Source organism: Scyliorhinus torazame, chromosome 19 (genome assembly GCF_047496885.1).
Source record: "Scyliorhinus torazame isolate Kashiwa2021f chromosome 19, sScyTor2.1, whole genome shotgun sequence".
NCBI classification, from domain to species: Eukaryota; Metazoa; Chordata; class Chondrichthyes; order Carcharhiniformes; family Scyliorhinidae; genus Scyliorhinus; species Scyliorhinus torazame.
This window is the reverse complement of record NC_092725.1, coordinates 67,871,450-68,015,628: the sequence shown is the minus strand read 5'-3', so window position 1 is coordinate 68,015,628 and position 144,179 is coordinate 67,871,450. Positions and strand designations below refer to the sequence as shown.

Sequence of the window (144,179 nt, the reverse complement as noted above, 5' to 3'; positions counted from 1 at the left end):
CATGTAAGTTGCAAACAAAATGTTGTCCATCATGTCATGATATTCAGATAAACATATCATGGTGCAAACACACATACACACTGATGGACAGATCAACGGACCAATCAACACACACGCAACATCACAGCCAATCACCAGTGAGAGCACACGCACTATAAAACGGGGAACAGCACAGTTCCCGCTCATTCCAGCAGGTGACAGCTCAGGGCACAGCGCTCACAGCGTGCCACTCAGACGTACACCATGTGCTGAGTGCCTCTCTAAGATAGTGTTAGGGCAAGGTCCACAGGTTAACGGGTAAATTACGAACCACAGTCATAAGATGCTGTTATCAAGAGTAATAAAACAGAGTTGTACCACCTACAACCGTGTTGGTTCGTCGGTATAGCGGAACACCCAACACGACATAGTACCAGGATTGGAACCCAGCAACTGTGAGACCTACCTGCACATCTTCAGGGATCCGCCATCCTGCGCCATAGACTCCATCAGCCCACCGCAGCCGCTCCAAATCGCTGGAAACCTCGGCGTCAACTGGAAGCTGTTTAAACAGTGCTTCCAGTTCTTCCTAGAAGCCACAGAAAGGGAGAATGCATCGGACACCAGGAAAATCGCCCAGCTCCTCTCCACGGCAGGGCAACACACCATCCACATCTACAACTCCCCAGTGTTCACGGAAGGTGAGGACAAGACGAAGTACAAGACGGTCCTTCTAAAGCTTGAGCAACACTTCAGCGTCGAGGTGAACGAGAGCTTCGAGAGGTACCTCTTCCAGCAGCGACTGCAGGGTAAGGATGAGCCTTTTCAATGTTTCCTGACACACCTCCATATCCTCACGCAATTCTGGGGCTATGAGGCCACCTCTGATTCCATGATTCGGGACCAGATAGTTTTTGGGGTCACCTCGGGCACCCTATGCCGGCAGCGCCTCAAAATTAAGAGCCTCACCCTAGCCACCGCTTTCGAAGCCTGCGTCCTTCATGAAAACGCGACCAGCCGGTACTCCCAATTCCAGGAGGCCGAATCGGCAGGGCAGGGGTCCTACGAGGCCGAGCGGGTCCAGTCGATCGATTTCCTCCCGGCCCGCGGCCCGGACGAGGGTGGCCATTTCGCGGGCTTTCCGCGGCCTCCCGCGCTTGTACGCGCCAAAAGAGACGTCATTAAAGGAGTTTGTTTTCAATGTTTGATGATTGCACTTGTTTTTTTTATGGTACAACCTCGTTGCTCTGTTGCACCTGACACCTTCCTATGTATATAGTTTAGCCTCATGTACATCTTGTAGATATTGCACACACCTATTCAGCTGCACTCAGTACACACCAATATTTATTACCACATAGGCACATATTCTTGTAAAAGGGGGATGTCATGATATTCAGATAAATATATCATTGTGCAAACACACATACACACTGATGGACAGATCAACGGACCAATCAACACACACGCAACATCACAGCCAATCACCAGTGAGAGCACACGCACTATAAAACGGGGAACACCACAGTTCCTGCTCATTCCAGCAGGAAACAGCTCAGGGCACAGAGCTCACAGCATGTCACTCAGACATACACCATGTGCTGAGTGCCTCTCTAAGATAGTGTTAGGGCTAGGTCCACAGGTTAACGGGTAAATTACGAACCACAGTCATAAGTTTACAGATGTTGTTATCAAGAGTAATAAAACAGAGTTGTACCATCTACAACCGTGTTGGTTCGTCTGAATAGCGGAACACCCAACACGACACATCACCACAATTATGACGACTAACCTTTTTGATTCCACTTCTATTCCACCATTTTATAACATTGTAATTATGAATAGGATCCTGAAAGACTGGCAGTGATGAATGGAAAATAACAAAAGATCATTAATGATGCTATCCTAGCAAGACAAAATACACTTGCACAAATCTTTCTTCAAATTCATTTTAACCATGTGTTTTTCCACTTTTATATCTCAACAGAAGATGCATAATACATTAGAAATTTCTTTGCAGCTATTAACCAATCCCGCCACATATTCATCTTGTGACAGCCACCAATGCCACTTACGTTTGGTTAACAGGAGATGCATTTGATCACTGAGAACACTATTAATTTTCCAACCCTATAATACAGATTGCCTTCTCGTAAGTCATTTCATGCAGCAACCCTGTTCCCAGTGCTGCCAACAAATTTTGATGGCGGGCAGAACTGGGAATTTAATTTATGGCTGTGACTAACTAGAGCGTTAAGCAGGGAAACAGGAACTATACCATCTGTGTGAACAGCCCTTATGCCTGTTTGTTACTGACAGAATGCCCAGTATAACAACTTTTTCATAAACACACATTTCAGTTCATCAACATTCATTTATACTCCATCGTACAGTTTGTACTAAACCCCGCAAATAACTTAACAATGTGTAATGTATCCGAAATGGAGATATATGGATACTGGAGATTTGGGGCAGGATTCTCTCACCCCGGGGCCGGGCCGGAGAATCGCCGGGACCGGCGCGAATCGCGCCACCACGCCGCGACGCTGGTCCGCCAATTCTCCGGAGATCGGAGAATCGGCGCATTGGCTCGCCGCCAGTCAGGGGCCGCTCAACGGGGCCCCCACGGCGATTCTCGGCCCGGGATGGGCCAAGCGGCCACGCCAAAACAAAGAACAAAGAACAAAGAAATGTACAGCACAGGAACAGGCCCTTCGGCCCTCCAAGCCCGTGCCGACCATGCTGCCCGACTAAACTACAATCTTCTACACTTCCTGGGTCCGTATCCTTCTATTCCCATCCTATTCATATATTTGTCAAGATGCCCCTTAAATGTCCCTATCGTCCCTGCTTCCACTACCTCCTCCGGTCGCGAGTTCCAGGCACCCACTACCCTCTGCGTAAAAAACTTGCCTCGTACATCTACTCTAAACCTTGCCCCTCTCACCTTAAACCTATGCCCCCTAGTAATTGACCCCTCTACCCTGGGGAAAAGCCTCTGACTGTCCACTCTGTCTATGCCCCTCATAATTTTGTATACCTCTATCAGGTCTCCCCTCAACCTCCTTCGTTCCGGTGAGAACAAACCGAGTTTATTCAACCGCTCCTCATAGCTAATGCCCTCCATACCAGGCAACATTCTGGTAAATCTCTTCTGCACCCTCTCTAAAGCCTCCACATCCTTCTGGTAGTGTGGCGACCAGAATTGAACACTATACTCCAAGTGTGGCCTAACTAAGGTTCCATACAGCTGCAACATGACTTGCCAATTCTTATACTCAATGCCCCGGCCAATGAAGGCAAGCATGCCGTATGCCTTCTTGACTACCTTCTCCACCTGTGTTGCCCCTTTCAATGACCTGTGGACCTGTACTCCTAGCTCTCTTTGACTTTCAATACTCTTGAGGGTTCTACCATTCACTGTATATTCCCTACCTGCATTAGACCTTCCAAAATGCATTACCTCACATTTGTCCGGATTAAACTCCATCTGCCATCTCTCCGCCCAAGTCTCCAAACAATCTAAATCCTGCTGTATCCTCTGACAGTCCTCATCGCTATCCGCAATTCCACCAACCTTTGTGTCGTCTGCAAACTTACTAATCAGACCAGTTACATTTTCCTCCAAATCATTTATATATACTACAAAGAGCAAAGGTCCCAGCACTGATCCCTGTGGAACACCACTGGTCACAGACCTCCAATTAGAAAAGCATCCCTCCATTGCTACTCTCTGCCTTCTATGGCCTAGCCAGTTCTGTATCCACCTTGCCAGCTCACCCCTGATCCCGTGTGACTTCACCTTTTGTACTAGTCTACCATGAGGGACCTTGTCAAAGGCCTTACTGAAGTCCATATAGACAACATCTACTGCCCTACCTGCATCAATCATCTTAGTGACCTCCTCGAAAAACTCTATCAAGTTAGTGAGACACGACCTCCCCTTCACAAAACCGTGCTGCCTCTCACTAATACGTCCATTTGCTTCCAAATGGGAGTAGATCCTGTCTCGAAGAATTCTCTCCAGTAATTTCCCTACCACTGAAGTAAGGCTCACCGGCCTGTAGTTCCCGGGATTATCCTTGCTACCCTTCTTAAACAGAGGAACAACATTGGCTATTCTCCAGTCCTCCGGGACATCCCCTGAAGACAGCGAGGATCCAAAGATTTCTGTCAAGGCCTCAGCAATTTCCTCTCCAGCCTCCTTCAGTATTCTGGGGTAGATCCCATCAGGCCCTGGGGACTTATCTACCTTAATATTTTTTAAGACACCCAACACCTCGTCTTTTTGGATCACAATGTGACCCAGGCTATCTACACCCCTTCTCCAGACTCAACATCTACCAATTCCTTCTCTTTGGTGAATACTGATGCAAAGTATTCATTTAGTACCTCGCCCATTTCCTCTGGCTCCACACATAGATTCCCTTGCCTATCCTTCAGTGGGCCAACCCTTTCCCTGGCTACCCTCTTGCTTTTTATGTACGTGTAAAAAGCCTTGGGATTTTCCCAAGGCCGAGTCCCACCGCCCCCATCCACACCTGTTCTTACCCGGCGGGACCTCGGCGTGGATGCAGCCGGGGGCGGCCTAGTGGGAAGGGAGGGGGGTCCGACCCCAGGAGGGCCTCCGCTGTGGCCTGGCCCGCGATCAGGGCCTACCGATCGGCGGGCCGGCCTCTCGGGCTGGGGGCCACTTTTGTGCCACGCCGGCCCCTGTAGCCCTACTCCATGTTGCATCGGGGCCAGCGTGGAGAAGGGAGCCACCGCACACGCACGGCAATCGCGCCGGTCCGCTGTGTATGCGCGCGTTGGCGCCGGTGCCACTGCGCATGCGCAGACCCGCGACGCCCATCTGATGCCGAGGATCGGCAGCTGGAGCGAAGTGGGTCGCTCCAGTGCCATGCTGCCCCCCTGTAGGGGTCAGAATTTCTGCTCCTGAGGGCATGTTGACGCCGTCGAGAAACGCGATGGCTTTTATGGCGCCATCAACACTTAGCCTCAGGATCACAGAATCCCGCCCCTGTTTCCTAAAGCAACCCAATTAAATATCAATCATCTATTCTGTTTCCACATCAATAAGTGTTTAGAAAAGTCAATCCTTTCATCATAAAGGACGAGTTTCACTTGACAGGGTGAATACTGAATGGATGTTTCGCTTTCTGGGAGAGACCAGAACTAGGAGATAATATAAGGGGTCTTCCATTTAAGAATGAAAAATGAAAATGAATGCAAATCGCTTATTGTCACAAGTAGGCTTCAAATGAAGTTACTGTGAAAAGCCCCTAGCCGCCACATTCCGGTGCCTGTTCAGGGAGGTTGGTACGGGAAGAAAGAGATGAGCAGGAATTTTTCCTCTCTGAGGGTTGTGAATCTTTGGAACTCTCTTCCCCAGAGAGTGGTGGGGGTAGGGTCAAGTAATATTTTTAGGGCAGTGGGAGATCGACTCTTGACTAAGATGGCAATCAAAGGTTATTAGGTGTAAGTGAAATGTGGAGTTGAGGACATGATCTTATTGAATCAAGAGCAGATTAGAGGGACGAAATGGCCTACTCCTGCTCCTAATTTGTTTGGTCACCTGTTCACATATAAGATCAGTGCTTAACCTGATGGAAATTGCTTTTGTGAAGGTAGAATAATGTTGTAAGTCCTTCAGCAAGATCAGTGTAGCCGGCCATTTACAGCCTGATACAAAATGGTTAATCAAATAAAGAACACTACTATGGCCTGATGGGAAATGTGGCTAACTGAGAGATTGATGGGAGGTGGTGATGTCGTGGTATTGTCACTGGTTTAGTAATCCAGAGATCTAGGGTAATGTTTGTGGTCCCAGGATCGAATCCCATCACTGCAGAGGGTGAAATTTGAATTCAATTTCAAAAAAATCTGGAATTAAAAAGTCTAATGATAACCATGAAACCATTGCCAATTGTTATAAAACCCCTCTGGTTCACTAATGTCCTTCAGGGAAGGAAATCTGCCGTCCTTACCAGGTCTGGCCTATATGTGACTCCAGACACACAGCAATGTGGTTTCTTCTCAACTGCCCCTCTAAATGGCCTAGTAAGTCAATCAGTTCACGGGCAATTAGGAATGGACAACAAATGCTGGCCCAGTCAGCGATGCCCACATCCCACGAATGAATAGTTTTTTTTTAAACTTGACTTTAGGTACTGAGTATGTGATTCACCACAATAGTCACCACCCCTCCTCTACCAGACCACCCCCAGATGCCCCCCTTGGACCCCTTTAATAGGGAGACCCCCACCCAGGAATTCCACAAATAGGGATACTCCTCCCAGGGACCCCCCAGGTACCCCAAAACTAGCGAGATGCCCACAGGGTGAAACCCCAATGTTTGCAAACATCAACCATATCAAAGAGTGGTAAGTGCATTGTAATCCCATGCTTGAGTGTTTGGAATGCACTTATCTCTCTTTGATGTGGTTGATGTTTGTAAACATTGTGGTTTCAGCACCTAGAGTTACTCATCTGTGAACGTTGATAAATGAATCAAGGTAGCTGTTTTGTGGAAGCTGTCAATCACAGCCCACTACCAGAAAGGAATGATTGGCTTGCAGCTAATGGATCTGCGAGGTTGAAACACAGGTCACATGCGTTCTCCTTCGAGGAATGGACACGTGGAACATTCAGGTAAGTGTTACAGTTGTAATGTTGTTCACTACCCCTGTCTGGACTGCTCTCTAGCTACCAGACGTTGATCATTTTTCTGGGGGTGGAGTGGGGGGGGGGGGGGGCATGGGGGGGAGGTCCCTCTAATCAGGGATCCCTGTGGAAGTTCCTTTGGTCACGGGGTCCCTGTGGTGGGGGAGGATCCCTTTAGACAAAGAGTCTCTGTGGGGGGAGGGGGTTCTCTAGTTAGGGGTCTCAATGGGTGGGATTCTTCAGTTAGGGGTCCTTTTGGGTAGTTCCTTCAGTTATGGGGCCCCTTTAGTCAGCGGGTCCCTGGGGGGGTGGGGAGATCTCTCTATTCATGGGCTCCCTGAAGGGGTTCTTTCTATTCATGGGGTCTGAGGAGGGGGGAGTTGCCATTTTCATGGGAGTCCCTAGGGGGGGTCTCTCTATTCATGGGGTCCCTGGGCAGAGTCTCCCATTCATGGGCCCCTATTACCGGATCAAATAACAAAGAAAAGTATAGCACAGGAAAAAGCCCTTCAGCCCTCTAAGCCTGTGCCAATCATGATGCCCTTACTAAAAATATAACCTTCTGCCCTTACTCTATTTCCTTCTATTTCCTGCCTACTCATGTACCCATCCAGGTGCCTCTTAAATGTTGCTAATGTGCCTGTTTCCACCACATCCTCTGGCAGTGCGTTCCAGGTACCCACCACTCTGTGTGAAAAACCTACCCCACACAGCTCCCTTGAACTTTCCCCCTCTCACCTTGAACCTGTGCCACCTTGTAATTGACATTTCCACCCTTGGAAAAATCCTCTGACTATCAACCCTGTCTCCATTTCTCCAGTGAAAACAATCCTAGTTTATTCAACCTCTCCTCATAGCCAAGACCCTCGAGACTAGGCAACATCCTGGTGAACCTTCTTTGCACTCTCTCCAAAGCTTCCACGTCCTTCTGATAATGTGGTGAACCAGATCTCCATGCAATACTCCAAATGCGGCCTAACCAAGGTTTTATATAGCTGCATCATGATTTCCCAACCCCTGTACTCAATGCCCCAGCTGATGAAGGCAAGCATGCCATCTGCCTTCTTAATCACCTTGGCCACCTGTGTTGCCACTTTTAGGGAACTGTGGACCTGCACGCCAGATCCCTCTGTATGTTAATGTTCCTAAGGGTTCTGTCATTTACAGTATAATTCGTACCTAGATTTGACCCGAAAAATGTCCAGGTTAAACTCCATCTGCTATTTCTGAGCCCAAGTCTCCAATCTATCTATGTCCTGTTGTATCATCTGAAAATCTGATTAAGGGAGTCAGGTTACCCCCGTACCTGGGTGAAGGTAGTGACACCCAGGCAATCCGTGGGTGTGGGGCTGCTTCTTTGCGGTGCGTGGGGGAGGGGGGGGAGAGCTGCTTTGCGGTGGAGGGGGGCCTAGCAGGCCGTGGGATTCCAATATAAATTTGCATGGCAAGTATACGGAATGAGTTCCTGATTTACACTCGCAGAGGGAATGTAAATTGGTTGCAATTCTCCTTTGGCGGGAGAACACAGGGCTTGAATCTCTGCTGGCGGGATTCTCTGTTGCGACGGCAATGCACCCACACCGGCATTTCACGACGGCATGGGGCTGCCCACAATGGGAAACCCCATTAGCCGGCTGGCGGGCCGGAGAATCGCGTTGCTGGCGAGGGTGCGCGGCACCAGAAAACTGGTGCAACGGAATGGAGAATCCAACCCACTGACTCTGAGATGGAAGATTCACTCCTTATGTTTCAATAAGGTCACCTCTCAATCTTCTAAACTCTAATGGATACAGGCCCAGCCTGTCCAACCTTTTCTCGTAAGCAGGTGGGGGGGGGGGGGTGGTGGTCACGGTGGCTGGTATGGGGTAAATGTCGAACAAACCTATTTGTCTTCACAAAAGTTTTCAACATAAGATCCTCCTTCAAAATTAAAATTATATTACATGATCACGGTGTGTCTGAAGCAGTGCTTGAATATCTTAAATCATTTTTTAAAACGTTATTTTAACATCAAAGTATCAATACTATTCCTCCCAGCTAGTTTAAGATGTTAAATAATATCATAGAGCTTCAGACTATAATTTAAAATATGATTAGTTAGGAAGAATGCTTTTATTTAGTAAATTTAAAAATGCCCTGAAACAACTGTTGGTTCATAATGCACTGTCTAAAAATCCCTTATCTTGTATTTAGCGGAGGTCTAAATTAGGTAAGGTATTTGCTCTGCTAGATTAGCAGACAAGCAAATTTCAGATGATTGAGTTAAGCATTTCAACATAATTTCCAGGCCACGTTTTATTTGATCAGTAGTTAAAATGAATTATTACAGTAGCTGTCTCACTCCATGGGTGTCCAGGCTTCCAGTAATCTTGTTCAATCATTTTTATTGATGCTTTTTCTCTGTTGTTCTTTATTTTGCCAATCTGCGCAAAGGAGCTCCACTCGCCAGAACTCCTCAGTGCAGAAGGAAATGGGGACGCCATTTTTAAATGGTGACCCGCTCTCTCGACGCCACGATACAACCCCCGAATCCCCCAAAGCCCCAACTCACCTATAGAGGGGTCCTCAGGCCCCTCCACACACCCCTGCACCCAGACAAGGCACCCTCCTGGGCCCGATCCCTGTCACGGGAAAAATGCCAGCTTGGCATCTTGGCACTGCCAGCTGGCAGGGGCACTGCCAGGGTGCTAGGCTGGCAGTGCCAAGGTGGAAGTGCTGAGGTGCCCAGGTGGCACCAACAGCACCTGGGTGCTGCCCTGACCAGAGGGAAAGCACCTGGCGGCCTTCAATCTCCTGGGGGACCTCACGAGTACCATACCATTTGTGAGGGCCAGAACTCAACAGCACTCGTCCAAGGTCATAGATCATAGAATTTACAGGGCAGAAGGAGGCCATTCGGCCCATAGAGTCTGCACAGGCCCATGAAACGATCACCCTGTCTAAGCCCACACCTCCACCATATCTCCATAACCCAATAACCCCATCTAAACTTTTTGGACACTAAGGGCAATTTAGCATGGCCAATCCACCTAACCTGCACTTCTTTGGACTGTAGGAGGAAACCGGAGCACCCGGAGGAAACCCACATAGACACGGGGAGAACGTGCAGACTCCGCACAGACAGTGACCCAAGCCGGGAATCGAACCTGGGACCCTGGAGCTGTGAAGCAACTGTGCTAACCAATGTGCTACCGTTGCACCCAGGTCTCCAAAGCGAAGGGGTTAGATGCTATTGCCTTGATTCGATCGTGTGAGCGCATATTAGATTGAGTCTTGCTGACTCGCTCTAATATTCAGATATGCTAAAAATTAATCCGCCCACAATGAGCGGGATTCACATCGCAACATCTCACGATATTGCATTAGATCTCGCGAGGCATAGCGATCCAGGAGATCCTGGAAGAGATCTCTCCCTATAACCACCAGGCACGTCGTGCCACTCTGCACTGCGTTTCGGGCGTAACGCAGACGGCAGATTGCGCCCGTTATGTTTTGGAGAAGTTAGTTTGATTATTTAATACTATAATATTGAAGCTATTTTTAAAAAAACCTGAAAGCATTGTACGGCAATGACTGGACAAAGCCTCAAAGCACTCATAAGATATGCTTCTATCCTTGATCTTAGCAAAGGCAGTAACTCATTAAAAAATAAATAGGTTGGCCCTGAAAATAGCAGATTTTATATCTTAAGCATGCGTTTGCTAATGTCACCATAAATAATTATAGGATTTTGGAGTTTTGGAATGGAATGAACAGTGTGTGTTTAATCTGACAGGAGAGTTTACATAACAAGAATATTCTATGATCAGTTAGAGTTTCTTCAATAGTACATACAGATTTCTGTGATGTTTGTTCAGATGAGGATATAATGATGGCAAATGTTTAGAGCCAGTGTAGAATAAATTGACTATCCCTCAAAGCCGAATGAAGGGATGCTGGAAAGCCGGGTGACTTTGTGCTGACTATGCATTACCATGATTTCTGTATGAACCCAGTGTTCCCTGAAATATTTATTAGTTGCGCACATCAATGATTGGCCCAATATCTTTCATAACTTGCACTACTTAAAGCTAGCCTGCACATCTTAAAAGGAGGGTACATTTTGGCTGGTGCAGATTCTGCACCTGAATTTGACCAGGGAAAGAGAGAAGACTGGCTGACCAGAGCAGAGTGGTCCTCAAGATCTACCAACTGGGGGTCTTGGTGGAGGAGGTGGAAAGGAGGAGAGGTGACCCGTATCCTCGGGTGGACAGGAGACAAATGGTGTGAAGCCATTGAGAATAGATATCTGTAGAGGTCAATGCCAGGTATGTAACCCCAAAGACTTGGATGCAGTGCTGGATAAAGTTTATTGACCTCACAAAAGTGTTGAAGGTCAGCTGGTGCAAATTTAAATGCCATATCATACCAACTGCACCAGGAGTCTCAGCCACTCCTCAATTCACCACACTTCCATCACTCGCTCACCAACAATCTCTATCAAAAGGATATGATATATGGGAGCTGGGGTAGGCCAAATGACCTGTACAGTCTTCCCCAATATTCAATAGTATAATGTCTGACCTTTCACGTCAATGACACTGCCCCAGCCCATGCTCATTCTTGCATTTCCCCATTTTTTATTTCATCAAGCTGGGGTCAGTTCTCCTCTGAACTTTCCTCCCTAGTTTCTCCTCATAGAACATAGAACAGTACAGCACAGAACAGGCCCTTCGGCCCTCGATGTTGTGCCTAGCATTGTCTGAAACCAAGATCAAGCTATCCCACTCCCTGTCATTCTGGTGTGCTCCATGTGCCTATCCAATAACCGCTAGAAAGTTCCTAAAGTGTCCGACTCCACTATCACAGCAGGCAGTCAATTCCACATCCGAACCACTCTCTGAGTAAAGAACCTACCTCGGACATCCCTCCTATATCTCCCACCCTGAATCATATAGTTATGCCCCCTTGTAACAGCTACAACCACCCGAGGAAATAGTCTCTGAATGTCCACTCTATCTATCCCCCTCATTATCTTATAAACCTCTATTAAGTCGCCTCTCATCCTCCTCCGCTCCAAAGAGAAAAGCCCTAGCTCCCTCAACCTTTCCTCATAAGACCTATCCTGCAAACCAGGCAGCATCCTGGTAAATCTCCTTTGCACCCTTTCCAATGCTTCCACATCCTTCCTATAATGTGGTGACCAGAATTGCACACAATATTCCAAATGTGGTCTCACCAGGGTCATGTATAGTTGCAGCATAACTCCGCGGCTCTTAAACTCAAGCCCCCTGTTAATAAACGCTAACACACTATAAACCTTCCTTTTTTTTAACTGTTTTTATTCTCCATTTTCACATTTTCCTTCAAAATTTACACCCCACCCACAAACAGTGAACGGTAACAAATACAAAATCAATCCCCTTAACAATGCCAACGATCCCATCCTCCCACCACCCCAAACAACGGCCCACCTGTCAATATATGCATCCAATAAAACAAACCCTCCCACAGTGGAAACAAAAAACAAAAGAGAAAAAGAAAAAGGAGTCCGGGACCGCCCATGGTCACCATTATAGACTCCACTCCCCCTCCTCCCCCTACACTCAACGCCATCCAAATTCTGTAGGAGTACGGTACATGATACCCAAGAGTTGTACCCCCCCCCCCCCCCACCCCCCACCCCCAGTCTCCAACTCCTCCCGTCCACTGCCTCTTGTAAAACTCCTCCCCCCAACCTCGGTTCCTTCCCCCCCAACTTTCCACCCCGGCTAGACCACTCGGACCCTGTTCTGCCAGGCTCCGATGGCCGCAGCCCCTCCCCCCACCTCACTCCCGTTCACTGGCCGGCTTAAACCGGCCAGCGTGGAGGCCCCCGTCCAGGTCCCTTTCCCCCTTGCCCGGCACTAGGAAAGCCCAGAAATCCCCTTTTAGCACACAAACCCCGCATATCCACCTACACCCCAAAGAGCCCTCATTTCGAGTGAAAGTCCCATCACTTCCCTTGTCCAAATATATACAACATTGGCTCCTTTAGCCCCTACACCCGCGCGCAGTGAAACAAAAAAGAAAAAAATACAGTCATGAGGTTACATCGGCAAATGGCCATTTCTCAATTTGTCAGTTCTGCCACAGTCCTTCTGCCTTCGCAAACTCCTCCGCTGCTTCCGCCGTTCCAAAATAAAAGTCCCTGAGCTTGTAAGTCACCCTCAACTTCGCTGGATATACAATGCCGCACTGCACCTTGCTAATTTACAGTGCCCTCTTCACCCGGTTGAAGGCAAATCCTTGTTAATGTCCTCGCAGATCCTTGTTAATGTCCATCACCTTCCGCATCTCCTTCCCCATCGAGGCAAGTTGATCACCGTGCTGCAATAACGTTTCCTCCACTTCCTTCAGCGCCTCTCCTTGCGCTCGCACCTCCGCCACTGCGCTCGCCACCAACGTCATGACTGGGGAAATCGCCTCCTCCACCAGCGCACTCAAAACCTCTCTCATCTCCTTCCTCATTGTCTCCATGTATCTTGTAAACTGCCTTTCGAATTCCGCAGCCATCACCTTAGTTATTTCTTCAGCTGTAAGCAATGTGGCCTCCCCTGGTGCTCCAGCCTCCATTTTCCTTGGTGACCCCGCGGTGACCTTTTCACTCCCCACAGACCTTCAGCTGTTTTCTTTACGGATGATATTTTGCTCACCCTCGACATTTTCTTCACTGTGCCTTCACTGTTTTTTCCTGCTTTTGCCGCCTCCGTGGGCACTGGGACCGGGCTTAAAGCCCCGAAAATGCCATTCCCGAACGGGAGCCCTCCATTGTGCGGCTGCCTCCCGCCCGCCATCACCGGAAGTTACTATAAGCCTTCTTCACGGCTCTATCCACTTGAGTGGCAACCTTCAGAGATCTGTGGACATGAACCCCAAGATCTCTCTGTTCCTCCACATTCCTCAGAACCCTGCCATTGACCCTGTAATCCGCATTCAAATTTGTTCTACCAAAATGAATCACCTCGCACTTTTCAGGGTTAAACTCCATCTGCCATTTTTCGGCCCAGCTCTGCATCCTATCAATGTCTCTTTGCAGCCTACAACAGCCCTCCACCTCATCCACTACTCCACCAATATAGGTGTCATCAGCAAATTTACTGACACACCCTTCAGCCCCCTCCTCCAAGTCATTGATAAAAATCACAAATAGCAGAGGACCCAGCACTGATCCCTGTGGTACACCCCTGATAACTGGTCTCCAGTCTGAAAATTTTCCATCCACCACCACCCTCTGTCCTCTATGTGATAGCCAGATTGGCCAAATTTCCCTCTATCGCACACCTCCTTACTTTCTTCATGAGCCGACCATGGGGAACCTTATCAAACGCCTTACTAAAATCCATGTATACGATATCAACTGCTCTACCTTCATCTACATACTTAGTTACCTCCTCAAAGAATTCAATCAAATTTGTGAGGCAAGACCTACCGTTCACAAATCCGTGTTGACTATCCCGGATTATGCTGCATTTTTCCAAATGGTCATAAATCCTATCCTTCAGGACCTTTTCCATTATCTTCCCGACCACTCTACTCTTGTATCCAGGAGTCTTGTATCCAGATAGAAAATCTGATTAGCCGTGCTTGAGATCCCAAGCCTTCTATGACTTGGAAGTAAATGGACAGTTCAAAGCACAACAGTTGTTTGCAACCTGACATTGTCAACACTTTTCTGGGACTTTGGAGACTCACAGTCCATCCACTGTTAGGCTTTGGCCATAATCTCAACTATATTCTACTTGCATCTTCTTCTGAGTGAAACTATCTGACCCCCCCCCTTTAAACTTTTAACAATCAAACCATTCAAAACAGGTCACATAACTGCCTTCAATTTAACTTAAAAATGGTCCCAAAGCATAACAATCTTATAAACCTCAGTTTCAGCAGTATGCAGCCAATAACACTCTGCATCATGGGGAACCATGTACTTGTTGAAAACCGTTGTGCTCACCCCACCTACATTTCCCTGTGTCTCTGGACAGTGAACCTCAGTGACCTTCCTTACGCAGCTTTGCACTGCAAATTGCAAGACATCATTAATATTTCTAACAACAGCCTGGAAAGAACTAGGTGCCTAAAGATTAATAGCCACAGTCACCTTCACAGCCACTGGTCCTTGCCCAATTCTGAACATAGAACATACCGTACAGAAGGAGGCCATTTGGCCCATCGAGTCTTCACCGACCCACTTAAGCCCTCACTTCCACCCTATCCCCGTCACCCAATAACCCCTCCTAACCTTTTTGGACACTAAGGGCAATTTAGCATGTCCAACCCACCTAACCTGCACGTCTTTGGACTATGGGAGGAAACCGGAGCACCCAGAGGAAATCCACGCAGACACGGGGAGAACGTGCAGACTCCGCACAGTGACCCAGCGGGGAATCGAACCTGGGACCCTGGCGCTGTGAATCCAGTGTTATCCACTTGTGCTACTGTGCTGCCCACAGATTAGACTGTGCTTGCAGCAGTCAGCATATTTCAATAACGACCTCCATAGTGAAGTGCAGGAATCACAAACATGGGGTGTCATTGAAGTTTGGGTCAGAGAATGGCTCCCTAGACACCATGAGTGGACATAGCCTCCGACTGAGATCCCTTCTCCCACTCCACCCTCTCACTTTTCCAGCAGTGTTTCCTGCTCTGTGACACCACTGCCAATTCACCCAGTCAAGGGGAAGGCTACATCTGGGAGAAATTGGTTTGTGCAGAAGCCGTGAAGTCAATGACAAAGGACTTCAGAATCTGCCCCATCACTGACCGCAAACTTTTGAAACTTAATCAAGATGTGCAGAATTGCAACAGCAGCCTGGCAAAATAAACCAGCAACTAACCTGTAAGTAGACGATTAAATAGAGCTGCTTAACATTGTGTTCAGTGTGTGAGTTTGAGCTGGAGTGTGAAGCTCCAAAATGGCAGCGTGTACGTCAGATCAGTGTTGTTTGCTGCTTGATATCATGGTGTCTCCTGCTCTGCATAGTTCTGGTGCCTGTTCACCTCCTTGCCAGCCTGGCATCCAGTGCACTTCATTTCAAAAGTGTGCGTGTAAACCACAGATGCTATTCTGGAACTTTAAGGGTGATTGCAGCCGAGGCGCTACCACGCCTGATTTCACCTCCAGAGAGTTTAGTTAGATTCAAGAAGATATGGAAACAAACCTCAAAATGTGAAGCAAATGAAAAAAAATAGAAAAAGGTAGATTTATTTTCAGAAGTAAGCAAATGAGACACAGAAGTGTTGAAAGTGTGTTCAAACAGGTATAAAAGAGTTTCTAAATATCCCCCACTCTTCATCCCTTTCGCCTCTTGCTTTGTGTCTACTCTGCAAAGCACTTTTGAGACATCTCTCCTCCCCCAGAGAAATGCAGAATGCGGAGGCTAAAGTTTGATTAGCCCAATGGTTAGAGGTTAGGGATTTTCCACATCCCCGTGGCGCGATTCGCCATTCACGTTTCTGGTCCCACTGCTGCCAATGGAGTTTCCTGTTCTCAAATTCCCCTGCTGCCGGGATACCCGTGGAGGGGCTCACCTTCGGTGGGACCGGACGATCCCGCCGGCGGGAACGGCCGGAAAATTCCAGCCAATAGTAGCTACAATTGCCTCTGTAGCGTCACTGGTTTCAGTCCTTGGGGAGTCCAACATTTGCCTCTGGCACAGCCCCTGCTGATCACCATGTTTGGAATGCCAAAGACAAGGGTGTGTCCTGATTCCCCCGGAAGCACACAGTGTCAGCTGATTATGACATCAAACAGAGGTCAATGCTGATTTGGCATCTAATCTGCCATATTGGATCTTGCAGGTCTTGTTAACAGGTTCACTTATTTTTTTTATTTTTAAATTTTTTAAATTTAGGGTACCCAATTTCTTTTTCCAATTAAGCGGAAATTTAGCATGGCCAATCCACCTAACCTACACATCTTTGGGTTGTGGGGGTGAAACCCACGCAGACATGAAGAGAGTGTGCAAACTCCACACGGACAGTGACTCAGGGCCGGGATTCAAACCTGTGTCCTCAGCGCCATAGGTGGCAGTGCTAACCACTGTGCCACGTGCCGCCCTAACGCCCTCCCTTAAACACTCATTTTGAACATGCAGTCAGTTGCACATGGGACACTACTCCTCCACTCCACTACAACCACGAATGCTTTGCAAAAAGGATAATTATGCACCTTTCAGGTTTTTTATTTACTTCTGCTGCCGCAGAGGGAGTGAGGGAACTATATTCTGTGTTATGGCGGCACCATGACATTCCTACAGTGCAGAAGGAGGCCATTCGACCCATCGTGTCTGCACCGATCCTCCAAAAGAGCACCCTGCATAGGCCTATGCCTCCGCCTTATCCCCGTAAACACATAACCCCACCTAACCTGCACTTCTTTGGACTGTGGGATGAAACCGGAGCATCAGGAGGAAACTCACGCAGACACAGGGAGAAAATGCAAACTCCACACAGTCGCCCAGAATTGAACCCGGGTCTCTGTCTCTGTGAAGCAGAAGTGCTAACCACTGTGCAGTGGGTAGCACTGCTGCTTCACAGCTCCAGGGGACTGGGTTCAGTTCTGGCCTTGGGTCACTGTCTGTGTGGCGTTTTTACATTCTCCCTGTGTCTGCGTTGGCTTCCTTCCAGTACTCCAATTTCTTCCCACAGTCCAAAGATGTGTGAGTTAGATCGATTGGCCATGTTAAATAGACTCGCTGTGCAAAATTGCCTCTTTCTGCACTGTCGGGATTCTATGAAAGGAGCTCATGGGTTTTTCAGGGTAGTAAAATTCGTAATGATGTAGCGAACCATCAATGTCATGCATATGGCTCTGCGGACACCAAACTAGGAGATGTTCTCGAGCTACAACTGCAAGAGGGTTCCAATCTTTTAAAAGGCAGTCAATATGCAACCACACACAGAACATCGTGCTGAACGCCCATGAACCTGATAGCAGCCATGATGCTTCAACTCTGTGGCAGACAACTGTTACTGTCATACTTGAGATGGCACGTTAAACCAAAGGATGGGTGCTTGGTGATGTGGGCTACCTGCTAGACATGTGACTCATGACATCCCTTCAGCCCCAACCGCATGTGGACAGTGTATGTACAACAGAAGTCATACCACAACCAGGAATGTCATGGAGCAAACCATTGGCATTCTGAACTAATGGTTCTACTGCCCAGATTGCTCTGGTGGAGCCCTTCTGTACTCATCAATATGTATGTGTCCAAAGTCTAGACTACTCTGGAGGAGGAAGAAGAAGGGGAAGAAAGGTGGCAACATCATCAGTTCAGGGCACAATCTTTCTGGACAGACAGCAAAAAAAGGCTTGTCGATTCCTCTAAACCATCCTTACAAAACCTCCGCTCCACAATTCCCATTCTTTCTACTCTTCTTGACCAAAGTCTTGAAAAAGGAAACACCACAAAAAATAACTTCTGTAACAACTTTATCCAGGTTTAGCTCAGTTGACTGGACAGCTGGTTTGTGATGCAGAGCGAGGCCAACAGCATTAGTTCAATTCCCATACCAGGTGAGCTTACTCATGAAGCCCCTCGCCTGAGATGTGGTGATCCACAGGTTAAATCACCACCAGTCAGCCACCCCCCCCCCCCCCCCCCCCGGCTCAAGGGGAAAGCAGCCTATGGTCATCTGAGACTATGGCGACTTTACTTTACCATTTGCTGAGATGATATCTATAAATATCAGACTTAGTAACGGCACTTCTTTCCTGCTTGTTACAGTGAGGCTGTAGTATCTGACCAGGCAGAAGTGCTTGGGGATCTCAAAGCATAAATGCAGAATGCAAAGCTAGGCTGAGGAAAGATGGAGTGGAAGACAAGCAAGCGGTGCATGATTAAATGATCTGCAGTTTATGTTTCATACCAGATGGCGGTAAAGTGGAATTGCAGAAGGTGCATAAAGCAGTAGAAGACCGGCATACTGGATGGCTTCAGTGAAGCCAGCTGCCACAGTCTCAGTGAGGTCTCTGCCAATAACTTATAGCACCATCTCTCTCAGGGGCTGAGGAGTTGTAGCCATGGCTATTTGCCACTGGTTCTCTGCTCGTCTCTCCTGTTAAGTGCCACCTTGTTCTGCAACAGAAGACAGAGCATCAGTGAGCATATTGCAAGGTGCTTGGGTGATGCGCCTGTCAGATATGTGAAAGCTATGGGTATCAGACTTGCAGCTGTGGTGGTGGATGAATGTTAGATCGAGGGGTGGTGTGGGGTGGGGTGGTGGGGTGGGGTGGGGTGGTGGGGTGGGGAGGTGGGGGGCGGGGGAGCTGAAAAGTTCAATCTTGGGCCGGAGGTTGGGAGGGAGCCCTCCATCAGAAACCCCCTTCCACTGTAATGCCCCCCCCAAGGGCCCGGTGGCCTCCAGAACTCATAGCCCCATCCGATATACCCCCGACAAACTGCTTTGTAGAATCATAGAATCCCTACAATGCAGAAAGTGGTCATTCAGCCCATCGAATCTGCATCAAACTTCCAAAAGAGCACACCACCTGGGTCCAGTCCCCATAACCTAACTGGCATATCTTTGGACTGTGGGATGAAACCGGAGCACCCGGCGGAAATCCATGCAGATACGGGGAGAACATGCAAACTCCACATAGACAGTCATCCGGGGCCGGAATTGCACCCGTGTTCCTGGCGCTGTGAGCCAGCAATGCTAACCATTGCTAACTGTACCACCATGCCCCTCTCGAAGTAACCTGCACCCACTCTTGACTCTTGCAATTTACCTTTCCTCCAGTCCCTGGCACTTAGTTTCAGGCAACGAGCTGCAATTCTTCTTCTGGCCAACTATAGCGTTGTTCCTGGAATGGCTGAAAAGCAGCTGACCGGTTTGATTGGTTGGCAGCTCCCCAAGTCTGGTGACTGGCAGAGATCCCGCTTTTGGTCAATCAGCATTCGTTAGAGCGTGAAATGGCGTCGGGCCTGTTGAAGTCAGCAGGGCCCTCAGCTTCAGGCCAGATCGGCACCATCCCTTCATCATTTTCAAAAAGACAAGAAATTCAGTTGTATTAAAAAAAACCTACAAGACAAAACAAAAACGGCATCGGCTCAGAGTTGCGCTTGGTTTCATAACCCATGATTATCCCGGAGCTAGATACATTCCATAGGTTCGACCAATTGTGGAAAACAGAAAAGAAGAACCCTTGGGTATATTTGTCATCCTCTTGGCAACTTTATATCATGGTATATTCAGGAGCTTTCAACCGCTCCCTGATTTCCTATTATACCTGCTTGCTGTGAAATATTTATACAAATAGCTTAATATTTCTTTTAATATTCCATTCCATCATTGCCTTCTTTCCTATTTTAGCTCTTCAGATGAGTTTCTTAATCTACTCTTCCTTCTAATCTACACCACGGACTACTGTAGCACCAGAAGCTTTATGTTTCTTGCAAAACGTCGACTGTAGGCCGCTTAGGTGCTTTGCATTGTTAATATTCTTCCATTGTGATTTATATCGGTTTTGTACTCTGTGCATAGTTTTTTTCAACATGATGCAATTTTCTTTCATGCATTTGCCCTATAATAGTCCTGTCCAGTCCAATTTCCTTTGTGCGCTTCTCATCGCGACAACATCAGCCACTTTATTGCCCTCGTTCTCTTTTCCATCATAAATCAAATCTTCTGCGACATTCACCAAGTTAGCCGCAACATAGCTTCAAAAAGTAATTCATTAGCTATGAGGCGCATTGGGGTCTCTGGAGGATGGGAAAGGTGCTACATAAATTAAATCTCTTATTTTTGTTCCACTGTTCCACATCTTTGCATCAGTATTCATTCCTGACTTGTGCCACGGAGATGCCAGCTTTTTCTCTGTGATTTAAACCACTTCTATCTTATTTTTCATCCCTTATTCAGTCTTGCCTCAGGGAAATGGTGCACTGCAGCACTGATTAAACAGGACACGCAAAAGCCATTGTTAGCGTGCGATAATGGAATCTGGGCACGACTCAAGACATATTGACTGAGGGTTAAATTTTACCTTCTGTTTCCAGACCCTAACACAGGACTAATTTGGGGACCTGAGCCCACGTTTGGTGCAGTGAGACCAGCTCCGCAGTGTTCCCATAGCTGGTTTCTTAAATGGCCGCCGCTGGGCTTGGCATCCAATTAAGGAGGGAGGTGTGACATAAATGCGACCAGCCCAAGGAGAGAGCCAGCAGCTCCAGAGACTTGGCCATTCCACTGGGAGAGTTGCTACAGAATATCGGTGATCAAGGTGGCGCTTTCATTTTGAAGCACACTGAGAGAGGTAAATGAAGGAATTTTAAATCAGTGTCACCAAGTAGGCAGGTCCCACCGGATGGAAGATTGTGGCCATGGAGGCCAGCCTTCCCTTCTTGTGGTTCCCCCCCTATGGGGAATGGAGCCTCCAGCTCTAATGGTCCCCAGTGATGACCAGAGGGAGGCTACTTGCAAGAAGCTGGCATCCAGCCCATGCAGCAGGAGACGCTTCTGCTGCTGGACGAATACTGGTGAACTCGGAAAATCGCCTTCACAGGATCTTCAATTATTTAAATTGCCCACTTTGGCGGGAAGCTGATCTGTGGCCGATGCAGATACTGGAAACTTCCCTGGTGCCATGCTGCACGAGAAAACCCCCGTAATGTGGCTCCCCACGTTTTCTGGCACGGAGCTTGCTAGGGTGCTGGAGCAGAGGGGGTGGGGTGGTGGCGGGAGGGTGGAGAGAAGTGGGAAGGGCATTGCTGGGTGCAGGTCATGGGGAGAGGGGTATAAGGGTGCCGTTTTTCTGCCTCTTCTTCATTCTGCAGCTTCAGCAGTGGCAAGCTCTATTAGAACATAGAACATAGAACAGACAGTGCAGAAGGAGGCCATTCGGCCCATCGAGTCTGCACCGACCCACTTGACCCAACAGCCCCTCCTAACCTTCTTAGACACTAAGGGCAATTTAGCATGGCCAATCCACCTAACCTGCACATCTTTGGACTGTGGGAGGAAACCGGAGCACCCGGAGGAAACCCACACAGACACGGGGAGAACGTGCAGACTTGCACAGTGACCCAGGGGAATCAAACCTGGGATCCTGGCGCTGTGAAGCCACAGTGCTATCCACTTGTGCTACCGTGCTGCCCGTGGTTATGCCAAAGCCACCGTGATGCTGACCTTTAGCCGGACAGTCGTCTCATTGAAAAATGGCGCCATAGATGTGTTTGATGAGGATTATGAGACTTGAAGTTCATATTGTTTCTCTCAGAAAATGAGACACCAGAGGACTCAAACATCACAACATTTCTCAGCTCACTGGGGCATAAAACATATATGCTGCTACAGAATCTAGTTCACCTAACAAAACCAGGAGAGAAGTCCTACATGAATTAATGAAAATCTGAGAGGGACATTTCTCTGCTAAACCATTACTGATTGCAGAAAGGTTTGGTTCCACTGCCTTGGTCAGGAAAAAGTTGAAAGCATTTTACAGTTTGTAGCATCTTTGAGAAAATTGGCTAAATATTGAGAATTTGGTACAACACTTTACGATACTCTTCGTGACAGGCTGGTTTGTGCTCCGCAGTGAAGCTGTTCAGAGGAAGCTGCTTACTGTAAGTAATTGAACTCTAAAGGCTGCTGTGAAAGTTGCCACATCTGTGGAGCTACCAATGAGAGAAGATTCACAGATGGGGGTTGGAACGAAGATCCACAAAATGGATAGCTCAAGTTACAGGGCTGCAAAGGTGCAACCATGCCACCGTTGGACACAGGTTGGACACTCATCAGGGGAATGCTGGAGTTAAATAAATGCAAGAACTGTAGCAAGAAGGGCCACATTGCCAAGGCGTGTTTTAGGGCTCAGAAAACGTCTCCTACACCAAGAAGGTGCAAGAAGGACAAAACAGACAAAGAAATCTAGTTGTGTCTATAAATTAATGGATAAACCTCAAGATCATTCCTGCTCCGGAATTGGTACCAATACCTCAGGAATTTTGGTACTTGTAATACGAATCTCTTCAGTGGCTGGTCTTAGCCAATTCAACACCTGTATCAAGGGGTCGCCATCAGGTGAACATGTCTTCAGTTTTAGGAACCATCAGTGCAACCTCCCTGTGGCCAATGGAAAAGTAACTTTTAAATATAAGATAAGGCTGGAATTTTCCAGCTCCACACCTCACAGTCAGTTTTACTACAGCGGTCACGGTGAGCCATTGGTCACTGGTGGGATCCTCCCGACCTATCAAATTCTATGGTGTTTTTCATGGTTCGCCCATCCCAGCACCGGGGAACCCGCAGCAGAGGCCGACTTCGGCCGGAACAGAAGATCCCATGGGAAGGGTTGGAAAATTCCACGCAAAGGATCTGTCTTTGCCATGTGAAATCTAGTAGCCAGCAACAGCTAATAAAGCTGCGTCTGAATTTTGGTTTATAAGATTTTATGGATTAAAATTTGACAGGAATGTGATTTCTGTGAAATATCTTCCCTGTGTATCTGGTGTACACGGTGAGCATTCTCCTCCATGACTTGGTCCCTCCCTTTGCCTATAATCTCCTCCAGCCCTACAGTACTCTAAAATTTCTACATTGCTCTAACTTTGGCCTCTTCTGAATTCGCTATTTCCTTTGCCTCACCATTGATGGCCGAAGTCTCTGAAATAGTTTCACCAAACCTTGCTGCCTCTTGACCTCCACTTTCTACTCTAAAATGTTCCTTAAAACTCAGTTCCTTCTTTGCCAATTTGGTCTGATTACTTCGGTGGAGCTCCTCGTGACAATTTCCATTGGTAGAGGTTTTCAATGACCCGGGTTCGATTCCCGGCTTGGGTCACTGTCTGTGCGAAGTCTGCACATTCACCCCGTATCTGCAATGGATTCCTCCGGGTGCTCCGGTTTCCACCCACAGGTCCCCCGAGATGTGCTTGTTAGCTGAATTGGACATACTGAATTCTCCCTCAGTGTACCCGAACAGGCGCCGGAGAGTAACGACTAGGAGCTTTTCACAGTAACTTCAATGCAGTGTTAATGTAAGCCTACTTGTGACACTAATAAAGATTATTATTGGATTATTACTATGTAAACATTGTTATTGAAGTTGCTCCGTTGATGGTGCAGAGGGATGAGAAGGCTTTAGGTTTACATCCTGTTGGCAACTGATTCTCGTTCCTTTCTAACATTCTGAAGTTTACATGCAGTTTCTATACCAGCATAAATAGCTATCTTGAAAGTTTTTGTTATTGTTTATATACTATGATTGGGATGAAGGACATTGCCCATACAAGGGGTTCTGTTTACTTGATTTAACTGATGACAAACATACTGAACACATTTAACTCAGCAATTAAATTCTCTGTCCCCTCCAGCAGATCATATACACACCAGAGAAGTCTCAGACTGATCACTGATCTGTGTTTGCTAATCTCACCTGGTGCAATGCCGGGAATTGGTTCTCGTATACAGTTAGAGGAGGTTACAGGGAAAGGGAGGGACAAGGCCATGGAGGAGAATACACCATGTGCACCACTCACAAATTTCATCGTTTTATAAAGCCACAATGGAGTCCACACCAAGTAGATCAAAGAAACTATGTTTATTTACAATAACTATTGTATACAGCACACAATAGAGTTAACTGGGTCTGGGCCTGCGGTGCCTAACTGGCCGGCTTTATATACCCTACAACTATACATTGTTTACAGGTCCCCTGTCCCCTTAATGGGGGAGCTCGTATTCTACAAGGTTCAAGGGTAAGTTAACTGTTCCCACCTGTAAGATGCATGTCGGTTATAACACATAGAAATCACATTCCGGTCAAATTTTAATCCATAAAATTCTAATAAATAAAATTCACACACAACTATATTAGCAATTACAGGTTACTAGATTTCTCATAGCAAAGAACTGATCCTTACATTATATTTAAAAGTTGTTTTTCCATTGGCTATAGGGAGGTGTTTTTGTTGATAGTTGTTAATACTGAAGCCAATTCTCTAGGTGGGGGGATTGGTATTGGGGGGGGGGGGCGCGGTGAGGGGGTGCAGGGTGCGGTGAATGTCAGATGTGGACTACAAGTGAGGATTGGACTGGTCTCTGATAGGATACGACCTCCGTGGTGAATGGCTTGCCATAATTCCGTCACCAACCTCACGTATGAGGACTGACCTTCTGAGAAAGTTACTGAATGCTCCTGCAACCTTTGAACCAAATGCCGGATTGCGCACCTTCAGGAGAGGAGGGAATGTTTCACTACTCAAGCAATTAGATGCTGGTGTAAAAATGAAACTAACAGGGTTGCGGCTGTGTATCATCAAATGTAAATTGATAAGACCTTCTGCAATAGAATGGTTAGCTTTAGGATTATACATGTTTTTAAGTTTTAAGTTGATTGCCATTTTAATAATAGAAGCATTTACCTCATCAGGTCCTATTTTGTGTCCACTAGTGTCCGCACCAATGTAATAGCTGCATAAAAAGAAATACAAATGTGACTTCTGGTGCAGACATGACTTTTTAGCCAACTATTGGAGGGAGCATGGCACCTCAAATGGCTGCGTGTTTTGACTCCCATGTGTTATTGTAATGTGGTGGCTGAATTTCAGCTGCAGTAGGCATAATTGACCAGGATGACAGACACATACACCATCTGTGTTTGCTGATTGAAAAACTCATAGGCAACAATAATAAATTTCCTTATGCCTCCCAAGTGGAACTTAATGAAATGCCATCGATTTTTTTTTTCTCAGATAATCCAAATTTTCAAGGGAATGGAAACAAAACATAGAACATAGAAAATACAGCACAGAACAGGCCCTTCGGCCCACGATGTTGTGCCGAACCTTTGTCCTAGATTAATCATAGATTATCATTGAATTTACAGTGCAGAAGGAGGCCATTCGGCCCTTTGAGTCTGCACCAGCTCTTGGAAAGAGCACCCTACCCAAACTCAACACCTCCACCCAACACCAAGGGCAATTTGGACATTAAGGGCAATTTATCATTGGCCAATTCACCTAACCCGCACATCTTTGGACTGTGGGAGGAAACCGGAGCACCCGGAGGAAACCCACGCAGACACGGGGAGGACGTGCAGACTCCGCACAGACAATGACCCAAGCTGGAATCGAACCTGGGACCATGGATCTGTGAAGCAATTGTGCTATCCACAATGCTACCGTGCTGCCCTTAAGAACAAATAAATCTACACTATATCATTTTCCCGTAATCCATGTACCTATCCAACAGCTGCTTGAAGGTCCCTAATGTTTCCGACTCAACTACTTCCACAGGCAGTGCATTCCATGCCTCCACTACTCTCTGGGTAAAGAACCTACCTCTGATATCCCTCCTATATCTTCCACCTTTCACCTTAAATTTATGTCCCCTTGTAATGGTGTGTTCCACCTGGGGAAAAAGTCTCTGACTGTCTACTCTATCTATTCCCCTGATCATCTTATAAACCTCTATCAAGTCGCCCCTCATCCTTCTCCGCTCTAATGAGAAAAGGCCTAGCACCCTCAACCTTTCCTCGTAAGACCTACTCTCCATTCCAGGCAACATCCTGGTAAATCTTCTTTGCACCTTTTCCAGAGCTTCCACATCCTTCCTCAAGAAACAAAGAGGAAAGTTAGCTATTGAACTGCCATTTAGGCAAACAACTTTACATCCAACAAACTTTCAGCTCTTCTCTAGGTTGGTCTATGAAAAGTGCGCCCCATTTAAAACTCCGACTGGGTTTTAATTTGAACTGTCCACATGGAAGCGCTGTGCTGAAGTGACGTAATGAAAACTAATCTGACAGCGCGAAATTCGCTTGCTTGCCCCGACGATAGGTAAGTATTTACACATTTTTTAAAAATTCCAGTTGCAGCGAGCAGAGGCAGGAGACACATCAGAGAGATTCTTTAGGTGGGCTAATCTTTTGTAAATCTGTTTAAAAGATGTACAGAAAGTACATTGGTTTGAAATTATGTTAATTCTGTGAAAAGGTACTTTCATATGTAATATGCGTTTGGACTGTCTGGAATATTTATTTTAAGCAGTGGTATTTATTTCAATCTTAAGAGTCTCCCTGATGTAATGTTGACCCTTACAAGTCTCTTAAGTAGCATTTTTGATATATTACTGTGAGACACATGGGGCTGGATTCTCTGGGCGAGATTCTCGACTCCCGCGCCGGTTAGGAGAATCGCCTGGGCTGCCAAAATTTCCCGGGACGCCGGTCCGACGCCCTCAAGCGATTCTCCCAAGCGGCAGGAATGGCCCCATCGAGTTCCGCAGGCCGGAGAATCGCCGGAGACACCCAAAATGGCGATTCTCCGGCACCCCCTCTATTCTCAGGCCCGGATGGGCCAAGCGGCCAGGTCAAAACGGCGGGTTACCCCCGGCGCCGTCCACACCTGGTCGCTGCTGTCGGGAACAGCGCGGGAACGCTGGGGGGGCGGCCTGCGGGGGGGGGGGGGGGAGAGGGGATCCTCCACCGGCTGGTACATCAAATGTGGCATGGCCCGCGATCGGTGCCCACCGATCGTCGGGCCGTCCTCGCTGAAGGAGGACCTCCTTCCTTCCGCGGCCCCGCAAGATCCGTCCGCCATCTTCTTGCCGGGCAGACTCAGAGAGGACGGCAACCATGCATGCGCAGGTGACGCCAGTTATGCGGCGCCGGCCGCGTCATCTATGCGGCGCCGCCTTTACACGGCGTCAAGGCCTGGCGCGTGTAGATGAAGCGGCCCCGATCCTAGCCCATTGTCGGGGCCTGAATCGGTCGGGATCGGGGCTGTCACGACGGCGTGGGCACTTCGGCACAAGAGTGGAGAATCCCGCCCTCTGTTTTTGGGAAAACTGGCGTCAAAGGACCACAGATTCACAGCCTTGCAGGGAGCTAGCAGACAGCTGTCGTGGAGCTCGCAGCTTCAGCTGCCAATACGGCCCCCAGCTCCGTGCTCCATGGTGGACCCAGCCCATGGACCTGGACTGGCAAAATAGTGCCCCGCATCGGATGCTCACGTGCCCCGGACCGCCCGCACACATTGACCCAGCCCCGAATCAAGCCCCCCCCCCCCCCCCGCCAATTGGCCCTGCCCCAATTGTGGCGGCCCCGGACTGAGTCCTCAGCCACCTCACGAGGATCCTGGACGGTGGGAACATGAGAGGTCCAATCCGTCGGGAATTCGGCCGGTCGGGGACTGAGCATCACAGAGCGGGCCTCAGGCAATGGCCTGAGGCAGTGGATACTGTTGCTCTGTTTTGGTCCCAACAGCGTCGCCAATACTGTGGGTATTTCTATTTATCTCGGTGAACCACAAGCCTTCCCTTATATCGATCAAAGGACCACACAACCAGTTAGTTAGTTCAAAAGACGGTTTATTTACATACTTAAGAGTTATCTCAACATGCAAACACAATATCTGCTACGAGTTAAACTACACCTATCAGCTACAATACCTATACTTAACTTCAGAGCAACCGGCACTGTGCAAATGGATAAGGCCTTTATCTGGATTTCACTTGGCTGGTTTGAAGAAAGTGGCTCTGTCTCTGCTGGGCTCAATTGTCAGGTAGCGATCATTGGTCTTGAACTTGGCTGGCTGTTCCTGCTGCAATTGGGTGGCACAGACCGGATCCAAAAGAGACAGAAAACATGGCTGTGCTCTCTTCTATCCCTCTGAGATTTCGCACTCTTTGGGGCGGTCCGTAACCTTGGACCCAATAGTTCAACAGGGCTCTGACCACTGTTTTCTATTTCGGCCAATAAAGAGGTGGGTGCCTTGGTGGCTGGGCGGGTCCTTAGCGGTCATTGACCTTGGCAGTTGTGCTTTCTGAGTAAGGGCAGTGGCGCCAATCAAGCTGTGACTGTACTGGTTGCTTGATTGGAGTTCTATTGTCCTGGGAAAATGGGCCATTAAAATGCAAATGAGCGGGGGTTTCGGTCAGGTCTGGTTATCTATGTTTTAGATACACATATACTATGTATCTGTCTGAGTCCTGGGTTGGCCATAATTCCCATGGTCCTTCGCAGGTGGCCACCTGAGATGGCTACATTCTGTCCTTTTGATCCTGAACACGAATCGTGGTGGATCACACTATTGATCCCTGTTTATCCTTGGTGGACTGGTCACCCTTGGTCAAGACAAGGTTCTACTCTACTCTATCTTATGGTTTGGGACATTTACCTAATATTCCATTAATACATTCATAAATCAATTCATCTCTAACGGTTACTCTAATTCAGGTCACTATAAAACATTTAATTTATCCGCACAGTTGATCTCTAGCTAACGCTATCTAAGCTACTCTCATGCTGCTGGTGAATATCAAAGAACTTATTTACAGTACCAAATTTAAAACAGCAGCATCACATTTCTACTTAATCCTAATAAAGTTAAAGATGTACATGGTTTATTTCGAGCAGCGATTGTTACGAGTTCAATTTTGTTGAATTCCAAAGAAGGGGGATCGGACTGTATATATCAGGGAGCGGGAGGCTTTTGCTCGGCATTTACGGAGTCGGAGTGTCTGAATGACACTGCAGATTATTGCAATTACTAGAAGGGCCTCTACTATGTATGAAAGGGGGTTGCATTTGGCAATGTTTTCGCACCAGGTGGGGGTTTCGATGTCTGTCTTTATGTGTGGTGTAGTGTCCGGGCTGGTGGTGACCTGTTGTGTGGTAGTGTTCTGACTCTGACTCAATGCTGCGGGGGAGACCCCAGTGTGTGAATATCTGTTGGGTACAGAATCTTAGCGGTGGCCTTTGCCGTGTTTGTCCGTGAGGGAAATGCTTCTACCCATTTAGTAAAGATGTCGATTACAACCAGCACGTACTTGAAACCGTTTCTGCAAGGAGGAAGGGGGCCAATGTAATCGATTTGCAAATTTGTCCAAGGGCCATTCACAGGTCGGGTGTGACATAATTGTCCTTTGAGTAACGTTCGGGGTTGTTCTGAGCACAGATAAGGCAATTCTCAACATAATGGGTGACATCGCTTTTTAAATCGGGCCACCAACACAAAGGTCTTAAATAGGCAATGGTAATGTCTATCCCCTGATGTACGTGTCCTTCATGAAATTGGTAAATGAACAGGGGCATCATTCTCCGACCCCCCGCCGGGTCGGAGAATCGCCGGGGGCTGGCATGAATCCCGCCCCGCCGGTTGCCGAAGTCTCGGTACCAGAGATTGGGCGGGGGCGGGAATCGCGCTGCGCCGGTTGGCGGGCCCCCCCCGCTCGATTCTCCGGCCCGAATGGGCCGAAGTCCCGCCGATAAATTGCCTGTCCCACCGGCGTGGATTAAACCACCTTTTGAACGGCGGGACAAGGCGGCGTGGGCGGGCTCCGGGGTCCTGGGGGGGGCGCGGGGCAATCTGGCCCCAGGGGGTGCCCCCACGGTGGACTGGCCCGCGATCGGGGCCCACCGATCCGCGGGCGGGCCTGTGCCGTGGGGGCACTCTTTCCCTTCCGCCTCTGCCACGGTCTCCACCATGGCGGAGGCGGATGAGACTCCCTCCACTGCACATGCGTGGGAAACTGTCAGCGGCCGCTGATGCTTCCGCGCATGCGCCGCCCGGGGATGTCATTTCCGCACCAGCTGGCGGGGCACCAAAGGCCGTTTCCGCCAGCTGGCGGGGCGGAAATTCCTCCGTCGCCGGCCTAGCCCCTCAATGTTGGGGCTCGGCCCCCAAAGATGCGGAGCATTCCGCACCTTTGGGGCGGCGCGATGCCCGTCTGATTGGCGCCGTTTTGGGCGCCAGTCGGCGGACATCGTGCCGTTTCGGGAGAATTTCGCCCCTGGTTTCTGTCCTGAGTGGGGACCACATAAATTCCGTGTTTTAAAACTATGCCGTCCTGTACAGTCAGTGCATCCTCCCATTTATCATGGGGGCTGGGAAGTTGCCATCTAAAACCTGTTTGAGGGTGTCTACTGCTTTTTGGGCTTGGGATAGATCCTCAATATTGGTCTGGGAAACCTGGACTGAGTGTATCGGTTCACTTTCGGGTGGCTGCCAGAAGTGACCATGGCGTGATCCTGCTTTGGCTAAGGCGTCTGCCTTCACATTACCGGGTGGGGAGGAGCAATGATGGCTTCTTTCTTTAATGATACCGTATGTGCGATCTGAGGCTGTCCTGAGAATGTGCTTTAACAATGGGGCAGAGGGTAGGGGGTTTCCATCAGCTGAAACAAAACGTCGAGATTCCCACAGGGGCAGGCATTCTGTTAAGCTGTTGCACACATACAGGCTGTCCAAGTGTATGTCTGCAGGAGTTGGAAAAGAGTTGGGTGCTGAATTACATAGGCTATGGCTGCGAGTTCTGCTGCTTGTGAACCTAGGTGGCCGGGCAATTTTAAAGAGATCTCTTCTAGTGGGCGTGTCTGCGTGTCTTTCACAACCAGTAATTCTAACTCCATTTTCGATTGTGGAGGAACCGTCTACAAAATTTTTTAAAGCATCCCCTGTGGTTCAGGAATCTTGTGTCTTACTGCCTCCTCGTGGGTGTAGTGACTTTGGGATAAAGGGTCCTGTGTGGTGTTGGGCTGCTATGATCTGGCACTCATGTGGAGAATTGCACATTGGAGAATTATCGGCCAGAAATGTGTGGGTTTTGGTGCGTTTTACCGTAACGTCCCTGCCTTGTAATAGTAGTGTCCAGCGAGCTGCTCTGATTTGGCTGACTGAACCGCCCTTTAATCTACCGTCTAGTAATAGTTGAGTGGGGGAGTGCTCGGTCAAGATCGTGACTGGGTTGAGGCTTGTGATGTACGCAAAGTACCGTACTGCCCAAAAGACTGCAAGCAAGTGCTGTTCGCAGGCTGAGAATCCTTGCTCTACGAGGTCTAATACTCTTGAGGCATAGGCTATGGGTCCTAAGTTATCGTGTAATTCTTGCAGGAGAACTGCTGATAGGGTTCGGTAGATGGTGCTACTTCGATGGCATAGGGCAAGTCTGGGTCTGGAACTTGTAAAGCGGGGGCAGTGCTGTTGGCGCGTTTTAAATCAACAATGGCGCCTGTGTGCTGTGGACGCCATTCCCATAGGGCGTTCTTTTTAAGGAGCTCTGAGAGTGGGGCTGCTTTGGTGGAAATACCATGTATGTAATTTCTGCAATATCCTACCAAATCTAGGAATGACCGGAGTGTAGTGACATTTGGGGGCAGGGGCAATTTAACGATGGATTCAATCCGTTTTTGCTCAATTTCTCTCTTCACGTGGTTGATGATGGTGCCTAAAAATGTCTGGGCTTTTTGGGGTTTACCTTACATCTGATTGATTGCAGTGGGTCTAGTAATTCAGATAAGAGCACTACATGTTCCTCTTTTGTGTCCGTTTGCAAGAGCAGATCGTCTACATATTGTATTAGGCATTCGGGTTGGGAAAATTTAGCAAGTCCGTTGGTCAATAGTCGGTGGAAAATGGAGGGGGAGTTATGGAATCCTTGTGGGAGGCATGTCCACGTGTACTGCTGCCCTTGAAACGTAAATGCGAATTCATACTGGCAGGCCCTGTCTAACGGGATGGACCAAATGCCATTGCTGATGTCCAGCACTGTGAAGTACTTTGCCTGCACTCCCTGTTTGTGCATGGTCGTGGGACTCGTGGCAACAGTGGGGCTGCTAAAGGGGTTACCTTATTAAGTTCTCGGTAGTCGATCGTTAGGCGCCATGAACCATCGGGCTTCTTTACAGGCCAAATTGGGGCGTTATTTGTGGACTCTATGGGTTGAATAACTCCTTGGTCTAACAAACTGTTAATAACTTTCGAAATCGCACCTTCGGCTTGCTGTGGGAAACCGTATTGCTTTTGCGGCTTTGGATCAGGACCTGAAATCTTCACTGTACCTGGGATCTTCCCACAATCGTGTTTGTGTTGTGCGAACAAAGCTTTGTGTTTTACGAGGACCTCTCTAATCGTCTGATCTGCACTAATTGTTTGCGGATTAAACCAATAGTCCTCTACTGAGCAAATCCTCTTTTCATAATCCTCTACTGTGAGCATATCGGGAGCCCTAGCTGTTTTAGCCAGTCGCCATACACTGGGTCAAATGAAACGTTATGGGAGCTCATAAAATCAATGCCTGAAATGTGCTCTGCGGTTTGGGGTAAGTCAATAAAACGACGCGGTGTTTGGTGCTAATGTTCCCTATCTGAATGGGTATGGGAGCTGTGATATATCCTTGTTGCATGTGGCCTGTGAATCCACTCAGGGTGATGGTGTCTGTGGTGGGTCATCTTTCCTGTTGAAACATGGTGGAGGAGTTCAAAGTGGTGCGGGATCCTCCTGTTAACCAAAGAAAATCGACTACATGTACCCGGACTGTGCCTGTAACTACTGGTCTGCCTGATTTGTCCCAGTGTGTGTCACAGACCCAAGTTGGGGAGCCCGAACACTGTCAATCTAGGGAGTTAAACGGTAAGTCGTCTAAATGGGCGCTAACATTATGCATGGGCCTAACATTGGTCCTAGGTGGGGGTTTGGTGGTTGGTATCGTTGATAGTTCGTGGGATTTTGTCGGCAATCGCGGGCGTAATGTCCTACGTGGCCACAATTGTAACAACCTCGTGGTGCCTGTGCTCTGGGGTGCTGTCCCTTGTGTCTACCCTCGTTTATCCATGCTGGGTCCTGGCTAGTCCTAACTGGGTGCATGTTTGCTTCTATATCGTCCTGATCTGTCATCGGTGTAGGGTTTGTTCCCATGCTCTTGAAAGTCGTTTCAATACCCAAACCTCATTGTGTGTGTGGTCTTCGGGATCATAGTTTACACAAGCCTTTTGACCTGCGTCTGTGGCATCCGAGACTAAGGTGCAGGACCATTTAGTGGTGTCCTCCTCATTTAGGTGTGTGCGGTTCAATTGTCCATAGACTGCCATGAAATGAATCCATAGGCGACCAGCAAACATGGTCGGATGTTCTCCCTTGTTTTGCCTGCAGTGATTTTAAACCCTCAACTGGATCTCCTTTGTTATACCCGATGGCATCTAGTATGGCTGTTTTCATTTCCTGTAGGGTTCCTCCTGCTACATTTTGGGGTTCTGGCAAAGCTGACCTTCCGGACTGGCTAAGGCTCGTAACTATTAGCTTTACTTCCTCCCTCTCATCTAGGCCGTACGTAACCTTTTGTTGGCGCACCTCCTCAGAGAAACTGTGCGGTTCTGCGGTGGGCTGGAATGGAATAATTTTCGTGCAAGCGTCTCTTAATTGGATTATGGATAGTGGGGTGGTGTAAACGATATCAGGCTCATCCTGATCCGATGACCTGCGTTGTGTGGTAACTGGATTCATGGGGGTCGAATTGTGAGTGGGGGTGTGTGCTGCCTGTGCAGTCGGTGCTGCGGGTACTTTTCTTTTTTGAGCCTGTTCTCTACATACCTTTGGGCGCTTTTGTTTAACTCTTGCCAATCGGGAACATCTTCCTCATCTAAATCCTGCCCGAAAGTGTACCTGAAGCCATTCTGTACTGAGAGTAGCGACTGTAACTTTTCTATTTCTGTCGGCATTTAGCATGGTCAACGGTACTCTGCCTCTGTTCCTTGGTGGAGTTGTGGAGCGCTCTCAAAGATGCTTTTAATTCTGCGCATTTACTAGTTAGCTGGGTGACCTGTTCTGTTTTTTCTCTTACCAGGATTGCGCGCTGTGTATCTTGGCAGGCTTTATCGTACTGGGTCTGGAAGCTACTAAGGTGAACTATTGATGTGCGCATTTTACATCGGCCATTTCCTTGTCCTTAGCTGCTAACTGTTCCCGGAGTTGCTCAATTATCTTCTCGCTTTCATTACTGTTTCCCTCGTTCTTTTCTTCCTTCTCAATTAACTGCCTACGGAGCTTCTTCACGACCTCCTCTGTGCCTCGCAACTGTGCTAAACAGGACACTATTGCCATTGGCTTTCTGACATTCCCTACATTTTTCTATTAGATCTCGCTTTGATTCTCCCACCAAGCCTGTCCTATCTTTCCTGGACCTGACTCATCATTAGCGCAAAAATTTGCCATCCTTTCCTCTTTAAGTATTTCCTTAACTCTTCCTCCCATATGGGGCATTGCTCTGCTATGTTGGTCGCTGCGACCTCGGGTTCCTGTGGTTTCATCAATCTTTCCATTGCTTTAGTGGCCATTACTTCTCTTATCTCTTTCTCTACTTTAATTTGGGTCAGGGGAATAAGACGGCGATTTGAAGAGCGGGTATGGCTTAAGCTATTTTCCGGCTCACAATCCCTCGTTAGTTGTACACAATTCTAACGAGTTTACCTTACTCTTCCTGTTAGGTACGCATGTGAGTTAGTACACACTTCCAAAATTTGGTTATTTGGCCGATATGGGACTTGCAATTGTGGTTCTTTCTCTTTCTCGCAATTAGATTCAAAATTTGTGGGTTCTCTCGGAGTGACAAAGTCACTTCTAATCGGGTCCCGGCGCAGTCGCCAATAATGTTGCTCTGTTTCGGTCCCAACAGTGTCGCCAATACTGTGGGTATTTCTACTTATCTTGGTGAACCACAAGCCTTCCCTTATATCGATCAAATGACCACACAAAAGGTGGTTTATTTACATACACAAGAGTTATCTCAACATGCAAACACAATATCTACTATGAGTTAAACTACACCTATCAGCTACAATACCTATACTTAACTTCAGGGCGACCGGCACTGTGCAAATGGATAAGGCCTTTTTCTGGATTTCACTTGGCTGGTTTGAAGAAAGTGGCTCTGTCTCTGCTGGGCTCAATTGTCATGTGGCGATCGTTGGTCTTGAACTTGGCTGGCCGTTCCTGCTACAATTGGGCTGGCACAGGCCGGATCCAAAAGAAACAGACACATGGGTGTGCTCTCTTTTATCCCTCTGGGATTTCGCACTATTTGGGGTGGTCCTTAACCTTGGACCCAATAGTTCGACAGGGCTCTGATCACTGTCTTCGATTTCGGCCAATAAAGGGGCGGGTGGCTGGGTGGGTCCTTAGCGGTCATTGACCTTGGCAGTTGTGCTTTCTGAGTAAGGGGAGTGGCGCCGATCAGTCTGTACCTGTACCGGTTGCTTGATTGGAGTTCTATTGTCCTGGGAAAATGGGCCATTAAAATGCAAACGAGCGGGGTCTGGTTACCTGTGTTTTAGATACACATAGGCTGTGTATCTCTCTGAGTCCTGGGTTGGCCATAATTCCCATGGAACCTTGCAGGTGGCCATCTTAGATGGCTACAATACTCAGCGCGGCGTACTCTATAAGTATGGGGGGGGCGGGGGGGGGGGGGGGGGGGGAATTGAAGAACCGACACTGATCCCGATTTCATGCGAACGTGATTTTGGCATCCGGGAATGGAGAATCCAGCCCATGGTTTGGGTATTTCAAATGCTTCAGGGAAATTTAATGCTTTAAATGACATTTGCAAGCTGATGTGAACTATCACTCTGGCAGGTATTCAGTATGCAGTGCAGATTGAAAACGTGATCTCGAAATCGCCTGGCAGCTGCTGTTTTTGGACATTGAGCTTTTAAAATTCATGATATGTCATTCCCTCATTCTCTCCCTCTCTCATCCCCTTCTCTCTCCTCACCCTTCATACCCCTTGTAATTAGACCATCTGGTCCTCAAAATATCATCATAACATCAGAAGTGATGGTGGGCTATAAAGTTTGAATTATTAATACAGAAGCCCACTGGATCATACCAGGTGGGAATGGATGAAAATGTGAGTTAAAAATAGTTTTAGTCTCAGAGAGACATGTTACCCATCCATTCCTTTGGTCTCCTGTTTCATTTTCCTTTGCCTGTATTATTCACTGTTTGGTCTGCTCAAGTTCAGTGTTTTCATTTGCTTCCAGCTTCTTCTTTTTGGATTCTTCTCCTTTGATTTAAAAGGTGGTAAATGAAGCATTGAGTGTAAAGCACATTGCCATTCAATTTCAAGGCTTGGTTTGTGACTCCATTGACAGTTTTTTGAGAGATATCAGTCACTGCTTCTCAATTCATAATCTGGTGAAGAACGGCCTCAAGGATTGGCGTTGCCATGGCTACAGCGGAGGTGTTACTGAGCCACGTAGAGAGGAAGGAACAACTCAGCATAAATCCCATTATCAACCTGTCACATACAGAACACTGTGACCGATTACCAGAAGGTTCAGCAGAAAGACCCACCTGGCACTCATAGTATCGGGTACATTATTTTGTGAAACAAAAATTTTGCACTGATGGTAAACGGGGTGCATTTCTCTTCCGGGAAAATATTACTTTTTCCCACTTAATGATTGATACTTATGACTGACCCAGAAGACTGTTCTGTTCAAAAAAAAGATTGCTCGGGTTGAATTTTATGCCCCTGGGAGATAGCAGGCAGAAGAGGCATAACATTAGGCACTATGCCTGGGGTAGCATGCTCATCATCCACCCACTGCCTAACTGACCTCATGTGGAGGTATCAGGCAGTTCACTTGCCCGTGGGCTACTTGAGGCCATTAACTGATCAAATAATGGCTACTTAAGGGCTACTTCATGCTGTCATTATGATGTTTCTCACAGTGGGGGGATTACCATGTTCAGTTGCCAACCCCCCCAACCCTCCTAGTAAAAACTGTTGGCCTGGTGCTCAAGGGTGGGTTGGTGAGGTGCCTTCTTTGGGCACACTGTGCCCATCACAGGGCCCTCTCAAGGTTTCCCACAGAGTGTCTCCCTTCCCCCCCATCCTGTTCACTACAGAGCCCCCACTCTCCTCACCAACCTAGCTCGGTTGAGAGACCAGACTTCCTTTTCTGGGGAATCAATGTAGTTCCAGCGGTGGCCGCCACGCCTGGTGACACTGCTGGATCAAGAGAGCTACCAGCGATTTGATTGGCTGGCAGTTCATGGAGGCAGGACTTTCTGTCAAGGAATTCTGACCTCAAGGCAGAAAGGTCTGCTGGCTGTTGATTTGCTGCGTTGTAAGCCAGCTAAGAGGAGGCAGACTTGCCTCTGACTGTTAAACGGGACCCAGATCCCCCCAACCTCCTGCATCCCCCCCCCCAACTCCTACACCCCCCAACCTCTGTGTCCGTCCTCCCAGAGGATGGCTTACAAAGCAAGAGGATCATTCACTGGATGAGGCAACAAAGAATATCAATCCATGAAAAGGTTTAGAAATGAATGAAAATGATTTGGCTCATAACATAATCACAATATATATTTTGCAACCAGTGTCAAAGACTGTTGGTTATGACGTTTGAATCAGTTTAACTCAGTATTCAAACTTCATTTGAGTAGGTGATAGTAAATTTTCAGAATTTGCAATTTCTTGCCCATCCTTGTTCTTTCAGTTTTGTGATGGATATTACACTGCCCGCAGAATTTGAATTAGAATAAAGACACTTGCACAAAGCAGAAATTAATATACCAAGTGTTTTAATTCAAAGTGGAATAAAACCACTATAGCAGAAAGGTCGTTCAAAAGTCAGTATGCAGCTGTAAAGACATTCGCTGACTCTTACGCTCATTAAGTCACCTTAGACAAATGCAGGAGGATCCCTGAATTGACAGACCGTAAATTCTTCAAATTACCTCACTGCAGTTATAACCACAAGCCAGAGCGTGTGTGTCAAGGAAGGTGTGTCGAGATAGCAAGTAGAATTAATTAAGCAAACTTCCTGCCTTAGCTATATAATGGCATGGTAGCACAGTGGTTAGCACTGTTGTTTCGCAGCACTAGGGTCCCAGGTTTGATTCCCGGCTTGCGTCACTGTCTGTGCGGAGTCTGCATGTTCTCCCCATGTCTGCGTGAGTTTCCTCCGGGTGCTCTGGTTTCCTCCCACAAGTCCCGAAAGACTTGGTAAATTGGACATCTCAATTCACGCTCAGTGTATCCGAAACAGGTGCCAGAGTGTGGCGACTGGGGGATTTTCACAGTAACTTCATTGCAGTGTTAATATAAGCCTACATGTGACACTAATAAATATTCATTTATTTAACTTTTGGCACTTAAGATAACGCCACTGTGGCTATCAGGACATCTATATATTTAAGAATTTTGACACATCAGAAATAAAAAAAAGTGGAGATGTGTCTATAACAGCTCCCAGTACGACCATATATTTTAAACATCTGACAGTCAAGCTAATACTAAGAACATTTAATCACATATTGTTGATAAACCACAAAACTAGCCTCTTGGCTTTAGGAAAATTCTCAGTTGGGGAGATAAGACACATTAAATAGGAAGAAGTACTTATAAAAGACAAGCAGACTCACAGAATCAGCACTCACTCCCTCCTGCTAAGAGTGCAGTCAAAGTTCTGTTCCTCAGCCTGCTTCATCAAACAAAAGCCATCGTGATTTTTGTAAGTATGTTTCTATTAAACGTCTTAGAAATGTATTAGAAATTGATATGAGATGCTTTAGGATTTTCCATGTTTAGATGTATCCTTCCCTTAGAGAAGTTAGTTGTTAGCAGATAACATAGGACTATTAACTGATTTATAGTTTTACCAGATAACAATGGACTGTTAAGCAATTCATAGTTTTAACACTGCACTTTTGTACAATATAAATCTAGAGTGCTTTATAATAAAATATCACTGGAAATAAACTTTCAATAAGTTTTAGATCCTAAACACTCATTTAGGAAGTCTTGAATGACAAGGATCCCAGCCAAAAGAGGTAAGGGATTTAGTGAGGAGTGATGTATCCGAATATCGCCATCAGAATGTAACTGAAATCCTGTTTGACTGTTTAAGGCACAGAAATGTAATCTTCCTCTTGTGAGAGCTATTCAGAGTCTTAATAGAGAAACAGATTTCTCTACTTCAGTGGCTTAGCCAGAGATAGGGGGCTGGATTCTCTGTTTTGGGACTATGTCCCCAAGCCGGCATGAAAACTGTGGTCTTTTACGCCAGGAAAACTGGCATCAAAAGGCCACAGATTCACTGTCTTGCAGGGTACTAGCAGGCAGCTGTCGTGCAGCTCGCAGCTCCAGCTGCCGATACGGTCCCCCGCACTTCAGGTTGTGCATGTGCATGGCAGCAGCCTCCAGCGGCCGCGCTGTGCTCCATGGCGGACTCAGCCCGCGGACCTGGGCCGCCGAAATAGTGCCCTGTATCGGCCGCCTGTCGCGAATGAGGCCCCCCCTGCCCTCCGATCGGCCCTCTCCCACTATGGCAGCCCCAGACTGAGTCCGCAGCCGGTTCCCGAATGGCAGGACCAGGTTAGAACCACGCCGTCAGGAATTTGGCCAGTAGGGACGGAGAATAGCGGGGTGGGCCTCAGGCAGTGTATACTCGGCGCGGCATACTCCCCTAGTACGGCGCTTTCCGGGGGGGGGCGGAGAATTGCGGAGCCAGCGCCAGTCCCGGTTTTCTGCAGAAAAACGGATTCCCTGCCCCATCGCTGAACGTGATTTCGGCATCGGGGTGCGGAGAATCCAGCCCAGGCTCTTAGGGTCTGGGAATACCCAAACCTCTCACAGTTTCTCATGGCAAGATCAATGGGGCCCATTGGAGTTTCTATCCATAAAATGGACAGAAACTCCTGCATCGTATTCGCACCGTTTGAACCAGATGTGCTATAGAAGAGAATTTAGTCCAAGAGCAAAACTCTGAAATGTATTAATTGTAAATAACGAGCATTTCACATGGAGACCAAATGAGACAAATTGAACATGAAATAAAAATTGAGACAGAGCTTAGTTCAATCCTGAATAGAACTACCCAGAATGAAGCCTGGTTCTTGAGTGCAGATGGTAAACTGTGGTTGCTGGACAATATTCTGGACCCTGCCACAACTGTGGGAATATCTTCAACACATGGCTGCCCCAGTTCAAGAGGAAAGGTCACCGCCCACCTTCTCATAAATGACTTGGAATGGGCAATAATTACTGACCTCACGAGTAATTCCAGTATTTCCAGCACAAATTATGACAAAAAATACTTAAGGACTTTCACTATTTGAAACTTTGAACTTGGAGTGCATTTGATAAACAAATGCAATCTGTAGATTCTGGGTTATGCTATTTTTGTAGTGCTATTGTCATTCGACCAGTCTAATATCAAACAAATTCATGTTGTTTTCTCTTCGAGTTTTGCCTTCCAGGATTGACTCCCATTAATCTCACCATCCTCAGGGTGCTGACATTCCAATCAACAAGAGATGGAAGTCTTTGAAATAGGTTGTGTTGTATCTGTAAAACCTCAGATACTTTCGGCCAGTTCACTCCCTCAAAGGTTTTACCTTGGTGTCTTTATTAAGGTGAACAAACCACAAACAAGTTCAAATTCAACAATATTTATTGAACACAATTAATCCGTAAATTACCCACAAAATTATACCAGAGGTACCCAAGATCAATGTATACTACATATAAAAATAGCTTGGTAGGGCTATGGAATTGATCACTGTGTTCCTCTGGTCTGTCTTCATGAAGGTGGTTCTTGCTGGCAGTCTCTTCCTTCCTTCCTTCACTGGTCTGGTCTGGTGTAGTTCTCTGGTCTTCTCTGGTCTGTTCAAGATCACCTCCCGTGCCGAGTCCTCACTCCCGATGGGTACGGTGTACCTACTTTTATCCCCCTTTGGATTTGCGCCCTTTTCCCACTTCTTGTGGCCTTTTGCCAATGGAGTATCGAGAGAGGGTTTAAGTGTCCAATGATCCGATTGATGCCCGATTGACAGATCACCTGGGTCCGCCCCAGGTGTCCGTCTCCAGTGGCGCTATTCACTCGTACACCTTTACCAAACAAGGCGACGGCGAGAACTCTAGGTGCACCGAGAGTTTGGCCCGGCCTGGATTTGCAGCAATAGGTCAGTGCCTATCAATCGGATCGATTTCTCCTGATGGCCGATTAATAGGATAGGTCCAGACATGACTTGGCAGCCTGTCTGACCTTTAGTGTATTCAAACTTTTCCAGTTCAAATTCCCATGAGGCTGTGTGCTGGAGTGACTGTGGCTTGTTTTAAAGTGCCCAATTCTTTAAGTTAGCACAGGCTGTTTAGCACAGGGCTAAATCGCTGGCTTTGAAAGCAGATAAGGCAGGCTAGCAGCACGGTTCAATTCCTGTAACAGGCGCCGGAATGTGGCGACTAGGGGCTTTTCACAGTAACTTCATTTGAAGCCTACTTGTGACAATAAGCAATTTTCATTTCATTTTTCAAGTTAAGATGGCCAATTTTAATCGGGCCCTGGTAGGTCACCACAGTAGATCGAACCTGAAAGTATTGAGCAGGGATTTTAAATAACGATGTGGAGAAAATTCTGTCTGTCCACACGAAGTGTGCAAACATGACCAGTTGACCAGGATTTAATGTTCCACACGTGGTCTGATGAACCAATGGTAAAAACATATTGGACGGGGTTCTCCGTCGGCTGATGCCGGAATCGGGAAACACGATTGGGTGGAGAATGGCGCATGAGGCGAAAATCATGGCCGGCGCCGGGCTCCCGATAGAATGCCATGCTCCGGTGCCTTGACTGGCATCGGTACATTCTACTCTACATGTGCAGTAAATGCCGTTGGCACATCATTAGTGGGCCTGACTCAGTATTCCCCGGGGCCTCTGCAAAGCTCCGCCTCTGCCAGGAGGAATTACTGACAGTGCGTTTCACTTGTGTTTTCAAAAATCGGGAAACAGGCCCTGCTGAGCGAGAGAGAGGGTACAAAATTGTCCAATATCGCCATAGTGTGCTGACAGTTGTGCCTCAGGCCAGGGTGCTTCTGCCATGGACGGGGGAGTAGCTGGGGATGGCCATGATGTGGACCATGGGGTCAGGGTGGATAGGCAAGGAACACCATTGCCACAGCCTGAAAGACAGCCATGCGACTGCGCACGCCGCTGACTGCCCACTGTGAACTTATGCTTCGGGTCATATGAGTGTCCCCCCAGGCCACCCCCCCTAGGTACCCTGTGGTCCCAGTTAACCCATCAGCGGGATGGGTGTGATGCAGCACAACCAGGTGCCATCTTGTTGGGTGGGAAGAGTGTGTGGAGAGGAGTGCTAATATGCAGCTGCAGCTTGTCAGCCTCTCCAGTGCCAATCCCGACAATGATGAATCCAACACCGTTTTTCATTGGAATAGCTCATGATCCACGTGGCGCAGGTGATAACCCATTAATGGTTCCGGAATTGCTCCGGGACCAGCGGCACTTTTGTTGTCGTAGAAGCACCGATTCTGTCCCAATGTCAACACTTAGTCTCTGAAACAGAGAATCCCGCCCACTGCTTCCATGGGCAGGCCCAAAACTATCAAGTGCCCATATGGCACTTAACTGACCAGCATCAAGTCTTCCCTGAGATTTGGGAACCTGATGGTGGAAATCCCACTTGCCAAGAGCTGCCAGTTAATCAGAGGAAGCTTCCCCACCATCAGCATCGCCACCAATGGTTGCTGCTGATAGTGCTCCAGGGACTTCAGCCAAGATCATCACTAGATCCCTGGACTCGGGTGAGTGAGGGCAGGGTGGCGGCATGGGGAGGGGATTGTGGGAGAAGGGTAAGGGGACAGAGGCAAGACAAAGTGGCTTTCAGCCTGGTTCCCCCTTCCCAATGCTGAGTCCCTCTATCGGGTATAGTGTGCCTGACAGTGAACAACAGCCCTGCCTGTCACAACCGACTGCTGGCAAACCCTTCATGAGGCACAGGAAATCTGTGCAACCACCCATTTAACCCCAGATCCATCATTAAACTCCAGTGGACTCAGTGATAATTGGTGTCAATTGGCTCGTGAATGGGACTAATTGTAATTCCGCACAAAAAATTCTCACATTGTCCCCGGGAGTCTGAAGTGCGACCTCTCCCACGATTAAATTGGCATGGTTGCCATGTTTCCTGCAGAATATATTAAACAAACTGAAAAATACATCTATCAGTGTGTACATGGCACATTTTCATGGAAGTTGTACCATTGCTTACTTCTTTGGACTGCATGGTGCCAAAGAGTGGAAACATGAGTGCTGGGAGTAAAGCTGTGACAGAATGAGGCATTGCTTCCATGAGCCAATATATCGTCACCACAAGCATTGTGTATGCACAGTCTGATTCCTATTGACCAAAAGAAAAAACAACAACAAAAACAGTCATATCCACATTCAAAGCATATTAAGAGCCATTAAATTGAAAGATTTGTGTCCAAAGGCTGCTGAGAATTTCCTCAGGGGTTTTACCCATCGATTGCATTAATTTCAGCAGAGGATCGACAGAAGCCATGTTTACCTGTCCTCCAGGAATTATGTTTGCATTGAACTTGCTCCCAATCAATTTCTACTGTGCAGGAGTAGCTTTGCGTGATTTTCAACAGCCCTTCCTGGACAAGAGATCGAATACTGTCATAAAATGTTCTACCAAATTAGCACCTCTGATGCAGATGCCAATTTTTGCATATATACACATTTGTTGGATGATGGATGTACGAACGCCATATTCATAATATTTCAGTAGAAAATGATACAATGTAAACTTGTTCACGATATGAATTTATGAAAATCGTTAAAGTTTATTATTTGTTTGTTTTTCCTTTCTAATGTTCTATTTCAATATCCATGGGGGAAATTGTAAACCAAAATAATCAAATTTACCCACCAGCCTCAAATGAAGAAATTACCAAAAAGATTTCACATTTTGTAACTTTTACTTCAGCATGAATCAGAACCAAATTAAACATGAATTAACATTCAACTGATACTTTAAATAAAAAGATAAATTTCACTTTAGTCAATACAGCACAGATGCATTTACATAACTATAAACACCTGTATCACTCCACGCAGATGTATGGCATTATGTAGCTGCACAATATGCTGTTCTTTATTCACACAGAGCAGGTCAGGTGTCCTATCTGACAACAGCTTTCAGCTTCAAGTTTCACATGTACTATTTTCATCAGCAAGGTGCACTTCTATAAACCTGCTCTCCCCTCGCTCCCCCTCAGTTGAAACAGTCCTGATGGTGTGGTTTTCCAAAGTTCCTTTTCCACCAACCAATCAATAACACCTCAATTCATGGGTTAGCCACTTGAGGGAAAACACCCAGCTCTTTAGCATCTCCAGGCTATTCACACAACTTTCCCAGTTTTAGACCAGTTTAGTCAGCTCGTATATTGCCTTCGAACCCTGTCGCCAAACTGACCTCTTCCTGAACTCCGCCGTGCGGAGTCTGAACGTTCTCCCCGTGTCTGCGTGAGCTTACTCGGGTGCTCCGGTTTCCTCCCACAGTGCAAAGATGTGCAGGTTAGGTGGGTTGGCCATGCAAAATTGCCCTTAATGTCCAAAAGGTTAAGTGGGAGTGACTGGATTACGGGGATAAGGTAGATACGTGGGCTTGAGTAGGGTGCTCTTTGTAAGGGCCGGTGCAGACTTGATGGGCCGAGTAGCCTCCTTCTGCACTGTAAATTCTATGATCTAAAAGAGATTTGCTTTTTCTCCTCACAAAAATTCAGTGTTTCCTTCACCCTCCAGAATCCATACATGTAGCTCTCCTTTGTGCCTGGCCAGATGGCTGCTGGTCTGTTAACATCGTTTCTGCTGGTACTGCTTCCAAGTTAAGGGTCACGATATCTCATGGAATAGCATTTCTTATTATCCAAGAAAATTGCAGTTGACAATTTTATAATTGATGTAAACTCTTAAAAGCCCTTTTCAAACATTCTTAAAAACCAATTACAGATCACTTACGGTACGCATTCCAAAAGTCACATAAATCTCTCTTGGTTAAAAAAAAATATTTACTTTACAACAATATTCAAAATACAACAATTAATTAGCATCAACAATTAGTGTATTACATTTGATATAGTTATGAACAATAATACATGGTATTTACAAATCAAGCATCATTACATACAGTGTTATTTGACACCTTATAAAATCCAATACATTCCCCTGGTTTTAAGGTATTGTTACCATCCCTTTTTCTTTACTCAACAGGGCATCTGAAATCACTTGTTTCACCCTGCAAAATGCACAATTATTTGTGAAAATGGCTGCAGCCTTAAACTCCAATGAAACAGCCTCTTAGTTTGAGATTTTAAACTGTTTTATGAACACCAGGATTATGGTTTGTATAGACTAGTGCCTTGGTTTTGCATTTGTTCATGTTTTTTAACATCTGTATTAAATCATGTACAGTCTAGATCCTGGGTTGGTATTTGTGATGGGCTCAAAGGTTTTACAATTGATCCAGTTTGATTAACAGTCAAGAACAACATTACTGATTGCTAGTGAATAGCCTCTGGGTACTGATGGCTGTGAATTGGAGAAATCCCTTGTCACATTTCTTTTTACCTTCTGGATTCAGCAATTTCAATTGTTCTTATATCAAGTTAGACGTTAAATTGTCAACAGTTTCCAATGTTTGAAAGAGACTCTGAATCACTCTTCAGTCTTTTACTGCTGACCTCCATTTTCTTCCACATCTGCATGTTCTTTAGTCTTGTGGAAAAAAATTCAACAAACCAATCCAAGTTGCCCTTCATAACAATTGAATTCATGTCATCCTGTTTAAATTCAGGACCCTTCTCAACCTTAAGTTCTTTGCCATGATTCAATCCTTCAGTTTCTTTTCCACCCAATGCACGTTTAACAAAGGAAAGTGTTAATTTTTCTGTTGCATGAAATTCCTTTTAGCTCCTTTACGAACTTCATTCAGGTTATATTTTTAAAAAATATATATTTATTAAAGTTTTTTAACACAATTTTTCGCCCTTACAAACAATAACGCCCCCCTCGTAACAAAAAAAAACCGAGAAATCGCGCAGAGCAAGATATATACATGGCAAAATTATATATTTACACAGCTTTGTACACTGGCCCTCACCCGTACGTGCCAGTTTCCCCAACCCTTCATGTTATCTCTTGCTTATCCACCCTCCCAGGCAGTCCCCCCTTTCCCCCCCTCCTCCCCCCTCCCAGGACGTTCCCCCCCCCCCCCCCGAGGTTGTTGCTGCTGCTGACCAACCTTCCTCTAACGCTCCGCGAGATAGTCTAGGAACGGTTGGGCTGTTTAGCACAGGGCTAAATCGATGGCTTTGGAGGCAGACCAAGGCAGGCCAGCAGCATGGTTCAATTCCCGTAACAGCCTCCCCGAACAGGTGCCGGAATGTGGCGACTAGGGGCTTTTCACCGTAACTTCATTGGAAGCCTACTTGTGACAATAAGCGATTTTCATTTTCACCGCCTGTAGAACCCCTGCGCAGACCCTCTCAAGGCGAACTTAATCCTCTCCAACTTTATGAACCCAGCCATATCATTTATCCATGCCTCCATGCTGGGGGGCTTCGCCTCCTTCCACTCATTCAGGTTATGTTGATGTTCAGTTAAAAAGTTTGATACTCCTTTTCGTTTACTTAACAAATATTGTTAATTTTTATTGCTTTTCAACCTCTCACGGCATTTGTGCTTTGGCTAATTCTTTTCTAGCTAAAGCAATTGCCTCGTCGCTGCGAAGTTTTAATTTACTAACAAGCACACTGTTATTGAAAATATGGAAAGATGTGTCATTTGAAACATGGAAGTCTGGCAATGTCTGGTCTGAGGGAAACATGAGAGAATACAGGGCAAGATCCCACAAAGGGTTAACAGCAGCTGCTTAGGAGAGGATTGTAAAATGCAGATATCCTTGGCCAAGCAGGCTTAGCTAACAAGACAAACATGATTTTGAATGAAGCCAAAAACAATGGCTCACACCTTGATTGAAAGTAACTATCTTAGTGAGCAGCTGGAAAAGAATGGATGAGGTTCAGTTGAATTTGGTGATAATTCTAGGTGTGAAAATTTGCTAATACCAGGTAAATTAAAGAAAACTGGAGAACTATCAGTCTACGAGAAACATAATTCAAAGCCAAAATAAAGTCAAAATTATGAGCTGAGGACACAATTGGAAAGAGACAGGGCAAAGCAGCCGAGCTAAAATAGCTAACACATCTAAGGAAGACTAGAATTTAAAGAGTCAGCTCTGAGATAGCCAGCAGAGTCAGCTCTCGCAGCTCGGTACATGGGATAGATAGGACACAGCAACCGGGTTGATCCTTCAACCAACCAGAAGGATCCAGAAGCAAGATCTTTTTACTTTTCTGTAAAGAAAGTATTTGCAGCTTTTAAAAGAAAAAATATAATAATAAAATAACTTAATTTAACCTGAAATAGTGGTTATTCCAAAGTCTACTTCACTACTTAGCAATGCGGGACCCAGGATCGATGCTACTAAGTGGTAAGTAGATGAAATCTTCGGTGAAGGTATGGGTTATACCGGGGGATAACATGGAAACATAGTTTGACCTGAATAGCACCCACTGAAGCTTGCATCGGAGTTGGGGCGTAAGAATCCCTGATCACCATTTAGAATGTCGGCCCTTTTTGGTATAGGGGGACTTCTAAGAATAGTGGTGAGTTTTCAAAAACATGGCGCCCAACGCTTTAATTAAAACCCTGTTAATTACGCCTAGCGGGTTGCTTTATTTTCTACATGGCACCCGTCGTGTTAACACTGTGTTAATTACGCCCAGCCGGTTGTTTTGCTTTCTCCATGGCATCCAGCATGGAGGCCTAGAATATTAGAAGTTTCTAGGAAAAGCGAGGCTAGAATATTAGAAGTTTCCAGTTGAGCAGAATGGGGCAGAGTGGGGGCTAGAATATTAAAAGTTTCTAGTTCCCAAGAAACGGTTGGAATATTAGAAGTTTCTAACCGGCATAAAGGCTAGAATATTGGAAGTTTCTGGTCTATGTGTGAGTCAGACTTTACCTGCCGAGTTTAGTCTGGAAAGTCATGAGTGATTGACTTTTGTAAGGATATTCTGTGGATCGAGGGGACATAAAACTCAGGTTGGGTGTGAAAATCAGCAGACTAGAAGATGCTGACTCTGAGAAAAAGTCTGCAAGACATCTTGGTGACAGCACTAAAAATCTTGCATCCATTACTGGTAAAAAGAGGCCAAAAAATAAATCATCCTTAGATTAAGGCAGATTGTGAGGTTAAAGCCTAGAGGAGTAGGGACGCCTAGATTTAGAGACCAATAACCAATCGACCCTTAACTAAAACAGGAAGATAGTGCCTTAGTTAGCCTTGGATAGGGCCCAGAAAGTACTTAAACCTTAATTTCAGATTGCAACTGGAAGGGACAACCAGGAACCGAATTTAGAATTCCGAAAAATGGCAATTAGAATAATCCTTTTGCTCTGAAACACGGTCAAGAGAGGTGAAGCAATGAAACTAGAGTGGAAAAGATTAACAGAGGCAAAAAATCTCCTGCATAAGTGAGACTTATCAGCATGGAAGGGTCTCAATTTTTGTTAAGAGTAACTAAAACCTATTGAATACAGATCCAGTGGATAAATGAGTGTATGTTTAATAAGGATTTGTGAAACCCTACAAAGTAGAGATCCAAGATCTGAGTGGATGAATGAATGTGTGTATGTCTAATAAGGATTTGTGAATTTCCTTTGGTGTTTGTATTTTTTTTTAAATGTTGTATTTTGCAAAACCGAGTTTCACATAAATTAGAAGTTGTAAACGGCAGGTAGAAATGTGATCAGTATTATGAGGTGGTAAATCAGTATATTCAGAGCTAAATTGGTCTCAGAATAAACAGATAAAGAGTTTGTACTGGGCAGCAGTCAGCTGATTGCAGGCTTTGAAACTGAGCGTTGAAATTGACACTGCATAGCTCCGCAGGGTCCTAGTGCCCGACAATCACAAGAATGTTATCAGCAAAAATAGTGATGTTTAGAATGTTAAATACATTGAAGATGGAGCTTTAGAGAATAAAGATATTGGACCAACAGTTAAATTAAGAGAATTACTTGCACTATAAGGAAATGAGAATCTGATGGCAGGGAAAGATTTAATAAATATTGATGCAGAAAAAAATTAAGATATTAAAAGCAATTGATAATACAGAGGAAGTTTGGGTGAAGCTACCAACTAAGACTGCAGGGAAAATAATCAGTGAAGCTGTAAAATGTAAACACAAAGTTGTTCAGAATCTGGGTAAACATGCAGTTGACTTAGAAAATCATGGTGTCTGGAGCAAAAGAAATTGTGTCACAATTAAAACACATGACCCAATTGGTGGGAAGACAGTGAATTAAAACCCGTTAGCAGCATTGATTGGACAGATGATAAAGTTACAATGTCATGTTTGGAACTTACCTTCATAAAAATCCGGCCATAATTAAAATAAAGTAATTAAAGTAAATGCAGTAGCAAATTCAGGAATGTATCAGGGTTAGGTTTCGAACAGATTGGATCACTGAGTGAGCAAAAGAGGAGGAGTTTGAGATTCTCGAATCTCACTCAGGGGTGCAATGACAGAAGGAGGAGGCTTAACAGGTCTTAACTGTATGATGTACATCAATGATAAGGAAAATAAACCAATTCAAAAAAAAAAAAGAAAAAGGAAAGAAATGGTAGCAAAAGAAATCCGGAAGTCCTGGAGAGGGCACTTCTGGGGTTTCCAAATGAAAATAGAAAGTACAAATTAAAGAATAGGGCCCTCTCCACCCTTGACCTGTTCATTTGATTTTTCAGATGGAAAAAATAAATAACAGACAAACCAGTTCACAAGAAGGAAGAGAACTACACTCCAGAGAAGAATGTTTTAGGCAGGATTGGGGGGAAACTAATGATACGATGAAATGAAATGAAAATCACTTATTGTCACAAGTAGGCTTCAAATGAAGTTACTGTGAAAAGCCCCTAGTCACACATTCCGGTGCCTGTTCGGGGAGGCTGGTACGGGAATCGAACCGTGCTGCTGGCCTGCCTTGGTCTGCTTTCAAAGCCAGCGATTTAGCCCTGTGCTAAACAGCCAATTGGCTACATATTTGAGGGAATTAAATGACAGAGCCCGGAGGAAAACTTTACGGGTTAGAAACAAATCAAAATATCATATTATTACTGAGCAGTGAAACCTCCGGGCAGACATCTCTAATTGGACATCAGCTGATGGATGATCTGTGGTCTCCACGGGGTATGTACTATGTGGTGGAGTTATTAAGGCAGACAGCAGCGACTGACGAGGAACCCCAATATGATAAATGACAAAAGTTTAAGAATTTTTGTAGCTTGATGCCATGGTGGGAAAATTATTACCAATGCAGCAAACAATATTGCATTGACGAGCTGTAAACATTATTAAAGAAGAAATGTCATGTAAATTGGTAGGGACTGTTATGTATGATAATGGGGGTATATGTGCCATTCAAGAACTTGATCAGCATTTCTAAACTGTGTGAATGTTTTAATAGAGGGGGAATCGTGGTAGTTTAGTGTGTTGTCTTGATTTAACTGCATAGAACATCACAAATAATATTGATGTTGTTTACACGCCATATTTAGTATGTAATGACTATGAATTCCAAAGCCACGATGGGATGTGTCGATATTGTACTTTATTTTTCGTGTTGAAATTGTGATAACAGTTGCAAATATGTAAAGTTGTTACACACAGTCTATTTATGTGGTTAGGTGATGAATAATGTGATAAAATAAGACTTAATTTTTTATTTTTTTAAACTGTGAATTTAACAATATGGAGAATTTATTTGGAAAAAGTGACAGTTCGATGTGGTTTTGCGAATACTGTGGGCATATATTGCAAATGTTGTAATGGAAAATATGCACTTTCATGTTGTAAGGGAAATGATAACAGACGGAAGGGATTTGAAGGAAATTTGTCAGAAAGACATTCTCCCATGTACACCAGGGGCTGGCAGACATACATGGTTCAGGACAATGTTAGACATTAATGTGAGGAAGTCAGGGATAGAAGCAGGATCAATTAAACCTTTTAAATTAATGAAGAAAGGGAATCAGTGGGTGGTACCTGATATCATAATTTACCATTCCGATGAGAAACGGAAAGCAATTTGGATGATAGAAAAATGAGACACTTAACAGCCAGTGATGGGCAAAAGACCTTTTTGGTTACTGATGGACTGAGTAGTGTGCTGTTTCTAAGGGACATGACGAAGCTTCTACGATGCTGCTACCCCAAGGAAGTAAAATGCTTTGGAGGTAGTGGAACACCCGGATATAGCTATTGTGTTACCTTCCGGAGCGGCTGCGGCTATGGTTCACGGTAATTGGACTTGAGGAAAGAGCGAAAAAAGACACTGGTCTGTGATATGGCTACATTTACTAATTGATTTTGGTGCACAATTTAAAATCCCAAAACATGTACATACAAATGAGAAAGATCGGGATAAATGTTAGTCAGTACAATTAGATGGGGGGATAATTGACCAAAAGATATAGCAATGTTTCAAATGTCAAGACAGGGTGTTATTGAAAATATGGAAAGATGTGTCATTTGAAACATGGAAGTCTGGCAATATCTGGTCTGAGAGAAACTTGAGAGAATACAGGGCAAGATCCCACAAAGGGTTAACAGCAGCTGCTAAGGAGCAGGATTGTAAAATGCAGATATCCTTGGTCAAGCAGGCTTAGCAAACAAGATAAACAGGATTTTGAATGAAGCCAAAAACAATGGCTCACACCTTCATTGAAGGTAACTATCTTAGTGAGCAACTGGAAAAGAATGGATGAGGTTCAGTTGAATTTGGTGATAATTCTAGGTGTGAAAATTTACTAATACCAGGTAAATTAAAGAAAACTGGAGACTATCAGTCTACGAGAAACATAATTCAAAGCCAAAATAAAGTCAAAATTATGAGCTGAGGACACAATTGGAAAATAAAACTATAGAAATGACAGGAATTAAAATTCACACCTCTATTGAAACCAAAGCATTTTGAACAACACAAAGGACACAATGTAATCAGATCTATGAGATGAAGTAATGTCAAAATGAATACTTAGTTGGATTAGAAGGTTTAGATCAAAGATACTTTTTACAATCAAAGTGAAATAAGTTACTTTACAATAGAGTCATAAAAACTAGATAACTGTTAGAAAAATATATAAACACAGAGACCAGAGCAGGAACTAAGAGAACCAGAACTCAGAGGGAGAGAGAGAGAAGCAGAGAAGGAACAAGCAGTTCAGAGTCAGATTACAGTCAGCTCGGCCATGGGAAAGAGACAGGGCAAAGCAGCCGAGCTAAAATAGCTAATACATCTAAGGAAGACTAGAATTTAAAGAGTCAACAGAGAGATAGCCAGCAGAGTCCGCTCTCACAGCTCGGTACATGGGAAAGATAGGACACAGCAACCGAGCTCATCAGCGATTACATCTAAAGAAGACCAGATTTTAAAAAGACGATTGATTGTCAAGTTGGGCCTGAAAGTCCCTTCAACCAACCAGAAGGATCCAGAAGCAGGATCTGTTTACTTTTCTGTAAAGAAAGTATTTGCAGCTTTTAAAAGAAAAAATATAATAATAAAATAACTTAATTTAACCTGAAATAGTGGTTATTCCAAAGTCTACTTTACTACTTAGCAATGCGGGACCCAGGATCGATGCTACTAAGTGGTAAGTAGATGAAATCTTCGGTGAAGGTATGGGTTATACCGGGGGATAACTTGAAAACATAGTTTGACCTGAATAGCACCCACTGAAGCTTGCATCGGAGTTGGGGAGTAAGAATCCCTGATCGCAATTTAGAATGTCTGCCCTTTTTGGTATGGGGGACTTCTAAGAATAGTGGTGAGTTTTCAAAAACAACACGCATCCTTCCTTGTAGATATACAGTGTCAACACTGGATGCAGATTTTTAATTCTCCTGCAAAGTATATTTCCTTCTGTTTCATCATTAGCTTTGATTACTGTTGCCATCTGCTTTGCCTCATCTTGCTCATTCTTTTCCTGCATTTTTAATTCAGACAACGTTGACTTATTTCTTGCTGCCACTAACGTTTTCTATTCAACCTGACACTCCAATGCCCTTTAAAATTAATAGCCCGAGTGTCTAATCTTTAGGCACGTCTTTGCTCAAAGCATTGTTCTGTACAGCAGAATTACAGAAAGTTATTGATTCTATTAAGCCAGTTGGCTTTTCCTTCCCAACTTCTGAATTAACAACCTCAATGGTGTTTCCTGAAGCCATTAGAGAGATATATACCTTATCCCCAGCCAAGTTATTTCCTAATGAAAAATCACCACTAGGAATGAAAGCCACAGTAACAGGACTAGTAACTAAGCCACATCGTAAATTAACCATAAACAAAGGAATAGGTTAATAGTTTACATCCATGCCCTAAATCGATACATTTTTATTCAATAAGAGAATTTATTGTCAGCTGTTAACATCAGCGACTCTGTTGATCCTGTATCTTTAAGGGTCATAATCAATTTGATTGTCTCAACGGATGAACATGGGGACACTTGACGCTTGAGCATAAAATCTCAATAGATTTCTATCACTTTATTTATCCTTTCAATGAAGGTAGGGGCAACTTCCTACTTGTTGTGAACTTTACCAGTTAGAACAGTATCACCTTGGAGGAACACCACCTGACTGGAAAAACATAACGGGCTTTGTTTTTAACTTCCAGCATTCAGCCTTCACATGCCCTTTTTTGTGACTTGAATATTCCGCATCTGATTCATTATCGTATTTGTTCACTTCAACCTTAGATTTTGCGACAGCCACAGAATAAGATAAAAAAATAAAAAATATTTGAAAGGGAAAATGCAATTGTCATTATAGAATCGTAGAGTCTCACAGCGCAGAGAAGGCCCTTCGTCCCATCAAGTCTGCACAGATAATAACTCCCCCGAATCTTGGGCTAATCGCACTGACCAGCACTTCTCCCATATCCCTGAATGTGAAGATGTTTCAGGTGTGCATCCAAGTGCTTTTCAAAGGTTGTGAGGTTTGCAGCCTCCACTACCTTCCCAGGCAGTGCATCCCAGATTCTCACCACACTCTGAGCGATTTTTTTCTCAAATCCCCTCGGAATCTCCTGCCGCTCACCATAAAATTTGCCCCCTTATGATTGTCCCCTCAATCAAGATGAACAGCTGGTCACTATTTGCCCTGTCCAAACCCCTCATAATCTTATACACCTCACTCATATCCTCCCTCAGTCTTCTCTGCGCTAAATAAAACAATCCATGTCTATCCAGTCTCTCCTTATAGCTCAGATGCTCCATCCCAGACAACATCCTGGTGGATCTCCTCTGTACCCCCTCCAGTTCAATCACCTCCTTCCTATAGTGAGGTGACCAGAACTGCACACAGTACTCCAGCTGTGGCCTAACCAATGTTCTGTACAGCTCCATCAAACCTACTTTGCTCTTATATTCTATGCCATGACTGATAAAGGCAACTGTCCCATATGTCTTCTTAACTATCCTATTCACCTGCTATGCCTCCTTCAGGGATCTGTGATCAAGTACCCAAGATCCATCTGTTTCTCTGAGCTTCCTGGTGTCCTGTCTTTCATTACATACTCCTTTCACAGACTTTCACAGAACATACAGTGCAGAAGGGGGCCATTCGGCCCATCGAGTCTGCACCGACCCACTTAAGCCTTCTCTTCCACCCTATCCCCCTAACTTAATAACCCCTCCTAACCTTTTTTTGGTCACTAAGGGCAATTTATCATGGCCAATCCACCTAACCTGCACGTCTTTGGATTGTGGGAGGAAACCGGAGCACCCGGAGGAAACCCACGCAGACACGGGGAGAATGTGCAGACTCCGCACAGACAGTGACCCTGTGGGGAATTGAACCTGGGACCCGGGCGCTGAGAAGCCACAGTGCTATCCACTTGTGCTACCGTTCTGCCCTTTGTCCTGTTTTTTGTCCAAAGTGCATAACCTCACACTTATCAGGGTTAAATACCACCTACCGCTGGGCTGCCCATCTGACCAATCCATCTATATCCTGTAACCTACGAACCTCTTCTTCGCTGTTAACCACCCTACCAATCTTGGTGTTATCTGCAAACTTACTTATTATCTCCCCCACGTTCTCGTCTATATCATTTATATATATATAACAGACAATAAGGGACCCAGCACTAATCCATTTGATACATAACTAGACAGGGGCCTCCAGTTACTCAAACAGCCTTCTACTACCACCCTTTGTGTCCCCTATTACTAAGCCAGTTTGGGATCCATCTTGACAGGTTTTCTCGAATTCCATGTACTTCAACCTTTTCTTTTTTTTTTTAAATATATTTTATTCAAGATTTTTTGGCCAAACATAACAGTACGTAGTGTTTCTTTTAAACAACAATAAAGCAATATAAATAACAGTGGCCAGTTTTAAACAAATAAATAAATAATATATGAACAGAAACAAAAACCAAACTAAATGGCAACTGCCTTGTCAAAAATAAATACTCTCCAAAGATACAATCCAACAGTCCAATATACATTACCTAAAACAAGTGCCTATACATATACAATAACATCCCTGAGAGTCCATCCGATTCCTCCCCCTTCCCCCCTGGGTTGCTGCTGTTGTCTTCTTCATTTCCATTCCCTCTATCTTTCTGTCAGGTAGTCGACGAACGGTTGCCACCGCCTGGTGAACCCTTGAGCCGAACCCCTTAGTACGAACTTAATCCGTTCTAACTTTATAAACCCTGCCATGTCGTTTATCCGGGGGTTTGAAACCCTGCCATGTCGTTTATCCGGGGGTTTGGCTTCCTTCCACATTAACAATATCCTGCGCCGGGCTACTAGGGACGCAAAGGCCAAAACATCAGCCTCTCTCGCCTCCTGCACTCCCGGCTCTTCTGCAACCCCAAATATAGCCAACCCCCAGCTTGGTTCGACCTGGACCCCCACCACCTTCGAAAGCACCTTTGCCACCCCCACCCAAAACCCCTGTAGTGCCGGGCATGACCAGAACATGTGGGTGTGATTCGCTGGGCTTCTTGAGCATCTCGCACACCTATCCTCTACCCCAAAAAATTTACTGAGCCGTGCTCCAGTCATATGCGCCCTGTGTAACACCTTAAATTGTATCAGGCTTAGCCTGGCACACAAGGACGATGAGTTTACCCTGCGTAGGGCATCAGCCCACAGCCCCTCCTCAATCTCCTCCCCCAGCTCTTCTTCCCATTTCCCTTTCAGCTCATCTACCATGATCTCCCCCTCGGCCCTCATTTCCCTATATATGTCCGACACCTTACCATCCCCCACCCATGTCTCTGAGATCACTCTATCCTGCACCTCCTGCGTCGGGAGCTGCGGGAATTCCCTCACCTGTTGCCTCGCAAAAGCCCTCAGTTACATTTACCGAAATGCATTCCCTTGGGGCAACCCATATTTTTCCGTCAGCGCTCCCAGACTCGCAAACGTCCCATCTACGAACAGACCTCTCAATTGTGCTACCCCTGCTCTTTGCCATGCTCCAAATCCCCCATCCATTCTCCCCGGAACAAACCTATGGTTATTTCTTATCGGGGACCGCACCGAAGCTCCCGTCTTTCCCCCATGCCGTCTCCACTGCCCCCAAATTTTCAATGTAGCCACCACCACCGGGCTTGTGGTGTATTTCTTCGGTGAGAACGGCAACGGTGCCGTCACCATAGCTTGTAGGCTAGTCCCCCTGCAGGACGCCCTCTCCAATCTCTTCCACGCCGCTCCCTCCTCTTCTCCCATCCACTTACACACCACTGAAATATTGGCGGCCCAGCAGTACTCACTTAGGCTCGGTAGTGCCAGCCCCCCCCCTGTCCCTACTATGCTGCAAAAATCCCCTCCTCACTCTCGGGGTCTTCCCGGCCCACACAAAACTCATAATACTCTTCTCGATTCTTTTGAAAAAAGCCTTCGTGGCCACCACCGGGAGGCACTCAAACACAAAAAGGAATCTCGGGAGGACCACCATTTTAACCGCCTGCACCCTACCTGCCAGTGACAGGGACACCATGTCCCATCTCTTAAAGTCCTCCTCCATCTGTTCCACCAACCGCGTTAAATTAAGCCTATGTAATGTACCCCAACTCTTGGCTATCTGGATCCCCAAGTACCGAAAGTCCCTTGTTACCTTCCTCAACGGTAAATTCTCTATTTCTCTGCTCTGCTCCCCTGGATGCACCACAAACAACTCACTTTTCCCCATGTTCAATTTATACCCTGAAAACTCCCCAAACTCCCCAAGTATCCGCATTATCTCTGGCATCCCCTCCGCCGTGTCCGCCACATATAGCAACAAATCACCCGCATACAGAGATACCCGGTGTTCTTCTCCTCCCGTGAGTACTCCCCTCCACTTCCTGGAACCCCTCAATGCTATGGCCAGGGGCTCAATCGCCAGGGCAAACAATAACGGGGACAGAGGACATCCTTGCCTCGTCCCTCTAGGGAGCCGAAAATAATCAGACCCCCGTCCATTCGTGACCACGCTCGCCATCAGGGCCCTATACAGCAACTGTACCCATCTGATATACCCATCTCCAAAGCCAAATCTCCTCAGCACCTCCCACAAATAATCCCACTCCACTCTATCAAATGCTTTCTCGGCATCCATCGCCACCACTATCTCCGCTTCCCCCTCTGGTGGGGGCATCATCATTACCCCTAGCAGCCTCCGTATATTTGTATTCAGCTGTCTCCCCTTCACAAACCCAGTTTGGTCCTCATGAACCACCCCCGGGACACAATCCTCTATCCTCGTTGCCATTACCTTGGCCAGAATCTTAGCGTCCACATTCAGGAGGGAAATAGGCCTATAGGACCCGCATTGCAGCGGGTCTTTTTCCTTCTTTAGGAGGAGCGATATCGTTGCCTCTGACATAGTCGGGGACAGCTACCCCCTTTCCCTCACCTCATTAAAGGTTCTCATCAGTAGCGGGGCCAGCAAGTCCATATATTTCCTATAGAATTCAACTGGGAATCCGTCTGGTCCTGGGGCCTTCCCCGCCTGCATGCTCCCAATCCCGTACTTCAACCTTTTCAATCGGTCTTCTATGTAGGACCTTGTCAAAGGCTTTGCTAATATTATATAAACTACATCAATTGCACTTCCTTCATCTACATACTCAGTCACTTTATCAAAAATTTTCATCAGGCGGCACGGTAGCATAATGCTTGGCTCTGTTGCTTCACAGCGCCAGGGTCCAACTTTCGATTCCTGCTTGAGTCACTGTGTGGAGTCTGTACGTTCTCCCTGTGTCTGCACGGGTTTCCTCCGGCTGCCCCGGTTTCCTCCCACAAGTCTCAAAAGACGTGCTAGTTAGGTGAATTGGGCATTCTGAATTCTCCCTCAGTGTACCCGAACAGGTGCTGGAATGTGGCGACGAGGGGCTTTTTACAGTAATTTCATTGCAGTGTTAATGTCAGCCTACTTGTGACAATAATAAAGGTTATCATCAAATGTGTTAGGCATGACCTAGTTCGACAGTGTAGAGATAGAACCCTGAATGTGTACTCAGCACTGAACGTTTCGCAAAAAGAAAGAGTATTTTGTCACCAAAAGCAGAAAATATCTGATAGAATTGATACTTTGAGATTTGAGAATATGTCATTTGGTTTTCTTTCAGTTTTGCAGTTTATGAAATCAGAAGCTCGGAGGAAGAAAGGTTGCTTTGAAAAGCCTCGAAAGTTTCATTTCTACATATACAAAGGGGAGAGGGGGGATTTTCCAGCCTTTCTCGCCAGCAGGATTTTCCGGTCCCGCTGACCGCTAAACCGTGCAGCAAGGGGTGGCTTCAATGGGAATTCCCATTGATGGCAGCGGGACCCGCCAATGGCAAGTCGTCTCCCGCCTCCGAGAAGCCTGCCGCAGTTGCAGGAAACCATCCCCCCCCCCCCAAAAAAAAAAACATTTTCTCTGATACATTTCCTATATTCTGTCTGTATTTCTGTGCCATATCAGATCAAAATGCTTTAATTTTTGAGGTTTTGGAAAATGGAAGGAAAGTGCATAAAAATAATGAAATCCGCTGGTTTGACATTTCTATTTCTACATTAAGAACTGACTGCCTTGTTATTCTTGGTTATCAGATGAATGTGTGTGGAAAGTCATCTTCCAACAATATTATCTATCCCACTTGATGACAACAGACAGGCTATAATTAATGTCTTGTAGACAACATAACGTCAAGCAAAGAAATTGTCCAACTCTATAATTGCTTTAAAAACATGCCTGATTGACTACAGATTGCTCTAATATAATGTTCAGACAGTAATAGTTTTGCAAATTACTTTAATTTTTAATATTTTTTTGAATATTTGTTTCTTCATAACCTAAGATAAATATCTTTGTAGCCCCATCATCATCTTTGAATAACTTTAATTTTGTAGTATTTTTTTGTTCTTATGGTCTTTTTGCAGCACACTGTTACAACACCTTGGACTAGTGTGCGATCAATTCCAGCCCCACGTGACCTGCAGTGACGATACAAGTAAATTAACCAATAATTCTGAGGGAAATACCCAAAGTCTTTGGTCCTTGGCTGCCCAATAATTACAGTCACCAGATTTGTAGATGTAAACACAATTACTGTTTATTGATAACAAGAAATAGAATGAAACATGCAGCAAATACAACTGGTTAGCTATTATTTATTTCCTAATTTCCCACATTAACTTGCCCCCACCCTCTACACATGCACAAGACAGACAAACACAGAAAGAAAGAAAGGGGTAAAAGAAATCATAAGTAAAAGGGAATAAGAGTCTTTGTTTCAGATGGTGGGTTCCAGCGTCTTACTCCACTTATACTAGATGTCAGGAAGAACAATTACATAATTATTCAGCCTAACAAATATTTCAGTTCCAAATCTCTTGCTATCTTGACAATGAGAGGCAGTAGTAGGAGCAACAGTGGAGTCAGTAAAATGATTGTGAACCTCCGGTGGCATCAAAGGTTCTTGAGAAAATCTATTGTTAGAGGTAAATTGGGAACTCTATCTGCCTCTGATCCACTGGCGCTTCACAAGGTTAAATAGTCCTCCACAAGTCAATCTTTAAGGAACACTAATTTTTAGTTGGCTCAGCAACAAATAGCAAGAACTTGATCGTACAGCAAGTTAACAATCGATCTTTGTCACCTCCGCTGTCGAAAGCCAAATTCTCCAATAGATGGCTGACTTCTCCATTACTATGGCAACATTACTGTTTTGAGATTAATTGGGCATGTAGTGAGATTTGAATCATATCTTTCACATGATGGAATTTCCTGGAATGGATAACACTGACCTGCCTCAAAATTCTTGATTTTAAATTCTCCAACATTTCTTGTTCTTGCTCTGTGTAACTGGCTGCTGAAGAAGGTGAAAAATGAGCTACCCCGACTTCCAACAGTCCCTCCCTCTCCTATAGTAAAGCCCCCCACTGCATGAAGGCAACACGGGAATATAACTGTTACCTTAGGCGTGATTTAATGGCCTTGTAGCGCCCGACCTGGTGTCAGGACAAGGCCTTTGAATCACAAGACTTCTCGAGCATCAGTCCGCCCACCGTGAGACCTACCTGCTGCACTCCAGGGTGCGGGCCCAGGATTGGCAGTAACACTGGGTCCGGTCTATGGGATGGAGGATGATGACAACCCACTTTACGATGAGCTCTGGTGCTCTGCATTGTTTGACAGGTGTCCCAGGTGGCTTGATGTCGCCTTGTTCTGCCTGGTGCCCATCAGATCCGAAGGGACAGGAGGGGGTGGGGAGTCCGAGGTGCTGCGGTGTTCTGGCATCACCCCTGCAGGAGTCACCGGCACGGGCCCCATCACCTCCTTCCTCAGGGTGCCCAATGGCCTCTGGGCTACTCCATGAGACGGGGGTGCGAGCAGAGCTATCCCCTGATGCTCCCCTGCCACCTGGTGCTGCTAGCCCTGGAGGCCCTCCCTGCTCTCGACCAGGGCCTGCATGCTGGTGGCCATAGAGCACAGGGATTGGACCATCGCCATCTGGGACTGCGCCACATCACCCATTGACTGTGCCACCATGTTGTGGGTCTGTATTACATCAGTCAGTGACTGCGCCATCTCCCTCTAGGACTGGGCCACCTCCCTCTCTGTCTGCGTCACATTGGCCAGCACCTGGGCAAAGCCGCTGACGTTCTCATCCATGGCCCGCTCAGGAGCACCCCTGATTTCCAGGTGGCTGCCTGCGAGTTGGTAGCCATGTCTTCGGCCAGCGCCTGTACAGAATGCCCCAGGCCTTGGACATGCTGATCCATAGCCACAACCCTCGCCCCCAATGCCTCTATCACAGACAACTCTATGCAGCGTTGGCCTGGGTGGCATGCATGGTCAGCACCACCACCTGCTCTGCATGCGGTTGGACACCTCCACCTGTGCCTACAGTTGTTAGATGCTCACCGACAACCCCTCATGTAGTCCCTGGCTCTGCAACTGCATCTCCACAATCGATGGGACTGCCCATACCAGAAGCCCGAAACCTGCCTGGATGGCAACTAGTTCCTGCAGTCAGCCTGTCCCTGGCCGTTCACTCCTCGGGTCTTCCTACCTCCACCTGCTGTCCGGAGCAGCTGTATGGTGTACCCCAGATAGTGTCCCAGGAGCCTCTTCACTAAAGTGCCCAACCCGCCGAGTGTCTCTGGGATGGTGGAGGGTGTTGGAGACAGCTGTGACGGGAAGGCTGTGTCATCCTCAGTCTCGAGCTCCGGGGTGTACTGCGTCTCGGGTCGAGGGCTGCCGTCCGGACTGTTCTCCCATCACTGCTCGGCTCACGGGGGGCTCCGGCTGTGGCACAGGCTGGGAGCAGGTCATACCAGATGGACACGCCCCATTATCTGCAGGCCCTGCAAGACACAAAACAAGGCGCATGATTAGACCACAAACCGGGTAGATAGTGAGGGTAGTGGGGGTGAGGGTGGTGGTGGGGGTGGGGGTGAGGATGGGGGTGAGTGTGAGAGTGGCGAGAGAACTGCCCAGTGTGTCTCAAATAAGCCACCTTCCGGGAAGAAAGTAAGCAACTTACTGACACAGCAAAGCATTCATTTATTCCCTTTGAATGAAATTTCAAGACTCCCCCAAAAAAGACATAAAAACAGCAAATGCTGGACAGTCTGAAAGAAAAACACATTTGACTCAAACGGTAGAGTTTTCCCATGCCCCCCACCACCACCACCACCACCACCACAGCCTCGGGGGCACTCTCTCCCTTCTCCCCCCACCACCACAGCCTCGGTGGCACTCTCTCCCCTCTCCCCCCACTACTGCAGTCTCGGGGGCACTCCCCTCACCCCCCACCACCACAGCCTCGAGGGCACTCTCTCCCTTCTCCCCCCTCCACCACAGCCTCGGGGGCACTCTCTCCCCTCTCCCCCCACTACTGCAGTCTCGGGGGCACTCTCTCCCCTCTCCCCCCACTACTGCAGTCTCGGGGGCACTCTCTCCCCTCTCCCCCCACTACTGCAGTCTCGGGGTCACTCTCTCCCCTCATCCCCCACCACCGCAGTCTCGGGGGCACTCTCTCCCCTCTCCCCCCACCACCACAGCCTCGGTGGCACTCTCTCCCCTCTCCCCCCACTACTGCAGTCTCGGGGGCACTCCCCTCACCCCCCACCACCACAGCCTCGAGGGCACTCTCTCCCTTCTCCCCCCTCCACCACAGCCTCGGGGGCACTCTCTCCCCTCTCCCCCCACCACCACAGCCTCGGGGGCACTCTCTCCCCTCTCCCCCCACCACTGCAGTCTCGGTGGCACTCTCTCTCCCCTCCCCCCACCACTGCAGCCTCGGGGGCACTCTCTCCCCTCTCCCCCCACCACCACAGCCTCGGGGGCACTCTCTCACCCCTCTCCCCCCTCCCCCACCACCACCACAGTCTCGGGAGCACACTTACCCCCCCCCCTTCCTCTTCCACCACCACAGCCTCGGGGCACTCTTCCCCGCCCCCCCCCCCACAGTCTCGGGGCACTCTCTCCCACCTCTCCCCCCACCACTGCAGTCTCGGGGCACTCTCTCCCCTCTCCCCCCACCACCACAGCCTCAGGGGCACTCTCTCCCCTCTCCCCCCACCACCACAGCCTCAGGGGCACTCACTCCCCTCCCACCCCCACCACCGCAGTCTCGGGGGCACTCTCTCCCCTCTCCCCCCACCACTCAGTCTCGGGGGCACTCTCTCCCCTCTCCCCCCACCACTGCAGTCTCGGGGCACTCTTTCCCCTCTCCCCCCACCACCGCAGCCTCAGGGGCACTCTCTCCCCTCTCCCCCCACCACTGCAGTCTCGGGGCACTCTCTCCCCTCTCCCCCCACCACCGCAGCCTCAGGGGCACTCTCTCCCCTCTCCCCCCACCACCGCAGCCTCAGGGGCACTCTCTCCCCTCTCCCCCCACCACCGCAGCCTCAGGGGCACTCTCTCCCCTCTCCCCCCACCACTGCAGTCTCGGGGCACTCTCTCCCCTCTCCCCCCACCACCACAGCCTCAGGGGCACTCACTCCCCTCCCACCCCCACCACCACAGCCTCAGGGGCACTCACTCCCCTCCCACCCCCACCACCACAGCTTCAGGGGCACTCTCTCCCCTCTCCCCCCACCACCACAGCCTCGGGGGAACTCTCTGTGGTAGTATGTATTGGGGGTCATGTGGGACTGGAAGCCCTAATGTCATTGGCTGACAGATCCCGGGTCCTGGTTGGCCGTTGACCTCATGCTCCGCCCTGAAGGCGAAGTATAAGAAGCCGGTGCCTTCCCCCGCAGGCCAGTTTACTATCGGGCTGCTGGGGAACAGACACGCTTAATAAAGCCTCATCGACTTCACTATATTCGTCTCATGGAGTCTTTGTGCGCTACACTCTCTCCCCTCCCCCCCACCACCGCAGTCTCGGGGGCACTCCCCCACCCCCCCCCCCCACCACTGCAGCCTCGGGGGCACTCACTCCCCTCTCCGCCCACCACTGCAGCCTCTGGGGCTCTCTCTCCCCTCTCCCCCCACCACCACAGCCTCAGGGGTACTCTCTCCCCTCTCCCCCCACCACTGCAGTCTTGGGGGCACTCTCTCCCCCCTCCCCCCACCACTGCAACCTCGAGGGCACTATTTCCCCTCTCCCCCCACCACTGCAGTCTCGGGGCACTCTCTCCCCTCTCCCCCCACCACTGCAGTCTCGGGGGCACTCTCTCCCCTCTCCCCAATTTTTCCCTCTTCCCCCCCCCCCTCCCACCCCCACCACCCCACTCTCAGGGCACTCTCTCTCTCCTCCCCAATCTCCCTTCTCTCTCCCCCCCACCACCATATGTCTCGAGAGCACTCTCTCTCCTCTCCTCCCACCATCACAGCCTCGGGGGCACTCTCTCCCCTCTCCCCAATCTTTCCCTCTTTCCCCCCCCCCCCCACCCCCAACCACCCCACTCTCAGGGCACTCTCTCTCTCCTCCTCAATCTCCCTTCTCTCGCCCACTCACCACCATAAGTCTCGGGGGCACTCTCTCCCCTCTCCATCCACCACTGCAGTCTCGGGGGCACTCTCTCCCCTCTCCCCCCACCACCACAGCCTCGGGGGCACTCTCTCCCCCCACCACTGCAGCCTCGGGGGCACTCACTCCCCTCTCCCCCCACCACTGCAGCCTCGGGGGCACTCTCTCCCCCCACCACTGCAGCCTCGGGGGCACTCACTCCCCTCTCCCCCCACCACTGCAGTCTCGGGGGCACTCTCTCCCCTCTCCCCCCACCACCACAGCCTCAGGGGCACTCACTCCCCTCTCCCCCCACCACTGCAGTCTCGGGGGCACTCTCTCCCCCCCCCCCCACCACCACAGCCTCAGGGGCACTCACTCCCCTCTCCCCCCACCACTGCAGTCTCGGGGGCACTCTCTCCCCCCCCCCCACCACCACAGCCTCAGGGGTACTCTCTCCCCTCTCCCCCCACCACTGCAGTCTTGGGGGCACTCTCTCCCCCCTCCCCCCACCACTGCAGCCTCGAGGGCACTATCTCCCCTCTCCCCCCACCACTGCAGTCTCGGGGCACTCTCTCCCCTCTCCCCCCACCACTGCAGTCTTGGGGGCACTCTCTCCCCCCCTCCCCCCACCACTGCAGCCTCGAGGGCACACTCTCCCCTCTCCCCCCACCACTGCAGTCTCGAGGGCACTCTCTCCCCCCTCCCCCCACCACTGCAGCCTCGAGGGCACTCTCTCCCCTCTCCCCCCACCACTGCAGCCTTGGGGCACTCTCTCCCCCCTCCCCCCACCACTGCAGCCTCGAGGGCACTCTCTCCCTCCCCCCCTCCTCTACCACCACAGTCTCGGGGGCACTCTCTCCCCTCTCCCCCCACCACCGCAGTCTCGGGGGCACTCTCTACCCTATCCCCAATCTTTCCCTCTCCCCCCCCCACCACCACCCCACTCTCAGGGCACTCTCCCTCTCCTCCCCAATCTCCCCTCTCCCCCCCCCACCACCACCCCACTCTCAGGGCACTCTCCCTCTCCTCCCCAATCTCCCCTCTCCCCCCCCACAACCACCCCACTCTCAGGGCACTCTCTCTCTCCTCCCCAATCTCCCCTCTCCCCCCCCCCCCCCCCCCCCGCACCACGGTCGCGGGGAAACTCTCTCCCCTCTTCCCCCCCACCACCACAGCCTCGGAGGCATTTTCCCGCCCCCCCCCCCCCACCGTCATTAACAACTGTCCTCCTACGGGGACACCTACAATGGGGCTGCCCAGAGGGGCCCCCCCGGCACAGATTGGCTCTACTAGTTTGGCTAACCTGGCATTGCCAACCTGTGCCAGCAGAAAGTACCAGGGCATGGTCAGGGGCATGTCCCTCTCCCTCAGAGGTTATACTTACCTTGTTACCCCGACAGGATCCCATCTTCACAAATATGCTGTGAACCTCACCAACATGTTTCAGTATTCTGTGAGGGGCGGGTAGTGTGGAGGGGAGGACCTTTAAACAGATAGCAATGTTTTAAACTGTATTTAAATGAGGTTCCCACCCAGGCTCCATTTAGCATTGTCCAGTAAGGCACCAACCAGAGAGGGAGACCTGATAGGGTTACACTGGAAGTGTGTCTGCTGTATTGTAAATAAATCAAAGTTCATTATTTCACTCAGTGTGGACTCCCCGTGACCTTATTAAAAATGCCTTCAGGCGTTTCTTGATATCCAGTGGAGTGAATCAAACAGGCTGAGGACTGGCATCTGTGACGCTGGGGACTTTTGGAGGAGGCTGACTGAGATGGATCATTTTCACTGTTGTACAGGGCTTCCCCATCATTGGGAATGAGATATTTGTGGAGTTACATTGTCCACCACACAACTGGACTGCAGAGCTTAGATCTGCTCCGTTGGAATTGCTTAGGTCTGTCTATTACTTGCTTCTTAAGCTGTTTGGCACGCAAGTAGTTCTGCGCTGTAGCTTCACCAGGTTGACACCTCGGGCGTCATTCTCCGACCCCACAGCGGGTAGGAGAATGGCCGTTGGCCGCCGTGAATCCCGCCCCCGCCGGTTGCCGAAGTCTCCGGTACCGAATATTCGGCGGGGGCGGGAATCGGGCCGCGCCGGTTGGCCGGCCCCCCCCCGCTGGATTCTCCAGCCCGGATGGGCCGAAGTCCCGCCTATAAATTGCCTGTCCCGCCGGCGTAAATTAGAGTACCTATTTACCGGCAGGACAAGGCGGCGTGGGCGGGCTCTGGGGTCCTGGGGGGGGCGCGGGGCGATCTGACCCCGGTGACCTGGCCCGCAGTGACCTGGCCCGCGATCGGGGCCCACCGATCCGCGGGCGGGCCTGTGCCGTGGGGGCACTCTTTCCCTTCCGCCTCCGCCACGGTCTCCACCATGGCGGAGGCGGAAGAGACTCTCCCCACTGCGCATGCGCGGGAAACTTTCAGCGGCCGCTGACGCTCCCGCGCATGCGCCGCCCCGACATGTCATTTCCGCCCCAGCTGGCGGGGCGGAAATCCCTCCGGCGCCGGCCTAGCCCCTCAAAGTTGGGGCTCGGCCCCCAAAGATGCAGAGCATTCTGCACCTTTGGGGCGGCGCGATGCCCGTCTGATTGGCGCGGTTTTGGGCGCCAGTCGGTGGACATCGCGCCGTTGGGGGAGAATTTCGCCCCTCATTTTTGGTCTGCCTGGTGCTGTTCCTGACAGGCCCTCCTGCATTCCTCATTGAACGAGGGCTAATCCCCTGGCTTGGTGGTAATGGCAGAATCGGGAGTCTGCTGGGCTATGAGGTTACAGATTGTGGCTGAGTACAATTCTGCTTCTCCAGACATGAGTTGCTACATCTGTTCAAAATCTATCCCATGTTGGTTAGTGCCACACAACACAATCCTCAAAGTGAAAACTGCACTTCATCTCCCTCAGGATTGTGTGGTGGTCACTCCCTACTGATGGACAGATGCATTTGCAGCAGGCAGATTGGTACTCCCCAGGGCCTCCGCGATTCTCCACCTCCGATGGGCCGAATTCCCGGTGGCGTGGTTCACTTGTTCTTTTAAAAATCGTGGTGTGTGGCTACTGAGGGAGAGAGAAGGTGTCCAACATCGGCATAGCTTGCTGACAGTTGTGCCGCTGGCCAGAGGGCTTCTGCCAGGGCATGGGGGAATAGTGGGGGGTGGCCAGGAAGTGGGCTGTGGGGCCGGGGTGGACAGGCACAGAGCTCCATTGCTGCATCCAGCAAGGCACTCATGCAGCTGCGCACACCACTAACAGCCCACAGTGAACTTAGGGCCACAGGTCGTGTGGGTGTCCCCCCCAGGGCACCCCCCCTAGGTGACCTCTGGCCCCAGACGACCCATCAGCTATATGGGTATGCTCCAGCACAACCAGTGCCATTTTTTGGCTGGAGTGTGGGGGGAGTGTAATATGTATGTGCGGCTGCAGTTTGTCAGCCTCTCAAGTGTCGATCACGGACCCGGTGAATACTGCACCGTTTTTCATTGGAATCGATTGTGTTCCACGCGGCACCGGTGCCAGCCCCTTAATTGTAGTGGAATTGGTGCAGGTGTGTCGCTGATTTTTCTGTCGTGAAAGTTCACAGATTCTCCGTTGGCATCAACACTTTGTCTCAGGAATGGAGAATCCTGCCCAGGATTCTTTTGGTTTCCAAAACTACCCTGCAAATAATTTCTTTATATAGTAAGTGCTGTGAATGTGGTGGAAGTCAGAGGGGTTGAAGCAAATAGCCTTGGCATACTTCAGTGGAGTCTTAATATTTACACAAGGATCAAATTGAGGGACAAGATGGTATGATGAAATTAGCGGGGGACGAAACCCAGGTGGAATCTAAACACCGCACAGACCAATTGAGCCAAATGGCCTATTATTGTTCTGTACATTCCCTGTACTTCCACGTGACTGCAATGTTCAGGTTGTATCTTCACAATCACTTTAATAAAGAAACAGACATAGATCCTGGGAAGCGATAACACAGTGAGGCCAGCACGCACACATAGGAAAGCAGAGAATGATGAATTGGAACCGAATCAGCTTCTGCATCAGCGAAACGGGAAATCCATTTGCTCTGGGGAGGAGGGTGCCTAGTCCTCCAGTGTGATAGTTTTGATTTTGTTGTTATCTTAGATGTGGGTAGTGCAAAAGTTTTTTTTGCAAAGGATGATGTCATGGCTATGTTGGATTAATAATCTAAAAAGTGTGTTAAAATCCCACCATGGCTGTTTGAGTGCTTGAATTCAGTTTAAAGAACCTGAAAATAAAGAGTTGGCATTGGTAAAAATGATCACAGAGCCATTAGATGGTTGCATCAGTTTATTGTTGTTTATTTTCCCACACCTAGTGGTGCACAAGGCAGACTTTGTTACCACAGCAAGGTTTGTCCTGGAACAGGTCCCTCATCTGTCGCTAGAGGCTTATGACTTGTGGGGCTCCACTCCTCATCAAGCATGGCTGACCAGGAGTCTCTGCCACTCTTACCACCTGCCAGTGATGCGTGTTGAAAGGATTTTTTAGGTTGATACTCAAACTGTTTGGCCGTATTGTGAACACACCTTCCTTGGCCATCAAGTCATGAAGTGGGACTCAAACCCAGAGCTTCTGGCTCTGAGGCAGGGATGTGCCAAAAGGCCACCTTGCAGTGGTTTAACAAATTCCTCAGGGGGAGAAAACCTTCCATCCTATTTATAACTCTATTGATTGAGTTTTAACTATCTGATAACTAGCGATGGTCAATACATGCTGGTCTTGCGAATGAAGGACATCCCAAGAATTAATTTTTTAAAATATACTTACAATTATAATGGTTTTCTGAACAAATAAGGTATTAATAATCAATGTCAATCAGGGCTAATTGTTTCAATTCTGGAAATGACTGAAGATGGTTACACCTTATGCATTTCAGGTGGTATCACGAATTGCAGAGAAAAATCGTATGACATTTCTGCAATTATCAATATTTTCAACCATGACTTCTACTTTTCAAAATGGTAAAAGAACTCATCTGGCAATAGGATGATTTGGAAATCTAAGAGTGTCCGATTTTATTTTAACTGAAGTCACATAAATCTTTTCCCCGTAAATCAATATCAGCATGTTTATAGATTACCAGTCAGAATCAGAATAGAATAGAACATACAGTGCAGAAGGAGGCCATTCAGCCCATCGAGTCTGCATCTACCCACTTAAGCCCTCACTTCCACCCTCTCCCTCTAGGCCAATAACCCCTCCTAAGATTTTTGGACACTAAGGGCAATTTTAGCATGGTCAATCCACCTAACCTGCACGTCTTTGGACTGTGTGAGGAAACCGGAGCACCCGGAGGAAACCTACGCAGACACGGGGAGAACGTGCAGACTCCGCACAGCCAGTGACCCGGCAGGGAATTGAACCTGGGACCCCGGTGCTGTGAAGCCCTCAGTGCTAACCACTATGCTACCGTGCTGCCCCATAAAGTCGAAGCGTCTTCCGGAGGATCATACAATCATGACATTCCAAGTATGTTGCAGCTCCTGATTCCACAACCACCCATTTTAATTTCCCTACAGAAACAATTAAGGTTGCACCAACATTGAACTTTAATGGTCTTGAGCAACCCAGTTCCATAGTCGGGGCATATTAGTTTGTGGACACACTCCCAGCTTGCTACTTGCAAAAATAATGAGTAGAACTCAGAGGGACAAACGTCTTTCAAAATTGGCTTCAGATATGGACAGAGCAAAGTGAAACTTGGTATGGTCTATTTTTTCTTCAATGGTGTGACCATGGAGGCAGCACATCAAAGCTCTATCATCTATGAGTTACATTTATACAAGAATTGCAAACAGGCACTAACTTTTATCATGTTTCCTCCATTCTCCTGTAAATTAAAAATATCGTAATGTAGCAGAAAAATGAAATTACGGAGCGGCTAATTCTTACACTCTACATTGCTAAATGGTGACCTGAGAAAAATCAATGAGTTGAGATTATTCTGTGTCAAATTCTGCAGTCATATTGACAAATGGAGGCATGAATGTGATGCGTTTGCACAGATTATTTTGTTAACGTCACTACCAAAAACTAAACAGACAGGCGAATGTTCCATTTGTGCATTGAAAGTGTTGCAAAATGGCCTTGGTAGCTCTGCATTAACTTTTAGAGTCAGTGACCCTCTACCATTCAAATCTGGAACAGATTAGTTTTACACACAATGTGATGCTGGATTGTAATCAGAGATTGCACCCAATGATGCTTTTCTTCCTGAGCAAAGTTAAAGAAAAATAATTTGCCAGGCGGTGCTCCAACTAAATCTACATTGTCATTTTAAAACCTGTGCAAAAGATGTTAAAATAAATCATTCAGAGTCATCTTGGGCTGTTAAATTTTATCTGTTGGTGACAGGTTTTATTTTCTGGTAACCAACAAAAATTCGATGGCGCTTAAGACCATTATAGAATGAAATTTTAATTTCACCTGTTTGTAATGGATGTGAACCCAAATCCCAAGGGTGCGAAGATAGCAGTAACACAGTGCATCTGTTAATGCAAGTGAATCAATTGTCCAATTGGCATGTGGAAGACTGATTGATGGTTCCACTAGAATTTATTTAATAAGTTAATCCACTCTCAATCTGGGTTCTTACTTTGAAATGTTATACTTCAATTTTCTTTCATAAAAAGGAGTTTCCCCTGACTTTGGGCCATCTCTTATACCATCATCATGGCTAGTTTGAATTTAAGTTAATTTAACTTGTATCACTAAAATGCACACTAATTGGTGGTTTATATAAAACAATCCATCATGCCACGAGTATTGATCAGTTGTTCCACATCGTTTTTGTTTGGAATTTGTTTTCCCTATCCCTATGTATGGAAGGCTTGTGGCACAGTGGTAGCATCCCTGTCTCTGAGCCAGAAGCTCGAGCCCCATCCCAGGATGGCTAAGGAAAGTGAGTTCATAACACAGTCAAACTGGTTGAGTGCATCAACCGCAAATCCTTCCAAACACGCCAATGACTGGCGACAAGAACGAGAGAGACTCCTGGTCAGCCACTCTTGATGTGGAGTGGCCCCCCTCAACCTATAAAGCCCTGGCGACCTGTCCAGGAATTATTAGCCATGGAAACGAATGAAAGTCTGCCTTCGTGCACCCATAGGTGCGGGAAGAGAATTGGGAAATCCCCTATGTACAGATGGAACAAGATAAGACTTCAGGCTCTTTTCTCTAAGGCAGACCCAAATTAGCTTCAACAACCGCATTTCACTAGCATTTGTTCATGTGATTTTATCCTTTATCTTCTCCCTTCTTTCTTATATCCAAATTGTCTTCCTCTGTCAAACATTCCCACTACACCAGTGAACATATTTATGGCCTTTCACAATACTACTCTTTGATTGTTTGAAAACTGTAATGATTGAGCAATTTGAGTGTATTTTCCTCTGGTCAATTTTCTCTTGAGCTTCCAGTATAAACAAATGTTCAGGCTGAATCCAATGCTCCGAAATTATAACTAGCATCATCACTCTGTGAATGGTGAAATCTGTAAAATAATATGTTGCGTAAATTTGATTCAAGTAATGAGAAAGACTATTGAAGGACATGTGGTGGATTCAGCTCCAATCACAAACTCAGTCAGTCTGGGGGACTGTTAGAGCCTGGCCTTTGGGATCATCAAAACGGTCATTAGTTGTCAACTGCATGATCATGTGGATGCCATAGGTCAGGATGTACAAAAGAACCAGTGATGTCACTAGGGCCATCCAAATTGCACGAGTGAAGAAAGAGGTACAGTCACTTGCATAAGCAAATAGGTTGTTCTCCACATTGAAACCCTGAATCTGTTGAGGAGAAAAGAAAGATATTAAAAAACATTTGAAGCACCGATCAGTATTTTAGTCAAGACCAAGTTTAGAGCACATAGGCTTTCTTTGGCTTCTGTACAGATCAATGCAACACACCTTGTAATTTGTTCCATTGTCTTGGAAGCTTGATCTAGAATCGGCTTCACCTAAGGTGTTTCCATAACAAACTTTAGGCTTTCATCACCAGGTGTATTTTAAAATTGGACACAAACAAAAAACTATAAAACAGCAAAGTACTGCAGGTGTTGGAAATCTGAAATAAAAGTATAAAATGTTGGAAATACTGAGCAGGTCAGGCTGCAATTATGGAAAGAGAAACGGGGTTAACATTTCCATCGACATGAAATGTTGACCCTGTTTTACCTTCCACAGCTCCTGCCTGACCTGCTCAGTATTTCCAGCACTTGCGTTTCCAAGATTTTTGGTACACCAACCCCAAAATCACCATTCAATTTTGACCAATTCGACATCAGCTATAATTCAATCGAAACACTCAGCCTGGAGTCAGACTGTTGTAGGTACAAGACTCTCTTCAGAGATTTAAGTACATAATTGAAATGGACACTACAATGTAGCATGGAGGCTGTCCTGCTCTGTTGGAGGTGTCAGTTTTCCAATGGGATGCTAAATTGAGGCTCAATTGCTCCCTCAGGTAGACCGAAAAGATCATCTGGCACTATTCAAAGATCAATGGGAGAGTTTTCCCATTGTCCTGGTCTCCATGACCAACACCTTTCCCTCAACCAATGCTACTAAAAGAAACAGATCATTATTTGTATCATTGCTGTTAGTGGGACCTTGCTGTGAGCAAATTGGCTGCCTCATTTCCATCAATACAACGGTATAATATATTTCAAAGAGTACTTTCTTAACTGTGAAATGCTTTGGGACATCCCAAGGTTGTGAGATGTGCGACATAAGGTTCACTCTCTATAATTAAAGAGTTACTTCTTCAATTCTTCTTAAGTGGCAGAAACCAAATGCAGACATATGACAGTGAGATGTGCCTCACTCATGTATTAGGAAGCACATTCTGCCATGTTCTACTCCACATGGGACTGTGTAATGACAACCTCTGTTCACACCATGTGTGGAAGTGTCAGCAATGCACTAGCAGGTGCGTTACTGCACTTTTTGTTGAAGGTGGTTTAAAGATTCATTGTTCAGAGCAACTTGTTTACAGTTTCTCGGGTAACAAAAGGAAAACTCTGAAACCCGATGAGATCATTTGATGGCAGAGATGCAACCCGATCATTATTTCCCTCTCATGCTGCCTAATGACAGAGTGTCTTCCAAGGCAACTCACCCAACACAGCAAACTATTGTGGAACTAAGATTTCATTTAGTGTCTCCAATTGAAACTGTTGACAATGCCAAATATATACCATTTGTGCTGTGGGACTTGACCATCAGGTCTCAATTTTAGTTCTGGTCACAGAATTGGCTAAATCAATTGTTAATTTTCAAACTGAGATAGATAGACTTTTGTTAGCCAAGGGTACCAAATCATATGGGGCAAAGTTGGGTATGTTGAGTTAGATTGCACATCAATCTAACTCAACATAATGGTTGAATGGTGGAGCAGATTTATGGAACTAAATGGCTTAATCATGTTTCTATGTCAATAAACAAAACCGCTCAGCCTCTGCAGAAGAAAAATGCAATGCCCCTGGTGTTGGTAAATCTGCCCTGGGTCCAAACATGGCAATTGCATGAAGAACTGAGTTGCCAACACTCCCAGATTTGTCCTGGAGCTTCACAAGTCTGATTTCCAGGAGATGGGAACCAATGAAAAGAGGCATTGATTTGACGGGTCAGAGGAGTAGGACTTATCAACTGTAGAGAATCCGTAAAATCATTAAGTATTGAAATCAAATCTTGGACTTAGCCCACATGTTTCAGATCTTGAAACTCCATTCATTTCACTAAAATTGCTACCACATCTGCCCGATAGGTAGGTTCGCTTATTAAACAGATATTTCTGTCCAGCGTCACCACATTCAAGAAAAAGATTCTCTCGACCCAATTAGTGCACGATACATCTCAGGACAATTGTGCAGAAAATAATTAAACAGAGACAAAGGAAAAAGATCTAAAGCATGGTTACTAACACAGAGGTGTGAAAAATCGCTCATAGCCCATTGAAGTGACAGGCTCACAAGCCAGAGATTCCAAATACATAAGACTTAATATGCTGATAATTTTAATCATTATGATTCCAAATCAATTTGTTACTTTGTTTAAGAGGTATGAATATTTCAAGTCCTGAAGCAGAGTTTCCCTCCATAGACTGAACTGCTGGCTTTTTCCAGCATTTTATATTTCAGATTTCCGACACCGCAGTACTTTGCTTTTATTTATATGAATGATGTAAGGTTTGTTAGAAGGTAACTATCTTCATATTTCTCACATCGATCATTAAATCAACAACTGCATTTGTTAATAATAAATTTGTTCAGTGTCACCTATTTACCTGAAATTCAGAGATGGCGATGGTCCAGGCTTCAGCTGCCTTGTTTGCAGGAATAAATGTTGCACCGTAAAGCCTACTGGTCCCCACTAACTGACAGTGGAAGGAATACTCCTGAGGTGCTGAGACTCCGGACACATTAAACATTGCGACGTTTTGCTCGTCCTGCACAATTTCAACAAAATCCAACCTGAACCAGTTTCGAGCTGATCCAGCGTAGAACTTGTTCCTCATTAAAAACCTTTGAAGGAAAACAAAACGGTTTTATTTCGGCAATGTCTTATCACTTGGTAAATTATTTGTTCAAAGTTGAAGGGTCAATAGCAAGGAGGCAGAATGTTTAGGTGAAAGACAGGAAGTTCAGAGGGGATTTGAGGAAAAGTACTTTTTGCACAGAGGTGGGAATCTGGAATGCACTGCCTGGGAAGGTAGTCGAGGCAGGAAACCTCACAACCTTCAAAACGCACGTGAAATGTCATAACATTCAAGGCTACGGGCCAAGTGCTGGGAAGTAGGATTACTGTAGTTCAGAGTAGCTTTTTTTGTCGGTGCAGGCCTGATGGACCGAAGGGCCTTTTTTGTGCTGTATGATTCTATAATTCTGTTTTTCTGTAATATGCTCCCCCAAAATATCTTGTTCATGTGACAGATTTATCATTGGATTGTTAGGCTCTCTTGACAATTTTTCTTCAAATGACAATAAAAACAGAGAAGAAATTAGCAGATAAGAAATAGTCATGGGTGAGGAGCAGAGGAAAGGCAGAGAAATAGCAGCAAAAAGGCACAAGCAATAGTTAAGCAATAGTTAAGAAAGGACCGCATTCATCAATTTACTATGCACAACTCTGTTGTATAATACAAAATACAAATATTATAAAAAATTAGTGCCAGACAATACCAAACAACCCTCTATCATCTCCATGAGAAAATATCATTGTTTTAAAAAATTGTGCCCTATAGCTCTTTCTGCTCTGGACATCAGGGGCGTCATTCTCCGACCCGGCGGGGGGTCGGAGAATGGCCGTTGGCCACCGTGAATCCCGCCCCCGCCCCCGCCGAAGTCTCCGGTACCGGAGATTGGGCGGGGGCGGGAATCGGGCCGCGCCGGTTGGCGGGACCCCCCGCTCAATTCTGCGGCCTGGATGGGCCGAAGTCCCGCCCAGAAATTGCCTGTCCCGCCGGCGTAAATCAAAGCTGGTATTTACCAGCGGGACCAGGCGGCGTGGGCGGGCTCCGGGGTCCTGGGGGGGGCGCGGGGTGATCTGACCCCGGGGGTGCCCCCACAGTGGCCTGGCCCGCGATCGGGTCCCACCGATCCGCGGTCGGGCCTGTGCCGTGGAGGCACTCTTTCCCTTCCGCCTCCGCCACGGCCTCCACCATGGCGGAGGCGGAAGAGACTCTCCCCACTGCGCATGCGCGGGAAACTGTCGGCGCCCGCTGATGCTCCCGTGCATGCGCCGCATTTCCGCGCCAGCTGGCGGGGCACCAAACGCCATTTCCGCCAGCTGGCGGGGCAACAAACGCCATTTCCGCCAGCTGGCGGGGCGGAAATCCCTCCGGCGCCGGCCTAGCCCCTCAATATTGGGGCTCGGCCCCCAAAGATGCGGACCATTCTGGTCTGATTGCCCGTCTGATTGGCGCCGTTTTTGGCGCCTGTCGGCGGACATCGCGCCATTGGAGGAGAATTTCGCCCCAGTTCCTGTTATTTGAGAGTCGCTGCTGTCGGCATTGCAGAGTGACACAATTCAGTGCCATCCTTTTCTAACCTGCCCACCTTCCTACTGCTCAAGAGGTATCATTTAGGTTGTGGGTATTGGCTCCAGCTCCAGCCTTGCTACTCAAAGTTGTTCCTTCTCCCACCTCTAGTTCCAGAGGTTTCTAGCCACATTCTCCTCCCAACTGTTTCCAGTTGGATCACTTGAATAATTGCCCAATCCTCTCAAAGACCTCCACAAAAAAGTTACTTCTCAGAGCCTGGTGGATGAGAATTCTGATTAGTTTGGCCCATGTCTCCTGCTTGCTTCTCAGAATTGAAATTCAGACCATCTCTCCCACTTAGAGATTTTTATTGGTGCAATCAGCACGCTCCATAATGCTCTCCTGTTGAAACCTAATCCACCTTCTTCAGGGCCTACACAGCCTGCTCTTTGCTACCCAGCTCCCCGGCAACCCAGCTTCACCAGAAGCTGCTATCGAACCAGGGACGCATTAATGTCAGAAGCCAGTCACCACTTTATGTCTGGTGTCGGCCTAGTTTAAGTTATTATTGTATTAAAGAGTTTTTGAAAACCTTTTGATTGCATGAAAGCAAATCCTGACACCTAATCAGAAATGGCAGCTAGGCTTACCTGATTTCCAGAGTGTTAACACGGATACTTGGATTTTGTTGTAGTGCATACTTGAGGGATAACCTAAAGTAAGGTACATAAAAATATGAGGTGTCTTTGTCAAAGCAATTTTTAAAACTGAAGTTCAAAAATCTGAGCTACAAATTTGAAAGCACATGATAAGCACAGTTTGGATACCTCTAGAATGGCTAATGACTTATAAAATCAGAAATTTGGGAAATGGGAATAAAAATATTATTGAAAAGTAATATTTGATAAATAGCTATATGTGTCCAAGCCTCACTTCAGGACTGGAGAACATCAAATCTAGGTTTATAATTCAGTTCAGGTCTGAGAAATCACAACAATGACATTAGCAACATTACACAGTGCCCAAGAAGAAGATAAACATTCTTGGGCATTTCAAAAAAGAGAAAGCTAGCAAAGTGCGCTCTATGGCTGCTGTGATATTATGCACCACATTCAGAGTAAAGTTCAGTTCAGTCGCATTGTGGGTCAACATTAAAAAGACAATAAACAACATAACAGGCTACAAAGCGAAGCCGAGCAGTATCTCTGGCAGCAGCGCACTCCTCCCCGATGAACTCAATGCATTCTATGCTCGGTTCGAGCAGGTAACCAACAATCCGCTGTCGAGTGCCCCAGCAGCCCATAATTCACCCATACCCACCATCACAGCTTCCGAAGTCAGATCGGCCTTCCTGAAAGTGAACCCTCGGAAGGCGACGGGCCCGGACGGGATCCCTGGTCGTGCACTCAGAGCCTGCGCGAACCAGCTGGCAGAGGTATTCGCAGACATCTTTAACCTATCCCTACTCCACTCCGAGGACCCCATCTGCTTCAAGAAGACCACCATCATACCGGTACCAAAGAAGAACCAGGCAACGTGCCTCAATGACTACCGTCCGTTGGCCCTGACTTCAGTCGTAATGAAGTGCTTCGCGAGGTTGATCATGAAGCGCATCACCTCCATACTCCCAGAACGCCTTGATCCACTGCAATTCGCATATCGTTGCAATCATTCCACATCAGACGCCATTTCCCTGGCCGTACACTCATCCCTAGAGCATCTCGAAAACAAAGACTCCTACATTAGACTCCTATTTATTGACTACAGCTCCGCCTTCAACGCCATAATCCCAGCCAAGCTCATATCAAAGCTCCAAAACCTAGGACTTAGCTCCTCACTCTGCAACTGGATCCTCGATTTTCTGACCAACAGACCACAATCAGTAAGAATGAACAACAACACCTCCTCCACAATAGTCCTCAATACCGGGGCCCCGCAAGGCTGCGTACTTAGCCCCCTACTCTACTCCCTGTACACACACGACTGTGTGGCAAAACTTGGTTCCAACTCCATCTAAGTTTGCTGACGATACTACCATAGTGGGCCGGATCTCAAATAACGACGAGTCAGAATACAGGAGGGAGATAGAGAACCTAGTGGAGTGGTGTAGCGACAACAACCTCTCCCTCAATGCCAGCAAAACTAAAGAGCTGGTCATTGACTTCAGGAAGCAAAGTACTGTACACACCCCTGTAAGCATCAATGGGCCGAGGTGGAGATGGTTAGCAGTTTCAAATTCCTAGGGGTGCCATCTCCAAAAATCTGTCCTGATCCACCCACGTCGACACTACCACCAAGAAAGCACAACAGCGCCTATACTTCCTCAGGAAACTAAGGAAATGCGGCATGTCCACATTAACCCTTACCAACTTTTACAGATGGACCATAGAAAGCATCCTATCGGGCTGCATCACAGCCTGGTACGGCAATTGCTTGGCCCAGGACCGCAAGAAACTTCAGAGAGTCGTGAACACCGCCCAGTCCATCACACGAACCTGACTCCCATCCATTGACTCCATCTACACCTCCCGCTGCCTGGGGAAAGCGGGCAGCATAATCAAAGATCCCTCCCACCCGGCTTACTCACTCTTCCACCTTCTTCCATCGGGCAGGAGATACAGAAGTCTGAGAACACGCACGAACAGACTCAAAAACAGCTTCTTCCCCACTGTCACCAGACTCCTAAATGACCCTCTTATGGACTGATCTCATTAACACTACACCCTGTATGCTTCATCCGATGCCAGTGCTTATGTAGTTACATTGTATATCTTGTGTTGCCCTATTATGTATTTTCTTTTGTTCCCTTTTCTTCCCATGTACTTAATGATCAGTTGAGCTGCTCGCAGAAAAATACTTTTCACTGTACCTCGCTACACGTGACAATAAACAAATCCAATCCAATCCAATCCAGTGCACGCACTACACTTACCTCACCAACCTTGTGCATACCAGATATTCAGGGCAGCAGATTAACACAGTGGTTAGCGCTGCTACCTCACAGCACCAGGAACCCGGATTCAATTCCGACCTTGGGTGATTGCCTGTGTGGAGTTTGCACGTTTTCCCCATTTCCGTGTGGGTTTCTTCCCACAGTGCCAAGATGTCCAGGTTAGTTAAATTACACGATAGTCTCCAAAAAATGTGTAGCTCAGTTGGCAGGGAGAGCACGTTTTCGTAAGGTTGGTGGAAACTCGATGGGCCAAATGGCCTCAAACTGCACTGTGGGGATTCTGTGACTGCTATATGTGTTCCTGGTTTAGTCCCAGATTCTGAGTGTAGGCTGGAATTCTCTGGTCATTGTGATTAATTTTCCCACCGGCAGAGCATTCCCGCCCACGGGTTTCCCGGCAGCGTGGGATGGTTTTGATGTAAAATCCCATTGACAAATAGAATCACGCTGCCAGCGAACGGCGCACTGTTGAGAAACCCGAGACTCGCAGACCGGAGAATCCCGCCCAGTATTCAAATGTTAATTCCTGCTGCTCTGATGCTGGTCTTTGGTGCAGCGGAGCCCTCAACCACAAAATAATCCTTTCTCTTAGGATATATTTCAACTGGACTTCCAAACTCATTCAACAAATTGGGTCAGTTCCTCCCACTTTGGTGCAGCATAACGTTAAGGGCGATCAGTGATCTTTTGAGTGCCGGCATCTATTCAGTAGTATTTCACTTTGCAATACTCTCAGTGGGACAGTCGAGTATAGAGTGAACCACCCTCACACTATTCAGCAAAGTCAGCCTGTGGCTCCCCAGATGTTCAGAATCTGTGCGAGGTGTGTACTATCTATCCAAAAGTGAATAACAATTGCACTTCATCGATTGTATATTCTCATTTGCTGGTGACATAACCCCTATGTTGATTTCCATCACAAATACCCCAAAGTGTGAGGTTATTCACTTTGGAAGCAAAAACAGGAAGGCAGATTACTACCTGAATGGTTGTAAATTGGGAGAGGGGAGTGTGCAGCGGGACCTGGGTGTCCTTGTCCTGGGCACCAGTTGCTGAAGGTAATCATGTAGGTGCAGCAGACGGTAAAGAAGGCAAATGGTATGTTGGCCTTCATTGCGAGAGGTTTCGAGTATAGAAGCAGGGATGTATTGCTGCAATTGTACAGGGCCTTGGTGAGGCCACACCTGGAGTAGTGTGTGCAGTTTTGGTCTCCTTCTCTGAGGAAGGATGTTCTTGCTCTCGAGGGAGTGCAGCGAAGGTTTACCAGACTGATTCCAGGGATGGCGGGACTGTCATATGAGGAGATATTGACTAGGTTGGGATTGTTCTCGCTGGAGTTCAGAAGAATGAGGGGAGATCTCATCGAGTCTTAGAAAATTCTAACAGGGTAGATGAAGGGAAGAAGTTTCCAATGCTGGGTGTGTCCAGAACCATGGATCACAGCCTGAGGATTCAGGGTAAACCATTTCGGACAGATATACAGAGACATTTCTTCACCCAAAGAATGGTGAGACTGTGGAATTCATTACCACAGGAAATAGTTGATACTAAAACATTGAATATATTCAAGAGGCGGCTGGATATAGCACTTGGGGAGAATGGGATCAAAGGCTATGGGGAGAAAGCAGGATTAGACTATTGAGTTGGATGATCAGCCATGATCGTGATGAATGGCGGAGCTACTCCAAGGGCCAAAAGGCCTCCTCCTGCTCCTATCTTCTATGTATCTATGTATGTAAAGAAGAAGTGAGTTGGGTTTTGACCACAGTGATTGCTGGAATGGTTCTGGGTGGGGTTCTGGCCACAAAATTAGGTTGGACAAGCTGGGGTGGTTCAGCTTCGGTCAAAGGAGATTGAGGGGAGATCTGATAGAGGTGTACAAGATTATGACAGGTTTGTATAAGTGGACAAGAAAAATCTGTTCCCATTAGCTGGTGATACAAGGACATGGAGGAGTGGGGGGGGGAGCACAGGTTTAAGGTTTTGTGCATCGGCCATCAGCTGGGATTCTCCATTCTCGCCCGCTGCAATCGGAAATCCCGATCGGGCAGAGGATGGAGCGTTTGCAGAAAACAGGATCGCGCCAGGCATCAGACCCATTCCCATTCTTCATTCCCCTGCCACAGGCCATAGTGGGCTACTAGCCCCACACTGGTGGGAAAATGCAAAATAGTGATCGGCATGCATTAGCATGCAATTAACATGCTGAAAGCCGGATTCTCCCTCCGCCCACCTCCCCTAGCTGGTGTGTTTGGTGTTCAATGTCTAGCATGGAAACGACTTATAACTTGTCCAAACCAGGATCTTTATTAAATCACACGTGGTAAGATAACGATCTGACACAGAGCAAGTTACCATGGAGTTTAGTTATATCCACGGAACTGCCCCTATGCACAACTGTACTCCTATAAATCTTATAACCATCTGGGGATCACTGGACGTGCCCACACTTATATCTGAGTGCCTGGTCACATGATCACTGTCTCAAGACTGCATGATGGATCTGTACCGGCACCTGCTGGTCAGAGATCGCTCCACCAGCTATCTACAAATTGCTTACAGGCATATCACCACACCCACGTGTTGGTCTGACCCCCGCAGCAGGAAGTTCACTGGGCTGGCTTTTGTGTAATTATGGCCAAGCACAGCCCTGGCGAGGTGGACCCTGAGGAGGGTCAAGAGGGGTCAGTCCATCAGGTAATGTGCCACGCTGCTGCTGCCAGGCTGCAGAGGGTGGGTCCCCCAAGAGTCTTGGGGATTGGGTGGGTGGGGTCCAGCTGGGGGTGAGGGACTGATCCGGGGAACCCCCACTGGCATGGAGGTCCCGTGTCTGGTCTGTCCCATCCCTGGGCAACCTGAACATCGCCCTTGACACAGTGATCTCAGGCAGCTCTCTGCTCAACCTCATCGTTTTGGTCAGATGTTTTAAACTCCGAAGTTGTCTCCTCACCTTGCTCTGCCTGACAGCTGATGAGCAGTCCAGGTAGTTCAGTGACGAATCAATGCAAGACCACTTTCCCTTTCCTAACATCTGCGCCTTCAGATAAATGCCTTTATAACAGCAGCTGTTACAAGAATCAGTTGTTACCTCGAAAGGTCACAACACTTAAAAAAGCTTCATTCCTCTGACACCCATTGAAATGCTCAGCATCCATTCAAATTCACAGAGTAATACATTTCACTAGCCAGTGATTGATGATTTTATTGGACAGCACACAGCTTCTTAGGGGATTTGTTTATTTATCTTCCCTGCAAGCCTGACTGCATCTCAAGTACCCTCCATTGATCCTAACCACAATGCTTTGATATGACAGCACCTGACCACATCAAGGCAGCTGAGTGCTTTCTGGTCTGAAACCATTAAGCTGTCAATCACAGGCTAGGGTGATCGTCAGGTTGTCCAGGGTTGGAAGGGGCAGACCAGACATGGGCCGCCATCCTGGGATGGGGGAGGCCCGGAGTAAACCCTTCACCCACAGCCTGAGCCCACCCAACCCCCACGACCCTTAGGAACCTTCCCTCTGCAAACTGGCAGCAGCAGAGGGGCACATTACCTATGGACTGACCCCTTTTGGGGTCCACCGCACCAGGGATGGGCTTCACTGCCAGGCTGTCAGGGGGCAGTGAACCATTGGCAATGCTGATGGTGGGGACTGAAGAAGGTGGCTGAAGTGGGTGGCTGAAGGGGTTGATGATGGATGGGTGGAAGGGGTGACCAGGTGCTGAGGGGGCTGAGACAGGGCTGAGGCTGGGGATGGGAAGCTGAGGGAATCGTGTGGGGGGAGGGGGGGTCACACTGATTCATGTGTGGTGGGAGAGTGGGAGGTGACCCATAATTTCCATGGTGAGGGAAGAGAGTGCGTTCCCTGATAAGGGGTTAGGGGTGCTCTTCCTATCAGTGGGGGAGGGGGGGGGGGGTTCATGATGTGTGGTTGGGGGAGGGGCCCACTGCTGGATACTGGGATTGGGCCACACACTCAAAATGGCAGCCCAATACCAGAATTTGAATGAAATCTAACTTGGTCTCCACCATGCATAAATTTGCATGGATAAGGACTGTGACTCACACCTGGGCACTGTTCCTCGCACCAGAGAAGACCAGTCTCATTCTCCGCTGATGAGAGACTCCATAACGGAGAATCCCAGCCGATAGCTCCACAGAGAGCCAGAATAGCCTAAATGGCCTCTGTCTGTGCCATAAATGATTCTACGTTACAATATGAGGTTGATGTGTAGGGGAACAGCATACCTTCGAGATATTACCAAAATATGAGGTTCAATATAAAATGAATAAGAAATGAAATCTTCTCTCATCCCCACTCATTCCTTTAAGTCATCAGCTGCTACAAATCTATATCCATGTAGGTAAAAATAAGCTTCAGATCATTACAAAGTTGATCAGGAACATGTTTCCAAACATGTATATGGCCTTACATTGGGAAAAAAATTCAGCGGCTCCGACTGAAGAAACTATGTTTAACTTTAGTACTGCCATTTCTTCAACTTACGTGGTATTAGTGGTTGAACATACGGAGCCACTGGAGTCCACGGAATTGGAAATAAAAGTTTCATTAGTCAAGTTGATTAATGTTCCATTGGCTGTTAGCAGCAGACTGGTAGCATGAAAGAGAATGCATGTGTTTGTGCCATTAGTCACATTCAGGGGTGCGTATGGAACAGGGCTTATTGAATCTGTGGTCATTAACCTCCGTCCAGTTTGAAACATTCCATCATTAGACTTTCTAATAACCTGAAAGAGTAAAGAGATCATGTCTGATAAAGCAATTTGATGACAAACAGTAGCAGCCATTGACGCTAACAAATGACTCACTCTCCCGTGTACCAGCCATCGATATCTGGATCCTTACTTTGGCTAAATAAGCTATCATTGCCATACTGCATAGTCTTACTTCATGATCCGCGGGATGAAGTTTGTGGCCGCTCTCCTGGCTTATTTGAAGGGGGTGTGGTACATGAAATGAAGCGTGTGGCCGGCCCACCACCTTCCCCACTTTCGGGCTCAAGCCACCTCCATCACAATTCATTGGTCTGCAGGCGAAGATAGGGGAATGGTGAACAGCTCAGTAGCTTTAACTGCATGAGCTATTGGTGGGCAAGAGGGGCTAGTAACTCCTTTGAGGGAGTCCCTTGTGTCCATTTCTGAAGAGGCTCAGTTCGGAGGTTGAGGCCAGAAATCCGGAGCTCTAACGGTAATTGCCACTCCTTGGAAGATTCAGCCCAAGATTGTGGATCTTAATCTGTCATAGAATCCCAACATTGCAGAAGGAGTCCATCCGGCCCATCAAAACTGCACTGACCCTCCAGAAGACACCCCACCTAGGCCCACTCCTCCAACCTATCCACATGACCCCACCTAACCTGCACATTTTAGAACACTAAGGGGCAATTTAGCACGGCCAATCCACCTAACCTGTACATCTTTGGACTGTGGAAGGAAACCGGAGCACCCGGAGGAAACCCACGCAGGCACAGGGAGAACGTCCACACAGATGTCCAAGATCGGAATCGAACAGTGCTAACCACTGTGACACCGTGCCGCCAGATTTCTAAAACAGATGTTGAAGTTTAATTTCTCCCCTTTTGTGTGTTTTTTTCTAAAGATGCTGTGGTGCAAGTTAGTCTGTTGGACACCTGTCACATTGGAAGCTGGAATACAGCCAACACCAATGATCATCAGCTGTCATTTTGCCCACGATGGAGCAGTTATTAATTATGGTTTCAAACTAGAAATCAGAAACCAAGACCAGGATGAATGCTGATCACAGATGGCAAAGGAGTGATTATCTTTTAAGTGTGATGTCTGATCCACATTTGAACAACATGTTATGTTATAGCTGCAGCATTTTTACTGATCGGTAAAAAATATCGTGCAGGCCCAAAAAAGCTTTCGTAAAGGGCTCCAAAGCTTGCGCGATAGATTGCAATGGAAACAGAATGCCATTTGGCACTGATAACAAACAAAAACAATTTTGAATTCAAAAGATGTGGATAATGCAATGACCAGCTGTGAGGCAGATTCCCAGGGTTGGTGGACTGATTTAGAAAGAAACGTGAGAAATTTGGCCTCCTCAGCTTTGAAAGGACATGATCGAGAGGCAGTTTTTTTTGGCATTAATTCAGGTAGAAAAGGTAAACCCTATCTACTGCTTCAGGAGGATACAGTTAAAAATGGTAATAAGATGACAGGAAATAGAAGCAGGTGAAGGCAATTTGACCCAACAATCCTGTTCGGCCATTCGCTAAGATCACGGATGATTAGATTGTGCCATTAACTCCATTTTCTGGACTGAGTCCAATAACCCTTAACTCCCTTGTTGATAAAAAAATCTGTCCAACTCAATCTTGAACACTCAGTTATTTTTATTTGTGCTGCCATTTAATTTTCTTGGAAGGAATTCTGCATGCATTCCAGATGAGAAGCCTTTAATTCTGTCTCCAGGCAATTTCTCCCTCCTCTGACTTTATTTATTGGTGCTGTCTTAAATATTTACACTCTGTACCTTCCCGGCACGCTCTGCTTATCATTACTCTCATTGTTGCCCTGCACTATTGCCTTATTCTTTGTCCATAACTTTCCAAATCTCTCCTCGCATGACTACCCTCCCCCCACCCCGCCCCCACCCCTTGCCCTCTACTTTCTCTACTTAGTTTGAAGCCCTCTCTGCAGCCCTAGTTATACAATTTGCCATACACTGGTCCCAGTGTGGTTTAGGTGGAGGCCATCGCAATGATGTGGCACCCTCTTTTCCCATTGCCAGTGCCAGCACCTTATGAATCAAAATCCATTCCTCCCAAGCCGATCTTTAAACCACAATTTCAATTCGCTAACCTTATTTATCCTTTGCCAATTTGTTCGTGACTCAGGTAGTAATCCAGAGATTACCACCTTTGTGGTTCTGCTGTTTAATTTAATCCCTAGCTGCACGTACTCCCTCTTTCTTAATTCTCGCTATATCATTTTACCCACATTGGGCCATGACAACTGGATCCTTCCCCTCGCAAAGTTCCCCTTTAGCCCTGACAAGATGTCCTTAACCCTGGCACTAGGCGGGCAACACAGCCATTAGGACTGACCCCCTTGGCTGCTGAAAACAGTATTCACCCAGTACCTGTGTTGCTCCCGACCAAAACTATGTTCCTTTTTACTTTCCCCAATTGAATGCCTCCCTGCACCATGGTGCTGTGGTCAGTTTACTCGCCCATCCTGCAGTCCCTGTTATTGTCCACACAAACGTGTTGGACAATTGCAAGGGCTGAGGCTCCTCAATTGCCACCTCCTGGATCCCCATACCTGCCTTACTCAGAGTCATACCATCTTGAACCTGAGCATGAACTAAATCTTGCTTAACAGGTGTGACTGCCTCCTGGAACAAAGGATCCAGGCCATTTTCTCCCTCCCTGATTCACCACAGTGCTCAAAGCTCGGACTCAGGATCATCAACCCGGAGCCAATGTTCCTGGAGCTGCAGACAGTTACCACAGATGTGGTTAAAAGTGGATGCTGGAATCTGAAACAAAAATAGAAAATACTGGACAATCTCAGCAGGTCTGACAGCATCTGTGGAGATAAAAGGGGGCTAACGTTTTGAGTCTGGAAGGTGTCCATCAGCTTCCACATGCTAACGGCTGCAACATGTCATCTGCCACGCCATCTTCATTGTGTTTAACTTAACTAATTAGGTTTTAATTTTAAAAATACCATTCAACAGTAGTCTGTAGTTATACACAGTAGTTCAACAAATTAAGCTATGAAATTAATGCAATATCTCCCCAGTATCCCAGTTACCCAAATTTAGAGAGATAATGGGCACGATTTAACGCACAAAAGAGAGTCCTGTTTTGGGAGAGTATAGCGGGGTCTTTCTTGGAGCCTGCAGTGCCGAAACTGACCCCGCTTTCTAATAGGACTCTGTTGGGGTTTTTTAGTCTCGTTTGGGAATGCCTCGCCGAGGTTACACTTACCTCACTTCCTGCCGGTCGACGAGCCAAGCTTGCGCGATTTAACAACCCCGTCATGTTACCAAGTCGGGCGCGACGAGCCCATTAACTTAGCCCCAAAATCTTAAAATATCAAACAATCACATGCCTGCTCATCTAATTAAGGCTTGGAATGGAACACTCACTTGAAAGAAATATATAAATTGCAGCACGTCCTTTCTCATCCGCACAGAATTCCCGTTAGCCCTTATATTTGTCACACTCAGGCCTGCTCCCATTCTGTGTGATAGTAAAACTTGTCTAATTTTAGAAAGGGCAGATAATTTTTGCTTAAGTTTCAACTGCTAAGTCAGCTCCCTGCTACAGCGATTAACACCAATTCACTTTAAATTGGTTGACAGATAACTGCCACTGCTAGGTAAATTCTGTGAACTAGGCTCCATAACTAACTTGGAGTTTAAAATTCTAAGTCAGAAATCAAGGCTAATCTAAATTATAGCTTGAGAAAAACGTAACAGAGAGATTCCCACCTGTCCCAAATCCCTACAGCACAAATAGAAGCGCTACGGTCCCATGGTTCAAGCACCTATCTATTCTAATCCCATTTTCCAGCACTTGGTCCACAGCCTTGTGTGCTATGGTGCTTCAAGTGTTCATCTAAATGTTTCTTAAATGTTGTAAGGATTCCCATCTCTAACGCCCTGTCTGCCAGATCCCCACCACCCTCTGGGTGAAAATATCTTTCCTCAAATCCCCTCTAAGTATCCGACCCATTACATTAAATCTATTCCCCCTGAGTATTGACCCCTCCACTAAGGGGAAAGATCTTTCCTATCTACCCTATTTATGTCCCTCATAATTTTGTACACCTCAACTAGGTTTCCCCTTTCTCTGCTCTAAGGAAAATAACCCCAGCCTAGCCAGCCTCTCTTCATAGACTCTCAACATCCTGGTGAATCTCTGCCGCACCCTTGCTAGTGCAATCAAATCCTTCCTATAGCATGCCAACCAGAATTGCACACAGTACTCCAACTATGGCCTAATGAGCATCTTATACAGCTCCATCATAATCTTACTGCTCTTATATTGTAAAGGCAAGTATCCCATATGCCTTCCTAATCACCTTATCTACCTGTCCTGCTGCCCTCAGGGATCTTTGGACATGCACCCCAAGGTCACTCTGGGCCTCCTATTTCCAAGTGTCGCTCTACATTCCCTTGCCTTGTAAGTCCTCCCAAAAGAGATCACTTCACACTTTACAAGGTTAAATTCCATTTGCCGCTGTTATTCCCATCTGACCAGCCCGTCTACGTCATCCTGTAATCTAACGCTTTCTTCCTCATGATTTACCACACTACCTGTGAACTTACTGATCATATCTCCTACTTCCACGTCTAAGTCACTAATGTACTATAAACAGCAAGGACCCAAACCGACCCCTGTGGTACCACTGGACACAGGCTCCCAGTCACAAAACAATCTTCGACCATCACCCTCAGCCTCTTGCCAGTAAGCCTATTTTGATTCCAATTTGTCAAATTGTCATGGATCCCAAATTGTCTTGGACCTTCTTGATCAGTCTCCCATGCGGGACCTTGTCAAAAGCCTTACTGAAGTCCATGTGGACATCCTCAATTGCATCGTCCTCATCTACACACCTAGTCACCTCCTCGAAAAATTCAATCAAGTTTGTTATACATGATGTCCCCCTGACAAAACCGCGTTGACTATCTCTGATTAATCATTCCCTCTCCAACTGGAGATTAATTCTGTCCCTCAAAATGTTTTCCAATAATTTTCCTACCACTGAAGTTACACTCACTGGCCTGTAATTAACATATTTTTCCCTACCTCCCTTCTTGAATAATGTCCTCCAATCCTCCATCACCTTTCCTGTGGCCATGTGGCCAGAGAGGATTTGAAAATTGGCGGCAGAACTCCTGAGGCAATATCCTCCCTTGCCTCCCACAGTAGCCTGGGATTCATCTCATCTGGGTCTGGGGATTTATCCACTTTTAAGCCCACTAAACCAATCAGTACTTCCTAACTCCCAATACTAATCTGTTCAGTTATATCACAGTCCCCCTCTCTGATGTGAACCATAGTGAACCAGATGCAAAAAACCTATTTAAAACCTCACCTACGTCTTTTGGCTCACAGATTGTCACTGAGGTCCTGAATGGGTTATACTCTTTCCGTGTAATATAATAAGTGCTTAGATAAGTTTTCTATTACTGCTTATAGTTTTGTACTTTCAACCTATTAGTTAGTAAGTTCTTTCAATGTTATGTAATATGTCTGAGAATGACTGCATTCTTAAATGGGATGCCAAGGACTTTCAAGATAAAATTATCTAGATACAAAATGTTGGTTTAGAGACCCTAGACATCTCTCGTCCAGACATTTCTAGAATCTAAAATGTTCAAACCGCTTATATTAGCATATGAATGGCTAATGGGTTAATGCTCCACATGAAGGAATTTCTCGCCATAATTGGAACTCCGAAGCTTTGTTTCTATGTTATTACTCACCACACTAGGTCTCATAGCTGTATAAATGCCAGAAAAGTGTAGTCCTTTCTTTCTCAAAGTACGAGATACCATCCCAATTACTTTATCTAGAAATGAAATTTGAATGCTTTATGAAATCCAGAACGTAACATTTAAAAACAAAAATAGGTCACTCAATGCTAACATGGTTGAAGTACATTTAGGCTATCAACTTGAGGCGAATGAATACCGGCTTGGCTTTCTGAATGAATATTTATCTGAAATAAGATATTGGGCTGAATCTTCACTTATAAATATTTATACAGAAAAGTTCCCAAATATAATAGACTCACATTCACAATTTTAAAGTCAAGCACACAACATTGTGTATTTTACTGTATTTTACCCAATTTTTAAACGTGTTGAATGAGAACAACTAAAATTGTTGTACCTTTACACACTGATTAGTTAATCGTTCAGATAGTGCATGAGTGTGATTGTTTTGAGAATTAACACCTTCTTTGCTTGGACACCTAAAAATATTGAACTGAGGGGCGCGGGTAGGAAGAGTAAGAAAATAATAAAACATTGAGATCTTGTCAGCAGATCTATGAAGACAACTGTCATTTTGCCAACTGTGGAGTCCCAGCTAGAGAAGAAAATGAGATGGCAAGTCTAAACCTTTGATGTGATTTTAGTTGTTCCTGTTTTTGGAGGAGATCAGTGATGGTTCACTGATCTCCTCCAAAATGACGATGGCAAAACTTTGGGTGTGATTTAACAGCCTCGTCGCGTCTGACTTGATGACACGACGAGGCCGTTGAATCTCGGGGGAAGCCTAATAATAATTATTGCTTGTCACAAGTAGGCTTCAATAAAGTTACTGTGAAAAGCCCCTAGTCGCCACATTCCGGCGCCTGTTCGGGGAGGCTGGAACAGGAATTGAACCCACGCTGCTGGCCTTGTTCTGCATTACAAGCCAGCTGTCTTAGTCCACTGTGCTAAACCAGGTCTTCCTGCACTGATGAGCAATGATGGAAGCGCAACATTGACAGGGCGTTCCCACCGAGACAACAAAAAAAACAGGACAGTGCCGTTAAATAGCGAGGCCTTTCTTGGCACTGCAGGTGCAGAGAAACACACCGCTAAACGTGCCTGCAACCGGACTCTTTTTTTCCAGTTAAAGTGCACCTGTAGTCTACTTTGTGTAAAAGTTTCACTAAAATTCACTTCCAGAATGGAGGAATGAAGCGAGCAGAAGATGGATCATCATTATTCATCAGACTCTGAAAACATACTTAATTACATTTCCTTCCCAAAAACTTCAAATTAATTTATTTTTAGAAAAAGTAATCACTTCTTCATTGCAAACCTCAATATCTACCCACTTGTTTTCCAAAACAACTACACGTCCATGAGATGCACCTCCTGTTCCCTCGATCTTATTTCCACAAAACTGCTGATCACTCAACTTCCCCTCCTGAGGCGGGATTTTCCAATAATGGGGCTATGTCCCCACTCCAGCATGAAAATGCAGGCAAATCACTCTGGACTGGCAGCTCCGGCTGCCGATACGGGGCCCTGCATTTCCGTTCGGGGATCCGCGCATGCGCAGGGTGGTGGCCAGTGTCGGCCACCCCGCGCGACATGGCGGACCCACACCACGGACCGGCATCAAAAAGATAAGCCCCCCCCCCCCAAGATTGCGTTAGCCCGTGGATCGATTGCCCCCGATCGATAGCCTGGCCATCTGTGAGGACCCTGCCGGTGTAGGATCTCCCCGCCCCCCCACCAGGGCGCCGCGGACTGAGTCCACAGCCGCCACGCCGCGTTCCCAATGGGTGGAACCATGAGAGACCCTGCCGTCGGGAACTCGACCAGTCACACTTGGAGAATCGCTGCTGAGTCCTCTGTCAATGGCCCCCGACCAGCACCACGTAGGCCGCGCACGCGCGATTTGCGGCGATTCTCCAGGGACCGGAGAATCCCAGGAGCAGGGTCGTGCCAGATTTCGGTGTCAACGCCCATTCTCCGCCCCCGCGCAGATCGCGATTTTGATGCGGAGGCTCGGAGAATCCCGCCCCTGGTCTCCCATGGTAGCCATACCATTGCTAAGACAGCTGTTTAAAACAACTATTGAAAAGGATCTTCCTTTAAACATTAGCTGGGATTTCCCCGTCGCCCCCCTCCCTGCATAGCGTGTTTTCCATTGATGGACGCGGCTCACCATTAGCTGCTAGTGGAATCTTCCGGTCCCACTAGGGTCAATGGCCATTTGTGTTGCTCGCTGGCCGTGCCACCAAGGAACCCGTTGTGTGTGTGTGTGTGCGTGTGCGTGTGCGTGTGTGTGTGTGTGTGTGTGTGCGTGTGTGTGTGTGTGTGTGTGTGCGCGTGTGTGTGTGTGTGCGTGTGTGTGTGTGTGTGCGTGTGTGCGTGTGTGCGTGTGTGTGTGTGCGTGTGTGTGTGTGTGCGTGTGTGTGTGTGCGTGCGTGTGCGTGTGCGTGTGTGTGTGCGTGTGTGTGTGTGTGTGTGCATAGGGGGGGGGGAAGGTCCCATCGGTGTGAAGTGCCGGAAAACCCCGACCATTGTTTAGTTCACCTTGTTCTGTCCTTCCCATCTCTTTTTCAACATCATTGTCCTCTCACAAGTGAGGTAAAAAAAGTTCTCACTGGGATATCTTTCCTGCTTTCTCCCCTCAGCCACTGCATGAACAACCTCTGATCCTGTGCAATTTCAACTTTCATCTCAACTCACTATACTCTCTCCCCTCTGAGCTCACTGCCCTCCATCTCCCTAAATCACTCCCTTCTCCTAAGCTCCCTAACCAATATTCACCACCTCAATTTTGACCTTGCCTTCCTTTCTGGTCTTGCTACTCCCATCATATCAATTACATACAAGGTGATCTCTGAATACCTGTAGCACCCACCACCTACATCCCCCTTTCATGTCCCAACCCTAAACTATTCACGAACAACTGTGTTTTCAAAATTTGAACTATCAAACGTTTGGCCGTCCATTCACAACATTTTTTGCAGCTACTGATTTATTTAACCATGCACCTTTGATGCCCATTTCACAGTAAATCCATTACTCTCTAACTCTGGTTGTTAACCCGGTATGGCCCTCATCTCTGCTATCTTAAGTCCAGGGAACACAGACATCAAAGAATATAGTGGACAACTAGTTTAGCCATTCACTGCCAGACCTGGTGGATCAATTAACGTACAACCGAGTCACATTTTCTGGACTGCTTAAACAGTTCGCAGAATCATCCTGAATGGAAAGATAGTCCCAGGCTTACTTTCTCTACTGCAAACAATCTTTCCAAACCTTTCTCCACTGTCCCTCCCACCCACACCTAAAACGATAAGTGTGAGAAGCTCATGCTCTGTCACTAGAATTAAGATGTGGAGATGCCGGAGTTGGACTGGGGTGAGCACAGTAAGAAGTCTTACAACACCAGGTTAAAGTCCAACAGGTTTGTTTCGATGTCACTAGCTTTCGGAGCGCTGCTCCTTCCTCAGGTGAATGAAGAGGTATGTTCCAGAAACATATATATAGACAGATTCAAAGATGCCAGATAATGCTTGGAATACGAGCATTAGCAGGTGATTAAATCTTTACAGATTCAGAGATGGGGTAACCCCAGGTTAAAGAGGTGTGAATTGTGTCAGTTAGTTAGGATTTCGCAGGCCAGATGGTGGGGGATGAATGTAATGCAACATGAATCCCAGGTCCCGGTTGAGGCCGCACTCATGTGTGCGGAACTTGGCTATAAGTTTCTGCTCGGCGATTCTGCGTTGTCGGGCGTCCTGAAGGCCACCTTGGAGAACGCTTACCCGGAGATCAGAGACTGAATGCCCTTGACTGCTGAAGTGTTCCCTGACTGGAAGGGAACATTCCTGCCTGGTGATTGTCACGCGATGTCCGTTCATTCGTTGATGCAGCGTCTGCATGGTCTCGCCAATGTACCACGCTTCGGGACATCCTTTCCTGCAGCGTATTAGGTAGACAACGTTGGCCAAGTCGCAGGAGTATGTACCGCGTACCTAGTAGGTGGTGTTCTCACGTAATGGTGGTATCCATGTCGATGATCTGGCCAGTCTTGCAGAGATGGTCATGGCAGGGTTGTGTGGTGTCGTGGTCACTGTTCTGAAGGCTGGAATTAAGACCATCTGATAAGCTGTCTCTGGCACATCTTTACCTTCCACTAGACGACCTGGCTAAAAAACTTTAATGCCCCCCCCCCCCCGCAACCCATCTTTCCCCTGATCTTGCATCTTCCTCCAGTATATCTCCTGTCGCCCCTCCTGCCATTTCTGAGCTCACCTTGTCCTTCAGATGCACCTGATGGTCCTTGGATCCTATTCAGACTGAACAACATGGATCATTCTACTTCCCCTCGTGCTCCCATGTTAACTAATATAGTTAACGATTTTCTCTCTTTGAGTGTCATTCCCCTTTCTTTTAAATCAGCTGTCAACACACCTCTCCTAGAAAAAACACTTGACGCACCTCTGCCCCCCCTCCTCCCTAACCTCCCTCCACCTTCTAGCTTCGCTTGTAGAGTAATGATTGTGCCCTGTACATCTCTCAAAACCCACTGGGTAGGCAAGAAATGTAAATTCAGTCTTTAACATTCTTAAACCAAGAAAAAGTAACAAAGTAAAAAATCAATCTTACCATTGTCAACTAGAGTCTGTGCCAATTTCAAATCAATTGTCCTGTTAGTTAAGACAAAGACATTTGTTAATACCATTGTGTAACAGTGATATTTATTGGCACAATTCAATTACTTTTTTAAAATAAATTTAGAGTTCCCAATTATTTTTTCTTTTCCAATTTAGGGGCAATTTAGCATGGCCAATCCACCAACCTGCACATCTTTGGGTTATGGGGGTGAAACCCACGAAGACATGGGGAGAATGCGCAAACTCCACACGGACAGTGACCCAGGGCCGAGATTCGAATCCGGTTACTCAGCGCCGCAGTCCCAGTGCTAACCACTGCACCACATGCCACCCACAATTTAATTACTTGCACTCATTGACACCCATGTTTCAAAATTCATTCATGGCTGCCTTCAGCTGCACTCTGGGTGCAAGCGAGGGATAGCACTTCTCATGCGGGCAGCACGGTAGCATTGTGGATTGCACAATTGCTTCACAGCTCCAGGGTCCCAGGTTCGATTCTGGCTTGGGTCACTGTCTGTGCGGAGTCTGCACATCCTCCCCGTGTGTGCGTGGGTTTCCTCCGGGTGCTCCGGTTTCCTCCCACAGTCCAAAGATGTGCAGATTAGGTGGATTGGCCATGATAAATTGCTCTTAGTGTCCAAAATTGCCCTTAGTGTTGGGTGGGGTTATGGGGATAGGGTGGAGGTGTTGACCTTGGGTAGGGTGCTCTTTCTAAGAGCTGGTGCAGACTCGATGGGCCGAATGGCCTCCTTCTGCACTGTAAATTCTATGATGTGTGGGCTGGCTACAATCTTTTGAAATGACTCACTTTGTATTGGTCCTCACGTTCACCCAGCCTCCCCACCTATGACCCCAAGTAGTTGTCAGCATGTGACAGAAGCCACACCCTGGTAAACCACCTTTAATTTCAGGTGCGGGTAGGTGCTGGGTGACCTAACCTCAGTGACTTAGGGGCTTATCTTCCTTGGCATGCGAAGAGTGACTCGAGCGGCTGGGCAGATGAGACCAAACTAAGCTCCAATAATTTGAAGGTGGGTCAGCTCCGTGCTGTGGAACGGGTAGAGTTTGACATGACACAGAAGATATCCTGGTCACCCACGGCCAGCCTTATCTTCCAGTTCTATCTTCAGCCATCTAGATTCATCTTGCCACTGGACCAACACAGGTTAGATTGAGAGAGTGAGGCTGCCTATAATCTACTTTGCATGCAAGTCACATTTATCACCTGTCAGCTTTGTGCCACAAGTCCTGTGGTGATGGGCGATTAACATAGCAGCAGGTGTGGATTCATTGGGAGCTACAAATGTGAACTAACACACAGATAGTCCAGGCAATATGGCCATATTTCACTGAAAGGAAACAGAAGTGGAACTCAGAAGCTCTGGCTTAGAATCTGAAGGAAATTGCTCCCGGTTACATATTCTCTTGTAATGGCCATGAAAGGAAGACTGGCACAAAGTTGGCTATTGTCATGGACTACCTTGTCAGTAAGTTGACTTGCCTTCTCAAGGATGCTAATGATCACCTGATGGGGCTTAAATTCCAACTCGCAGGTAACTCTCATCAGTGTGTAAAACCACTACCATTACCAACCCTGATGATGCTAAGGATAAATTCTATGATGACCTCCACTCCTAGGTTGCCTCTGTACCAAAGTCAGACAAACTAATCATTCTTCAATGCAAGAGTTTGTGCTATCACCAGATGTGGGACAGGGTCATTGGGGAAAATAGGGGGTTGACAGTTGCACCAACAATGGCCTCCTCTTGCTGATGACTTGCATTAAACATGGGGCAGCACGGTAGCATTGTGGATAGCACAATTGCTTCACAGCTCCAGGGTCCCAAGTTCGATTCCGGCTTGGGTCACTGTCTGTGCGGAGTCTGCACATTCTCCCCGTGTCTGCGTGGGTTTCCTCCGGGTGCTCCGGTTTCCTCCCACAGTCCAAAGATGTGCAGGTTAGGTGGATTGGCCATGATAAATTGCCCTTAGTGTCCAAAATTGCCCTTGGTGTTGGGTGGAGTTACTGGGTTATTGACCTTGGGTAGGGTGCTCTTTCCAAGAGCCGGTGCAGACTCGATGGGCCGAATGGCCTCCTTCTGCACTGTAAATTCTATGATAATTCTATGAGTTCTTTATCAGCAACACCCTTTTCCATAATCACAATAAGACTGTGGTGCTCTTTGTGTTGCTTATTTCAGGATGGATGGCATAATGTGACTCGGGCGGACTGCGCAAATGAGACCAAACAAAGCTGCAATGACCTTGAAGGTGGGTCAGCTCCGTGCTGTGGAACAGGTAGAGCTTGACATGACACAGAAGATATCCTGGTCACCCACGGCCAGCTCTATCTTCCAGTTCTATCTTCAGCCATCTAGATTCATCTTGCCACTGGACCAACACAGGTTAGATTGAGAGAGCGACTCTCGACACTTCATCAACACTTGCAGTGCTGACAGTTATGATAACACCACAAAGACATCTTGGATGCACCCCTGTTCTACATTTGGCATCTAATTGGCCATGTTATCATCAGGCAGAGGGTCTGGCAGGATGTGTAACAAAAGCATTGTGTGGCGCTGACAGCTGGACTGACCACTGTCTTATAATATCAATGCTAACCATCAAGATTAATCTTCTAGAATGTTAGACATTTTGTCTAAAGTTCTGCTCCTTTTTCACAAACACACATTTATTTCATTCCAACAGCCTTTGCACAAAACTCTCACTATACATCACCTGACAGAGGCCACCTGAAGCCCCTTTACATATCAGTGTCAATTAATGGATACTTAACATAAATGAGACAACTAATTGCAATGTCTCTTAACCCATTACTTAACAGTCTCCCCTTCCTTGGAGAAAAATAATAATTAGATGAAAACAAAATTTCAAGAAACTCAAAAACACACACATGGGGCGTAATTCTCCCCCAACGGCGGGATGTCCGCCAACTGGCGCCAAAGCCGGCGCCAATCAGACGGGCATCGCGCCGGCCCAAAGGTGTGGAATGCTCCGCATCTTTGGCGGCCTAGCCCCAACATTGAGGGGCTAGGCCGACGGCGGAGGAATTTCCGCCCCGCCAGCTGGCGGAAATGGAGTTTGTTTCCCCGCCAGCTGGCGCGGAAATGCGGCGCATGCGCGGGAGCATCAGCGGCTGCTGTCAGTTTCCCAGCGCATGCGAGGGAGCGTCAGCGGCCGCTGTCAGTTTCCCGCGCATGCGCAGTGGGGAGAGTCTCTTCCTCCTCCGCCATTGTGGAAGCCGTGGTGGAGGCGGAAGGGAAAGAGTGCCCCCACGGCACAGGCCCGCCCGCGGATTGGTGGGCCCCGATCGCGGGCCAGGCCACCGTGGGGGCACCCCCCAGGGTCAGATCACCCCGCGCCCCCCCCCCAGGACCCCGGAGCCCGCCCACACCGCCTGGTCCCGCCGGTAAATACCAGGTTTGATTTACGCCGGCGGGACAGGCAATTTCTGGGCGGAACTTCGGCCCATCCGGGCCGGAGAATCCAGCGGGGGGTCCCGCCAACCGGCGCGGCCGGATTCCCGCCCCCGCCCAATCTCCAGGAGCGGAGACTTCGGCGGGGGCGGCCAACGGCCATTCTCCGACCCGGCGGGTTGTCGGAGAATGACGCCCATGATTTCCCCCCCTTTTTTTTGTTTGGACGAGAAAGTAAAAAACAGTCACAGAAACAAGTGTCCTTCATGAACAATATCCAAAAGTTTCTGTGAACTCGCCCCTCTTTTCGCAAAACAGTCTGACAGTTGATAGCTCCTGTCGACCCATTTAATTTTTGTTATTTCCCCTCTGTCCAACATCTGCTTCAAACTTGCGATGTCTATCCGTAACCTCTTTTCATTGACACATTTTGTAGTGTGCACATTTTCCCACAGGAATTTATTGTCAATGTGACAGTCAATAAGTATATTACCCAAATCCCCTAATCCCAAAATTTCTGTCAATATCATACTTATATAAAAAGCCATATCCACCACCTCTACAAGGCTTAACATTTCAGCAGCCAAAGTGCTTTTTACCACTTTCCTATTTTCTTTGTTTCCCACACAAGCGGACAACATTTACCATTGTTCCCCAAAAGGAAAATTATAAAACTCCTGCGCTTGAAACCCCATCACATAAATTTGCGTAGGACGCATCACTATAAACTATGAGTTTCAAGTCCAATTTCCAGTCCAATATATTTAAATGCACCGGAAGCCTGACTTCCAACCCTGAATTCGTTCCTCAAACCAGAGATTACAATAGCTTCAAAATCACTAGTCCCACCCCACAAAAAATCATCGACATGCATCATAAAAATGCCAGAAAGATTTCCCTTATAGTGCCAGTAAAACATTGCAGGATCTGCTTTCAACTGGCAACAGCCTAACTTTAACAAAACTGACCTTACCGAAAAATACCAGACTCTAGATGCATCATTTAATCCATATACACATTTGTTCAACTTCCAGAGTACCCCTTCTGTGTTAGCTGCTTCTTCAGGAGGACGGAGAAAAATGTCTCTCTGGAAGTGATGCCCCTGCAAAAAGGCAGCTTTTATATCTATAGATTTGCATTCCCATGCCTTTGTGGCTAATAGAGCCAAGAAGATCTTTAAAATAACCTTTCCTGCTGTAGGTGAATCTACTCTTAAATCCTGATCTTCTAAGTTTTCTTCAAATCCCCTTGCCACAAGCCTGGCCTTTGCCTTATAAGTTCCATCCGGAAGAACCTTTTCCGTGCAAATCCATCTGTGGGTTAGAGCTCTTTTGTCCCCTATCTGGTACTTCCGTGGATACCCCAAATTCACACCAACTATGCAATTCTTGCTGTTTAGCTTCTTTGATAACTTTTTCATCTAATTTATTTGTAGCCACCAAAATCTCACATGCATGTGGGCTTCTACGCCTATTAGTATTCGTAGTCCTACTCATGTTCCGAGAACTTGATAAACTACGTCCCATCTCCCACCTGGTATCTCGTTCTGTACTACTACTGCTTGATCTTTCCCTTCTGCTGTGGGATGTCCTTTCAATAGTTCTCGACCTTTTCCTGCGGACCTGTTCACTATCCGATGTACTATCTGAGCTGGCACTGCGTTTCTGTGCCCTCCATTTTCGAACTTCGTTTTCCCAATCCATTGTCTTGACTCCTTCCCCCGAATGCTGTACATTCAACCAATGTTTATACTTTCCAGTGACCTTCCCTGCTCTACTAATAACAGTTGCATCCTTCCATTGGCTAGACCCTTCAGGCAAGTATGTCACTTTTGTACCAACTTTTGGCAGTTGCCCTTTTGGAAAAATGGCCTGTTCTAATTCATCAGAGGTGTTGTGTTCTTCCACAGAAACCCTGTCTATATCAGTTAATTGGTCCTCATAGTTCTGTAACACATGCGTACCAGGTGACTCTGGTTCCTCATCATGTCTGTCTGCTCTGTCTAAATTTGAAAATTTGTAATCTGTACCCATTATCCTTGATGAATGGACCCTAACAGTTTGATTACTATGTTGCAAAATAATTGTTTTGCCATCTATGCCTATGATCTTCCCTGGGCCTTTCCATTCATTAGAATTGTCTCTCTTATAGTATACCATGCCTCCTTGCTGAAAAACGGCATCTGATGGCCGTACGTTATGTCTTAAAGCTCTGCGAATTCTTTCAGAGACTTCAGCTTCCAAAAAAACGTTTCTACTGCTATGTAATGCATTTAAATGTTCAGCAAAACCAGAGCTAATTGTAGTCCCCTCTCAAGCTGGAGGCTGGTCATCCAAAATGGATGGAATTTTAGGATTTCTACCAAACACTAATTGATAAGGACTATAGCCCCCAACCATCTGCAATGAATTCTTTGCATGTACTGCCCATGCTGAAGCTGAATTTAGCCTGCAATTTGGTCGATCTGCCAAAATTTTCTGAAGCATGTCATCGATGACAGCATGATTTCTTTCACAGACACCATTACTAAATGGGCTTTCTGCAGCTGTATTCATAACTCTGATATTCATGTTTTCACACATATCCCTGAACTCATCATTAGCAAATTCACCCCCATTGTCCGTAAGGAATTTTGCCGGTGGACCCATTCCTGTCCCTATCCATTTTTCCACGATTTGAACTAGAATTACTCTCTTTTCTTTACTTCGTACAATCGTTGATTGACTAAATCTGGTTGCTAAATCTACAAAATGCAAAATAAATATATTATTTGTTTTATCCCAGATCTTAAGGTCCATGGCCACAATGTTGTTAAAATCCCTGGCCAAAGGTAGGGTTACTATCGGTCGTGCTGGTGTCCTTCTGGACTTCCTACACACTTCACAGCAGTCACTAACCTGTTCTATCAGTTTAGTATAGTCGTCATCCCTTACCCCTGCAGCCTTTAATAAATTTTTCAGCCTCCGAGGAGACGGATGTGCAAATTGCCTATGCAGTTTTAATACCACAAGCTTTTTATCAGCTAAAGTCTGATTTTCACCTGCCATTAACACATCCTTAACCACTCTACTTGAAATATTATTTGTCAGTAATGGAATACAATAGTGTCCCGACTGTGTAAATTGTAAGTCCACCGTCTTTCCAAAAACTGTTGCCTTATCCTGTTCCATATCCAGTTTCATGTGTGCTTTCTTCATCGACGGTCTGCTCAGAAGCAAAGGTATCTCACTTGATACAACATCCATGCTAATGAAATGATTCACTCCGGCAATATTGCAAGGGATCACCACTCTTTTCAGCGACTTCAGAGTATTATCATCCCCAAACCTGAAACTTGTGGAACTTTCAAATTCCTTAACCTTGTTACGATTTTCAGCATTCAAGGAGTCCAGGTAACATTTTAACCAGTCAATTCCACACACAGTAGATGTGCAGCCTGCTTGTCAAGAGGACAATGCCTTCTTTCTGGTCACTATCTTTTTCCTCTTCTGACTCTTCCGTGTCATGTGTCGCTTCAAACACTCTATCATAACGAGTTGGACAGTTGAAAGCATAATGGTATTGAGAGTCACATCAAAAACATCGATTTATCATGCCCCATGCATTTCTGGGGTTCATCTTCCTATTGGAGGTTCTAACTGGGTTTCTGTCTTCATAATTGCCTTGTCTCGGTCTCCTTCTATAGTCTTGAGCCCTGTTCGTCGCCATACGATTTTGCCATCCTGTTAGTAGTGTAAATTCCATATTCTGCCTTATTGCAGGCTGACCTATTTGGGTCATCAGAGCCATCGGAATCAAATGTTTCCCCAGAAACTTTTGTAAAGCTTTTGTCATCTGTTCAAATAAGGTATCCTTATCAGTAAACTGAACTCCTGTCAAAACCAGGAGCCTATCCATATTGCTCACTCTAGCACAGTCAAGTAATTTAAAGGCCAACACAGACTGTGGAAATTCCAGGTTGTGTTTCTGCAGCCTTTTATATAGCCTGCCAAATTCCATTATATAGTCTTCCATGGAGATATCCTCCATTTTCCGGAACTTATCAAAATCCGACCATGCTTCATAAGCACTTAACAAGTCATCTTTCTTATAAATCTTATCCATATAATGTAATAAAGTCTCCAGACCTTTTTCTGAGTCTAACTCTTCCAATTCCAGCTCAGAAAGCACTTTGTTTCGGATTTTACTGCCATATGCTTGCGAAGGTAGAAACTGAACTCAAATGGTTGGAAAGCCTTGAGATAATATGGCCAGTACAGTCCGCTGAGTGAACTGAGACAGTGGTCTGCCTTCTGAAGCCTAATATGTCAGTCCGTCTTTGTAGAGATTACAAACTAACAGTCAACAAAATCTCACAGCTGGATAGGCATGCCATGCCGCAATAGAGGGTTTGTATGCCAAATTGGCAGCTCGTCAAACCTTCACAAAACTGGATATGAGCCATGCCTACCTTCAGCTCAAACTAGATGAAACATCCAGACAGTACGTCACATTAACGCCCATAAGGGCCTGTATGAATATACACGCCTGCCCTTCGGAGTCTCGTCTGCATGTGCTATCATTCGGCGCCTCATGGAAAATATTCTTAAGGGCTGTCTAGGGTGACAGTGTACCTCAATGTTGTAATAATCACAGGCCACTGAACAAGAGCGCCTACGAACCCTCTGGAGTCCTACCTAGCATCCCAGATGATTGACATGAACATCTTCACTTAGAACATGCTAACTCTCAAAGGCTCATTGAAAATATATATTTATATATATATACACTCCTTCCATTGTCAAAGACATTTTTTTAAAACTCAACTACTTACCCTTCACCTGAATTAAATTATAGTCTTCATCAAAAGTACTAGAAGACACTCACGGACTCCCATGGAATTGCTTTTGGTTAGTCAAAGGAATTTGAGGAAATGATGCATGTTTCCCCAGAAAATACTTGAAAGAGGTTTGAACAAATTCTGCCCTGTGTCACTGAAAGGTTATTAAATTTAAGTTATGTTTCTTCTACATATTCAAAATGAATAAGTAAAACCCCAGTTTCATAATAAATGCATATCTGGAAGAAACGTTATTCCCTCGGCTTTGGAAACTAGAAACATCACGAAACTTATAAAGCTTCAGAAAATATTACAATACTTTGCTTCTTTGCCAAAAGGCTCAGCAGCATTATTTAAATTAACCAAATATTCTACATAAATTTCCATGTTTAAGATAAGATTTTGACTCTGAAGGCAGGATTGGTTTCCTGTTGCTTGCACTCACCCCGCTGGGGAGTCCATGGTGGGGGGTCGCCATGGGCAGGACCAGAAGATCCCGCTGATCAAACATACCAAGCATACTAATGATCATCAGGATTAGAAGGGTTTTCTGGCATGTGTACAGAATGAAGATGACTGCAAACCCAAGTAAACGCTTATGGAGAGGTAGCCCGTGCCAAGAGGGCAGGGTGCCCAAAGTTCCACTTCAAGGATGCTGTCAATAGCGACATGGAAGCCCTCAACATCGATCATCACAAGTGGGAAGCTTGGGCTGATGATCCTACAATGGCAACAATATCTGTGGGCAGCGGTTTGCCACCATGACTGTTATATTCCTTGCCTTTGCCTCCAAGATAGCCAGATACGTAGTGTTGACAAAGAATATAAAAATATGAAGTTTGAATCAAAACTAATTTATTTTACACGACTAACTTTGATTAGGTTCGCACACTTACTTACTAGTAATACTGAACCTGTGGCACGGTAATCAATATTCTATCTATTGAACTGCACTATGACTTGACCTTGTGCTATGTCTCTACAATCATTTCTCACTCTGCTCTCATCATGTTCTCTTCAGTTTCTCCCAGAATCCTGGAGATGCTGTCTTATATACAATGAATTAGTAACGCCATCTAGTGTTTGATTTACACATAGTTTCACATATTAACCCTTTACTACACTGGCACTATACATATCATTACAATGACCACATGTGATTTCAGAAGCTTCAAAGCAGAGGCCAGCCCAATAAACAAAGCATCAGCAGACATCACATCATACTCCTGGCAAAAACTGACTTAATGTGTGGTACTTGTGGCAGCTTTGCCTTTCCAGAATCACCTTTTCAGTTGTCAAAAATGTACAGAAGCCATCCTCAACAAAGTTCTGAGGCTGCATTCCCATCATCTCTCACAGATGGCAGGATGCCAACCTATTATAATAAGTATGAAGCAAGTGTGACGTGCTCATACGTTAGACAGGGACTTAACTAAAATGTGATTCTTTCTCTATTCTGCTCCAGCAATGCATCTTTGAACAAACTTCAGAATATTATATTTGGAGGATGCAGTATAGGTTTTCATGTCCTTCTCTTCATTGGGATAGTCCTCTTCTGGCCCCAAGTCTGTTCACATTATGTATTAATGGACACAAACTATGAACCAAATAAAAAATGAACTAAGTGTATTTACTGTATATCATCAGGCTCAACTCTTTCAAATCTAGTGATGTGCATATTTATTCAATAACTTAGCATTCACTTTCAGTGATGGGCAGCACGGTTAGCACTGTTGCTTCAATGCTCCAGGCACCTGGGTTTGATTCCCGGTTTGGGTCGCTATCTGTGCAGAGTCTGCACATTCTCCCTGTGTCTGCACGGGTTTCCTCCAGGTGCTCCGGTTTCCTCCCACAAGTCCCGAAAGACGTGCTTGTTAGGTGAATTGGACATTCTGAATTCTCCCTCAGTGTACCCGAACAGGCGCCGGAATGTGGTGACTAGGGGCTTTTCACAGTAACTTCATTGCAGTGTTATTGTCAGCCTACTTCCAACAATAATAAAGATTATTATTATCAACAAAAGGATCAATGAAGATCTTTCACTGGAATATATCAAAAGGTTTTTCACAGTTCTTATTCAGTCAGAAGTTCCTTTATTTCATCACAATTGAAAAAGTAGGTGCCTATAGATTAGGTTAGGAATTTAAACACATACCTGTTGACTGGTCTTAAGTTTATGCTGATTAAGTTTGGATTTGAAGGATCTATATTCAGGTCAAACTCTTCAAAATGGTCAATTTGAACTTTAGTCCAATTTTGATTTTCCTGCAGATGTTTTATGGCCCTCCAATCAACAGCAGGCAGAACCAGGGATGAGTTTGAGAATTCAAGCAATTGCTGGAAAAAATATATATTCCACTGATCAGATTTAAAGAATAAACCACAAATCCATTTGCCTGTAAAGGAGAGCATTCAAACACCTGATGATATACAAAACCTCATTCAGCAAACATATGTTTTCCATATTTCAATTCAGTTTGGAGTATAATTTCCTCTGCTTGTTTATGGATCTAGAAATACATAGACTGAACAGGCCTTAATTACTAGGTATATTAGTTTTGAACGTAATCTAAATTTGGTGTAATATCAAAGGCCTTTGTTAAGAAACTTTTAAAGTTTTATGCTTGCCAAGGAATTAAACCGAAAATGTCTCCTGAATTTCCATTTCAAAAATTAGGATTTAGTAATGCAAAGGAAGGCCAAATAGGCATTCACTCAGTCAGCCTGCCCTGCTGCTGAGGGTTGTATGATTTTAACAAGAGGGAACAGGGCGAGGAAACATGGACCCATTTAAACAGATATTATGGTGGAAATGCTGACTGTCATCGACACAGTAACCAGAAGCAACATGTTCCGGGGGCGTGTGCAATCCTGGTCACTTGGATTAGCTCATGAAAGTCTCGATTTGAGATGGGTGTCGTGGAAAGCGTGGCTTACGTAAGAGAAATAGGCAAAACCAAAAAAAAAGTCCATCAGACTCTAATTAAGAAACATCTAAACTAGAAAAGTGAAGGGTGAGGAAAGAAGAAAATAATTCAGAATGAATGGTTATGATAGGGGAGACGATGTTAAACACTTGGTGGGATTTTCTACCTTCCCCCCCTTCCACCACCCCCCTCCCTCGCCCCCGGGGCATGTTTTCTGGCGACGGAGGCAGCTCGATTGGCATCAACAGGATCTTCTGGTGCCGCTGATGGCATTGGGATTGATTTAACATTTACAAAGCTAAGTAGCTTCAATGAAAATAAGCATATCACATGTCAGACTGGAGCTTAAGGACAAGGTATTGGGAAAGCTGCTTAATGGATTCAAGGCTGATGATGGACCTCTCTTTTATATGTTGGCTTAAACGCTCAGAAGGACTTAGAGGTTTATCACTCTGTTCATAAGAGATCTGGGAGTAGTTAAATAAATCATATAACACAAAGGAATACATATTTAAACAAAGATAACATAAAGCATGCACCCAGAAACCCAGCACAGCAAAGGACAGAGTTTCTTTGAGCTTATGTTTAATTTACAGCTGTACTGACATGATCAGAATTAAGAGTTAGAAAAGGAACGAATGCGTGAATATATTGCGAATAAGGACAAGCCAGCATGGATTTGTTAAGAAAGAGAAAATGCTGGTAAATCTCAGCAGGTCTGGCAGCATCTGTAGGGAGAGAAAAGCCCTAACGTTTCAAGTCCGATGACTCTTTGTCAAAGCTAACAGACAAAGTGGGAAATATTTCACACTTACTCTGTCTATATTTCACACTTTCTCTGTCTGTTAGCTTTGACAAAGAGTCATCGGACTCGAAACGTTAGGGCTTTTCTCGCCCTACAGATGCTGCCAGACCTGCTGAGATTTTTCAGCATTTTCCCTTTCGTTTCAGATTCCAGCATCCGCAGTAATTTGCTTTTATGAATTTGTTAAGGCCAAATGTTTCTGATTAAGTTCTAATTGAATTCTTTGATGAAGTAACAGAGAGGAATAATAGCAGTGTAGCGCATGCATATATGGACATTAAAAATGCATTTGATAAAGTACCATGTTACAAATATTCAGAAAAGAGAAAGGATTAAAGTTATCTTGGTTATGGATGGGGGGGCAGACAGTAGGGTGTTTGAGCCATGTTTGTGTTGTATATAAATGTTCTGGACTTGTGCCTAGGAAGCGTGGACGGGATTCTCCGAACCCGGGCCGGGTCGGAGAATCGCCGTGAGGGGGCGCGATTCACGCGATGCCGCCCCAACGCCGGTCCACCGATTCTCCGGTGACCGGAGAATTGGCACCATTGACGCCAGCGGTCAGTGCGGTGCTAGTCGGGGGCCGCTCTACGCGGTAGGAGTGCCAAGTGCAAGTGCCCTCCGAGATAGGCCGAGTCCCGCCGGCGCTGTTTACATGTGGTCCTACCCGGCGGGACATCGCCGTTCATGCTGCGGGGGGCGGCCTGGTGGGGAGGAGGGGGGAACCGACCCTGGGGGGACTCCACGGTGGCCTGACCTGCGATCGGGGCCTACTGATCGGCGGGCAGGCTTGGTGGAGGCATATTTCCCTCCGCGCTGGGCCCCTGTAGCTCTCTGCCATGTTGCGTCGGGGCCGGTGTGGAGAAGGCAACCCATGCACATGAGCGAATTTGTGACGGCCATAGCACGCATGCGCAAACTCGTGCCGGCCGTAGCGCGCATGCGCAGACCTGTGACGCCCATTCTGACGGCAGTATCAGCAGCTGGAGCTGCGTGAGTCGCCCCAGTGCCATGCTGACCCCCTGTGCGGTGCAGGATCGCTGCTCCTAGGGGCCTGTTGACGCCGTCGTAAAACACGATGGTGTTTACGGCGGCGTCAACACTTAGCCTCAGGATCAGAGAATCCCGCCCCGTAACTTTGAAATTTGACGATGATACAAAACTTAGCAACGTGGGAAATAGTAAGGGGGGATAGTAGTGGGGAGGTACTGCTGCTCGACCAGTAATCCAGAGAGCCAGGCTAATGCCCTAAGGACACCAGTTCAAATCTTACAATGCCAGTGGGAATTGAAAGCTAGTCTCAGTAATGTTGACTTTGAAACTATCAGCAATTGTAAAAACCCATTTCTGGGAAAGGCCTTATGGGAAGAAAATCTGCCATCCTGGCCTACATGTGACATCAAACCCACAGTGACATGTGTAACTCCGAACTGCCCTCTGAAGTGGCCTAGCAAGACATTCAGTTCAAGGACGATTAGGGATGGGCAACAAATGCCAGCCTTGCCAGCGAAGCCCACATCCCATGACAGAATAAAACGAGTATACTTCAGAAGAATGTAAGCATAATGGTGGAAATGCGCAGCCACATGGGAGATGCCATTTAATGAGGATCAGTAGGAACAATAAAATGGACAAGCAATTTAGTCAAAATGGTACTATTTTGAGGTGGATGCAAGAACTGAGGGATTAGAAACTATAGGTATTTAGGAAGGATGTCCAAGGGCATAGAGGATGTTTATCAGGATAATACCAGAGTTGAGGGACTTCAGTTATATAGATAAATTGGAGAAATTGGAATTGTTTCCCTTAGAGCAGAGCAGGTCAAGAAGAGCCAAATAGAAATATTCAAAATGTTGAGGTTTTTGATAGAGCCAGTAGGAAGAAACTATTTCCTCTGGTAATGGTAAGTAACCAGAGGTCATCATTTAAAATAATTGACATAGGAACTGGTGGGGAAATGAAGAGTGTGTTTTTCACACAGAGGAATCTAGAATATATTCAGCCAAATCTTCCCTTCTATTTGGAGACGGGACATATGACTGAGATGTCAGGACCTTGTGGAGTCCCGATGTGCAAACGTTTCTGGGAACTTTTCGGGATATTTCAATTTCCGACAGGCAATTCCCCTGCTCCTTGGGAGCCTTGCAAATACTTCTGACCCTGAGTTACATTTAGAGACTTGGGTCAGATGTAATGTACCTGCCTATCTAGTTGCTCAGGAAATATTAGGTGGGTTAAAACCTAGTCTAATTCCTGGGTAACCACACAATTGGACCCCTTAATCATCCTCCTGACATCCTCAAAATACATCCCTAACCCCCTCCTCTCCCTGACAGCCATATCCCAAACCCCGCATGGCTACCACCCAGATCATCCAACTACCCCCCGACCGCCCCCTGACCATACCACTACCCCTTCCTCCTGTGACTACCATCTCAACCATCCAACTACCCTTCTGATCCTCAAATCCACATCCCTTCCCCTCAATACCCTCCTGATCATCTGACTACCGCCCCAAACACCCAACTACTACCCTGAGCATCTGACCATATCCCAACCATCTGACTCCCCCAAGCCCCCAACTAGCCTCATGACCAACCTACTACCCTCCTGACCTGACACCCCCTGACCTGACTACCCATTCACCTATCTACCTTATACTCACGTGCCCACCTACCCCTACCACCTACCCCGATCCACTTATCCACCTACTCAACACCCCTCACCCGCCTACTCACTCATCCACTAACTCATTCATTAACAATCAACGCTAGCACTCATTCACGAGCATTTGTTCACTAGCATTCGTTCACTAGCATTTGCTCACAAGCATTCATTCTCTAACATTCAAACTTAACATACACAGCTTGAGCTTTAAATCTGGGTTTCACTTTCCCCCACTCCACTATGATCTGAAAGGAGTTCTTTACGGGATTCTGTGCTCCACATTTTCAGGACTGCTGGGCATGGAAGACCCTGGTAGAAATGTGGAGCAGCATAGGGTTGGGGAAAATTCTGGATGCAGTGCCAATCCAACAATCTCGGAAGGTACGGGCAAGTACCTGGAAAGGTGGTGGAATTAGATTCCAGAGGAACTTTTGAAAGATAATTGGATATGTACTTAAAGCAGGCTAATTTGCAGGGTTCTGGGGAAAATGTTTGGGCCTAGGGCTCGATTGAATATCTCTTTCAAACTGATAGCCCTGTGCCTAATGGCCTCCTTTGGTACTGTAGAATTCTATGATTCTATATTTTCACATCTTACAATTTGCTTTTAAATAATGTCATAGTCCAATATTCATTTAATAACACTTTACTGGAAAGTTACATTTATGGAAGGTCACAGTATGTATTTCCCCCAGAGTTTGTAATATTACAACAAAAATGTTGCTGAGAGTGTGGTCAAGACTGTTTCAGCTGAGACCAGGAGAAATTTCTTCACTTAAAGGGTTAGGGATCTTTGGGACTCTCTATCCCCGAGAATATGCTCAGTCATTGAATATATTCCATAACGAGGTTGATACATGGTTGGTGTGGCATTATAGGTATTACGGTAACTGAGAGGCTGAAGTACCATTGGTAGAACCTATATGCTTGCCATTGACTAGAGTGCATAATAGCTCCGCCCTGATAGGCAGGGTATAAGAACCCGTGCCGTCCCAGCAGCCCTCATTCTGTACCTGAGCTGCTGGGGGAAACATCTAGCTTATTAAAGCCTTCAGTTGGACTACAACCTCGTTTTAGTGGTCATTGATCGTGCATCAGCTGGTTGTTAAGGGATTTATGGATAGTGCAGGAAGATGGATTGGCCATGATCTTCCTGAATAGCAGAGCAGCCCAGAAGCACCAAATAGCCGACTGCAACTTCTATTTGCTATGTTCTTATGGTGTAAATCAACATTACAGGCGTCCACAGTATGCACCCCAGGGGGCTCATTTCCTTTACATTTAAAAAGTTCAGCACATTTTTCCTCAATTTCTTGCACATTTAGACTGTAAACTGCAGCATAACTCTCAGCTTCAGGCAGACAATATACAGCATTACACATGTGACTGTTATTCATTCACAACCATTAGAACTAATGAGTCTAATATACCAAGGGAAATTAAGAATAAAGCACAAATCAGAACCTAAGTTCCCATCTTCCAATTGGTAACACTGAGCAAATATCTTTGAAGAGAAACAAATGATTGATTACAATTGCTAGGCTAACAGGAGGGTGGAATATGCCACTTTCTAGTCTTGAGATTCTCTATTTTTCCATATTTTCTGTGAAGATTAAGTCTGGGGTTTTATTTGACCCGACAGATGGAATAAATAATTTAAAATGACACATTAATTCAGCCAATTCCAACATAAACGAAATTATTTGAAAGTTACGCTGCGAGTGCTGTCAGATTTCTCGCCTTCCCGCGTTCTTCCTTTTATATTTCTGCCATTTTAGGTGATTTTCTCATTCCTATAATCGAATGCGTGCGTCGCAATCTCAATCGCAGCAAAATTGCTGCCAGCTCAGATTCTGAATTTTCGTTTCTACATTTTCACTACAAAAATAGAAGAACTTTTCTTCCTCTTTGCTTCCCCTTCAACTTGAGTCGGTAATTTTGTGCCGAAGAAGCATCCTTTTCTGTGGCGCAACCTTAATAAAAGCTGCCAAGTAAATTCTATTAGCGATGAATAGTTGAAAGCTGCTTCAGTGGAGATAATTGGCAGATATCTTTGCCTTTCCCATCATTTTCCACTTGCCACGAGGATCCAGCTCCCTTTCAATCGGCATAATGCCATTTTGTGACGCTTCTTTGCAAGTTTCAATTTCTCGGCACGGAGAAAAGGTCGCCCTAAAGCGATGACTTCAGTCACACTTCATTAAACAACCTGAACTCAACCCGAGGAAAGGTGCCGTCAGTTAACTGCGCTGCCAGTGTCAGGAATAATTCTCCTGACTGGAAGCTGATTTAATTGTTTGCGATAGGTCAGACAGTTAACTGAAACAGCATTCAACAGTTTATGAATAATCCCTTCAATCACTTGCAGCCTCCGCTTGGACATAGATTAAATGTGAGAAATCAATCATCCTATCCTGTCCTGCCAATGATGTTTGGTTTATCAGTGATTTGAACCTTGTAATCAAATCACAGCAGCATTCGGGGTGGCACGGTAATTAGCCCTGCTAAATTGCCCCACTAATTAGAAAACATTTAAAAACTTCAAAAACGATAGTTCTTATTGTCCATTAATATTTAAAATCCGTGATCGTGACAGAGATTTTACGCTGATTTGAGAATGATTTGAGAATCACCATGGACAATAGTTTGAGGCCAATGTAGTTGGTTCGAGCTGACAAGATTTAATAATGGCAAGGTAGTCTGCAGTTGTTTCAATTAGACATGCAGTGATTACTTGTTAGTTTGCATACTGAATTGTCCAAATTTCACTCGTTTAGAGACAAATTCACTCATTTTGGCTCAATGTGATATCGTTTACTTAAAATGAGGAAGTTTCAGTGTGCTAGGAAATGAATCTTACTGATCAAAAATCTCACTCCGAGGGCGAGATTCTCCGTCCTGCCTTGCCCATTTAATGGTGCGGTGCGCCCCCGCCAGCAGCCGGATCCTCCGCCCTGCCAGCTAGCCAATGGGGTTTTCCATTGTGGGCACCCCCACGTCATCGGGAAATCCGCAGGCGTGAGTGCGCTGCCAGCGAAGCGGAGGATCCCGACGATGGAGAATCTAGCCCCTTACATTACCCTGATGTTGAGTGCTCATACACGACAAGCAAGGAATAATGAGCAGTACCCCAAATCCTCAAGTACATACTTTAGCCTGGGCATTCAGAATATCTGGCCTGCTGGAACACAGGCACATAGGAACAGGACTAGGCCATTCAGCCTCTCGAGCCTGCTCGGCCATTCAAGGTGGTGTATGCTGCACTTTTAGACCTCAATAATCCTCCAGTGGTACAAGTTCAATTCCGCTGCCAGGGACACTGAAGAGTCCATCTCAGCCTTCAGAGCCAGACTTCGCCGGTTCGCTGAGCACTTTGAGTTCGGAACCGCTTTGTTCTCACAAAATGCTGCACCACTGTTTCGGTTGTGGAGTCCATAAACTCAACATCCAAAAGAAACTCAAACTGAAAATGCAAACATGTTAGAAAAAGGCGGTCGAGGTAATTCAGGCAACGGAATGCACTGAAAAAGGTGGCAATGAGCTACAAAGCATGCTGGAAGGGAAGTGAATCAAGTATGGGTTAGTATGGCCGGGATCCATTTGGCGGGATCAATGAGCACAGGAGGGAACCAGACACGGTCCTCCGGACCGGATCGAAGTCAGAGGACCGAGAAAAGAACGGGTTGTCAACCCAAGTCAGAAGTGGACTGCTATCGATGTGAGGGAGACAATCCCCAGGAAACTTTCCATTGTCACGGGTTTTTGTGCTTCCGCTGTAATCGTGGAGGCCATGTTCAATTCCATTGCTGCGCAAAGCAGAACGTGCCTGTGGTATTATCAGGCATTGCAGCACCTGAGAGGCTGAAGTTCCATTGGTAAAACCTAGGGGTTTACCATTGGCTGTATAGTATGTAGCTCCGCCCAGATAGGCGGGGTATAAGAGACGGTGCCGTCCCAGCAGCCCTCATTCTGTACCTGAGCTGCTGGGGTACAGTTCTAGTCTATTAAAGCCTTCAGTTATGCTTTAACCTCGTCTTTGCAGTAATTGATCGTGCATCAATTTAATAGACTACACTTAAGCAGAGAAGATGGATCTCCGAATCAAGCCGGAGTGTCTGCAACTCAGTCCCCACGCGGCAAACTCAGCGGCGATTTTCAAACACTGGCTGGCGTGTTTCAAAGGCTATCTTGAGACGGCTGGAGGCACACCCACGGGGGAGCAGAAGCTGCATATCCTGCACTCCAGGGTAAGCCCTGGGATCTACACCCTCATCGAGGAGGCGGAAGACTGATGCAGCAATCAAACTTTTAAAGGACATTATATCCACCCACTAAACCAGGTCTACGCACGTCACCTGCTTGCAACGAGATGACACAGCCCCGGGGAATCATTGGAGGAGTTCTGCTGTGCACTACTGGTGCTGGGAAGAAGCTGTGGCTGCCCGCATGTTTCGGCGAGCGACCACACGGAACTCCTAATCTGGGATGCCTTCGTAGCAGGTATGAGCTCCTCAGAGATCCGCCAGCGTCTTTTAGAGAAAGACACCCTGGGACTTGGGGAGGCACGGGCCGTGTCAGGGTCCATGGACGTTGCCTCCAGGAACGCACAATCCTATGTGCCCGACTGTGCGGCGGCCCCCTGGGCAGCATGGTATCCCACAGCGGCAGCCCCACAGACCTTCCCCCTGTCCCCGCAGGCCTGCGCTGTAAGGCAGCCCGCCAACTCCGATGGGCCCCGCTGTTTCTTCTGAGGGCAAGAAAAGCGCCAGCGCTGCCCGGCCTGCACATCCACCTGCAAAGGGTGCGGCAAGAAGGGCCATTTTGTGGGGGTCTGCCAGGCACGAGCGGTGGCCGCGGTCTCCAGCGGCGACTCCGGGCTGCCACAGTGAACTTCTCCTTGGGCCCCAGGTGGCCAGCAGTCACCGCCACCCCCGTATCCTAGGGCCACGTGCGGCTCACGGGCGCCGCCATCTTGTTCTCCGGGCACCATGCTGGACGGATGGGCGCCGCCATTTTGTCCATCTCCGACCACCGTGTGCGACCTATGGGAGACACCATCTTGGATGGGGCCCCAGGACCCCAGCCCAGCCGACTATACACTGCCCGATCAAAATTCACAGCTACTGCGTCTGGCCTCGGTGACTCTGGACCAAACTCGGCATTGAACACGCTCAACAGCAACGATGGCGGTCTTCATCAACAGCCACGAGACGTCCTGCCTGGTCGACTCTGGGAGTACGGAGAGCTTTATATACCCCGACACGGTAAGGCGCTGTTCACTTTTTACCCACCCTGTGAATCGAAGAATCTCCCTGGCCTCCGGTTCCCACTCAGTGGAGATAAAGGGGTTCTGCCTAGCAAACTTCACAGTCCAAGGAAGGAAATTCAACAATTTTCGCCTTTATGTCCTTCCGCACCTCTGCGCGGCTACACTCCTGGGGTTGGACTTCCGGTGTAACCTGCAAAGCCTGACCTTCAAATTCGGCGGCCCTATACCCCCCTTACTGTCTGCGGCCTCGCGACCCTTAAGGTCGACCCGCCTTCCCTGTTTGCGAACCTCACCCCGGATTGCAAACCCGTCGCCACCAGGAGCAGACGGTACAGTGCCCAGGACCGGACCTTCATTAGGTCGGAGGTCCAAAGGCTACTAAGGGAACGGGTCATTGAAGCCAGCAACAGTCCCTGGAGAGCCCACGTAGTGGTGGTAAAGACCAGGGAGAAGCATAGGATGGTCATTGACTACAGTCAGACCATCAACAGGTTTACGCAGCTGGACACGTACCTTTCCCCCACATATCCGACCTGGTAAACAGGATCACGCATTATAAGGTCTTCTCCACGGTGGATCTCAAGTCCGCCTACCACCAGCTACCCCTCTGCACGACCGACCGCAAATTCACTGCCTTCGAGGCAGATGGGCGGCTCTATCATTTTTTAAGGGTCCCCTTCGGTGTCACTAACGGGGTCTCGGTCTTCCAACGTGAGACGGACCGAATGGTTGACCGGTACGGCTTTCGCGCAATGTTTCCGTATCTCGATAACGTCACCATCTGCGGCCATGACCAGCAGGACTACGACACCAACCTCCGAAAATTCCTCCAGACCGCTAAAATCCTTAACTTAACGTACAATAAGGATAAATGCATATTTAGCACCGACCGTCTAGCCATTCTGGGCTACGTAGTGCGAAATGGAGTTATACGCCAAGAACCTGAACGCATGCGCCCCCTCATGGAGTTCCCCCTCCCTCACTGCCTCAAGGCCCTGTAGCGCTGCCTCGGGTTTTTTAGTTACTACTCCCAGTGGGTCCCTAACTACGCAGACAAAGCCCGTCCCCTGATCCAATCCACAACCTTCCCCCTGTCGATGGAGGCCCGCCAGGCCTTCAGCCGCATCAAAGCAGACATTGCAAAGGCCACGATGCACGCCATCGACGAGTCCCGCCCCTTCCAGGTCGAGAGCAATGCGTCCGACGTAGCTCTGGCGGCCACCCTCAACTAAGTGGGCAGACCTGTGGCCTTCTTCTCCCGTACCCTCCATGCTTCCGAAATCCGCCACTCCTCAGTCGAAAAGGAGGCCCAAGCTATAGTAGAAGCTGTGCGACATTGGAGGCATTACCTGGCCGGCAGGAGATTCACTCTCCTCACTGGCCCATGGTCGGTGGCGTTCATGTTCGATAATGCACAGCGGTGCAAGATAAAAAAACGACAAGATCTTGCAGTGTAGGATCGAACTCTCCACCTACAACTATGAGATCTTGTATCGTCCCGGGAAGCTAAACGAGCCTCCTGACGCCCTGTCCCGCGGCACATGTGCCAACGCACAAGTGGACCGCCTCCAAGCCCTCCACGAGGACCTCTGCCACCCGGGGGTCACTCGCTTTTTCCACTTTGTTAAGACCCGCAACCTGCCCTACTCCATCGAGGAGGTCAGGACAGCCACCAGGGACTGCCAAATCTGCGCAGAGTGCAAACCGCACTTCCCGTAACAGCCTCCCCGAACAGGCGCCGGAATGTGGCGACTAGGGGCTTTTCACGGTAACTTCATTTGAAGCATTTGTGACAATAAGCAATTCTCATTTCATTTTTTTTTTCATTTCATTTCTACCGGCCAGAGAGGGCGCACCTGATAAAGGCTTCCCGTCCCTTTGAACGCCTCAGCATGGACTTCAAAGGCCCCCTCCCCTCCACTGACCGCAACACGTGTTTCCTGAACGTGATTGACGAGTACTCACGGTTCCCGTTCGCCATCCCCTGCCCCGACATTACCGCCACCACCTTCATCAACGCCCTCCATGGTATCTTTGCACTGTTCGGTTTCCCCGCTTACATACACAGTGATAGGTGGTCCTCCTTTATGAGCGACGAACTGCGTCAATTCCTGCTCAGCAAGGGCATTGCCTCGAGCAGGACAACCAGTTACAACCCCCGGGAAAACGGGCAGGTAGAGAGGGAGAACGGAAGGTCTGGAAGACCGTCCTACTGGCCCTACGGTCCAGGAAACTCCCAGTCTCCCGCTGGCAAGAAGTCCTCAAGGAGGCCCTCCACTCCATCCGGTCATTGCTCTGTACGACCACCAATCAGACACCTCATGAACGTCTCCTTGTCTTCCCCAGGAAGTCTTCCTCTGTGACCGCGCTCCCGACCTGGCTAGCGACACCCGGATCCATCCTGCTCCGAAAACACGTGCGGGTGCACAAGTCGGGCGCGTTGGTCGAGAGGGTCCATCTGCTGCACGCTAACCCCCAGTACGCCTACGTGGCGTTCCCTGACGGCCGACAAGATACGGTCTCCCGACGGGACCTGGCGCCCGCCGGAACCCCACGCGCACCCCAACCACCACCCCCACCCCCCCTCTGCAGCACCTCACAGGAGGGTCAGTCCTCCCGCCGCTCCTGCCTGGGCCCACCCACCCACCGACTCCCCCTACAGGCGTCCCCCTCCCAGGTCAACTGCTCTCCCCACCAGCGCTGTCTCGGGGTGACGAAGCTGCCATGGAGGCCAAAGCCACGCTCCCGGAGTTGCAGACGCCTGGACACCCACCGGAATCACCACCGAGGCCCAGACGATCACAGAGGACGACCAGGGCACCCGACAGACTGAAAGCTTCATCTTAACCGATCTGTAACTGTAAATAATAAACACTGACTGTATATATCTGCCATGATTGTAAATATTCTCTACGATAAAGAGGTATCACGGTACCTCCATATCTGATCATACCATGTTGAATACAGTTGTAGCCGCTGGCCACGACCCCCGCGGGACTCTTTTTAACAGGGGGTGAATGTGGTATTATCAGATATTGCAGCACCTGAGAGGCTGAAGATCCATTGGTCAAACCTGGGGGTTTACCATTGGCTGTATAGTATGTAGCCCCGCCCAGATAGGCGGGTGTAAGAGTCGGTGCTGTCCCAGCTGTCCTCATTCTGTACCTGAGCTGCTGGGGAACAGTTCTAGTCTATTAAAGCCTTCAGTTATGCTTTAACCTCGTCTTTGCAGTAATTGATCGTGCAACAACGCCAATACAAAAAGAAAAACAGCAACAGCAATCCACGATGCCACTGAACCAAGTGGAGAAGAACACTGAGGAGGGGCACGCAGTGCACCAGCTGAATGATAGAATCTGACAGTGTACAAGGAGGTCTTTCAGCCCATCGAGTCTGCAACAACCTTGTGAAAGAGTACCCTACCTAGGCTCACTCACCCCATCCGAACCTCGTAACCCCATCCGACCTACACCTCTTTGGGCACTACGGGGCAATTTATCATGGCCAATACACCTAACCCGCACATCTTTGGACTGTGAGAGGAAACTGGAGCATCCGGAGGAAACCCAAGCAGACACCGGGAGAACATACTGGGTGGGGTTCTCCCGCAATTGGCGGGATAGCCTGACGCCGGCACCAAGAACAGCCCGAACCTCTCCGGCGTTGGGCCAACTGGATGTTGCGGAATCCTCTGCACTTCCGGGGCTAGGCTGGCTAGGCTGGCACCGGAGGGGTTGGTGTCGCGCCAACTGGCACCGAAGGGCCGGCGTGAGTTGGCGCATGCGCAGAACCACCGGCGTGGTTCCGCGCATGCGCAGACCGGCTGGCGTGTTCCTGCGCATGCGCAGGGTGGGTTCTTCTCCGCGCCGGCCATGGCAGAGCCCTACAGAGGCCGGAGCGGAAGGAAGGAGTGCCCCCACAGTACAGGCCCGCCCGCAGATCGGTGGACCCCGATCGCAGGCCAGGCCACCATGGGCCCCCCCCCCAGGGCCGGATGCCCCCGCGCCCCCCTGAGAACTCCACTAGACGGCCTACCAGCCAGGTCCCGTCATGTGGGATCATGTCCATTTCACGCCAGGGGGACTGGCCAGGAACTGATGTCGGCTCGGCCCAACGGGGCGCGGAGAATTCCCGGGGGCCGCTGCAAATGACTCCCATCTGGCATGGCGTAAACCCCGCCCCTGCCCGAAAACTGGCGCTGGAGAATACGGCAGCTGGCGTCGGAGCGGCGGGGTGGGATTTACGCCGCCCCCCCCCCCCCGGGGATTCTCCGACCCGGCGGGGGTCGGAGAATCCTGCACACAAACTTCACACAGTCACCCAAAGCCAGAATTGAACCCCGGTCCCTGACGCTGTGAGGCAGCAGTGCTAACCATTGTGCCAATGTGCTGCCATTAATGTCCAGGTAAACAAGACATCTCCCATCAAAATCATTCAATACATGAATTGAAAATTGACTTTGACACAGGAGCCGCGGTGATGGTTGTGGGGGAGCAGACGTTTGATTACAATCGTGAAGGGGCTCAGACCCTGAATTGGTGAAGCACCATGGCCAAGCTGTCCACTTACATGGCAGAAACCCTGAAAATCCTTGGGACCGCCAGTGGCTTATAAAGAGCAAGAGGCCCAGCTGCCCCTGGTTGTGGTAGATGGTTATAGACCCAGTCTAGTGGGAAGGAACTGGCTACAGAAAATCAAACTGAATTGACTGGAAATTTGGAAAATCTCAAACAGCGTTCTGCAAGACATGCTGCAAAGATACAAGGGCGTGTTCCACATTGAGTTTGGCTGAATCAAGGGCGTGAAGGCCAAAATTTGTGTCAATCCAGATTCGACACCAAAGTTTTTTTAGAGCCAGACCAGTGCCCCATGTCCTGCATCAATTGGTCGAAGCTGAGCTAAAGCGATTAGAAGAGTGAGGCATAATTTAACCAGCGCAATTCTCTGAGTGGGCAGCCTCAATAGTCCCCATCCGAAAGCTTGATCATCGATAAGAATCTGTGAGGACTATAATCTAACTATCAATCAAGCTGCCCAGGTGGATAGATCCCCGATCCCCAGGATTATTTGGCATTGCCTCAGCCTGCACTATTTTTCAGCGCACCATGGAAAACCTCCTTCAGGGCATTCCAGTAGTGATGGTCCACCTCAACGATGTTTTAGTAACAGGAAGTAACCATAAAGAGCACATGACAAACGAAAGAGAAAATGCTGGAAAATCTCAGCAAGAGGGCAGCATCTGTAGGGAGAGGAAAGAGCTAACGTTTCGAGTCCGATGACTCTGTCAAAGCACATGGCAAGTTTGGATGAGGTGTTAAAGAGATTCCAAGATGTAGGAATCCGCATCAAATGTGAAAAGTGTACATTCCAGGCCTCAGGAGCTACGTACATTGTATTTCCGAGTGGATGCAACAGGTGTCCATCCTCTCAAGGAAAAGGTTAAAGCTAGCCAAGAGGTCCCAACACCCAGGGATGTACCTGAACTGAAATCCTTCCTTGTCATGGTGAACTATTACAGCAGGGTCATTCCGCATTTGCCCACGCCATTGGCACCATTACACCAGCTGCTACGGAAACAACAACAGTGGCAATGGAGAGAGCCACAAGAGAAAGCCTCCCGCTCGGTAAAACAAGCTCTGCCACCCTCAAACGTCTTCATTTATTTCGACCCTGGGAAACTTTTGTCCCCACATGCGGTGCTTCTCCATACGGGATAGGGGCAGTGCTGTCCCACAAGATGGAGGATGGATCTGAGCGGCCCATTGCCTTTGCCTCCAGAACTCTCTCGGAGGCGGACTGAAACTATGCTCAAATTTAGAAAGATGGATAACAGTCATCTATGGTGTGAAAAAGTTCAATCAACTGTCTACGGGTGGCGATTTGTAATAAGCACCGACCATAAGCCACTATTGGGCCTCCTGAGAGAGAACAAACCAATACCCATATTCACCTCCATTAGGGTGCAATGTTGGGCCTTTCTGCTACTGGCCAAAGACTATACTTTCCAGCACAACCTGGCACTCAAACCTCCAATGTGGATGCATTGAGCGGACTCCCCCTACTGAAAAGTGTGCTGCCAGCAGTACCTCAAGAGATCTTGGTGCAGAACTTCTTGGACACCTTGCCAGTGTCAGCTGGCTACATCCGAAACTGGACCCAGCAGGATCCAATATTGTCTATGGTTAAACAGTTTATACAGACCAGGTGGCACAAGAAAATTCCAAACAGTTGAGACCCTGCTTAACCCACCGAGATGAACTTACCTGTGAGGATGGCATAATCCTGTGGGGCTCACGGATCAATGTTCCACCGCCAGTGAGGGAAGACCTCTTAAATGAGGTACACAGTGGCCACCCGGGGCAAACAAAGGTGAAGGTGCTGCGACCGAAAAGCAGCGTGGCGGAACGCGATCAGTAAATGCCCGGAGATCCCTCGCTGTGCCTCGCGAGATCTAATGTGTTCTCGCGAGATGTTGCAATGTGAAGCCTGCCCATTCTGGGCGGGTCATTTTCTGGAAGTCTGCACATTAGAGTGAGACAGGTAGTCTCACTCTAATATACACTCTGGAGTTCCAATCGGGGCGTGGAATCTAACTTTGAGACCTCAGGCAAGCGCCGTCCAGCACTGGTCTCCACTAACAGGGGCAGACTGAATGGCACTTGTGGGGGAGGTGGGTGGGGGTCGGGACCAGGGGGGAGGGGGGTGGGGGGGTTGGTTGGGACCAGACTCCTCCAGATGCACTCCCTCTGGGCAGGGCAGCACCCTGGCACTCTGGTTCTACCTGGGCACCCTGGCACGGCCATCCTGACATCCTGGAAGTGTCACCTGGGTGCCAACCTGGCACTGCCAAGGTGCCCATGTGGCACTGCCAGCTGATAGGGGCACTGTCAGGGTGCCAAGCATTTTTTGCGTGGCAGGGATAAGGGCAGGTGTGCTGCGTGGGGGTTGCGGTTGGCCGAGAACCCCCTTATAGTGAGTTTGGGCTTGTGGGTGGGGAGTTCAGGGGTCGCATTTAAAAATGGTGTCCTGATACTCTCACTGCACTGAGTAATTCTGGCGAGCGGATCTCCTCAGTGCAGAAAATGGGACTAAGTGAGGCATCAGCCATGTGTTCCCGGCTGAGGACCCCGATCTACCTGGATGGGTGTTAGATAGCAGGGTGTTTCTCGGCGCTCGAGCACTGGGAAACACCCTGACAATCATGCGTTACGGGACTCTGTCCCCATTCGGGTCACATGGACCACGAGAGCATGCCCCTTAAAGGGACCACGCAACTACATTGACACCAGAGGATGGCAAAGGTGCCAAAACCCAACACTTCATCAAATGTTGCATAGATCTCACGCAGCTGATCAAAGCAGTTGGACATGGAAGGCCATCCTTGTTGTTTGTGTATTACAATAACAGAGTTAAGAGAGAGTTCGATTTTCTAAATGGCCGTGGTTAGCAGCTTTGAATGAAATGTATAGAATATAATCATAGATCTCATTTATACAATTGCAGATCCCTGTGTGGCAGGGTATTGTGACATTTGGTTATATTTACCTGGATATTGCAAAATATTTCTTTGCCATCGTAATCAGGACCATAACGTGTGAAGTCTTCGACACTCAGCTGAGGAACAAACGAAAAGATTAAGGAGGACAGATCAGAAATCATTTCACAAAGATTGATCCATGAACTATGGTGATACTGGGAGGGATAATAGCTGTTACTAATCGCTGTTACTAACCTCGTTCTGAAAAAAGAAAATAACATTTTGAGAGCCTTGCTTAAAAATTGGTTTCAGGAATGAATGCAGCTCTTGGTTTTTAACGATATGACCCTCGAATGTTGCACTTTTCATATTCCACAAAGAGCTGTAAATGAATCACAATACATTTCAAAGGGGGTTTGTGTTAGTACTCTCATGCAATTAAAACAAATAATTCACTTAAATATGAATACTCCTCAACTCACAGAAAAGCAAACTCATTTGCATGCTTCATTTGGCTATTAACCAAAAGATTTTTTTTATTGTGACAGTAAAATCAGATGCATGTGTGAAATAAAATCAAAACATTGCATGAACATTTTTCTTGAGCTTTTACTCTTTCTTCTAATTGTGACTATATTGGAACACTCAACGTTGACCTGACCCTGAAAAATACAGTTTTGAACTATGAAAGCTTCCTGACAATATAACAATTGTGCAGTGCCAAAATTGTACCAGAGCCCCATTTCTCCCTATTTTAACACACAGACAAATGTGCATGAATTATATAGATGGCTTGAAACTTTAATTTTTCACGCTTAAAAAAATAATATTTGGTGTGAGTTTGGTGCTTTCCTAAAGCCCTAGGGTTGGATTCTCCGATCCTGCGGCTATGTCCGCATGATTGGTTTTACGACCAGAAATGCGGCACTGTCCCCGCACCGAACCTCCGTCTGGTGGGGGGCTAGCAGCTGTGCAGCATAAAGCCCCCGGCTTTACCTGCGGATACGGCCAGAGAATGGCCAGGTCCGTGGATGCGTATGCGCCTCGCGGCGGCCTACAGTGGCTGCGCCATGCAACATGGTGCTGGTCGTGCACAGACCTGGCCTGACAAAAACTGTCCCCCTGTGACCAGCCTCGCCACCCCAGGACCACCCACTACTAGTCCCTCCAGCCCCTGACGAAGACCCCACTGCCAGTGGAATGGCTGCCCCCCCCCCCCCCCACCGACTGTTGGACTCAATCTGCAGCCACCTCGCAAGGTCCCCAAATGGTGTGAGCACACGTGAGCGACGCCATCGGGAACACGGCCCATCGGAGGCGGAACATCTGGGGAGGGCCAGGTGACGTTCTGAGGCCATCCATCCCTGTGCCGTGTACTCCCCGAGGGGGTGGAGCATCACAAAAACGGCGCCACCCCCGCCTCCGGCATAAACGGGGACTCTCCGGCCAATCGCCGAACACGATTTTGGCGCGGTGATCGGAGAATCCCGTCCCTAATTATACACACTGAATTGTTTGTGCACATTCTTACATTCTGATTGGCAGGAATTAAGGTATAAGTAAACATTGATAAAATGGGTGCATGTGAAGGAGCATAATTGCAGGCATAACTCTCCGGTTACATCTCCATAGCAACTTCCGGGGTGACTGTTTTTGATATCATTTACACAGCAGCGGAGATTGCTTCACATATTCACAGCAATGAAATTGAAGCAATTCTATGATTATTATAATCTTCAGGCACTTGAATCATGCACCTATGTAGTTCAATGGCACCCCAGAGTTTCCATTAGTAAGCATTTAGAGAGGTTAGAACAGAAGTAGACCATTCAATTCCTTGAGCATGCTCCACTAGTCAATTAGATCATTTCTAAAAATTCATTTATGGGATGAGGACACTGCTGGCTGGACCATTTATTGCCCATTACGAATTGCCCTTGCGAAGATGGTGGTGAGTTGACTTCTTGAGCCCTTTACTCCCACAGCGCTGTTCGTGAGGGAGTTCCAGGATTTTAACCCAGAAAGAGTGGCGGAATGGTGTTATATTTCCAAGTCAGGATGGTGGTGGCTTGGAGGAGAACTTCCAGGTGGTGGGGTTTCCATGTATCTGCTGCACTTGCCCTTCTGGATGGTAATGGTTGTGGGTTTGGAAGGTGCTGCCTGAGGAGCCTTAGTGAGTTCCTGCAGTGCATCTTGTAGATGGTACACACGGCCGTCACTGTTTGTCAGTGGATGGAGAGAGTGAATGTTTGTGGAAGGGGTGCCAATCAAAAAGGTTGCTTTGCCCTGGATAGTGTTGAGGTCTTCGAGTGTTGTTGGAACTGCGCTCATCCAGGCAAGTGGAGTGTGTTCCATCACACTCCTGACTTGTGCCTTGTAGATGGTGCACAGGCTTTGTGGAGTCAGCAGGAGAGTTACTCGCCGCAGGATTCCTAGCCTTTGACCTGCATGTTGTAACCATAGTATTTATATGGCTGGTCCAGTTCAGTTTCTGGTCAATAGTAACCCCAGGATGTTGATAGTGCGTGTAATGCTATTGAATGTTAAGGGACAAAAGTTAGATTCTCTCTTGTTGGAGATTGTCATTGTCTGGTACTTGTATGGTGTGAATGTCACTTTACTGATAATCAAGGTAGACATCGGATGGATAATTCCCTCGGCACTACTTGCTGAAGGTTTTTGTGAATGCTTCAGCCTTATCTTATGCACAGATGAGCTAGGCTCCTCCATCATTGAGGATGGGGATATTTGTGGAGCCTCCTACTCCAGCGAATTGCTTAATTGTCCACCACCACTCAGAGCTAGATGTGGCAGAACTGGAGAGCTTAGACCTGATCCATTATTCTGGAATCACTTTGCTCTATTACTTGCAGCATATGCTGTTTGGCATGCAAATACTCCTATGTTGTAGCTTCTCCAGGTTGACACCTCATTTTTACCTGTTTGAAGTCTATCCCATATAACATATTGGTAGTGCCACGCAACATGGTGGAGGGTATCCTAAATGTGAATACAGGTCTTCATCTCCAGAAGGCCTGTGCCTGTGTAGTAGTCACTCCAATGCTACTGTCATGATCAGATGCATCTTCAGCAGGAAAGTTAGTGAGGATGAGGTCTTTTGTTGGTTCCCTCACCACCTGTTGCAGACTTAGTTTAAGAACTAGGTCCTTTAGAACTCGGCCAGCTCGCTCTGTAGTGCTGCTACTGAGCCACTCTTGGTGATGGACATTGAAGTCCCTCACCCAGAGTACATTCTGCACCCTTGCCATCCTCAGTGCTTCCTCCAAGTGGTGTTCAACATGGAGGAGTACTGATGTGGTAATCTGCAGGAGGTTTGCTTATCCATGTTTGACCTGATGCCATGGGACTTCATGGGGGTCAAGATTTGATGTTGAGGACTCCCAAGGCAACTCCCTCCCGACTATATACCATGGTGTCACCATGGTCTGCCGGTGGGATAGGTCATAGCCAGGGATGGCGATGGTGGCGTCTGGGACCTGTAAGGTATGATTCAGTGAGCATGAATCATACCCAGTTTTGGCACAAACCCTCAGACATTAGTCGAGAGGACCTTGCAGGGCATACAGGGCTGGGTTTGCTGTTGTTGTTTCTTTTGCTTGGGTTGATGCCATTTGTCCCTCTGGTTTCATTTCTTTTGGTATTGACTATGCAGAGGTTTTATATAACTGAGTGATTTATTAGGCTATTTCAGAGGGCATTTAAGAGTCAACAACATTGACTTTTTGATTTTAACCTCCAGTTCACTAGAATCATAGAATTTACAGTGCAGAAGGAGGCCATTCGGCCCATGGTCCACACCTCCACCCTATCCCGATAACCCAGTAACCCCGCCCAACACTAAGGGCAATTTTGGACACTAAGGGCAATTTATCATGGCCAATCCACCTGACCTGCACATCTTTGAACTGTGGAAGGAAACCGGAGCACCCGGAGGAAACCCACGCAGACACGGGGAGAACGTGCAGTCTCCGCACGGACAGTGACCCAGCGGGGAATTGAACCTGGGACCCTGGCGCTGTGAAGCCACAGTGCTATCCACTTGTGCTACCGTGCTGCCCTGCCACTAACCTGCCATTGCTCCATGACACTTGATGTACTTATTGAACAAAGATTAATATAAAAGTTCATAAAAAGTGATTTCTTTATTCATCCCTGGGATTTGGCTGGCACCAGAAAGTTCAGCATTTATTGCCTCTTATTCCTAGCTGAGAAAGTGGTGGTGAACCAAATTCTTAAACTGCCACTGTCAGTTTAATGAAGCTGTTCCCACAATGCTGTTAACTGGGAAGGCCCAGGGCTTTAACTAATAACGATGAAGAGATGGTGATGTTTGCCCAAGTCAAGATGGCGTGTGACTTGAAGGGAAGCTTGGAGGTGTGAACTGATTCATTTGATGCCCTTGTCCTTTTAAGTTGCAGAGGTTGTGGGTTTGGCTGATGGTATCCTAGGCTTTCTGAAAATGCCGAGTAAATTCTGGAGGCCAAAAGCTAATATCTTGCAGAAAGAGCACCTGCAAAGCAAATTATATTCCTAACAATTCGACAGAGCAGAGAAATACAGCTTCAAGGCGATAATGCAAATGCATAAGCAGTCAGGCTGGCTTCAAGTAGCTGCAGACATGTTTTATAAAAAGAAAGAAACAATTTAATTTTTTTTAAATTTCAAGTACCCAATTATTTTTTCTTCCAATTAAGGGGCAATTTAGAGTGGCCAATCCAACTAGCCTGCACATCTTTGGGTTGTAGGGGACAGACCTATGCAAACAGGGGGAGAATGTGCAAACTCCACACGGACAGAAACAATTTAAATAAAAGTGTCCTTTTCCAGGATGTCTCAAAGCACTTCACAGCCAATAAATTACTTTTGAAGTGTCATCACTGTTGTAATGTAGGAATTATCAGTTGCACGATAACGTTAACTTAAAATGTATTTGGTGGTGTTTCATGAGCTTTTAATAGAGAACCCTATAAAAAGACATTGAGTAGAAGAAGATAGAAGCATTTCAGGCAAAACTAAATGAACAGATAAAGGAGAAAGGAATAGAAGGATATGCTGGGAAGGTGAGATGATGAAGGTCAATGTGGAACATAAACATCAGCATGAACCAGTGGAGATGGCATTGCCTGTTTCTGTGCTATGTCTTTGCATCAAATGCACTCTTTAAAACTCACCCCTTGACCTGTTGATTATGTCTCTTAACATCCCCTCCTCTGGCTCCGTGTCCACTTTTTTGATGAAGCAGCATTAAACTGCTTTATAAATGTAAGGTGTTGTTAGCAACCAAAGGTATTAATTTTTGTAGTTAATGCATTCAATTTACCTTGTCATTTGGAAATGTTTGAATGCATTTTAAAATCTGGTTAGTTTAAGAGTCTATTCCTGTGTAGACATACTTTTCTATGGAGGAGGCAAATGATTATCCTGTTCCACACTTTGTTCCTTTGGATGTTTCTATTTCTGAGAACAGGCAGGAGTGGTTTTGAGTATTTAGGTTAGGTATGCCAAATATCTGTAAAAGGAGATGAGGCAGGTGTTTAAGCATGAAGTGTTAACTTATTCAGAACTGGCCCTGTAAAGGATCTACCGTGTATTCACTTCTAGTTTGTTTTCAATTGTCAAACTGAAAAATGGACCTTTCAATTAAAGGTTCAACACAAAAGGAGTTGGCAGTTTCATGCTTTGGGAAGTATGGCAATGATTGAAAGCTGTTCATCCATGTTGTTCATATCATCCCAGGATAACAATAGTGAATGTTGAGGCCGAACAGGGGGGTAGATTTTCTGTTTTCAAAAACGTTGCTTGAAGTTGCAGTGGTGAGGTCACAGTTCAAGTTGCTAATAGAAGTCGTTTGCATAATCATAAAAAGTGAAATAGTTCTTGAACCAGTGCAATCAAATGTTGTAACAGAATGTAATCATTTACTTGATGTTTCTTTTCATTGCAAACTGCTCCTTGATGTCTTTAAGAAAGCTGTGCAGTTTTATTAATAGGGCTGAAATAAATACTCTTAGCAGAATGCCCAATCGTCCACCTGTGACTAACCTGGTTTGAAACCACTCAAAGCAATGTAAAAAAAACTGTACAAAACCATTTACTAATCACAGCGGTAGATGGTAGTCAGTAACGTATAGCAACTTAGGGAGGAATTTTCCCCCAAAATAGCAAAGTGTCAGGTCCTGACTGAAAATCGGTGGAACAGCCAGATTGTTTTCTCCAGATTTTCTGGCACTTGTCAGTGTTTTGTGCTTTTGCTCTTGAGGGACTGGACCTGACGACGCCAACGAAAATACTTTTTCATCCAGAGGGTGATGGGAATCTGGAACTCGCTGCCTTGAAGGGTGGTGGAGGCGGGAACCCTCACAACATTTAAGAAGCATTCAGATGAGCATCAAGGCCCATAGCTTCAAGGCTGATGTGTTGGGTATTCTGGATCAGAAACAGGTCACCAACACTGGAAGTTCTGCAACTCTATTTTATTATAAGGTTAACTATAGTAACATACTTGAACTGTGGGTAAATGCAATACCAGCTTTAACTGTTGACCCTTGCCTAGTCCTAACCAGGTGATGCACTCAGCACATGGTGAATGTCTGTGTTGCAGGCTGTGAGCTCTGTGCTCCGAATTGGCTGCTACTAGAATGAGCAGAAACTCTCCTGTCCCCTGTCTTTATAGTGCGTGTGCTCTCACTGGTGATTGGCTGCAGTGTTGTGTATGCTGATTGGTCCCACTGCATGTCCATCAGTGTGTGTGTGTGTGTGTCTGCACCATGATATACTGGTGTATATTATGACATCCCCCCTTTTATATAAAGAATATGTGCCTGCGTGACAATAAATATTGTGTAGTGAATGTACCTGACTATGTGTGTGCGTGTTATTTACATGACTATGTACATGAGGCTAATCTATTTACACAGGAAGGTGCCTGGTGCCGAGAAATAGGGTGTCACACCAACAACGAAATGAACATTATATACAAACTACTGGAACGATGACACAGGACAACAGAACAGATCAAAGAGTCCAACATCGTAAAACTCATAAGTCAAGTCTCTGAGGTGGGCGACGAATTCTGGTTGACCGCCTCCAGGGTGGGTCAGGAGCCACCGGCTGAGGAACGGGCTGGGCCACGGCAGAGTGAGGAGGATGCAGAGTATTCGGAATCTCCACATAGTCCAGGTTGGGGACAACAGGAGGGCGTGGCACCGGTGGAGGATCACTTAGTGAGCGTGGAACGAGACGAAGGGCACGCCGGTTGCGGCGGCGAATGAAACCATCTGGCAGACGAGCCAGGAACGAGCGGGGAGACACCTGCTGAAGAACCACAGCAGTTGCAGACCAGCCACCCTCCAGAAGATGGATGCGGACATTGTCATCCGGCGCCAGAGCAGGGAGATCAGTCGCCCGAGCGTCATGCGCCACCTTGTGTTGTGCATGAGATTGTTGCATCCGCTGAAGGACCGGAACGTGGTTGAGGTCTGGGACGTGAATGGACGGCACCGTGGTCCTGAGGGTGCGACCCATGAGCAGCTGGGCTGGCGACAGGCCCGTGGAGAGTGCGGCCGAACGATAGGCCAGCAAGGCGAGGTAGAAGTCGGATCCTGCATCGGCAGCCTTGCAGAGGAGCTGTTTGACGATGTGGCTGCCCCTTTCCACTTTGCCATTGGATTGGGGGTGCAGAGGACTAGATGTCACATGCACAAAGTTGTACCTGCTGGCAAAGTTGGACCATTCCTGGCTCGCGAAGCAGGGTCCATTGTCCGACATCACAGTGAGTGGGGTGCCGTGACAAGCAAAGGTCTCCTTGCAGGCACGGATGACCGCCGATGATGTGATGTCATGCAGGCGTACGACCTCCGGGTAGTTAGAAAAATAATCGACAATCAGAACATAGTCCCTGCCGAGCGCATGGAACAGGTCAACGCCTACCTTAGACCAAGGGGATGTGACCAACTCATGGGGCTGTAGGGTCTCATGTGGTTGGGCCGGCTGGAACCGCTGACAGGAGGGGCAGTTGAGCACTGTGTTGACGATGTCCTCATTGATGCCGGGCCAGCACACAGCCTCTCGGGCCCTCTGTCGGCACTTCTCCACGCCAAGATGGCCCTTGTGTAGCTGTTCCAAAACGAGCTGGCGCATGCTGTGCGGGATCACGATGCGGTCCAGCTTCAGGAGGACACCATCGACTACTGCCAGATCGTCTCTGATATTGTAGAACTGCGGGCATTGGCCCTTGAGCCACCCGTCCGTCATGTGGTGCATGACACGCTGTAGTAGGGGGTCAGCCGCAGTCTCGCGCCAAAAGTGGATCATCTGAAGGTTCATCTGTGGCCGGCAGATTGGAGGCCGTGAAGGCCACATGGGCGTCAATCTGGCAGACAAACCCTCTGGGTCACACGGGGTGTTGACTGCCCTGGACAGAGCGTCGGCTATAATCAGGTCCTTGAACGGGGTGTATAGGAGCTGAAAATCGTACTGCCGGAGTTTAAGCAAAATGCGCTGGAGACGAGGGGTCATATCATTCAGGTCTTTTTGTATAATGTTGACCAGCGGGCGATGGTCAGTCTCGACAGTGAATTGGGGGAGGACGTACACGTAATCATGAAATTTGTCGACCCCAGTCAACAGGCCCAGGCACTCCTTTTCGATCTGCGCATAGCGCTGTTCCGTGGGGGTCATGGCACGGGACGCATATGTAACAGGGGCCCATGGTGAGGCCTCATCGCGTTGCAGGAGCACCGCCCCAATGCCGGATTGGCTGGCATCCGTTGAAATTTTTGTTTCCTTCGTGGGATCAAAAAATGCCAATACCGGGGCCGTGGTAAGCTTGGTCTTAAGCTCCTCCCATTCGCGTTCGTGTGCGGGAAGCCATTGGAAATCTGTCGTCTTCCTGACCAGGTTCCGGAGAGGTATGGTATGGGAGGCGAGGTTGGGGAGGAACTTCCCCAGGAAGTTGACCATGCCCAAAAATCGGAGGACCGCCTTCTTATCCGCAGGCTTCTGCATGGCCGTGATGGCTGCCATCTTGTCCGCATCCGGCCGCACACCCAACCGGGAGAGGTGGTCCCCTAGGAGCTTGAATTCCGTCTGGCCAAGGGAACATTTGGCTCTGTTGAGGCAAAGGCCTTGGTCCCGTATTCGTTTGAAAACGCGCTGGAGGCGACTGATATGCTCCTGCGGGGTGATGGACCAAATGATGATGTCGTCCACATAGATGCGCATACCCTCAATGCCCTCCATCATTTGCTCCATGATCCGGTGGAATACTTCTGATGCCGATATAATCCCAAACGGCATCCTGTTGTAGCAGTATTAAAGGTACACAGCTTTCTGCTGGACCTGTCTAGTTGAACTTGCCAGAATCTTTTCGAGGCGTCAAGTTTGGTGGAGATGTTGCCCCGAGCCATCTCGCACGGTGATCTCCTCGCGCTTGGGAATAGGGTAATGCTTCCTCATTATGTTGCGATTCAGATCCTTTGGGTCAATGCAGATTCGGAGCTGGCCGGAGGGCTTCTTGTTTGAGCAGGATTTTGTAAGTGTATGGAAGCGTGCCCATGCCTTCGAAAACGTCGCGGTGCTGGTCGGTGATGGCATTGAGTTGCGCCCTGAAGTCCGCATCCTGGAAGGTAGACGTGTCCTCTGGAGAGAGAGTGTGTACTCATTGAACGAGGTTTAGGAGTCTGCACGCCTGTGCGCCTAGCAGAGAGTCCTTCGAGGAGCCCACGATCTCGAAGGGAAGGATGGCTTTTCGCGAGTTGTGCTTCACTTCGAGTTGGCATGAACCGGTAGCAGGAATGACGTTGCCATTGTAGTCCACTAGTTGGCAGGTCAACGGAAGAATGGTTGGTTTAACCCCAAGGGTCTGAAAGGCTGACCACACTAGGAGATTAGCGGATGCACCAGTGTCCAGGCGGAATCGTATCTGGGATCGGTTGACCGCCAGGGTGGCACACCACTCGTCGTCTGGATCAATGCTGTGCACCGACAGCGGCTGGTGGTTTTGATTCGGGGACAGCCTATTTTTTGTTATAACAGCGACTCGAAAAGGCTCCCTCGGGTCCTCGATGTCACTGATCTGCGGGAAGTCGGAATCGGACTTGGTTTGGGAAAAGGTAACTGCTTGTTGCAGGGTTCTTCGGAGGTTTATTTCATTTCCTGGTTCAACTTGAGGCATTGTGCTGTCATTCCAGGTGAAGGAAGGTTGTTTTACAGTTTTAAAAGATTTTTTCTTTTATTTGGGACGTTTCCCCTTTAAATGGGCGTGGTCCGGGGCCTCTGACATCATGACGCGCGTGACGTAGCACGTAGGAGGCATTTGTACATGTGCAGATCGCGGTTCCTTTACTGATGGCCGTTTTCGTGATTGCACATGCGCAGGGATGCGCAACTGCGCAAGTGCAGTCCCTTTAGAAAGATGGCCGCCGACCAAAATCGTTCTCTGCTCCGGGATTTCGACCTCGAGGTGAGTACTGGCGCTTCTCTTACATTTCCTTGCTGGTTGCAGTGTGTTTTCCTCACAGTATTTGCCGGATTTGTCTAGGACTGCCTGGAAGTCGCTCCTGTTTTGCCCCTTGGAGAACTTGACTTTTTTAAAGATTTCTTCTGCTCTGGCACCGGCGATGGTGAGGTGAAGCTCTGTTTTTTCAGGATCGGCCAGGTCTTCTGGTTCGGCTGCCAGCAGGAAGATTTCAAACTTTTGCCGGAATGCCCGCCAGTTTTCGCGGAGATCGCCGTGGCACTGGAGCTGCTGCGGAACCCGGATCTCGAACATCTTGCCTGGGTATCGTTGCTGGTTGTCACTGTACGCTGAGGTGCCGGCGATGTGGAGCGGCGGCGGGTTGATGTTCTCCATACTTCAGGATGCCGGAATATTGATTAGTTGCAGGTGGGTCTCAGAAGTGGTTGTATGCAACCACTCCTTGTACCATGATGTGTTGGGTGTTTTGGATCACAAACAGGTCACCAACACTGGAAGTGGTGCAACTCTATTTTATTATAAGGTTAACTATATTAACATACTTGAACTGTGGGTAAATGCAATACCAGCTTTAACTGTTGACCCTTGCCTAGTCCTAACCAGGTGATGCACTCAGCACATGGTGAATGTCTGTGTTGCAGGCTGTGAGCTCTGTGCTCCGAGCTGGCTGCTACTAGAATGAGCAGGAACTCTCCTGTCCCTGTCTTTATAGTGCGTGTGCTCTCACTGGTGATTGGCTGCGGTGTTGTGTATGCTGATTGGTTCCACTGCATGTCCATCAGTGTGTGTGTGGGTGTGTCTGCACCATAATATACTGGTGTATATTATGACAAAGGCTATGGACCAAGTGCTGGAAAATGGGATTAGAATAGATGTTTGATGTGGTGCAGATACGATAGGCCTAATGATCTCTTTATGTGCTGTAAATCTCTATGACTCAAAGATATCAGTAGCAGATAAATCCCCGCCAAAGCATTTCCCTGATCTGGAAGGATCCTCCACAGACACAATTCATATTTGGACTGGGGTCAAGCACGGCTGTGCCATTGCACAGGGGATTTTCTCGAACCTGCTTGCTGCAATGCTCCATCTCACACTAAGCCAGCTCCCAGCTGCTGTGGTGCTAAACCTCAGAACATACTGGAATCTGTTTAACACTGCCTGCAGTTCAGATCCAAGGCCATCTCATATTCTGTCTTTGAACAACAGTATATAGATGATGCTTGCACCAGCACACACTCAGGGACCACTTTCCATACCTTCGGAGCGTACTGTCAACAAGGGCAGATATCGATGACAAGGTTCAACATCGCCTTCAGCGTGCCAGCAGTCTTTGGCCGCTTGAGGAAGAGAGTGTTTGAAGACCAGTACCTCAGACTCAGCACCAAGCTCGAGGTCTGCTGAGCAATATTGATGCCCACCCTCCTATATAGCTCAGAGATATGTGGACTGTGTACAGGGGGCACCTCAAAATCCTGGAGATGTACCACCAGCACTGTCTCTGAAAGATGCTGCATATCTATTAGCAGCATAAGCACACCAATATCAGTGTTCTTGCTCAGGCCAACATCTCCAGCATCGAAGCATTGACCACGTTTGATCAGCTCCACTCGGCAGACCACAACATCCTGACTGCCGAAACAGGCACTCTACTCACAGTTTTGACACAGCAAGCGAGCCCCAGGAGGACAGAGGATACTCTTCAAGGACGCCCTCAAAGCTTTCTTGAAAAAGTGCAACATCCCCACCGACACATATAAAGTTACATGTAGAACACACAGTGCAGAAGGAGGCCATTCGGCCCATTGAGTCTGCACCGACCCACTTTAAGCCCTCACTTCAACCCTATCCCCAGAACCCAATAACCCCTCCTAACCTATTTGGACACTAAGGGCAATTTAGCATGAGCAATCCACCTAACCTGCATGTCATTGGAGGAGGAAACCGGAGCACCCGGAGGAAAGCCACGCAGACACAGGGAGAATGTGCAGACTCCACACAGACAGTGACCCAGCGGGGAAATGAACCTGGGACCCTGGCACTGTGAATCCCTGTCCCTAGACGGCCCGAAGTGGAGGAAAAGCATCCGGGGAAGAGCTGAAAACCTCGAGTTTCATCTCAGAACAAGCTGCAGCTAAACATCGGCGTCGAAAAGAAAGTGCCACCTCACCCACCCACCCCCAAACCACCCTCTGCCCCACTTGTAACAGAGACTGTAGGTCACGCATTTGACTCCTCGGTCACCCGAGAACTCATTTCTCGTGTGGAAACAAGTCATCCTCGACTGTTGAGAGACTGGCTAAGAAGATGATAAGGATAAGGGGTGGGAAAAATGTGATCACTTAAATCCATTTTTCCCCCACTCTAAAAATCAAACAGCATTTGCAAATTAATTTCATTAGTTTTTCAACACCAATACCTCCTGCAGCAACACGCAGAACAGAACAGACACAATTCAATTACTGCCATTCTGTCATCGTAACTTAATCAGGAGTGCATCACAAACTTCGGGCCGGATTCTCTGTCCTGTCACATCCTGGTGTGGTGCTCCCCTGCCGGCAGTGGGATCCTCTGTCCTGGCAGCTGGCCAATGGGATTTCCCATTGTGGTCACCCCCACACCGTCAGGAAATCCACGGGTGTGAGTGTGCGAAGCAGAGGATCCCGCCGACGGAAAATCCCGCCCTTCCACTTTCAGATCCAAGGAACCTCTGTTCCAGCATCTCTTTAATTATTTGGTTGATGGTACGGATAACAATTGTATGTTTTGAGGGTGTATCCTCCTGTTTTAATTTGAGGTATAAACAATGGAAACTTAAGATTAAGCTTTTACAAATAATAACAGGGGCAGCACGGTGGCACAGTGGTTAGCTCTGCTGCCTCATGGTGCCGAGGTCCCAGGTTCACTGTCTGTGTGGAGTTTGCACATTCTCCCTGTGTTTGTGTGGGTTTCGCCCTCACAACCCAAAAGATGTGCAGGTGAGGTGGATTGGCCACGCTAAATTGCCCCTTGATTAGAAAAAATGAATTGGGCACTCTTAAAAAAAAATGTAAAAATAGTAACAGGTGTACATCAGAAAGGATTCGAAAGGAAGAGTCTTGAGAACGAGGAGAAACTGAGGCAGAAATATTTCATGAACAAAGTAACAAGGGAAAGGCAGTCAGGGACCACGCAAGAGGTGAAGGAGGGATCAATCGCCTCCACAAGTTATTCAGACAAATCCATTCCTCTGACACTATATGCCGCACCACCGTAGATACTCGAGGTATATCTTTGCGTCATCATGGCTGTGCTGATGAAAGTTATGTAATCTTTGTTTTGACCTTCATGCATTGATTCTTGTGCAGGTTTTAAGGCAGTAAAAGCAGTTACTATACACATTACGATCTGTTACCAGTCACTGCACTGGAACAACTGAACTGAACAGGAAAGAAACTTCCTTCAACTGGTCCAGACATGTTTACAACTCAAACACGACTTGAGCATTAAAAAACGTACGTATTCCTGTTTGTGTTGGGATGGTATTGGTTTCAGAACACATCTGTTCAAGTAGTCTTCTCTATGTTAACAGCAAGCCTTTATTAACAACTTGTAACTACATACAAATATGCAGTAAAGGGTACAGCTATGGAGCCATCTCCATCCTATGTCTTAACACATCTCTGGCCAACACCACACTGACCTTAGGTTTAGGTCATGTGCTTTCTTACCTGTAGGCAGTACAGTACTCAGTCCCATGTTAACCCTGTGTGTGTCAGACCCTTCTACTATAGTTTGCACTAGGGGCAGCATGGTAGCATTGTGGATAGCACAATTGCTTCACAGCTCCAGGGTCCCAGGTTCGATTCCGGCTTGGGTCACTGTCTGTGCGGAGTCTGCACAACCTCCCCGTGTCTGTGTGGGTTTCCTCCGGGTGCTCCGGTTTCCTCCCACAGTCCAAAGGTGTGCAGGTTAGGTGGATTGGCCATGATAAATTGCCCTTAGTGTTGGGTGGGGTTACTGGGTATGGGGATAGGGTGGAGGTGTTGACCTTGGGTAGGGTGCTCTTTCCAAGAGCCGGTGCAGACTCGATGGGCCGAATGGCCTCCTTCTGCACTGTAAATTCTATGAGTGGGCCACAATGGTTGATTAAAGATAATTAGCATTCTATAATGGTCTACAAGATTGCATTCATGAGATTGGTTATTTTGGACAGTATTGTGCTTCCTGTGAAGCCTATCCCTAACTTAGAATAAAACAGACAGTACTGAAAATACCATCGGGTTTGCCAGCACATGTGGGGAGAGAATCAAAATTAACATTTCAGGTTAATGACCTTTCATCAAACCTGGGAAAAGTTAGAGATGCAAGTGAAATGGGGGAAGCTGGGAAAAAGAACAAAAGAGGTTTATATTCATTGCGACCTTTCCCTCTCTAACCTTAGAAAAGATCTCAGCTTCATTCCAGTATGCCCCCATCTGAATGAAGTTTAAGCTTCTGTTCCGCCACCTTCTCCTCCGCGCCCACCTCTTTCGGCCACAGCACAGAGACATTTTTAAATGTTTCCACCTGGAATCTCAATCTTTTTGCTCCCTTCACTCATTCTAATGTCTTCCTCTGACCTGGCTGCACTCTGTTCCACCAGGTCTAACATCTTTATCAAAGCTGCTGAGACTAACCTCTACCTCGCAGAAACTGAATGACAACTCTCTCGCCACTTCCTCCTTCCTCCACTGGATCATGGCCCCAGCACGGAAAATAAAACCACTGTATCCAGGACAGTCACTGACCTTGACTTCACTGGAGATCTTTCCTCCACATCCTCTAAACTTACAATGCCCCAACCCTGAGCAGCCCACTTCCAGGCAAAGGACTGCACTGATACACCCATCGTTTCAGCCTGTTCCTGCCCCACTGAACTGATTTCTTCAAATCCTGACTCTACTTTATCTCCTCTTGTCTAGTCTCTTCCCACCTACATCTATAATTCTTCCCATGTCCTCCAGAACTTTAACAGTTTCCAATTTCCTGGTCCTACACTTTCTCCCCCCCCCCCCCCCCCCCCCCCCACCACCACCTCTGTACACCGCTTCGCCCATTAGGACGTTCTGAGGTCTCTCCACTTTTTACTTGAACCCAGGTCCAACCAGCCTCCAACCACCACCACCTTCCTCTGTCTGCCTGAGCTTGTTCTTACTCTGAACAACATCTCCTTCAACTCCACCACTCACGTCCTCCAAATAAAAGGGGCGCGATTCTCCACGCCCCACCGGTTGGGAGAATCGCCTGGGCTGCCAAATTTTCCTGCGACGCCGGTCCGACGCCCTCCCGCGATTCTCCCAAGCGGCGGGAACGGCCCCGTCGAGTTCCGCGCTGTGCAGGCCGGAGAATCGCCCGAGACACCCAAAATGGCGATTCTCCAGCACCCCTGCTATTCTCAGGGCCGAAGTCCCGACGGCGTGACTCCAGTTCAGGCCGTCGCCGTTCACACCTGCTTTTTAAAGTCGTCAGCAGGGAGGAGGTGAGCGGACTGTTCCACAGCACCTGGAGACCGGGTCGGCTTACCCGAGAAGGCTGCGGCCGAAGGGGGGGTGCGGGAGAGTGTGCAGGTGGGAGGGGGGGAGAGTGTGCAGGTGGGAGGGGGGGTTGGGAGAGTGTGCAGGTGGGGGGGGTGTGGGAGAGTGTGCAGGTGGGGGGGAGAATGTTCAGGTGGGAGGGGGGGTGCATGTGGGAGAGTGTGCAGGTGGGAGGGGGGTGTGGGAGAGTGTGCAGGTGGGAGGGGGGTGAGGGAGAGTGTGGATGGTATTGCCAATCGCGGATGCCACATGTCAGCCGCCCTGATATGGCAGGACGGTGACGAGGACACGGCCGCAGGTTGCGTGTGGCTGATGGGCACAGGCGAGTGGCACACTGGTGAGCAGTACGGTGCGAACTGACCGTTGGGCGCAGACAGTGACCAGGTGTTAGGCTGGCTGAGTGTCTGCAGCGCAACCAGGCCACCGGGACACACAGGTATCCCATGCAACCCGGCTGGCGAGGTGTGGAAGAACCTTGGTGTAACATGTCGTTTCTCTGCCCCCCGCCACCCTCCTGCAGGTCACCATGTATGCCAACCAGACAGCGATGTTTACTGCCGTGGTTGGAGCCGCAGCTCTGGAGTTTGCCATCCGGCAACGTAGAGTCGGGCGGCCCACAGTGGCTGCAGATGCAGCGGTTGCCGGTGCAGCAGAGGGGATGGCCGCAGAGCGCAGGCCGCAGGCGCTCAGGACCCGAATGTGCAGGGGGATGCCGAGGGGAACACTGACCGCCAGACGGCGAGGAATGCAGAGGAAGTGCTTGGGGGGGAGCAGGAGGAGGAGGAGGTGGAGCAGGAGGATCCACTGATGGTGGTGCCAGGGCGCCACAGGCGTCCAGCAAGGCCGAGGGTGTACCGTGACAGAATGTCGTTTGAGGCCCTAACGGACATCACATGCAGGAGGAGACTACGGTTCAGCAGGGAGACGGTCGCACATATATGCCAGCTCGTGGCACATCTCGCACCACGTGGAATGGGAGGAGGACACGCGATACCAGTCTCCGTCAAGGTGACGGTGGCCCTAAACGTTTATGCGACCGGTTCCTTCCAGGCGCCGAGCGGGGACCTATCCGGGATATCACAGGCATTGGTCCACAGGTGCATCAGGGCCGTCACCGACGCCTTGTACGCACGCCATCGCGGACAGGTACATTCAATTCCCCGAGGACCGAGCACAGCAGGAAGCACGGGCACGTGGATTCGCCAAGGTGGCCGGGATACTGATGGTCCAGGGTGTCATCGATGGTGTGCACGTCCCCATGCGCCCGCCTGCAGACAGCAGGGAAGTGTTCATGAACAGAAAGGGCGCATACTCCATGAACATTCAGGTGGTGTGCGACCTCCCACATGAAGATCATGCACGTGTGTGCAAAGTACCCCGGCAGTGTGCATGACATCTACATTCTGGCACAGTCGTTCATCCCCGCAATGTTCGATGGATGCCCCCCCCCCCCGGCTGAGGGGCTGGTTGCTGGGTGACAATGTCTATCCATTGAGGTCATGGCTGCTGACGCCAATACGGAGGCCTCACACCAACGCGGAGAGCCTACACAACGAGGCACATGCAGCAACCAGGGGTGTGGTGGAGCGGTGCTTCGGGCTGCTGAAGATGCGCTTCAGATGCCTGGACCGATCAGGAGGGGCCCTGCAGTACCAATCCGACAGGGTCGGTCGCATGGTTGTGGTCTGCTGTGCGCTGCACAACATTGCCATGCAGAGGGGAGATGACCTGGTGACGCAGACACTGCCCGGCTACTCGTTACGTCCAGGTGGCAGCGTGACGACAGCGGGCACGCGATGCGTTGGTGGCCGCACGGTTCACGCACTGTGGGGGTGGGATTCGCTGAACACTGCCACTTGCACCATCAGTCCTGCACACGGGCACCACACAGCACCCCCCACCTCCCCTCGCACCGCGTTCACGGCAACAATTCCACATCACCTTACCACTGCGGCACTACGGGATTGCACAACAGTGATGATTGGGTAAGCGGGTATGAACTGTGCCATCTTGCAGAATGAGAATTTTTCAACTGTTTTAAAAGCTTGTACTAAATTGCTAAGCACCCATTAAATAGATTTCTGGTCAAACACCCTTCGGTTGGCATTGATACATGTTGACGCACTCACTACGCACCCCAGTATGTTACAAAGACATAACCACCACAATTGGCAGTGCGCCTATTGACTGAAGGACTCAGAGAACGAAACGCTAAACAGTATTCAATTTTAAAAGTTGCAAAATTGGATCTAGCCTGTTTTAGTTTTCACAATCTCAAGATTAATACAGAATTGTTAGAAATTTCAAGCACCTGCAATAAGTATCCATTTACACTTCAAACACTGACAATTACATTGTAACTTACTACCTTTTTAACCTTCTCATTGATATATTTAGGTTAATTGTGATGTAGAAAATAAAAACTGCCAAAATGCTGGACATGCATGTGGAGGTACAACTATTTTTTTAACAGAAACATTTTTATGTTAATACTTGCACTTTCCCCAAAGGAAATTAGCCCATATTTACACAATCTTCATAATAGCATACTTGGAATTTCTTTCCTGGCATCACTTGGAATCTACTCACACAAAGGAATTTACTTCGATTTAACTTAAAAGCTCACGTCCTCTGACTTCATTTTACAGCAGAATGCTCATCCATGGTAGGTTGCTGGAAAAGAATTAACTTACAATTCAGTAACCTTTCTGACTTTGTTTTCCTACAATGTTGGTCTCAGGCTTACCTGAAGGTCGACCACATCAGCACAGGGACATGATCCACAGCAGAAATGCCCTGAAAAAAGCTAGCTAAAGTACAGCAAAGCAGCAGCAGCAAACAATGATCTCGAGCCATGGTTCTTTCAGAGGGACTCACCTCAGATTAAAATGCACTGAAAAAAAAACATCTATGTATTTTTTTAAAAGCCAACCCTCTTGGTCAGATTTTAGCAATGTCCAGAACCAACCAGACTTGTCCGGTATCCTTTTGTTTTGGTTTAAACTCTGATAAAACAGATGGGCAGGAAAAATAATAATAATGAAACGGCATTTAGGCGAAGGAAAAGATACAAAATAATTTTGCATTTCCTAATGTGTCATGAAGCAATCACATAAAGGAGTGTGAGTGATTTTGTAATCAGTAATGAGAACACAAGTTGCTTAACTCCAAAATCACCAAGTAGCTACTAGCTTCAAAAATAAGTATCCCTTCCTTTTTTGTTTTATTTCTCAACTGAATATCTGGTACAAAGGAGAGTATAGAGATCCACAAATCCATAATGAGTGTACAATATTTTTAGAATACCTTTGATATTCTATAAAGTTTGAGGATGACGATTTCCTCTGTGCGCCATATGTAACTAAATCATGAATCTGTACTTAAAAAATGTTTTGTAATTTATAATAATAATCTTTATTGTCACAAGTAGGCTTACATTAACACTGCAATGAAGTTACTGTGAAAAGCCCCCAGTAGCCACATTCCGATGCCTGTGGTTACACAGGAGAATTCAGAATGTCCAATTCACCTAACAGCACATATTTTGGGAGGAAACCGCAGCACCCGGGTGAAACCCACGCAGACATGGGGAGAAAGTGCAGACTCCGCACAGACAGTGACCCATTCTGGGAATCAAACCTGGGACCCTGGTGCTGTGAAGCAACAGTGGTACCCACTGTGCACATAGAAGAAATCCACTGCTCAGGACATTTCTTATTTTGGTGCAGAAAATGGTTCATTTCTACGTATTGGGTGGAATCTTAACAAAATTTGGCAAAGAGTCGGTTCCGGTGCAAAAACTAGTGGAAATTGCATCAGTGGCAGCAAATTTCACGGAATATTGAACCTCCTTAGCAATTTTTTCCACATGAATCATGCCATGCTCGAGGTGGCCTCCCACTAATTCACTCAACCCGGGGCAACTTAATCTCTGCAATCAGTGGGGAGCTCCATGTAAACACCTCCCCAGCACACTGTAGTACTTGTTCCAGATCCAGTCGGGGGTGGGGGGGGGGGGGGGGGGGGGGGTGACTGCCAGGAAACCTGAACCTAGATTCTCCGAGGGAGCCCTCACCAAACTCCTGGGCAGTGTGCAGTAGAGGTGGGACCTCCCATAGTTGTGTTCTCGCAGACGTCCTTCCAACAAGGAGAACCCAGACCTCAGAGCGAGGGTTCATGCAGAGCGAAGCAGAGCGGTGTGGCAGACCGTGCAGGGTCGCCAACGCAAACACCGGCCTACTCATCGATGGAGGAGTTGATTGAGCTCCTTTCAATAGAGCTCCAGAAACACAAAGACTCTATAAAAGAGGACCTCATGTCGGTGAGGTTAGCCATGGAAATTGCTCTGGCCCCCATTAAAAAGGCGTTGATAGCACAGACAGGAGACTGGAGGCCCGGGAAGCGACAGTCTGGAACCTGGAGAAAGCAGCCATAGCGAGTGGATTACTTCACTCGAGGCTGAGGTGGCAAGGTTGGTAACAGGACAGAAAGTGCTCAAGGGGAAGCTGGAAGATCAGGAGAACAGGTCCCAACATCAATACCTGAGAATTGTCGGGCTACCGGAGGACAGAGGGCAGAAATCCATCCAAGTACGATTCAAAGATGCTCGGGAAGCTGGTCGGAGGGAAATGCTTTGCCAAACCCCAGAGGTAGACCAGGTCCACAAGTCGCTCTGGCAAAGGCCCAAATCAGGGAAACCACCACAGGCAATGATTACGAAACTCCAGTTTCCAATCAAAATGAAGTACATTGAAGTGAGAAGGGAGGGTTGGGTAAGGCAACATGGTCCAAGAGCAAAAAGAGCTGCTGGCGAGAATGCTAGTGCATGGGAATAAAAAGTGTGGGGGGCCGCAGGACAGCTCCCGAAAGGGAGCGAGTGCCTGGCAGGAGGTGGAGCAAAACAGTGAGCCGGGGAGGGGGAAGTACACAAGAGGGAGAATTCAGAATGTCCAAATTACCTTACAGCACGTCTTTCGGGATTTGTGGGCAGAAACTGAGCTCCCAGGTTTGGCTACTTCCAGCTGCATGGAGGCACGAGGCAGGGATGCTCTTTATCCCCGCTGCTATTTTCCCTCACAGTTGAGCCACTTGTTATCGCTCCCAGATCAGCAAAGGGGTGGAGAGGCATCCAGAGGGGAAACAGGGAGCAGAGTCTCACTCAATGTAGATGATCTGCCTATGATCCTCTATGTCTCAAATGCCCTGGCCAGCATAGGAGGAATAATGGAACTCCTCTCCTAAGGGAGTTCAGAGCATTCTCAGTTTACAGATTCAACCTGAGCAAGATCTAAATCTTCCTCATGAACCCGCGCCGGGGGGTGAAATCAGAGCTGGGGAAGCTACCGTTCAAGTTGGCCCAAACCAAAGTTCGATCCTTGGGGATCCAGATAGTCCACACTGGACACAAATCCCTAAGTGGAACCTATCAAGTCTTGTAGAAGAGGTAAAGAGAGACCTGCGGAGGCGGGACTCATTCCTGTTCTCCTTGGTGGGAAGAGTACAGGCAATTAAGATGAACGTACTGCCAAGATTCCTCTTCCTGTTCAGATCACTCCCATTCTTCATCCCTGGGCATGGAGATGGGGGAGGACTCTGCATCAAAGCACTGCATAAGATGAACTCCATCTCCTCATGCGCAGGGCTGAGCCTAACGCAGCTAAAGGTGGTGCACAGGGAACACTTGACCAGAACACGGATGAGTGGGTTCTTCCCGGAGATGGAAGAGAAATGTGAACGGTGCTAGGGAGGCCCGATCAACCACATCCACATGTTTTGGTCCTGTCCTTGTTGAGTACTGGACCACCTTTTTCAAGGTCATGTCCAAGGTTTTGGGGGTGAGGGTAGCGCCACGCCCACT

At 47.5% G+C, this 144,179-nt stretch overlaps 1 protein-coding gene across 2 annotated transcripts; it reads right to left on the bottom strand.

The window, feature by feature from the left end:
* Positions 1-69,061: 69,061 nt before the first annotated feature.
* LOC140396194 (V-type proton ATPase subunit S1-like) lies at positions 69,062-141,409 on the bottom strand. Of its 2 annotated transcripts, none has more exons than XM_072484473.1 (10): positions 141,200-141,409; positions 122,525-122,651; positions 122,338-122,406; positions 105,280-105,461; positions 94,858-94,898; positions 90,214-90,299; positions 84,232-84,473; positions 77,421-77,483; positions 75,076-75,313; positions 69,062-72,578 (listed from the first exon to the last, which is right to left on the bottom strand). In XM_072484473.1, exons 1-10 carry the CDS (start codon positions 141,406-141,408, stop codon positions 72,369-72,371), a joined length of 1,467 nt encoding a protein of 488 aa, XP_072340574.1. In that variant the 5' UTR covers position 141,409; the 3' UTR covers positions 69,062-72,368. The 2 variants fall into 2 exon arrangements, with proteins under 2 accessions (XP_072340574.1, XP_072340575.1); XM_072484474.1 differs by lacking the exon at positions 141,200-141,409 and adding an exon at positions 141,069-141,199.
* Between the last annotated feature and the right edge of the window lie 2,770 nt (positions 141,410-144,179).

Bases quoted from the DNA above. Each gene is read 5' to 3' on its own strand.
- LOC140396194 (XM_072484473.1), bottom strand. From the start codon at position 141,408: ATGCAAAATTATTTTGTATCTTTTCCTTCGCCTAAATGCCGTTTCATT. The intron at 90,300-94,857 runs GTAAGATTGATT...TTTCATTTCTAG, and splicing joins ACAGACTCTAGTTGACAATG to ATAAAGTAATTGGGATGGTA. The intron at 72,579-75,075 runs GTAAATAGGTGA...TCTCCTCAACAG, and splicing joins TCGCCATCTCTGAATTTCAG to ATTCAGGGTTTCAATGTGGA.